Source organism: Callospermophilus lateralis, chromosome 15 (genome assembly GCF_048772815.1).
Source record: "Callospermophilus lateralis isolate mCalLat2 chromosome 15, mCalLat2.hap1, whole genome shotgun sequence".
Classification (NCBI taxonomy): domain Eukaryota; kingdom Metazoa; phylum Chordata; class Mammalia; order Rodentia; family Sciuridae; genus Callospermophilus; species Callospermophilus lateralis.
Window position 1 is genome coordinate 63,167,362 of NC_135319.1, and position 131,981 is coordinate 63,299,342.

At 38.3% G+C, this 131,981-nt stretch overlaps 1 protein-coding gene across 1 annotated transcript; it reads left to right on the forward strand.

The window, feature by feature from the left end:
* Nucleotides 1-4,819: 4,819 nt before the first annotated feature.
* Entpd1 (ectonucleoside triphosphate diphosphohydrolase 1) lies at nt 4,820-103,408 on the forward strand. The gene is made up of 10 exons (XM_076834149.1): nt 4,820-4,940; nt 60,381-60,505; nt 70,616-70,733; nt 77,169-77,319; nt 79,374-79,533; nt 80,234-80,473; nt 81,817-82,077; nt 87,865-87,978; nt 100,556-100,693; nt 102,876-103,408. The coding sequence occupies exons 1-10, from the start codon at nt 4,925-4,927 to the stop codon at nt 103,080-103,082; spliced, it is 1,530 nt and encodes a 509-aa protein (XP_076690264.1). The 5' UTR covers nt 4,820-4,924; the 3' UTR covers nt 103,083-103,408.
* The last annotated feature ends 28,573 nt before the right edge of the window (nt 103,409-131,981 follow it).

Here is a 131,981-nt window from a genome sequence, read left to right on the forward strand (position 1 = left end):
TACTTGCCTACTACTTATTAGCTGTGTGAATTTGGCCAAGCTACTTAATCTTTCTGAGTTCTGTTTCCTCATCTATAAATTGAGGATAATAATAGTACCTAACTCATTTGGTTAATCTGATGATAAATGAGTATGTGTTAAAAATCTGTTCTTTTTAAATTTTAATTTTAAGTATTATTTTTATTTTATTGATTGATCAGCCATTAGGAAAGTTATAGCTTGACTATTGGTATAATCACTTGGGGGACGCTATTTAGCATGGATAGAATTTTATAGGCCTGAAATGTTTTATAGACTGAATCAGTTAGGGACCAACAGGAAACAGGAGATATCTTTAAAATAAGATAGGTCAAGCAGAATTTTGAACAAAAGGACTATTTAAAAAGATAGGGGAACCATGTTCCATTGTGTAGGGGAACCATGAAACATGTAGAAATGGAGTGGAGAGAGGTTGCTAGTAGCAACTTAGATATTGCCACCACTAGACTTAAAGAACAAGAGGAGGAACAATTACCAGATCTTGAGGGAAAGGATTAAATAAAGTCAGGGGCTTTGAGAGTGGCAGATGTCTTCCATGGAGGGGCTTAGCCAATTCAAGGTGATCTAAAAAAAGTTAAGAACCTAGCCTTCTTGTCCCTTACTCTCCATCTCCTGCCAAACTCCCTACTGGCTGAAAACTAGAAGTCAGAGGAGATGGGAAACCTATGTATGACCCAGAGATAAGCCTTCTGGTGTGGAGAGCAAATAGATGGGAGGAGAGTAGATCTGGAGAGGCAAACCAAAATTGTCCAGTACAAAGACTGTCATGATTGCTTTGTTGATTGAAGTCAGCCTGCAGCTAGACTTTGGAGATTTAAGGGGCAAAGTTGTACTCACATTGGGGTAAATCTGTAGAAGAAGACAGATTCTGAGAACTATGAGAGGCAGATTTCTAAAACTCTCCTGATTTTGTGCCCTGAAGCAGCAAAAGCTGCTGAGAATTGTGGCTTATCATTATAGTACTGACCCATTTGGATTAAGTAAGATCATAGGGTTCTTGAGCTTATTATTGGAAAGGCACCCAGCTGGGAAAAAAATCCTTGCACTACAGTGAATGGGAGTCTGAGTCATATTAATTAAAGAATAAAAGACTTAAAACCTTGTTCCCCACTTGGAGATAATAGGACATATTAATTAGAGAAGAGCATTGCTGTAAACCAGGCAAAGATGAGGAGAGTATGTGCTATGGCAGAAGTCTTGGAAATGGAGAGGAGGAGATGGATTTGAAGATTTTAAGGTGCAGAAGCAACAAGATTTGATAAACAGTATGATGTGGGAGATAGGGAAGGGTTTTAGGAGAGCCCTGAGGTTGCTAGATTGTGTGACTAGGAGATTGGTGGTGCCATTAACTCATGTAGGGGAGCAGATTCAGAAGTAAAGATAAAATGTTCAATTTGGATACTGAGTTTGAACTCCTTGTAGGATATTCTAGAGATGATGATGCCCCCAAACAATATGGATCTGGATGGAGCTCATATGAGAGGACTGAGCAGGAATGTAAAAGCATAAATAGGAATTATGATCTAGGTAGAATAAGTGAATAAGAAAAGCAGTCTAAGGGAAGTTGTAGAAATACCAAAATTTATAAGACAAACCAGTTCACGAGAAGGAGCATCATATCTTTATGAAACAATCATATTTTTATAAACAAACAATTGGAGGAAGAAAACCAGATATGTGATAGTTTCTGGAAAATAAGGATAGAGAAAATGTCAAGAAAGAAAGAACAACAACAGTGATTCTTGCTAAATCAAGATCAAAAAAGATAATACATAAAAATTAATCTTTGGTTAGAGATCAGTGATGATCTCAGAAAGGGTGGTTTCATTAGAGTGCTGAATGAGGAAATAGAATGCAATGGAATGAGAAATGAATGGAGGCAATGAAGGGAAGGCAAACCGTAGACTATGGTTTAAATAGGTTGTGAAGGACAGAGAGGCATAGGCTGATGGAATGCATTTACTGATTTTTAAAAAATTCTTTTAAATTTTAAAAATTATAGTAAAATACATATAATACAAAATTTTCCCTATTAATTTTTTATTATATAGTTTGTGCAACCAATCTCCAGAACATTTTCATCTTGCAAAACTGAAACTTTTTAAGAATGATAATTATTTAAGTATTTTATATACTAGAGGGAAGAATCAATATAGTGAAAGAGGTTGAAGGTATAAGAAAAATGAATTTCTAACATTCTAAGAACTTACAAAAAACCATTTCATCGTGAAAATAAAGACAAATATCTTTAGGTAACCCTTTCTTTTTTTAATATTTTTTAGTGTTGACGGACCTTTATTTTATTCATTTATTTATATGCGGTGCTGATAATTGAACCCAGTGCTTCACACATGTGAGGCAAGCACTCTACCACTGAGCCACAACCCCAGCCCCTAGGTAACCCTTTCTAACAACTCCTTTCATCTTCCTTGAGTGCAGTTTTTATTTTCTACAATAAAATTGATGATTATAATAATTGTTTGTTAGAAACAAGATTTATTTTTTAAGACAAATTCTCAGATTTTTAAACAAACTCACACAAACCCACATATCTTTTGTAATTACTCTCATATGAATGGGAGATAATACATATTTAACAGTAATAGTTTCATGATGGTGTACACTGGACAATCATTAAATTGTAGCATAGAGTATATTACCATAAAAAGAATTGAATTATTTCAGGAAGGTTCATGTAATATGAGTTGGCACTAGAACCATATTTCTATTACTGCATATTCAACTCAGATGAACTTTAATTTCTCTATGAAGTACTAGTTATTATAATCAGATTTTACATTTCCTGGTTGAAACAGAAGTCAGGTACTAGAGCACTTTGCTTTTGATTCTCTCTCTTTCTTCTGATAAAATAAAAGGAGAGTGAAAGAGAATCAGTTTTTTGAAGTAATCTTTAGTTGACAGTTTCCAAGTAGAATATGACAGGAGAGGCTTTGAATTTTAATTTTTTAAAAAATATTAATTTTTGTTTGAAATAGGGAGCTGTTGCCATAGTGCCCAAAGTAGGGTAGTCATTGACAGGTTCAGGTAAGTGCCTGACCCCTCATTCACTCTGGATCTTCCCTTAGAACATTCCTTTCTCTTTCTACCTTTGATAATTTGGTTTCCATTCTGTATTGCACAGACTATTTTGTGGGCATGCTGTTTTTTTAAAATTTCCCCTAAACAATAGTACAAAAGTAGTCATAAACTCATAAAGGTTGTTGATATTTACAAATATCTCATTATATCACATAAAAACAATTTTGCCACCATAGAACAACTATCAAGCCAATATTTATCATTAGATATAGTCTAAACTGGCCCTGGAGAAGGTATTCATTAGATTTTTTATTTAGTATAATTAGTTATTGTAAATGCAAAATCCTATAACTATGTCCATTTAGTGAGGTCAAGAAAGCCTCATATTTATTAAGCATTCAAAATTTACTGAGCACATATGATGTGCCAGGTACTGTGCAAGCTAACAGAGATGTTATATTTAAAAAAAAGAAAAAAGAAAAAAAAATCTTTGCCCTTAAAGAATGACCAAAAGTTCAATGGAGAATTTATATTCTGTATAGACTCAAAGGCGATTCTTAGTGGTTAGAAACTTAATGGTTTATATGCAAAAAAAAAAAAAAAAAAAAGTCATGGTATAGTTAGCTTTAGACACAAATTCTTGTGCTAAAAAGGCAATGTATAAAAAGCATGACCAAGGAATCAGGAAACCATATTTACAATCCTTCTCATTACTGTTCATTCACTAATTCAACCATTCATCAAATATTCACTGAATGCCTACACTGGGGGAGAAACTATACTGTGCTGGGAAGCATGGTGGCAAATAATGAAGACTAAATAATGCTCTCTAATCTTGGGTTAGGCTAAATATCTGAGGTCTCTTACAAACCTCAAATGCTAAGTAAGGTTGCAACAGCCTCCTGGAGGGAGAAGCTGCCAAGTAGCCTTGGTGCTTGAGGACTTACTATACTCTCAGAAGGTTAGCTCTTCTCTTGATTTTAAATTAACTTTGAGTACACAGTTTAAAAATAATTTGGTCAGTCTTTTATTTGCTTTGGGGTCATTTGGCAAGTTGGGTGTAGCAATCCATGCTTATTTATAAGTCTTTGGAGGTAAGAAGTCAAAGCTGGGAAAAGGTGAGTGACTTTCATCAAATCATAGCTACACAGAGGTTCCCAGTAAGCAGCTTCCTCTGCAGTCCCATCTGGCTTTCCAGCCAATAACACAGCTTCTGCTGTGGCAGCAATTGCTTGGGTGACTCGTTGCTCTTCTGCTGTAGTGATCCTCGAAAAGGATTGTTCATCATGAGACCAGACATGATCAGCTTTATGGAGCAGGAAGGACTGTTCTTGCCTCTCACAGGTTTTCCAGTTGGTATTAAGGTAACAAGTTTCTTGTTATCTGGCTTCATAATTGCAATACATAAGTCGCTTGTTTGTTTGCAACCAATATGACTTTTCAAGGGAGAAAAATAGATTTTTGTAACAGAGAGGGAGAGAGAGACATGGAAGAGAGAAAGAAGGAAGGAAGAAGGGAGAGAGGGATTAGAGACACGTTGCTTCAAGAATTGAAAAAGTTACAACCCAGGGAAGCCTTCGAGTAACTTTAGGTAAATGAGCTGCTGGACTTCTCAGCCAATCTGCCCTTTCTCTATGAAAAAGACATAGTTTGAGGTTGAGGTTCCTTCCGAAACGGGGCTGGCTAACTTAGCCCCTCCCACAAGCCCAAGGGTCTGTTATATCTCTGATCCTTGAGTACCTCTCTCACTGAGACGGACCACAGCAAGCAGAGGCTGGAAAAACAAAACACAAAAACACAAAAAAACCAAAAGGAGGAAAGAGGAAGAAAACAGAAGCTGCTACTTATGGAAGATATAAAGGGTAAGACTCAAACTGATTTGATCTGAATCCTTAGGGGAAAAAAAATCCCCTACCAAAGCAAATACTTGAAAGAGCAAGAAGTAAAAAGCCCCATATGAACTTTCCCACCTTCTTCCTTTTGAGAGGAGGCAAAGAAAGAACTTTCGGAAACTTTTTAGGAAGCAGAGCTCCTGGATGTCGTCAAGGGTAGCTCTTGAGCAAGCTGGAAGAGCTCATGAATATTAATTATCAATTTGTATGCAGATCTGGTGTTTTAGAGGCAAACGACATTTTTCAGCACTTTTGCCGGTTAAGAGACAGCTGCTTCATCTGCAGTCTGGAGTCATCTAGCCTCAGTCCTCTCTGTGTTTGCTTGAAGATGCTGGGCTTTGTGTGTAGATTTGTTTTGTTCTCAAATTTCCTGTGTATTTTCCTGTTGTGAAACTAGCAAAGCCTTCTCTGCTGGAAGTTAGGCAAGTTAATGTAGCAAGAGGCTGTCACAACAGGATCCCAGAGAATGTCTTGCAAAAGGTTGAAAGTGTCTTGAGATGTGTGGGAGAGTGTGCATGTCGGTAGTTAGGGGCGGGGAGGGGCAGAGGGCATGGTAAGAGTTTTGTCTTAAAGTAGCAGGTCTTATCTGACTGATGACATTTAGAAGTTGTCTGAAAACTACAAGAGCAGCCTGGTTTCACGAATGGTGTGCAGTCTCTGTCTTTTTCCTCTTTTGGGCATTTTCTGCCAGGACGGAGAGCCAGCTGCTTGCCAGCTCTTGGGAGTCAGGAAGAATTTCTGCAACACTGAGGGAATGTAGGGTTGCAAATCTGCTTCATCATCTTTAACTTCTAATATCCTCACATGCTTTTATCACAAAGAACACAGAGCAATAGGATGAGTAGTCACTGGACTTCTTAATTATTATGATAGCTGTTAAAATTTAATAAATCTTTATGCAGTGCTGGAAACTATTCTAAGCTTACTATGTATGCTTGTTCTTCACATCAACCATATAAGGTAAGTGCTATCATTGTCATCTCCATTTTCCAGATGACAAAGGGACTGAGAAGTTAACTTGTTTTGGGATAACATAGTAATAAAGTGACGAATGTGGACTCAGGCAGACAGGCAGGGCCTGAGGGCTTGTCCACTTTCCCATACTGTTCTGCTGGGAAGGTACTCTCTGGTGCATGACACTGCAGATTCTGGTTTTGAAAATCCCTAGAGCTATTGGGGAAATGATACTGATGAAATGTCAAGTCTGTGAAGGAAGTTGTACTTTGCAATCAAATTCACATACTTTTTCTCATTTGGTGTTTATTGCCATTCTTATTGTAGAGAAGCAAGTATTTGTTACTATGGCCTTTTAAAAAAGGGAGAAACTAAGGCTGCAAGGAGTTAGGTGACATGAATCATGAAGCTAACTGTCAAAAGTCCACACCAGACCAGAAATCCCCCGCTTCTGGTTTCTCTTCCAACCTGCAGAGTGAGCCCAGTCATCTCTGAACTCCTGTCTCCACCCCAGCTAGTCCTCATTGAGCCACTTTCAGTTCCTCAAGGGAACTGCCCCTTTCCTCCTTCTCAGACTGTTGCAAGGTACTTTTTTCTTCTTTGATCACCTATCTGAACCTCTTTTTCTTCTTATTTTGGAGCCTGTGTTTTAATCCTTGCTCCACCATTTACTGTGAGCCTCAGTTTACTCATCTGTAAAATGAGGAGAATAATAATATCTGCCTCCATAGGGTTGTTGTAAGGATTGAATGAGGCCATGCAAGGTTTTTAGAATTGGCCTGATGTATAGTACATGCTCAATAAATATTAGCTGTTGCCATTATTCCTTCAAGTCTCAAGCATTACTCTCTCCTTTAAGCCTTCTCCAACTCTTTGAGCCTAGATTACTACCCAGTTTGACTGTTTCTATAATACCTTACTCTTTATGTCTAAGGCAGCCCCTCATTATACTTATTTTTTGTTATTGCCCTCTGTATCACATTCCCTCCTCCCCAGTGTATAATTTTATTATTCATCTTTGGGTACCTAGTGTCTAGTGAGTTATTTTTCAGTCTCCAAACCCATGGCAAGATTGTTGTCATTGTGGGCAGGATTATGGGAGAGAGGTCTGTTATGACAAAGACACTGGAGGCAGTTATTGAGGGTGCCCATGTAGCTGTCCTGAAGGGCCTTGTGTCAGAATCCATCTAGAAAGTGGACAGATGCTGAATTGTCTACATGTGTCCTATTGGTACACAACATCCAATGGCCAGTGGTTGGAGTGGCAATTCCCCAGACTTCTCTATGAGGTCCACAGCTATCTTTGACATTCTTGTTGTGTCAGCTTGGTGGCCACATTTACCAGCCCTCAGGACAGATTTTTGAAATTGATGTCTATCTCAGAAAAAAATGCCAAGTGTTTTTTCAGAGGGTGGTGCACACCAGGCTCTTATACAAGTCCAGAAAGTCATTGCCAGCCAGTTGCACCTTGAGCTCTTTAATGGGCACTCAATAAGGATCTAATAAACTACATTATTATTTTAGCTAATATTCACTTTTGAGTTAGGAAGCCAGTTTAAAAGGGGACCTTTGAGTTTGTAATAGGGCTTCTTCCCTACTGGTGCATACAACTCTTCTACACCTAGACATCCCTCTAGGTGAATATTCTGAAAAACAAAATGTGACCCTTTTAGGTAGATGATATTATTTGTGAATATACCCCATGCCAGGGCACCCAGTTGGCCAATGAAGCTCTGGCTGAACTCAAACTCTTACTCCCCACTCAGCCAGAGGCTAAGCTGGGGATTTCAGATGCCTCATAGCACACCTCTGCTATCTTTGAATAGAACATCTAGTTCCATAAATAGTGGCTCCCCAATCCCACTTTATAACAATCTTGCTATCTGAGACAATGTACTCTGGTAAGGAAAGAAAAACAAATACTACAGAAATTGGCTCTGGGTAAATAAGTTTGTTTCCAGTATCCTCCCTTTCCTTTTCCTGGAATAACTTCAAACCAATCTACAAATATGATTGTGTATTTACCATTTGTAAGTCCCTATGCCAGCTGCTTGGTGTATAAACAATTTGATCATGATTTAATAGGGAAGGGAGATACATATACATCCAACTCTAATCAAAGCCAGACTCTGTGAAGTGCCAATAATAAATTAACACTGATTATTTATTATGTGCCCAACAGTATAATATTATATGTTTTGTCTACAGCAATTCTATGGTATCGGTTTCTGCATCTTATGATTGTGGAAGCAGGTCACTTGGCCAAGGTTACACAGCTAGTAGTAGGTAGAGTGTGAATTTTGATCCAAGTGGTTAGTTTGCAAAGCCTGGGTTCCTGTTTCACCTCTCTAAAAGTCATAATTGAAGCCTAAAGATTGCACCATGAGAAACAGAATTTCAGAAAAACCTCTCAAGAGTGGGACACTTCATTTGGACCTAGAACAATGAGTAGAATCTGGTGCCCTCAACAGGCTGCCCCACTCCCAGAATGCTTAAAGAATTCTCTTACCAAAACTGCAACCTAGAGGGAAGAGTAAAATCTCCTTTCCAAGTTGTGAGCAAATGTCTGTTCTGGAGATTTGAAGGCAGAAGTCCAGATGTTTAGCCTTGACCATGAATTTGGGATTATTAGTCATTTAATCAAATACACCTTTACAAAGCAATTGGCTGCACATTAAATGATTTCCTTAATCATGATTTTCTTGCTGTTAATGAGGAACATCTGAAACAGTTTTTACAAGTGATTATGATTGGCATTGCTTTTACTTGGCCAAACCACATTTTCAGTGTTTTCTCCCTTGTGTTGTCTTTTTGTTTGCTTATCCACCCTCTATAACTAGTACTTGCATGCAAAGACAGTAGTGTTTAATCCCACGTGCTGTGTTTAGATGTGTTGGACTTGGCTTATGTAGACTGAAGGTGAGGGCTGGGGAAAATCACATAAAATTTATTCTTTGAAACATTTTGGAGGGAGACCAAAATCAAGGGCAGGCCCTATAGTGAAGAATCATCAAACATTTTGATGGTTTGATGGAAGTGCAGAGGAGTGGAGGCACTAGCTTTGTCTTGGTGATTGTAACTGTGTGTTTCTCAAACTTTAACATGCATGTATAATCATTGGAGATCTTAAAATGTAAAACCTGATCCAGAAGAATTTGGGTTAGGACCAGAGATTCTGCATTTCTAGCAAACTCCCAGGTGATGATAGTGCTAACCTCCGAAGGCAACACTTTGACTAGCAATGTTATTAGGTCATTGTATACCTTAGTCTTAGGGTTTATTTTGGGAGTAACTGATCAAGCCCTCCCTGACCCTCATCCCCTATCGGGGCTACTTCTATATCTATATCTATATCTATATCTATATCTATATCTATATCTATAATTTTTTTTTGTTTTTAGAGAGAGAGAGAATTTTAATATTTATTTTTTAGTTTTCGGCGGACACAACATCTTTATTTATATGTGGTGCTGAGGATCGAACCCAGGCCGCACACATGCCAGGCGAGCGTGCTATCACTTGTGCCACATCCCCAGCCCTTGGAGCTACTTCTTTGAGTTAACCAATCAACTATGCAATTGGAAGATTGCATAGTTGATTGGTTAACTCAACTAATGGGAAGCCTAGCTCATGTGTTCCCTCAGCTAATATATGCACTGGGACAAGAAATCAAGTCTCCCATTTTTGCCATATCCTAGAAGCAAGTCTGAATCTTCAGTATGCAAATTATTATTGAACCAAAAGGACTCGTTGGATTTCCTACATATTTCCACCTTCTCCCCATGGTCTTAAGATTCCCTAAGCTTCTCTTTTTCTCTGCCTCCCACTTGAGAAATACTGGAGCAGAATATGTGGCTGCCTCTGGAACCCTGTTCTGGGTGTTGCAGTCCTAAGGAGCTGGGGTCTCAGGGTTCTGAAATTGGGAGTAGTGTGCTTGGGGCATATTCTGCTCCTAAAGAATCAAGGTGGGAATAATTGTAGGTGCTAAGGTAGGAAAGTTAGTGCAGAGAGGATTGCTGGAATGTTCTTCAGGTTTGCAAAACTGAGGGAATTGTGAGAAGAAAAGAAGTTGTTAAAGAAAAGAAACCAGGAGAGAAGTTGTCTTACAGACATATAAATTACAGTTTCTGTGCTTGAATATCAAAGTGACTTTAGAGAACTGGGAACAATGGGAGGACATGCTCTCCAAAAAGAGGTATTTTCTTTTCTAAAATTTAATTTCATTCAAGTAAAAGATTTTTTTATATAGACAAATGCTTATTGAAAGAAGACAATAAAACATAGTTCTTAAAATCTAGTAACTAATAAATGTTAATGACATTTCAAAACCAAATCCATGAGCAGTGCATTTGAAATATGATACAAGAAAGAATAAAGAATTGTGAAAGGATTTAAGCAATTATTTTTTGTAGTCCATATTCAAGTAATAATTTCATTTAAAAGTCTACAGGTATTTCCTTTTGATTCATAGGAAGGATGTGAACAATTCCTTTGTGTCCACAAGAATGTAAGTAACAAAACACATGCCCATTAAAGAAAACATGATAATATAGAATAGGGAAGAGAAGAAAAACAATGCCTCATGATATTTTGGTATATTTCTTTGAAGTATCTTTTTACTATGCCTGGGTTGTTTCTCTTGTGTAACATTTACTTGAATAGGACCTTGAAAAATTATGAGATGGCACCATGATCATTAGGCTATATATACACTTTTAAAGCTTGGCTTTTAGAGTAGTAGTGAATCTGCAGTATTTTCCATTTTATAGCACAGTCTTTGTTAGTATAATTTTTATAGTTGCAGTTTGTTTAACAATTCCCCTGTTATTGAACCATTCAAGTTTTTCCATTTCTAATAAATGTCTTTGGGCAGGAACTTTTTCCTTATGTAAGGGTGCACTCTGAGGATAGAATCCTGTTAGTAGAATTGTTGGTTTAAAACTTATAAATATATTCTATTGTTCTTGGTCAGGCTTGCCAAGTTACATTCCTAAGGGGTAGATGGACCCTTCAAGCTCCCACAGGCAGTTTCTGTTTTGCTGCATCCCTTACAGCTTTGGTGATGTTTAAAAAAAAATCAGTCTTATCCACTCTTATATTTTAGCTTGTATTTCTTGGGTTACTCTGCATTTGATAGTTTTTACATAATAGGCTTCATCTTTTATATTCTTTTTGCATCCTTTGCCTGTTTATTACTTATTTGGATTTTATGTTTTTAAATCAATTCATATGAATGCTTCATCACATAAAATATTCAACTTTTTCTGCCATATTTGCAGTAGTTTTTATAAGCATGTTCTTAGTGTTTTTAAAAGGAGAATAACAATTACGAATAGGTGCAACACATTTTTAAATGCAGTTGAATAGTTTTCTAAGTAGTTCGATATTGTATTCTGTTGTCTCTAAGCCATAATAACATTTTAAGTTCTAAATGATTTTTATTTTTTTAAACCGTTATTATTTATTTTTCATTGTATTTTGTAACTATGGGGATTTATGTTTGTAATTTCTGAGGTTTCTTTGTAACTAAGCATGTGGTAAATTTTTATAAAACTTCTATGAATATTTGTAAGTAGATAAGTTTTTAAGATCTAAAATTGGATATAGATCAATCAATTCAATCTTCTCAATTATGTATAATCCATTCCCAACTATTATTTTGTCCTATGTGAAATTATAGTACATATGCATTCATTTTTAGATGCTTTATAGATACCTATGAGAATTTTGGTTCTAGGAGAAAAAAGATGTGAACATTTTTTTATTGTGGCTCATTAAAAGAGAAGGCTGGGCAATAGAGGCTTGAGAATATGTCAGGAAGGTAAAGTAAATACAGAGAAGTAATTCAATAGTGTCTCGGGAAATATAAGGGAAGGTGAGGTAACAATCTCAAATGACATCTTAGGGATCTGATCCTGGAGTGACTACATAATTTAAGGTAGTATAGAAGAGATGTGTGTGAAAATTACTAAATCTTTCCCTTCCAAATAACCATGACAAGCCCTAGGAGGCCAGAACCAGGAGTTGGGTCTGATTAGCAGGATCTAGAAGATGGGAACCAGAATCTCTGAGCCATTAAATCAGAATAGTATTGCTGAGACATGTGCACAAAAATACATTTGAAGAGTTTCATCATCAAAATAATTTTTTAGATATTGTACTGAAAAGGCAGAGAAGGGAAGACTAGAGAGTTTCCAGTGAAAAAGGGTGAGCGAATAGAGATTAATAATTTAGCATTCATATGTACTAATTTAAGCTGTAGAAAAGATTGATTTTTTTTGTTTAATCTCTTTTTTTATTGTTTTATTTTGGTACACTTAGAAATAACCATAAAAGTTTTTTTAATAGATTTACTTTTTTTTTCCTTTTTCTTTCTGTTTTGTTTTGTTTTGGTACTGGGGATTGAACCCAGGGGTGCTTTACCACTGAGCTACAACCCCAGGCCTTTCTTTATATTTTTTTTATTTTGAGACAGGGTCTCACTAAACTGCTTAAGTCCTTGCTAATTTGCTGAGGCTGATCTTGGACTTGAGATCCTCCTGCTTCAGCCTCTGGGATATAATCACCGTGACTGACACTTGAATGCGCGCTCTCTCTCTCTCTCTCTCTCTCTCTTTTTTTTTTTCCTTATCTAATAACTGGTAAGGTGGAAGAGTATGTGGCAAAATGAAGCAGCTTACATAGTGATCAGGGAACAGAAAATCTCTGTACTCTGCAGATACAAAATAAATACCCAATAGCCTCGCTCCCAATGAACCACTTCCTCCAGCCATACTTGACTTGCCTTCAGTTCCCACTCGGTTAATCCCATCAGGGATTAATTCACTGATTAGGTTAAGGCTATAACCCAATCATTATTCCTCTGAATCTTCTTGCATTGCCTCACAGGTGAGCTTTTGGGGAAACACCTCAATCCAAACCATAACAGATCCTTTATCCATTTTTAATCAGTTTGATTATTGAATTGTAATGATTTTCCATATATTCCTTTTTTTTCAAATATATGATTTTAAAAAATTTATTTTTTAAAATAATATATTTTAAAAAATATATTAATAAAAATTCATTTTTAATTTTCTTGATGTACAAAAGTTTTTTTCAGAGCAAAAATCTTACATTTTTAACATTTTAATGATGTCCCATTCTCCCCACTCCCTTGGCAGCTTATATTTTTAGTTTCTTAGGTAAGAAACCATTGCCTAATCCAAAGTCATGAAGTCATTTATGCTTAAGTTTTCTTCATAAAGTTTTATCCACACATTTAGGATTTGGATTCATATTGAGTTAATCTTTATATATGATGTGAGGTTGAGGCCTATCTTTTTTTCCCTTGCATATGAATATTGCATTTATACACACCATTTGTTGAAATTTGGTTCTGGAGCTTGGAGGACTCTGACCAAAATCAAGAGATAATGGGAGTTGGAATTGGAGCATGGAGTCAGTGGTTGAGAGTACAGGCCTGGACAAGTCACCCTGGAAACTGTAGAGAATAAAACCAAAAGAGAATGAAAAATGGCATCTAGGAAAACCAGCATTAATAAAGGAGTAGGAAGAGAAGGAGCTTAAGAGAGAGATTAGAAAGAATATTTAGGAAGGTTAAAAAAAAAAAAAACATGAAGGAAACTCTGCATCTGGTAGCCAAGGGAAAAGTGTGCCTTGAGACCTATGTTTCAAGAAACACCAAAGCTGCAGAAAAGGCAAGAAGGAGATTGAGAATAGTTGTTGTACACCCTCTCCTGCCCTTTATCTCTTTCCCTCAGTTTAATGTTTTTGGGAATTGGGATGTATTTTGTGTTTCCTACCTTTTACCTCTTTTCTCCGTTTAGCAAAAAAATAAGAAAAACTCTAATAGTATATTTTACAGTGGAAGAAGTATGGTGATTTGGTTTTGGAATTTGGAGCTCCTTGGTGAGAACAGATTTAGTGAAATACTTAGCTATATCAAAGATGACAAAAGAGGAATTAAGTAGGAACAAAAAAAACAGCATAAAGAGTGAGGTGTTGGAGGGAAATTAATTGGATCAAAGAAGAGTGGATTTGATCATGTTTTAAGGGCAAGAGCGAGGGGAAGGGAGATGAGCCTAATATTCATTCATTCAACATATATTTATCGAACAGAGTATGTGCAAAACACTGTTCTAGGCATTGAGGATATGGTAGAAAACAAACAAAACCCCTTGACTTTGTGGAGCATATATTCTAGGTATAGACAGACAGTAAACAAAAAGGTAAAATGTATAATATGTTAAACATAAGGGTTAGTTTCTCCTAAATAAATCAATCAAGGAAAGAAATGTAGAGGAAAGACAAAGAGGTAAAATCATGTGGCTAGGGGCTGGGGATGTGGCTCAAGCGGTAGCGCGCTCACTTGGCATGCGTGTGGCCCGGGTTCGATCCTCAACACCACATACAAACAAAGATGTTGTGTCCGCTGAAAACTAAAAAAAAAATAAATATTAAAAATTCTCTCTCTCTCTCTCTCTCTCTCTCTCTCTCTCTCTCTCTCTCTCTCCCTTTCTCACTCTCTTAAAAAAAAAAAAAGAAGAAGATAGGGTCTTTGCCTTTAAACTTCTCATGTGTTCTCTGTATGTTTCACATATATGCCCAGGAGGATCAGTGTCCTCATAAAAAGAGATACAAGAGCTCTCTCTCTCTCTCTCTCTCTCTCTCTCTCTCTCTCTCTTTCTCTCTCTCTCTAAAAAAAAATCATGTAGCTATTTATAGGAAGAATATTTAAGGCAAAGTGACCAGTAGGCACAAAATCCTAAAGAGAAATAAGGTGTTTAATAAACAAATAAGGAATCCAGAGTGGTTGGAGTAGAAAGAGTAAGGAGGCAAGAGCTGAGAGGTAGGTTTGGCCTAAACAGATTGTGTGGCATCTTGTGGGCCAGTAGATAGATAACCTTCAATTTTTATTTATAATGAAATGGAAAACTACTATAGATGTTGAGCAGAGAAGTGACTTTATCAAATTTATGTTTTAATAGGATGGCTCTAGCAGCTGTGTAGAAAGTAGGGGACATGGGAAACAGAAAGAGACTAGTGAAAATACTACTGTAATAATACTGATTGAGAAATGAGGTGTCTAGTTCAAAGTAGTAGAAGTGGAAGTGGTGAGAAGCAATTGGATTTTGTGTCTGTTGAAGATACAGCCAATCAAATTTCCTAAGTGAGCTTGAATGGGAAACAAAGAGGAAGGAACTTGACTTCAAGATTTTGGACCCTCCAAGAAACTGGAAGGATGGAGTTGACTTCAGCTAAGTTCTATAGAAGAACAAATGTGAGTGGGAAGATAAGAATCTCAATTTTGAACTTGTTAAATCTGAGATGCCTATATGACATGGAGATGTCAAATAGAGCCAATGGATGTACATGCACAAGTCTGGAATGCAGGGGAGAACACTGAACTGAAGATATAAATTTGAGTTATCAGGTTATGTTTAAACACAGTGATACTCGATTTAAATGCAACCAGACTAGACAAAGTTTGTCACCAAGGGAATGACTATAGACAGAAAGTATAGATAGAAGTTTCAAGGAGTGAGCTTTGGGATATTCTAACTTCAAAGATTGGGGACAGGAAGAAAAACCATCCAAGAAGATTTGTGTGTATGTCACCCTCAACCTGCACAGGCAATAGAAAAGGGGTTCCCCTCAGTGGAATGGGCTGGCTGAGAAATAAAAGCTAAGAGAAAGAAAACAGCAAAGAAAACCCCAGAGCCCAGAAAGTAGTTTCAAAAGCCAGGGCAGGACAGGCAAGCTGATCAGATGGATTGAGCTTCTGGCAAAGTGGTGCCCCGTGCCTGCTTTATTTATTAAAGACTTTCTAAAGAATGTTCTCCAAAAAAGGTTGAAGATGGGCTGTTCAGTTCCTAGAGGGTTACGCCCATTTCCAGAGCTACTATGAGGCACCTTCCTAGCAGAGTAAAAGGAAACATCACATGCATTGGGTAATCTATTGCTGTGGGAGAACCACAGAAATTTCCCAATGCCTGGCCTATCTCTCCCTGGCTTCCATGCCAAGAGAAGATAGATCCTCATGCATTTCACAGATGGTTTCCTGCATGTGTATGTGAGGAGGTGGGGGGGAGTTATGTGTGTTGGGACTGGAGAGGGGATAAAATAGAAGAATATGTAGTCCCGGGAGCCAGAAAAGTGTTTTAAGAGGAGGAAGTGGTGAACTGGGTCTGATGATGCTAATGGGTCAAATAAGGTGAAACTGAGAATTGATTATGGCATTTATCACAGTGGAGATTAATAGTGACCTTGATAAGATATTTTTGGTGCAGTGTTGAGAGAAAAATTTTCCCTGGAGTTGTTCCTATTGCTCTCCCCTCATCGCTTTTCCATTCCCCTCCTCCATCTTAAGGAAGAATCTGTGATATCTAAAGAACAATGTGGTTGAGAGGGAAGAGAGGCATGGTTTCTTAAAGGAAATCAAGAGCTCTGGTGCCAGAAGAAGGGGAAATGGACTCTTGGCAGACAATAACAAATGTTAATTTCAGCTAGAAATGCCCTGTTTCTGTCCTGTATATCCTGTTTATGCCTCTACCATCAACTGAAATGCAAATATTTATGGAGAGGTGTGTAACTCCTTGATGCTGACAGACTACCCAGATTATAAACATTTTCTGTGAAAGAAAAGCCAGATAGACCTCCAGTTCATTTGTGAGCATGAATTCTGTATACAATTACAGATGCCCTTTTTCATGAGAGAAGATGATGCTTCTTAGATACATTTCTTATTTAGGATTACAAATGTTCCCATCTTAGTCAAGAGCTACTACCCACTGGACTTTCTTTCATATATCTGCAAATTTTCTGGGTTTCCCTGACTCCTTTTTAATCTTACTGGACTGGTTACATATTTTCTTTCCAAAATCTTGCTTCACTCTTGTGCTTCTTTATAGGAAGACTGTCTTTCAGTGACTTCCAGTGATTAATAAACACCTCCATCCCCATGTTACCCCAGTCCTGATTTACTTTGATTCACCCCAACCCCTTCAATCAGGTTGGCCAATACACATAAAGGCTTACACATTAGAGCAGGTTGTACTAATGGCTCTTCTACAACTGAGAAATTGGCAATTTGGCCAATTATTTTTTTAATATATTTTATAGTTGTAGATGGTCAGAATGCCTCTTTTTTTTTTAGAGAGAGAGTGAGAGAGGAGAGAGAGAGAGAGAATTTTTAATATTTATTTTTTAGTTATCAGCGAACACAACATCTTTGTTTGTACGTGGTGCTGAGGATCGAACCCGGGCCGCACGCATGCCAGGCGAGCGCGCTACCACTTGAGCCACATCCCCAGCCCCTTTATTTTATTTGTTTATGTGATGCTGAGGATAGAACCCAGTGCCTCATGCATGCTAGGCAAGCTGTCTGCCACTGAGCTACAGCTACAGCCCAATTTTTAACTATAATACTTTACCCTAAGTATATTTATTGGATTGAACTATTTGAAACCAGTGGTTTTGTGGGTCAAAACTGTCAAGTATTCTCAAGTTCTTATGATTCAACCTGTTATGTAAAATTCTTCTTAATGTCAAGGACATAATATAAAAAAAATCTCAATTTATATCTAAGATAAATTCTGGAAGTACTTTTCATGACTCCCAAGTATCCAACCAGGGTTGCTACATGCAACTAATATATTGTCCATGTTACAATCCAGGGGTATTTGAATGGTCTTGGATGTATGTAGCACCCATTGGGGTTGTGAAGTGTACAACCTACACAGAAATTCATTGCAACCGTGAAAAAACCCCTTCATATTACATCCTGAATCAATATCACTACTACTACTACTAATAATAATAATTAATTGCTACATCAAAATAGAGCAATTAATTACTCAGATGCTTCCTAACTGCTTAGTGGTATAAATAGGCCTTTCTCCATCCAGTTGCTGGATTTTCATATGACAGTGTTGCAGAGGCATATGAAAAGCTAAATCTGTCTGGGATCCTTTGTATATTTCTACCTCATACTTGTTTCCAAACCCATCATCATATATTGTATCTATATTACTCCAAGATATTTCTAATGACTGACAAGGAAAAGGAAACCAACAATAGTCAGGCAGAATACTAATACAAAGAGAAAAGAAACCCATTTCAAACCAGAAGATCAAAGGAAGCTGTGTTATGGTACATTATCTCTGTTATCTGTTGGATAAAATAGATTAAAACCCAGACTCTATATTCCAGCAAGCAAACTACCTGCTCTTAGGTGGGCAGACAGTAGACTTAATCCTTGTTAGAGCTCAGCAGGAGTTTGTAGGTGAGGAAGTGTCAGTAGCTAAAAAAATATGAGAAAATGTTCAACCCCATTGGCAAACAAACAAGCAAATTTAAATAATGATGTACTATTTTCCACATATCAAAAGGCAAAAATATTTTTAATTGTGTTATCAAATACATGGGAAAATTAATGTATCTAAACTGTTGGCCAGAGTGCAAATGGATTAGCTTTTCTAAATGGTAGTCTGGCTATAAATATTTATTTATTTATTTATTATTGTTTGTTTTTTTTTAAATAAATGACAGCGGAATGCATGACAATTCTTATTACACAAATAGAGCACAATTTTTCATATCTCTGTATGTAAAGTATGTTGACACCAATTCGAGGCTTAATACATGTACTTTGGATATGATATCTGTCACATTCCACCATCCTTGCTAATCCCCTGCCCCCTCCCTTTTCCTTCCCACCCCTCTGCCCTATCTAGAATTCATCTATTCCTCCCATGCTCCCTCTCCATACCCCACTATGAGTCAGCCTCCTTATATCAGAGAAAACATTCAGCATTTATTTTTTTGGGATTGGATAACTTCACTTAGCATTATCTTCTCCAGTGTCATCCATTTATCTGCAAATACCATGATTTTATTCTCTTTTATTGCTCAGCAAAATGGAAGGAGTTAGAGAAGATAATGCTAACTGAAGTTAGCCAATCCCCAAAAAAACCAAATGCCGATTTTTTTTTTTTTTAATTTATGAAGGCTGATTCATAGTGGGATAGAAGCGGAAGCATGGAAGGAATAGACGAATTCTAGATAGGGCAGAGGGATTGGAGGGGAAGGAGGGGGCATGAGGTTATTAATGATGGTGGAATGTGATGATCATTATTATCCAAAGTTCCTGTATGAAGACACGAATTGGTGTCAACATACTTTACATATAACCAGAGATATGAAAAACTGTGTTCTATATGTGTAATAAGAATTGTAATGCATTCTGCTGTCATATATAAATAAAAAAATTTAAATAAAAAAGAAATACATTTGAATTTGAATTAAGAAAAGCAGGTGGATGAAGCAAGAATGAAACCAAAATGAGAGAATTAGTTTGGATTAAAAAGGGAGCATGTGTTTGAAAAACTGAGCACTGTTAAACTCTTAAAATATTAGCATAGTAAGACTGGCAATACATCTAAGTTTCCCAGCACAGAATAATGGCTCCACTAGAGGACAGGAGGAAATCAAAGAAAAGTTCCAGCTAGAGCAGACCTTGATGATTACTTGGTTTGGTGGCTCCTGGATTTTTAATTTTTTATGGACAGGTGAGTTTTTTTGAAAAGCACTATTAATTTTTATCAAGCAATACATGTAATATAATTGGAAGTGAAGTTTAATAAGTCATAACAAGGAAGTGCAGTCACCTGTCCCACCCTGTTACCTTCTCTCTCCATTCCCAAGTTCTGCTGTCCAGGGTAGCTGCTTTTAGTCTTTTGAGAATTCCTTCTGATATTTGTGTTTATACTGCTAATTCAGATATCTAGTGTTTCCCTGTTGTGGCAGCTAAATCATTTTCTCCTTTTTATTCCCCCATGGTTGTTCTCTCCACAAACCTTCCCTATATAGTGATATCACAAATTTGGGTTAAATAATAATTCACTGTTGAATTATTATTTAACCCAAAATAATAAAGGAAGTCTAAAGCTTTGTAGTTTTTCTTTGTTAGTTGCGTTTTAGACTTCCTTTCCTATTCAGCCTTTAATTTTACTGGCATTTTAAGTGTTCATTTCTTCATCTTAATTTTCTATGTTCCTGTCATTCTTCTTCCAAGCCTGATTGAATCCAATTTCAATTTAATTTCCACAGTCAACAATCTAACAGATGTTTCTGTTTCTCTCCTTTACTTTCATCATCTTTTCTTGTCTCTTCCTTTTTTGCCTTTTGAATCTTTTGCCCTGTTCTGGTCTCTGTGGTTTGCCCTCCTGTCATTCTGGGCGTCTCTTGACCTCTCTCCTGTGTTAATTCTCAAATTGTACTATGTCTCTTCCCCTTTCTTGGTTCACAACCTCATTTGAGTGGAGCACATCCTTCAGTAAGTTCCTGATAAAAGCTACAAGGGGGGAAGATGAGGCCTTTGTGTCTTTTAGAAATTAGAATTTTGATGCCTCTTATTCCTAAGTATTTTTAATATGAGTTGTTACTTTCACCTCAATTTCTCTCTCTCTCTCTCTCTCTATATATATATATATATATATCTTTTTTGGTCAGGAAGAATTTTTGATCTTTTCCTTTGCCCTTATGTACTAAAACTTTATGGTATTATGTTTTGGTGTGTATTTATATTGTTTCATCCCTTGTGTGGGCTCCCATCCAGAGACTCAAATCTTTCAGTTCTGGAAAATTTTCTCATATGATTTCTTCAATAAATTCGTTCCCACGGTTTTCTCTGCTTTCTCTTTCTGGAAGCCCATTCATCAGATGTTGTATCTCGTATGTTAGTAATTTATATATTTTTTTATTACTGTACACTTTGACATTTGATTCTACTGTCTACAATATTTCCTCAGTTTTATCTTTAAAACTTTTTGTTAAAATTTCTTATTTTGATTATTACAGCTTAAATTTCTTTTCTTTTTTTTAAATTACTTTTTCTCAAGAGTATTTCTTTCTTTTTTTTTAATAGAGAGAGAGAGAGAGAGAATTTTTTAATATTTATTTTTTAGTTTTTTTGCGGACACAACATCTTTGTTTGTATGTGGTGCTGAGGATCGAATCTGGGCCGCACGCATGCCAGGCAAGCTGCTACCGCTTGAGCCACATCCCCAGCCCCACAGCTTAAATTTCTAAAAACATTTTTATTTTTTTATTAGAGCTTTATACTTATGCATAATAGATGGGTTCATTCTGACGAAGTCATGCATGGAAATTGATATCAGTTTATGATATGCATACCCCTCCAATTTTCTCTCCTGTCATTCCTCCCCTCTCTCATTCTCCTTCCTCTACTTGACTTCCTTTTGCTCATTGTTTTAGTCAGCTTTTTCAGTGCTGTGACTGAAAGACCCAACCAGAACAATTGTAGAGAAGGAAAAGTTTATTTTGGGGCTCATGTTTTCAGTTCTCAATCCACAGACAGCAGGCTCCATTCCTCCAAGGCATCAAGGCCGAAGAGTGTGGCGGAGGGAAGCAGCTCACATAGTGATCCAGAAGCAGAGACTCCACTCTCCAGATACACATATATACCCCAAAGCCACATCCCCAATGCCCCACCTCCTCCAGCCATACCCCACTTGCCTCTAGTCACCACTCAGTTAATCCCATGAGGAATTAATTCACAGATTGGTTTAAGGCTCTCACAACCTAATCATTTCTCTACCAACCTTTTTTCATTGTTTCACTTATGAGCTTTTGGGGGACACCTCACATCTAAAGCTTAACACTCATCTATTAATTTATATTTTGTTAGTTCTTTACATTATCCTATCCTTTCCTCCACCTTTCTTTTATTTTACTGTAGCTTCCACATATGAGAGAAAACATTCCACTTTTGAGTTTCTGAGTTTGGCTTAGTTTACTTAGTATGATATTCTCCATTTCTATCCATTTACTGTCAAACGCCATGATTTCATTCCTTTTTATGGGTGAGTAGAACTCCAGTGTGTGTGTGTGTGTGTGTGTGTGTGTGCGCTTGCGTGCGCGCGTGTACACACATGTGCGTGTGCACGTGTGCACATGTGTGTATCATAATTTTTAATCCATTCATCTATTAATGGGCATCTGGGTTGATTTCATAATTTATCTATTGTAAATTGTGCTGCTATAAACATTGAGGCGGCTCTATCACCATAGTATGTTTATTTTATATCTTTTGGGAAAAGACTAAGGAGAAGGAGTGGGATAGCTGAGTCATATGGTGACTCCATTCCTAATTTTTTGAGGAATCTCCATACTGATTTCTGGAGTGGTTGTACTAGTCTGCAGTCCCACCAACAGTGCACAAGTGTACATTTCCCCCACAACCTTACTGTCATTTATTGTTGTTGTTGTTCTTCTTCTTTTTTTTTTTTTTTGTACTGAGGATTGAACCCAGGGATGCTTAACCTCTGAACCACGTCCCTAGTCCTTTTTATATTTTTATTTTGAGACAGGGTCTCACTAAGTTGATGAGGCTGACTTTGAACTTGTGATCCTCTTGCCTTAGCCTCCTGAGATGCTGAGATTACAGGCTTGAGACACTGCACTTGTTCATATTCTTGATCATTGCCATTCTGACTGAAGTGAGATGAAATCTTAGTGTAGTTTTGACTTGCATTTTCCTTATTGCTAGAGATGTTGAACATTTTTTCATATGTTTTTTGGCCATTTTTTTTTTTTTCTTTTGAGAAGTTTCTGTTTAGTTCTTTGGTCCATTTATTGATTGGGCTATTTGTTTTTTGTTGTTGTTGTTGTTAAGTTTTTTGAGTTCTTTGTATATTCTGCATATTAATTCCCTGTTGGAGAGGTAGCTGGCCAAGATTTTCTCCCATTCTGTAGATTGCTTTTCATGCTCTTAATCATTTCCTTTGCTATGTAGAAGATTTTTAGTTTGATGGTATCCTACTTATTGACTCTTTGTTCATTTCTTGTACTTTGGGCATCTGGTTAAAGAAGTTGGTGCCAATACCTATGATGGAGTATTGACACTATGTTTTCATCTAGCAGTTGTAAATTTTTTGGTCTAATTCTTAAGTCTTTTATCCTTTTTTATTTGAGTTTTGTGTTGGGTGATAAAGAGGAATCTAATTTCATTTTTCTATATATTGTTATCCAGTTTTCCTAGCACCATTTGTTTAAAAGGTGTTTTTTAAATCCAAGATATATTTTTGGTGACTGTCAAATGTCAGATGGCTATAGGTACGTGGATTTGTCTCTGTGTCTTTTATTCTGTTTCATTGGTCTTCATGTCTATTTTGATGCCAATGCCATGCTGTTTTTTAAATATAACTATATAGTATAATTTCAAATCAGGTATTAGAATGCCTTCTGCTTTGCTCTTCTCTTTTAGTATTACTTTGGGTGTTCTGGGTCTCTTATTCTTCCAAATGAATTTAAGAATTCCTTTTTCTAATTCTGTGAAGCATTTTGTGTGGTATTTTGATGGGGATTGCATCAAGTGTGTACATTGCTTTTGGTAGTATGGACATTTTGACAATTTTGTATTGATCCTGCCTATCCAAGAACATGGAATATCTTTCCATCTTCTAAGGTATTCTTCAATTTCTTTCTTCAGTGTTCATAATTTTCATAGTAGAGCTCTTTTACCTCCTTAGTTAGAGTAATTTCCAAGTATTTAAAATATTTTTGAGATTATTGTGAATGGAATGATTTTTCTCATTTCTTCCTAGGCTAAATTGCTATTGAAATATAGGAAAGCTATTGATTTATGGGTGTTGATTTTGTGTCCTGCTATTTTGCTAAACTGATTTATAGGCTTTAGAAGTCTTCTGGTGGAGTTTCTTGGGTCTTTTAGATATTGGATCATATCACTGGCAAACAAAGATAGTTTGACTTTTGTTTTCCTATTCATATGCCTTTGATTTCCATTTCTTTGCCTGATATTTCTGGCTAATCTTTAGAGGACTATATTGAATAGTAGTGGTGAGCCTTATTTTGTTCCTCATTTTATAGGAAGTGCTTTTATTTTTTTTCCATTTAGTATGATATTGGCTTTGTGTTTATCATAAATGGCCTTTGTGATGGTGAGGTAAGTTCCCTTGATCCGTAGTTTTTGCAGCAATTTTAACGTAAATGTGTGTTGGATGTTATCAGTGTTTCTGCATCTATTGAGATGATCATGTGATTTTTTTGTTCTTAATTCTGTTTAAGTGATGAATTACATTTATTGATTTGTGTATGTTGAACCAAACTTGCATCACTGAAATGAAACTCAATTGATCATAGTGACTTATCTTTTTGATGTGTTTTTTAACTTAGTTTGCTAATATTTTATTAAGGATTTTTGCATCTATGTTAATCAGGGATATTGGTCTCTAGTTTGCTTGATATGTCTTTGTCTGGTTGTGGTATCAAAGTTATACTGGCTTCATAAAATGAATTTGGGAGTATTCCCTCTTTTTCAATTTCTGGGATAATTTGAGAAAGACTTGTGTTAGTTCTTTTTTAGAGGTCTGGTAGAATTCAGGTGAGAATCAGTCATGTCTGGGGATTTTCCTTTTTGGAAGGCTTTTAATTGCTCATTCAATTTCAATACTTAATATTGGTCTGTTTAGGTTTTCTGTATCTTTCTGATTCAATTTGGGCAGGTCATATAGTCTAGAAGTTAATGTCTTTCAGGTTTTCCAGTTTACTGGAGTTTAAATTTTCAAATGTTCTGATACTCCTCTGGATTTCACAGGGGTCTGTAGTTATATCTCCTTTTTCATCTCTGATCTTGTTGATTTGCTTCTTCTCAGTCTTTCTTTTGATTAGTTTGGCTATGGGTTTGCCAATCTTATTTATCTTTTTGAAGAACCAACTCTTTGTTGCATTGATCTGTGTATTTTTTTATTCTCAATTTCATTGATTTCAACTCTGATCTTTTTTTAAGAGAGAGAGAGAGAGAGAGAAAGAGAGAGAATTTTAATATTTATTTTTTAGTTTTTTGGTGGACACAACATCTTTGTTTGTATGTGGTGAGGAGGATCGAACCCAGGCCACACGCATGCCAGGTGAGCACACTATCTCTTGAGCCAAATCCCCAGCCCTCAACTCTGATCTTAATTATTTCCTGTCTTCTACTTGTTTGGGGTTTAGTTTGTTCTTTTTTCTAAGGCTTTGAGGTGGAGCATAAGCTTATTTGTTTGAGATCTCTCTATTTTTTTAATGTAGGCACTCTGCTATGAATTTTCCTCTTAGAACTTTTTTCATACTTTCCCAAATTAAGATATTGGGATATCCCAAAGATTTTGATATATTGTATTTTTGTTCTCATTAATTTCTAAGAATTTCTTTTTTTTTTTTAAAGAGAGAGTGAGAGAGGGAGGGAGGGAGGGAGGGAGGGAGGGAGGGAGAGAGAGAGAGAGAGAGAGAATTTTAATATTTATTTTTTAGTTATCGGCGGACACAACATCTTTGTATGTGGTGCTGAGGATCGAACCCGGGCCACACGCATGCCAGGCGAGCAGCCACCGCTTGAGCCACATCCCCAGCCCCTAAGAATTTATTGATTTCTATTCTTATTTCTTCTTTGATCCATTCTTAATTTAAGAGCATATTTTTCAATCTCCATGTGTTTATGTGGTTTCTATTATTTTTCTTGAACTTAATTTCTAGCTTTATTCCATTAAGTTCTGATAGGCTACGCAGGATTATATCACTTTTTTGTATTTGATAAGAGTTACTTTGTGGCCTAGAACATGATCTATTTTGGAAAAAAATAACAGTTTGGGGATGGAATATTTTGTAGATGGTTGTTAGGTCCATTCAATTTATAGTGTTGTTTAGGTTGGAGATAGTTATTGATTTTATGTTTTGATGATCTGTCTATTGGTGATAAGAGTGCATTGAAATTCCCCAGTATTATTGTCTTTGGGTTTAGTGGGATTTTAATGTCATGCAGTATTTTTTCCATGTAATTGGCACATTGACATTTGGGGCATAAATGCTTTCTGTCATTATATTTTCTTGTAGGATCGTTCCCTTTACTAGGCTATAGTAGCCTTCTTTGTGTTTTCTGATTAATTCTTGCTTGAAATCTGCTGTATTGGAAGTGAATGTAACTACTCCTGGTTGTTTTCTTGGACCATAAGCATGGGATTTTTTTTCTTTTGGTCATACTTTTACCTTCAGCCTAAAATATATTTTTGCCTATGAGTTTCTTATAAACAGAATATTGTTAATCTTGTTTTTCGATTCATTCTGCGAATTTGTGTCTTTTAATTGGGAAGTTAGACCATTACTTTTTTTTTTTTTTAAAGAGAGAGAGAGAGAGAGAGAGAGAGAGAGAGAGAGAATTTTTTCATACTTATTTTATTTTAGTTATCGGCGGACACAACATCTTTGTTTGTATGTGGTGCTGAGGATCGAACCCGGGCCACACGCATGCCAGGCGAGCGCGCTACCACTTGAGCCACATCCCCAGCCCCCTAGACCATTACTTTTCAACATTAGCATCGATATGTATTTCTGGTTTCCTGCTGGTTTGGTTTTTTTGTTATATTTTATTCTGTCTTGATTCTTATATGGTGGATCATTCTTCTATTGAACTTCCTCTGTTTGGGTGCTTTGGGAATTGTTTTTTAGTTCCTCTATGTGTGGTTTATCTTTGAGTATTCTTTGTAATGTTGGTTTGGTGCTCATGAATTAATCTTTTAGCTCATTCTTTTTGTGGAAAGTTTTTATTTCCTCCTCAAATTTGAAACTGAGCTTTTTTGGGTATAGCAACCTTGGCTGACAGGTTTTTGTTGTTGTAGTTTTTAGGGTTTGGAATATTTCATTCCAAGTCCTCTGACTTGAATCCTCTTGGGTACAATGTACTTTATGCCTGCATCTCTCAAGTTCTATTAGGCCCAGCTTAGGTCCCTTGATAAGCACCTTCTGGAATATTGTGGCTGTGTGTGTGTGTGTGTGTGTGTGTGTGTGTCTGATCTTCCAGGTCCTGCAGTAATTGTGATGGTGCGCTTACCCCAGGATGACCTGCACCTCAGCTCTCTGTGGCCAGTTGAGATACAGAGCACACTTTTCAAGCACCAGCACACATGCAGTGACTGGATCAGTTAAGAATAGGCAGTTTTGGTTTTTTTTTTCCTTTTTTTTTTATGTTGCTGGGGGTCTAACCCAGGGCCTTGTGCATACCAAGCAGACACTCTACCATGGAGTCACATCCATTGAGTCACATCCCCAGCCCCAAGGCAGCATTTTTTATCTCAGATTTCTCTCTTCCAAGACGAATTTCCCCCTCCCTGTCTGATGATGGGGCTGCTGAATTGGATATGATATATTTTCCTTTTTTATTTATTTTACTCAAATTTCTGAGTCTATAAGCTGCTTTGAGTGTTCGATATTAATATTTAGTGAAATCCTTTATTCACCCAACTTGCTGGGAAGCTGGACACTACTGATTTTGTTCCACACCACAGCACAGCTTTCCTTTACTCCAGGCTTTCTTCCTTATTCTGATGTTTCTTGAAACAAAACTACACTCTTTTGGTATAAAGATGCTGTATTTTCTCACCTTTGGGGATAATAATTGACTCCCCCCCCCCATTTTTAAGTATTTGATTTGTTTTGTTTCCATTTCTGTCTTTGATGGTGAAGACTTCCACATATTATCTTTTATAACTTCACCTAATTCTATCAGGTTGATATTATCATTGTTTTATAGTTAGTGAATCTTAGAAAGTGCATCATTGTTTTATTTTTCTTAACATGTGTGTCTAAACAATTTGTCATGAATCAGTAACTCCATAGTCCAGCTTCTTGATCTAGTCAGAGTCTCTATTGACGCCTTAAAATCTCTCTTCACCTTCCAACACTTTAACCCTTCTCCCCATATAATTGAATTACTATATTAGACAACTCTGTCTTTTTCAGGCTTAAAATCTTTCTCCTTTCCTTCATATTCCTTCTGTCATTAATAGCAGTTCTTTCCTCTGTACTATAGAGATCCTTTTCTATGTACAAATCTTCTTTTGTAGGAGCCATCTCTCAGATTTTGAATGATATTGTATGACTCTTCCACATCTGTCATTCCCCAGCTTGAAGAAACCTAGAACTCTTACTCTTCTGCCAACATCTGGTCAGCTAACACTTTTAGAAATTTTTGGAACATCATCTGACTCATAAGGTCTCACTTTGAGTGTGTGTCTATAACTTAATACAGAATATGTTTTGAAAGACAACTTTGTTATTTTATTCATGCAGCCAGCAGTTGATTTTGTTTCAACCTGGGAAGTTTCATATAGTACATCTTCTTTCCTTACTTTGATACATTTCTTACAGATTTATGATTTCTAAGACTGCTTTCTTCTACTTACTTGCTTTTTAAATTTAAATTAGGGGTGTATGTGTGTTGTACTTTATGGGTCTGGATTCAGAGTCTGGCATCTCTCTGATACTCATTGAGAAAGAAACAATATTGGTTATTGCTTTTACTTCTTACTTTTTTTTGTTTCTTTTTCAAGGCAAATGGCACTGGATCTGTATTAACCACAAATTAAAGTGATAAAGTAATTTGAAAAATGGAAATAACTGCTAATATGAGGTATATAAACAAAAACTATTATTTTTATTTTTGAGAAGGAAAATACAACATAAATGGGGGCTTTCCTAAGCACCATCTTAAACACTTTGTACTCATTATTTCGTTTGACCTTTACAACCAACTTATGGAATGAGAACTATTGTTAGTCCCATTTTAGAGATGAAGAACAAAGGCTAGTGTCATAGGCCTAGGAGGGCAAAAGGTGTGATGATAACCTAAAAATGCCAGACTCAGGGATTACTGATGTAAACTAGAGAAATGAGGCACTCACTTACATTTTATGCTAATTATAGCTTATGTTGTTGGTTGGAATGATTTTGTATAATCTGTGGAGGGTACCACATAGTTATGTTCTTTAATAGAGCATACAAAAGGTAAAAATTTTGATTTTATAGGTTAAGGACATGACATTGACATTCTGACTTCAATTTGTATGATCCTCTAATATTAATATATATGTAGCTCTATGAACATGGGTAAGGCCTAGCAGGTATATCCAGCACCAAGCACATTTTAAACAATCCAGTGTCATTCAAAGCACAAGTATACATATATGAATGGGTATATAAATAAATGAATGGAATGATATAGTCATGAATGAAGTTATAAAACAACAATGTGCTCATAGTCTATTAAAGTGTTTGGAGCTATTTGTCCCTAGAGTAGTAAATCCTCCATAGACTGTTTTGCTTCATGAGTTCCTGTGTCTTCTTTGTGTAATTGTTTTCCTTCCTGACTCAGTATTCTGAATGGAACATTTATCCACATGAGATGTTCCTGAAGTTCTTTGCAAATGGGAATGAGTAAAAAGTTAATCTGGGTGATTCATATTATTCTATTTAATGAAACAAACTCAGGTTTGATTCAGGTCATGACTGTATTCAAAGACTTTGATCTAAGGTGTGGGTTCCAGCTGCAAAGGCTTTGGGGAATACATTCCTGGTCTGTGTCCAAGTCTTTGAGCAGTGAAATCTTTCTCAATGAGTATCAGAGAGATACCAGACACTGAATCCAGACCCTTGTGAAAAGAATAGATTGAACAAGTGCCAGGAGTCAGTTCCCTACCAGTTTGGTCCACATTTAAGGTCAGACTCTAGTTCTAGGTTGGAAATAGAATGAGGAGCATGTCAGTTAAACAGATTGTTACACACTGGAATGGACTTAGGCAAGGAAGTTTGCCTAGATTCTCTGCCAAGGGGAGATGAAATTCTAGGACACTTCACTCCAAGTATGGAGCAATAGTGGACTTTTAGAAGTTTTCCTACTAGAGTGAAAAAGTTAACAGTTAATACTCCAGAAATTGGGTGGGTCTAAACCTTAGGAGCCAAACTTATTGTGTCTTCAGTAGGGCAAGGCAGAACTGAGTAGGGGTAAATAGGACAAGTCACTGAGATAAATTTTAAAGTAGGGGCTCCCTTCTCTTCTTTAGGCCTTCTTCTCTCCTCTTTGTTAATGTCACTCTCAAAATACACTAATCTGAACTGAACATAACACTATAGCTCTAGTGAAGGTGTATTTACAGTGATCTATAAAGGATTAATGTTGTGCTAAGTGAAATAATCTAGAATCAGAAAATCAAGGGTCATGTGTTTTATTGCATGTGTGTTTTTTTTAAATTTTCTTTTTAGTTGTAAATGGGCACAATACCTTTATTTATTTGTTTATTTTATTTTTTTTTTTTTGTGGTACCAAGGATGGAACCCAGTGCCTCACACATGCTAGGTAAGCACTGTACCACGGAGTCACACCCCCGGCCCCCACATGTGTTTTTTTTCACATGAGAAAAAGGACTGTCATAAAAATAGAAAGGAGACCAGTAGGTAGAGGAAGGGAACCAAGGGGATAGAGGAAGGGATAAAAAAGGTGTTGGGGAATGAAATTGACCAAATTATGTAATTATGTAACAATGCTCATGTGCAAAGATGTCACAGTGAATCCTATCATTATGTATGAATATCATGCACCACTAATAACTTTTTAAAAAATAAGAGGGAAGTTCAGATATAGACACACAGAAAAGAATGTCATGTGAAAACACAGAGAAAATGGTATATGAAGACAGGCAGAGTAGATAGCTATGTTACCACAAGTCCAGGATTGGGACCAGAGCTGCCAGAAGTTGAAGAAAGCAAAGAAGGTCTGGAGGGAACAAAGCCCTGCAACACCTTGATTTTGGACGTCTAGCTTTTGGAACTGTAGGACAATGTATTTCTGTTTTACTCAGCCACTCAGTTGTGATACTTTGTTATGGTAGCCCTAGCAAACTAATTCAGTCAGCATGTGACCCAGAACTTCAATGCCAAGAATTGAACCAAGTGAAAGGAAAATGTGCAGTTTTACAAAAGACTTGTTCACATGTGATCAGGGAAACTTTATTCATCTTAGCCCAAATCTGGAAACAATCTGAATGTCCAATAACAAGTAAAGAAAGGGATGTGAAAATTGTGGTATACATGGAATATTATCCAGAAATTAAAATATATAAATACACACAGCAACAAAAATGAACCTCAAAATGTCATGCCCAATGAAAGAGGCCTAACATAAAAGACCACATATAGAATAATTCCATCTACATGAAATTCTAAAAAATAATTAGCACTCTAGTAACTAAACACAGAAAATGAAATTTGAGGGAAATGGCAATGTCTTTATCTGGATTGTGGCAGTGATGGTTACTAAAAAAAATATTTGCCACAGTCTGGCTGGGCACAATTCAGGAGCCACTTGTCAAAAGAAACTAACTTTATTTTTAGAACCACACATGCCAAACAAAACAGCTCCTCAGGAAAAACCCTCAGAGACCAACTGCCACCACCGGCTTCCCACAAGCCACTCCCCCCACCACCAGCCTCTCCACCTCCCACAATCCTCCTGCTCTTGAGGCTAACTGGCTGGGTCACGTGGGCGGAGCCAAAAAAGTCCCCCAATGAGCAGCTCCGTGCCTGAAAGGGCAGGAAAACAGCCCAATGAGCATCACCGCAGAGGAGCCAATCAGCTAGATGATGCTGGGGCCGCTGTGAGCCAATCATCAGCTGGCAGTCTGAAAGTTTGCTGGGGCCCCTTCGGCTGTGGCTCTCAACAGAGACATTGACAAACTTGAGTGGGTCTGCCCAGAATGAGGAAAGATCCAGAGTCCTTGTAAACTTGCTCCTGGTTAGTTAAAAAGTTTAGCCAAATATTTAAGAAGACTACTACATGAACCTGAGTAAACAACCCTGTATTGGGGGAAAGAGATATTATAGGGATTTGGGGAAAATTTTATGTTCTAGAATAGTTATTTATGAACAGGGAGGATATGAAGAAAGAAGAAAAAATCCCTCTTAGTGATTCCATCCATTCTCCATTAGTTCAGTTCAGCTCTTTCTGTTTTTTCTGGTTTTTCTACTATAGTCTTTCCTTTCTTTTTTTCTGTTTCTGAGTTGATTCTCTAAAAGCTTAAGGCTGCTTTTCAACCACTGGTCCTCTACACCATATATTTATTGGTTTTAGGATTCTTCGGTGATTGTATGGATGGTGGGGTAAAGGCATGGAAAGAGAAGTTCTAGGATAAAAAGTCTGATCTGGTAGTAGAACTTTGGTTGAATCTGATGCTTAGCCACATATCAGTTGGGCAAGTTCCCTTTAGCCTCAGCTTTTGCACACCTGTGAAATGAGAGTATATTGAGTGTTATATATGTGCATCTATCCTCTTTTCTTGGGAGTTTCTTTGAGGATGGAAAAAGAGCTTGAAAAAATGCATTTTAAAATCATTGTTGAAACTATAAAAATGCAAAATTTTGTATCACTGTTGCCATTATCAGACTTCCATTATTGAACCTCATTTAATGAGGAAGCTCCTCAATTCACAATGATTTGTTCAGACCTTGTCCATGATTTCCAAAAATTCTTCACCTCAGAGTCATATGAAACCACAGAGGAAATCCTGTTTGTTAATTGGTTTCAAGTACTGTCAGCTTCAAGTGGAGGTCTCTTGTGTGTGGACTGGGGTTGGGGATGATGCCCTTGACTAGCACATAAAGGGAACATTTCAAAGGAAGGGTGCTAAGTTTTAACTAGATTTCAGAGAAAACATACACTCTTCTCTTTGCTACAACCTTTTAAAAAATGTTAACAAATTCTGTTTGGATATATGTGAACATGTGTGTATCAGCTTGTTCTAATAATCATATCCCAAGTCCTCCTTTGCTTGTCACATATGAAGAAAGAATTATCTCACACCCAGGTTTTCATGTTATCTTCTATTTTAAGAGTTTGACAGTATTCCTAGAAATATTAAATAAGTGACATTAGGACTTCTGTATTTCACAGGTATGCAGAAAAAAAAATAACATCTACTTATAGTCTTGCTGGCATTTTGATGATAGGTAAAGTATTTGAATTTATTTTTAGGGCAAGCCAAAATAACAAATATTTATGGTTGCCTTGGGAACTCAGCTTCTAGATAATACTGATTATAAAAAGGAGGAACAGATTCAAAATGAGGCAAATTGATGAACAAATAATAGAATAGCAAAAGGCCTAGGAAGAGGGTTGGAAGGACTTTTAGATGACCTATGCAAAAATATAGATTTCTAGTCATTATTTGTTCCATTTATGATAACTATAGCCTTCTTTCCAGAGGGAGAAATGTAGCTGAATGCTTTATATAACCAAGTGCTTTTCTTGTTCATTGTTATTAGTTGTAGGAAAAAACAGTGTTGTAATTGACCATATGCCAAATTGTCCATAAGGCAGGGTAGGTCTAAGAACACCGAGGCTGGGACATCCAGTTTCTTGTATTCCTGGATCTTTCTTGGAACAGCCTGTGGCATCTAATGACATAGCACTAGTTACTCCCAAATTCAAGTTCCTTAGCATAAACAGACTTTATGGAAACACTAAAAATATCTTACATGGCTTGCTTCCAGCATTTCCAGCACTGACTCTCCCCAGTAGCTCTTTGTCCTCACCAACCTCAGAGTCCTGGGGACTCCCTTGAGTGCTGTTGACTTATTGCCGCAGCTTGGCTGGCTGGGCAAAATAGCCAGGGGGTGACGAACAACTTGCGTAGACTGATACAGCAGGAGTAGGAGCTGTTTATTGTAGGACAACAGAGGTATTTATACATTCCACACAGCTTATCGTAATTAGCATAAAATAGATACAGCAGTCAACCAATAAGGAATCTCCACACTAATGGCTCGCTGGCATTACTTCACAAACCACTCCCTCTGGCATTTTGCCAGGTGCCATCCAAACTTGTTTACAGACTCTAACATTTCTCTGGCAAAATGCCAGGCGCCATCCTGACTTGTTTACAGACTCTAACAACTTATGTAGAGAATGAGGCTCTCTGAAGGTTGGGAAGGTCTGGGGAAAAACTGCCCCCCCCCCCCCGCCCAGTTCCTTGGTGGACCTGGGAAGTGGCAGTTCTGGAGGCCGATAGCTGTATGGCCTTCTGGGTTCCATACCGTCTCTGTCTTACCCTCAGGAAACATTTGACATCCACTCAGAGAACCCAGGCCTATTAGAAAGCAGCTACAGCCTCAGTTCTCTTTCCCCTGGAGCTGACAGACAATGAAGAAGATGACGGGTTCCCTGTTGGGAAGGAAGCAAAGCTGGAGGCTGGGGTAGTGCCAGGATTTGAGCACTAGGGTCTGCAAAACTCAGAATTCCTCCCACTGAACTCTATCAGGCGTGATGGTGATGGGGATGTTGCGGAACATGGGCCCATGGGGACATGTGTGTGAGGCACCAGGTGACAAGAATGGGGCAAGGTCACTTGAAGTTATGGGGGTTGACAGGCCCTCCTGAGTCAGGAAACTCAGGTAGGAAGCTCTAAGCTACCCATCAGAGACTCATGGAGCTGAGACCTCTTTGAGATGATGTAGCAGCCGCCCAAATGACCAGAAAACACTTTGGCTTTCATCCCTTTTCATCCATCTTCCATTCTAAAAATTCAGCTCTTCTCTGGCTCTATTACTCTATCTGTATCTCTGCTGCATTCACAGGACACCTTCCCTCCGTTTTGATGTGCTTCCAAGAAGGTCCCTTCATTCAGACTCACTTTTGATAGCTTAACAAAAAAGAAAAGGTATAACATTGAGAGTCTCCCTCCATTTCCATGCAATTTCCCTTTTCTCTCCCTTTCCCTCCCACCTCATGTCTCTGTTTAATGTTAATCTTTTCTTCCTGCTCTTTCTCCCTGCTCTGTTCTTAGTTGCTCTCATTATATCAAAGAAGACATTTGGTATTTGTTTTTTAGGGATTGGCTAGCTTCACTAAGCATAATCTGTTCTAGTGCCATCCATTTCCCTGCAATCTGTATTTCGGGTAAAAATGGGAGTTCATAATCCACTTGAATCTAATGCATGAAATATGATATGTAAAGAGGTTTGTAATATTTTGAACAACCAATAAAAAAAAAAGATTAAAAAAAATAAAGCTACTAGACAGAAAAAAAAAAAAAAAGAAAAGGTAGCGTATCCAATCCTAATTCTGCTTCTTTTGGGCAGGCAATTTAACTTTTTTGAGTATTGGTTTTCTTATGTATAAACTATTGATATTAATACTTAGTGTAAATCTTTAAATGAAGTAATAATACAAGTAATGCAAACCCAGTCTGTAGTTTGGCTTCAAGCAACAGTTGATGGGACAATCTATTTTGGCCAAAGTGATAAGGTCACAGAACACAGGGTTGACCACAAAACCAAAGAGCAACTTATGAGGCAGAAACCACCTCTGACAACTTTTCTCAGAAAGTTGCTATGTCATCTGGCTGCCCTTTGCTGAAGGAAATAGGCAGGTGGGTCAGTGAGGAAGATTGGTGTCATTTTATCCTAATGACTGAAAGCATAGAATTCCCAGAGTCAGGCAAACTTGTATTTAAATTCCTGGTCTCTGCTTTGCATCTGTGTGACCATGAACACCTTACTAATATTTCTGATCCCTATTTCCTCAAGTGCAATGTAGGCTGACAATATCTACACTGTTGTGAGGATTTCATGAACATTGCACATAAAGCTCTTAGCAGGTGCCTGCACCCAGCAAGCACACAACACATGATGAGGAGGAAGATGGAGAGGGTAATGGGAGGTTTTCTTGGTCTAGAGTTCTGTGGTGCTGCTCTTGTTATCTGAGGAGGTAGGAAGGAGGCATGGTGGGATTTGCTACTACTGGATACTGATGAAGTAAATGCTTATCTGAGGGTCTCATTTGAGCCTCTCTTCTGACCCCTAATGTCCTCCTGCTAGGGGGAATGCCTGAGTATTGCCTAGAACCCTTTGTTCCTAACTCTGTAGGAATGGTTTGCCCTTCCCTTTTCCCATGATGACTCCAAAGTCCTGTTATATTCTCAGTTCAGTGTTTGGTGAGAAGACCCTTGGATCCCCTCTACCTTAAAGCCCACAGTAATATTTCTTCTAAATTCTACCAAATCAGCAATTAGAGTAGGAAGAACGAATGGAGGATTAAGGATAATTGGGGCCCAAGAATTTCCAGGTTTCCTTGAAAAGAAGCCCAAAAACAAGCATGGAGGAAGAGACACGAAGGTCAAGGAGGGGGAAGTTGTGCATATCTTGACTTTCTAGTTGCATCTTCCTACTTTGCCTGAGAAAGTGAACCTGATTTTAGAACTAGAGGCTAATGTAGTTCTCCAAAGAAGATGGTGACTCAGGACTGGTACTCACCAAGCTAAGGTCAGTCCTTAATGCTGGCTTCCAGTTCTTACCGTCAGGATGAGAAGCCGGTTCCTAAAGCACTCCAGAGCATTTACTTGACTGGGTGCTTTATGTTTTACAACAATCCTTTTCACTTGGCATTCTCACCCAAGCCCTTCTCAGAGCTGCCAAATTCCTTCTGTATTTTCATTCAAATAAACAATATCTTTAACATGCCCTCTCTCTTCTAAAACTCTGTGTCTTCTTTGGAGAGGTTCATTAGCCTCTGGTTCTAAAATGAGGTTCATTTTCTCAGGCAGAGGAGGAAGATGCAGCTGGAAGTTGAGGAGTCACATCTCTCCTTCCCCTTCCTGCCACCTCCTCCAAACTTGTTGCTTCATCAGCAAATGTTGAAGTAATAGGAACAACTTCATCCAATATAGATTTCTAAGAAAAAAAAGATCAAAACTGAAAAGTTTGGAATCTTAAAATTTCCAACACCATTTACAATTATAGGGCCTCTTGGAGGGGCTGGGGTTGTGGCTCAGCGGTAGAGCACTCACCTAGTACGTTCGAGGCCCTGGGTTTGATCCTCAGCACCACATAAAAAAATCAATAAATAAAGGTATTGTATCCAACTAAAAAAAAAAAAAACCTCTTGGATATTGCACATTTCCCATATTTGATCTTTTCTATTGATTAAAACTGTACTTATGACCTTGTGATCCATAATCATCATCATCATAGTCATCATAATCATTGAATTTATGGTTCATATTGCAATTTCTTAAACATTATTTGAGTTAGTTTAATACCATTAACAATTCTGTCAAGTAGGTATTATCATTAATCTTCATTTTACAACAGAAGACACAGAGGTGGATAAATTGATTAAAGATCCCAGAGTTAATAACCTCTAGATTGGGTTATGTTTCTTCTTCTTTCCTCCTCTTCCTCCTCCTCCTCCTCCTCCTCCTCCTCCTCTTCCTCCTTCTTCTTCTTTTCAATTTAGATAGTAAACTACTAGCATATAGGTGATTTGTAGAAAGGCCATGGGCTGTGGACTTTGTAGATTTTAGAATCTTCCAGTAAAACATAATGGGATATATTAAATTGCAGGGAAAAAAGCAGAGAGAGATAAAAGGAAAATATATCTATATGGTTCATTGATACAACTTCTAGAGAAATTCAACCATTGTGGTGTTCCAAGCTTTGATCATCTTCATGTTTCTCAAACCAAGCTTTGACCTTCTAAAATAGACATGTTTCTTGTAGTCTATATAAACATGAAGCTCTGTGAGTCACAAAGGATGTGAAAGGGTGGGCCTCCTTATTGGTAGAGGACAGTGAAACCTTTTTTTAATTCAAAGATACAGATGTTTTATGAGAGAGAGGGGATGTTAAAGATATTGTTTGTATGAAAATATAGAAGCGGGAATTTGGCAGCTCTGTCAAGGGTTTTGGATGAAAATGCAAAGTGAAAAGGATTGTTGTATAAGATAAAGCACCCAGTCAATGAAAGCTCCAGATGAAGTGTTTCTTTTGCAAATTTCAAAACTGAGAAAGAAACAAAATAGACTATCCAAGGAATCGTTCAACTAATAGAGATTTTGCACACTGATTATGCAGATTATTATTATTTCAAAGCTATTTTCCCATCTTGATCTTGTGGAAATTGCTTAACCTACATGATTTGGGTGGAGGATCTTTGGGATTATTAAATGAAAAAAATTATGTGAAGTGCCTGGTTCAGAATCTGGCACACAGAAACTCATAAAAGATATTGGAATTACTTTCTTCTATTACTCTACTGAGACTATTTTCAGTTATAAAAATTGTGAAACACACTATCTGTATATTGATTGGAATTATAAATTTCTAAAAGTTGAATATGTAAATATAATTCTTGATTCTCCTTGAAGCATTAAAGGAAGATATTATTGCTGTTCTTTCTTGATTTAATATTAATTAAATATGATTTAAAATGTAGGAGAAGTTATTTAGTTCATTTAGGCAAATTCCTGATCCTAAAGGAGAGAAACATAATGTAACCAAACACATGGCCTCAATTTTGAAAAAAAGCCGATTTAGGGGGGAAAAAAAAAGAAGAAGAAGGAGGAGGAGGAGGAAGAGGAGGTAAGCTCTCATGTTCAGATTTGCTAAAAAGATTATAACTTTAAAAAGATAAGAGTCTAGAAAGAAATAACTAGATTAGAAATCAGATTATATGCTCATCAATAATCTTAGGGTATAAGTTAAAAGCATTTAAAACACTTATTTGACCAGAAAGACCTTGATGAGGTAATCAGAAAATATAAGTGAGTTTAATTTTTATACATGGTTTTTACTTTCTAGAATTTCTACCATGACTGTATTAGTCAGCTTTTCACTGGTATACTTAAATGCCTGAGGTGGCAAACTTTATACAGAATAAGGTTTGTTTATGTTTGGGAGGATAAGTGCATGGCAACTGTATCAGTTCAGTATTGCTGAGGGCTTTCTCAGCTGTGTCACTTCATGATGGAGTGCAATGGTGGAATTACATGTGGGAGCAAAAGATAACATTTCTGTATATATATCCAAAGAATCGTATGGGTCAGGCTCAGGCTTTTATACCAACCCTCTCAGGAAAACTACCTTAATACTTTCCAAGAATAGGGACCCCAGTGACCTAAGGACCTCCCACTAGTCCCCACCTATCAAAGGTTTCAATAGTTCCCACATAACCACACTACAGCCCAAGCTCCCAATACATGGGTTCTTGGAGAACAAATCAATTCAAACTGTAGCAGTTACCATGACTTTTATAAAATAAAATGTTTTCCTCCAAGGATTTGTACAATAGATAAAGGTGATGGCAGGCACCAAGAAGAATGTTTAGAAGATAGAAGAATTCTTTCAAAGGTATGACTCAGGCTAAATGATCCTTTGGAGAAGAGGCATGTTTGAAAAAATGCTAAAGATAACAAGTTGTTTTGGTTATGGTTCAGTGCAAGAACATGAACAGGAAGAGGGATGTACTATGATAATAAAAGATGCAAAGGAATTGGAACTAGTTTTCTTTCATTTAGGAAAATGCATTTCAATCAGTACAAAGTAAGCATGCATAATTAAGAAATCATTGAAACATTGAGAAATTGTTAGAGAGCTCTTGATTTTTCCAAGGGAACTATGAAGAACTTTACAGAGAGTATTTACATAGATTATTTAAATTCTCAAAATTGATACGCTGACTCTTAAAAATGAAAGAGTATAGACTTAGAAAACTCCTGATAAGGTTTATACTTGACAATACATTAAAATAAATGTGGGAGATTTGTTTTCACCTAGATAAAAAGGCCCCAATTACTAGAAACTCTCAGGGATTTACTAAATCAACTAGTAACAAATTCCCACAATTTGGAAAATATGAAGGAGGATGCTAGGCTTAAGAAATTCGGCAGCAAAGCTCAAATTCATGGAAATAATGTATTTTATTTCAGCATGAGATTTAAATTTTTTTGGTTATAAAATTTTTCAACAATAACCAGGCATGGTGGTACACGTCTGTAATCCTGGTGACTTGGGAGGCTGAGACCGGAGGATCACAGGTTTGAGGCCAGCTTTAGCAATATATCAAGATCCTAAGCAGCTTAGTAAGATCTCAAAATAAAAAAATTAAAAAGGTTGGAGACGTACTCAGTGTAAATGCCTCTGCTTTCAATCCCTGGTACCAAACAAAACAACAACAACAACAAATTTCAAACAAGAACAAGATAGAGTAATATGACAAACATCTATATACTCATTACACATCTTTCAATAATTCAATATCCTGAAATTTTGTTCGTTTGTTTCTTCTATCAATCCTCCCCCCACCATGCATAGTTACTACTGGGCTTGAAATATTTTAAGCAAATCCCAGATATTGTATTATTTTAAACAAGTATTTAAAACATTAAAATTATATTTAAAATATCTCAGTATGAGAAAGATGAATAACGAAATCTTTCATGATATACTTAAAGATGAGTTGGAGAAATATGGATTGTATAGAATGTATTGAGAGGATTGGTTCTAGCACAAATCACGGTGAAATCTTTTTCCCTGTCTTCTATGGTCCATTTTTTCAATGATTTGGATGAAAATCTAGAAGGTATTCTTAGAAAATTTGCCAATAATATATAGCTTTTAGTGAGACTAAAATGTATTATGTAAAGGTATCAATTACCAACAGGCTGGAAAGATGGGCTGAAATAGTAAAGTTGACGTTTAAATGATACACAGGGGGTGAGAATCCTGACTTGGAGATAGTTCATGGGAAAAAGATCTGTAAGTTTTTATTAGATCACAATTCTCAATCTGAGTATTTAAAATGACTAATCATATTAGAAAATACTAAAGTTTAGTTTCCAGATGACAGAATGTCATATTTCCACTATATATGCAGTATTATCTTCAATTCTGAGCAGTGTATTTTGAGACACACATTAACAAACTGGAGGGTGTGTAGTGGAGGGTAATTAGGGTGTCAAAATCTGAAATCATGATATGTGAGTAATGGTTAATGGAACTGGAATTGTTTGGCCTGCGTGACAAGAGTCTTGAGGATGAGGTTTATATACTGGCTACCTTTAAGGTTTAATTTTTTTTTTTTTTTTTTTTATGAAGAAGAGGTATCTACCATGCGGCCAGCGCAATGGTTTCATTAATGAGGTTCTTGGCATAAAAGTTAGCTAGCGAGATCGAAATAAACACACAGACTCAGTTACCTTTTTCTATGACCAGGTCCGAGACGGCTCCCCTCTCTGGTTCTCTCGTCTAACCGCCGGGCAGGGCAGCAAGGATTACTCAGGGCTAGCAGGAGAGAGAGAGAGCGAGCTCGCCAGGGAGTAGCCTTTTATTGGGGAGCAAGAAATTCAGGGGATAATTCCATCCAATGAAGGTTGAAGGGGGGCCGCACTCCAAGGTCAGGGTCAGTGATTGGGCCTCCGGGGTCAGTGGTCAGTCACACCCCCACACGGACAGGTTCTCTCAACAGGAGAGGGCCGGGAAAGCTCTGACACAGCCAGAGCGCCTCAGACCCTGACCGGGAGTCACCCAGTCACGTGTGAGAATGGCTCCCGACAGAGGTAAACAGAGTAAATGGCTTCATAACTTTGAGCAGGATCTGTGAGTGGAACTTAGAATGATGAAACTAAATTTGGGTCAAGATAAGAGATTACAAACAATGACAGATGTCTGGCCAATGGCTTGGATAGACTACATTTCACACCACATTGAAATGTACTGTGTCCCATCAATGGATAATTTTACTGCAGAGGTTAAAGAGAATTCTGAAGAAGCAGATTTGCTGCTTGGAAGGAACTGAACTAGGTGAGGTTCACAACCTTGTCATATATTAGAATCACCTGGAGATGTAGAAAATGACCAAAACCTGGGCCCCACCCCCAGAAATTCTGATGCAGTTGCTCTGGGTAGGACTGGAGAAGTTCCCCAGGTGAATCTCTGTGAAGTCAGTGCTGGAAACTGCTGGAGTGCGCAATTTCTAAGGATCCTGTCAATTTTGAAAAAAATAAGTACCATTTGTGGGCTATTTTCAGGGTTAGAATGGTGGAAAGCCTGATGATGACAGAGAAGTCAGGCACAAAACTGAGCTCTGGAGAAAAGAAAATTAAGAGAGAGACTTAAAATAACAGCACTTACCAGGATTGAACCTACCTTGGAGAAGTGCCAGTATTGTTGAGTAGTATGTAGCAGTGAGGCTGAGTGGGAATGGTACAAGTTGGAGAGAGTGATTGAAGAAGATTCACTCGTCTGATGGATAGCTAGTGTGACAAACTATTCTGGTTTTGCTGGGACTGAGAGGTTTGTTGGGATGTTAGATTGGCAATGTTACATTTAGGTTAGTCCTGGGTAAAGTGGGATGGTTGGTCATCCTAAGATTGCCCCATAAGCTCTGATATGAGGGCAGCACAGGAAGCCTTTCTCTATCCTAGTGACTTCCCTTGCAGAGATAGCTTATATATACATCTGACTGCATCACTTGGTTGTAAAGGTAATCAACAAAGGCTAAAATGCCATGTTCACTCTAGCTGTTTATTTCAATCATGGAGGCTTGATTGCTTGCCCAGTGACCTGCCAGGATGCTTGTCTTGAGTTCTCTTTGGGATGCCTTGGAATTCCTAACTCCACTGCTCCCTCTTAACCCCAGGTGAAACCTCCTAAAGTGATTTTGAAGTTAGTTTCTTTGAAGAGCTTCTGACAACTCCTTTCCTGCTATTTCAGTCCCTCTCCCACCATTGTCTGAAACAATCGCCAAAATGATTTCACTAAGCCATCTGGCTTCAGGGATGGTAAGCAAGGGGTGCTTTAAAAAAGTAGACTAGCAATGACTGAGGGAGTTGCCCAATAAGGAATTGACTAGAGGTGTGTGGCCCTTACATACCTCACATACCTCCACACTCTGTGTCTTCTAAAAGGAGAAGTATGGTGGGATATGTTGATTGTTTACAAAAGTAGTACAGAGAAAACCCCTTTGAAATCTTGAGGGAAAAGGTCCATGGTAGTGCTTTAAAACATAAATAATTGGGAAGTTTTCATTAACTGTACCCTTAAAAGGCCTTGCAACAATTGTGCTCCATATATCTATATCTATCTATATATATATCTACATGTAAATATAGATATAATTAGCCATTAACAATGGGGAAGGGTAGCTGTAATGCACTATGAATTTAAGCAATTGTTTTGAAAGTATGGTACCTGGAACAGCAACAGTGCATCACCTGGTCCCTTATTAGAAATGCAATTTATCAGGCTGGGGTTGTGGCTCAGTGATAGAGCACTCGCCTAGCATGTGGAAGGCACTGGGTTCTGTTCTCAATAACACATATAAATAAATAAAATAAAGGTCCACTGACAACTAAAAAAATATTTTAAAAAAAGAAATGCAAGTTATCTGGCCTTACCTCAGACTTATAAAATCAGTAACTATGAGGTGTCCAGCAATATCTGTTTTTAATAATCCTCCCAGATGACTCTGATTCAGGTTTATGGTTGAGAACCTAATTAGAGAAACTGTCTGAAGGGGTTTCCCAGAGCTTGCCCTTTGATACAGAGCAGAATAGAAAACTGCTAGCAAAAGAAACATCAGTCCTGACCACTGAGCTAGAATGGATAGTGGGGTTAACATTTGCTTGGTAAGATATCATTCATGTGCCAGGAGAGAAAAACTAAGAGTGTAATCAAATAGAATGAGAATAACAAAGCACTGTCCAGTCCATTTAATTCATGTCATTGCAAAATAAGCATGTCACTATAAAATGTCTGTGACTACCAATATATACCAACATAAAAAGGAATTGTATGAAGTGAATGGACTTTTAAATATTTTATATTTTGTTTCACACTGAAGATGTGACCTGTTGTGAAAACATTATGTCCAGAGATAGTGGATATTTGAGTGTCAAGACTGGATGCAGAGAACCAGCTAAGAGCCTGCTGAGAGAAAGAGGTGGTGGTTGAACTAAAGGCAGCAGAGTGATGGAAAAGGTGTCAAGGGTCTATGAGAGGTAGAACCCCAGGACTTGGCACAAGGTCCTGGGAACATTTCCTGAATTGACAGAGTTGCTTGGATGTGAAAGGTGAAGGTAAAGAAGGAATAGAGGATCTACTGTTCTTGGTTTCAGTAACTGAATGCGGGGTGGAGATGTTCACTAGCTACAAATGTTGAGCTATGGAAACTGATGAGGAACAGGTTTGTCAGGAATGGGAGAAGCATGAATTCTCTTTGGGCAGGATAAGTTTGAAAAGGCAAGCAGGTAGCTGAAAGGTCACTAATATCTATGCTTGGACTTAATAAAAGGACTTTCCCACATGTGGTCAATAGCAGGCCATGGAACTGGACTGGGCAGGATAATTATAAGTACTTTTTTCATAAAACCTCATTATTTTCACATCAACTGACCAAAGTAAATCATGTTTTTAAATTTTCAGTATAAAACATGAAGATTTGGGAAGATTAAGTAGTTTACTCAAGTCACATGGGTAGTAAGAGGCAAGATGAGATTTCACTTTACATCATGATGTAGTTATAAATAAGGTGAGGCATTATTGCCTAATCATATTGCTTCTCCTTAATCAGAATGACTGATTCTCAGATACAATGTAGAGTTAACAATCCTAGCTAAGGAATGGCCAGTAAAGTGTGTGGTTCCTTCAATTACAAGCAAGCCATTTGAGTCTATTATTCTTGGTAATTCAGTGAAAAAAAATATCCCATGGAGTTTATGACTAAGCTCTGGGATCACTTTTGGGATTTACTGCCCAAACATCTGTCCCCTTGCTTCCGACAAAATATGCAAACTGAAGTTAAGGTTGCCTGGCAGCTCACTAAAAATAGAACCATGGAATTGAGAAGTTAAAAACCATTTGAAATTGCCAAATAAATCCCCCACCCTTGGCAGAAAACATTGTGTACTAAAAACTCAAATAAACTTTATCATTTGTTTATTCAACTGACATGTGGACCGCTGCTATAGGCTAGTCCTTCTGCTGGGGGCTGGAGATGAAGGATTCTCAAGGTGCTATTATAGCACTGTGGGAGGGGTGCTCTGAGAGGAATGCAAAGGAGGGGATTAAGTTCATCATTAAAGAAGGGGTCAGGGCCTTCAGGAAGACTTCCTGGAAACAGAGACATACAATGTGATTATCTTGAACCTCAATTTCTTCATTACATACAGTTAGCTAAAGAAGAGAGGAAACAAGTGTTTTAAGCAGAAGATAGAAGCAGAAACATTTGCAAAGCATAAGGACATGAAAAACAAGCATTGGTTTAGAAATTAACACAATAAATGCACCTGATTCTGGATTCTGTGGCTGGCTAGCAGCATGGCCTTAAAATTATTGTTGAAGAGTTTGACTTTGATTTACAGGGGCATGGGCAGCACTGGAGAACTTCACAGTGGTAAGGCTACATAATGAGGTTTGTGTTTTGGTGATGATCACACTAGCTTCAAAGTGAGGATGGATTGAAGAGGAAGAGCATAGAGGTGGAGGGCCCCTACAAAAGCTCTTGATTGAATCTAGGAAAGAAATAGGGAGAAGTGAAGTGGAGTTTAGAGAGATTTAGTGGGTAGAATAAAACAGAGTTTGGAGGGAGAAGGAGGGACTGAGGGAAATAGGAGGGTAGGAGATGGCCTTTACTGAACAATTATACAGAAAGATTAGTGTGGGGAGGAGTTAAATTTTTTAAAATTTTTTTTTTTGTAGTTGTAGGGAGACAGCATGCCTTTATTTTATTTGTTTATTTTTATGTGGTGCCTCACACATGCAAGGCAAGTTCTCTGCCACTGAGCTATAGCCTCAGCCCACGGAGTTAAATTTTTAACATGGTAAGTTTGGCTATAGAATATCAAAGCAGATATGTCCTATAGGTGACCGACATTGTGAATCTGGAGCTCAAGAGAAAGGTGTGGACTAGAAATACAGATCAGGGATCATGTCTATAAATATGAGGGAGTTAGCCAGGCTTGGTGGCACACATCTGTAATCTTCTTACCAGGGATGCTGAGGCAGGAGGATCACAAGTTCAAGTTTAGCCTTGGCAACTTAGTGAGACTCTCAGCAACTTAGTGAGACCCTGTCTCAAACAAAACAAAAACAAAAACAAACCAACAACCAAGGGCTGGGGCTCAGTGGTAAACAGCCCTTGGGTTCAATTCCCAGTGCCTCTCACCAAAGAAAAGAAAAGATTAGGGAGGTGTCATTATAGAGGTTTGGAGTTATCCTCACATAAAGCGGGAAGTTGTCACTGTTCAGTTGGGAGTACACACACACACACACACACACACTCAGAGAGAGAGAGAGAGAGAGAGAGAGAGAGAGAGAGAGAGAGAAAGAGAGAGAGAGAGAGAGAGAATCAGATGAAACAAGGTCCCAAGATGGAATGCCGGGGAACATCCATATTTAAAGGGTATGGAGCAAAAAAATGAGTTAGCAAAGTAGGGATCAGATAATTAGGAGGGTTACTAAAAGAGCCTAGTGTCATGGGAACCCACAATGGAGAGAGTTTAAGTAGTAGGAAATCCACAGGAAATATAAATACTGAAATGTGTTCATTGGATTCAGCTCTAGGAGGTCACTGGTGGTATTTGTGTGAGCAACTTTAGGGGAACAGTGTGGCAGAAGCCAGATGCAGTGTGTTGGAGATTGAGTGGGCTCCAGGGAGGTGGAGTTAGGAATGTACATAGTGTGAAGAGAAGCAAAAAAAAAATCATGTTGGGGTATTCAAGTTATTAGAAGTGATATGGCAGGGATCAGCTCCCTGGGGATACCAGAGGAGAGGTGGTGGTGAGACAGGAGAGTAAACCATATAAAGTACCATATAAAGCTCTAAGAGGATGTGGCCTTGTCCCACCCATCTTGAGAGAATAGATACAGTGTGGCTCCAGTATTGTTTCTGATAACCAAGTATTGTCCTTGCTAGCTGTCCCATCCCTAAGGAGGGCTCTATTGGCATCATTTCCAAAGGTCAGTTCTTGTACAAAGATTTTCCCAGAAGGTGAAGTAAAATTTTCCTCTCCAACTCATATGTCCCTCAGGGTCTTTGGGTTTTCAGGAATTTCTAAAAAGAATTCCAAACATTTTGGCAGCCATTTCCTTGTACCATAACATTTGCTTCCCTTGGTGTGGTATCTTGAACTTTTACTAAGGCAGTGACACTTTTCCCTGCCCTCAGAACATTATTGAATTCCAAAGGAAAGAAAGCATAAGGAATCATTCAGTGTTGGCCCTCCCCAAATTGGATTCCTTGTCTGGCTGCACCCTCTTGTCTCAGTGGCCTGAGTAAATGGGCAAGTAGGCAGTGGGACTGGGAGCCACAGGAACAGATTGTGATGTCCATGTCATTCCTGTGGTCTCCACATTGCCTCTACATTCTATAGGGAGCCTTGGGTTTAAAGGAACTGTCTATCACACCTCAGTGATAAAAAGTATGAGAATCCCATGAAATCTAAAGTGTGAAAGATGGCTGTACAAGACACAATACCCATGTGTTGGGCTGGGGTTGTGGTCCAGTGGTAGAGCACTTGCCTTGCATGCATGAGGCACTGGGTTTGATCCTCAGCATCACATAAAAATAAATAAAATAAAGTTATTGTGTCTATCTACAACTAAAAAAATATTAAAAACTACCCATTTATTAACCAGCTCTTTTTTTTTTTACCTTGTAGAACAATTGATATGGCAAGATAGCATGGTGAATATGAAATAGAGTGAGGAGTTTGTTTGGTTATTTTAGAGGGGGCTTTCTTCATCACTGTGGAGAAAGAACTTTCAGTGAAAATTCTTTACTTAAGCCCATAGACCAAGGCACTTTCTCCTTCAGGCCCTGTTAGAGATACACTGACAGAATTTTTTTTTTTTTCTGATTTTGCCCCCCACATTTTTGGTGGCACATTTTAGTTGTACGTGCATACAATGTAACAATATTATTTGCTTAATATCATTTCCCAGAACTTTCTCTTTCTCCTTCTTCCTCCCACCCTCTGGTCCCTTTCCTCTGTTTTACTGATATCCCTTTGATTTTTAAAAAATGGTTTTAAAGTTTGTTCCAATTATTTATACATGATAGTAAAATCATTTTGACACATAGTATACAAATGGAGCACAACTTCTCATTCCTCTGGTTGTACATGGTGCAGAGTCACACCAATAGTGTAATCATACATGTATATAGGGTAATAATGTCTGTCTCATTCTACCATCCTTCCCATCCTTACAGCCCCATCCCTCCCCTCACTCCTCTCTGCACAATCCAAAGTTCCTTCATTTTCCCCCACCCCCCACCCCCATTATGGACCAGCATCTGCTTATCAGAGAAAACATTTGGCCTTTGGTTTGGGGGATTGGCTTATTTCACTTAGCATGATATTCTCTAGTTCTATCCATTTACCCGCAAATGCCATAATTTCATTCTTCTTTAAGGTTGAGTAATATTCCATTGTGTATATTATCCATTCATCTGTTGAAGGGCATCTAGGTTTAGATTATTCCATAGTTTAGCTATTGTGAATTGAACTTCTAAAAACATTGATGTGGTTGTGTCACTGTAGTATGCTCATTTTAAGTCCTTGGGTATAAACCTAGGAATTGGGATAGCTGGGTCAAATGGTGGTTCCATTCCCAGTTTTCTGAGGAATCTCCATATTGCTTTCTAGGATGGTGGCACGACTTTGCAACATCACCAGCAATGTATGAGAGTACCTTTTCCCCCATATCCTCACCAACACTTGACAGATTCTTTTCACTGTCTTTTTATTCCATGCATCTGATCCTTTCTTCATTCAGGGTACAGTATTGAAAAGGACACTACTTTCTTAATCACATAATTTATTTGATGGAATACTGAATCAGAAGACTGGATACACTTTTTTAAAGTGTAAGCAATTTTTGTTGATTTAAAAAAAAAATTTTTTTGGTATCAGGAATTGAACCCATTGAGTCACATCCCCAGTCCTTTTTATTTTTTATTTTGAGACAGGATCTTGTGAAGTTGTTTAGGGCTTCACTAAGTTACTGAGGCTGGCTTTGAACTTGCAATATTACTGCCTCAGCCTCAGGAGCTGCTGGGATTACAGGTGTGCGCCACCATACCCAGCTAGTGGAAATTTTTTGTAGGCAGGTACTTTTGTTATGTATTAGTCTTTGTAGTTTTGCTTTTGGAGGACACTCCTATCTGAATGTTAAGGGAATTTTCTCTCACCCTTTTGCCTTCTTCCTCATCAAATAAGTACAGAAAAAAAAATTAGGTGACTTTTATATTGTCTCTCTAAATCAGTCAAATCTGTGACATTGTCTCTCTAAATCAGTGACATTGTCTCTCTAAAATCTGTGACATTGTCTCTCTAAATCAGTCAAATCTGTGACATTCTTGACTGGAAGTAGATACAAACCAATTTAATTTGAGTTTCACATACTCTGAGTGTTTTGGAGAGAGTCAACTGTTTAAGTATCAGGTGATCTGTGATGAAGTTACCTTAGACATTTGGAAGTTTGACTATATCTTATCTAGAAGACCATTCCCTCTTACACTGATATAACACCAGAGGAGCTAGGGGGAGGTAGCAAGTTTCTCTCAAAATAAAGCTTTGAATCCATCCAAAGCTAGGTCAAGGAAGACCTGATAATTCTGCCCAAATAGTACAGGTGAGATGACATTGATCTGAATAGAATGACTAAATAGGACCTAGAGGTGGTTGCTTGAATTAATCAGATTGGAATGTGGCTGACAGGGTGCTAGAATGGGCAGTCAGCATACCACCATTGCACAGCTGGAAACCCACTATAAAATTTTCTTCTTCAAGTCAAAGTCTTTTAATTTTCACAAATTTCTCTTAGGAATATAAATTACTTGGTGTGGTGGTGCATTCCTGTAATCCCAGTGGCTTGAGAGGCTGAGGCAGGAGGATTTTAAATTCAAAGACTGCCTCAGCAATTTAGCAAGGCCCTCAGCAACTTACTGAAACCCTGTCTCAACATTTAAAAATAAAAATAAAAAGGACTGGGGATGTAGCTTAGTGGTAAAGTGCCCCTTGGTTTATTCCTGAGTACAAAAATGAAAAAACAAAAAAAGAAAAAGAAAAAAGAATTTCAAATTGCTTGAGGAATTAAAGAAGAAAGGGAGGGAAGGGGAAAGGAAGAGAAGGGAAAAAAAGATTGGAGAGATGGAGGTGAGGAAAGTCACAGTATTATTCTTTGCAGAAGGGAGTTGACATGTAGGCTTGAGACTGCTGTCCTTGAAAGGGACCTGCTAACACAGTTGGTCCTTAGCTGGTGTCTGGGAACTTGGATTTAGAGAGTTCCTCCCATTCTCAGAACTGATGGAGATGGCTTGCTGTGCCTCGATTTTCAAGCAGTGTGATTTATGCTGGGCATCTGCTTTCCTTCTAGGAGTCTGACATATTGGTGTGTATGGCCTCCAGTGAAAGCCTTAGACACTGGGCCTTTGGCAAGCTTCCTTGGTAGACAGTTTACACATGTCACAACATTGCTGGGGAAATTAAACATGTCCTGTGTGTGACTCCATGGGGAAGTTACCCTTGGAAGCTTGTTCCTAGTTTCCCCAGTCTTGGTCCAATGTATCTTTTCTCTGTTGATTTTGGCTTCATATCTTTCCATTGTAATAAATCATAGCCATTAGTATGATGATATGTTGATTTCTGTAAGTTCTAGCCAATCATGAAATCTGCAGTGATTTTGGGAACCTCTGATACACATTCCCACAGCAGAACCCCAGGCTCGTTCTTCAAAAGTTACTACAGCTACTACTGTTTGTGTGTGTGAGTGTGTACACACACACACACACACACACACACACACAGATTTAGTTAGACAGAAAACATAGTAGTCTCAACTTCCTTGATGGCTGTCCTCAGGAGGAGGAAGTAGAGATGCAGAAAATCAGGAAGTTGATTTTAATTTCAAAGTAGTTCTGTTTCATTTTTAGAAATATTTAAGTGCAGGTTTTTATATGGATGTTTGTAAATATTAAAGCATGGAATTGCTGGGTTATATCATAATTATATATAGTTATCCCTCAGTATCCTTCAGAAATTGGTTCCAGGATACCCTGCAGATATCAAAATCTATGGATAGTATAAGATGGCATTGTATTTGCATATAATCTGTGCACATCCTCTCATATATTTTACATCACCTCTAGAATACTTATAATACTTAATCCAATGTAAATGTTATGTAATTAATTGTGATACTATTTTTTAAGGGATAATGATAAGGAAAAAAAGTTTGTATAAATTTAGAATAGATGTAATTTTTTCCCCATTTTTTTCTTTTTCTGTTTTAGTATCCCAAATGTTTTTGATCTGCAATTGGTTGAAACTGGAGATGCAGAGCTCACATATGGAGGACCAACAATTTTTAATTTCATAATAAGCTGCCAAACAGTTTTGCTGAGTGGCTGTGCCATTTTTTTTGTATTCTCATACAATATGTAAGAGTTCAATTTGACTCACATCCTGATCAAAAATTGATATTATTCACATTTTATTCAAATTTGGCCATTTTAATAAGTGTGTAATAAATATTTTTATCATTTTTTAAAAAATTGCTATTCAAATAAAAGGTATCTCATTTTTTCATTTACATTTATTTAAGGGTAATTATAATGCATTTGATATGTTGAGAATATTTCTTTTCTTTGAATTGTCTATTCATATTATTTACTAATTTTTCTAAGGTTTGGTTGATGATTTTCTTAATGACTTTAAATGACTTATATATTAGGGAAACCAAATGTTTTATAGTTGTTGAAAACATTTTTTTTCTATCACTTTTGTTTATAGTATTTTTTCTGCATGAATCTTTTCATGTGGTTTCTGAATTTTGTATCTCATGAGAATAAAAATGAGGAAATAGAAATGAAAGAATTTATGCAGACAAGATATAGAAGACAAGGGACTTCAAGGCTAGGCAGTCTGAGTAAGTCAGTTCATGCTGCTTCCATTATTACCCAACACTAGTGATAATATGACCACTACAGATTGCTCACTCTCTGCAAATACCCACAGCTTGTTGACAAATGCAGCTTCTCTAAGAAAGGGTAGAGTCCCCAAGGCACAATTTTTTTATTTCACATGTGGAAGAAGATTCATTTAGTAGAAGCAATGTGCTTATTGCAGAGACCATCAATACACCAGATTGTTATGTCTTTTGGCTTGGACACAGGGAATTCCTGTCTGCAGACTCAGTGACATCACTTTGCCGGAAACAACCCTCCTCCCTGTCAGCCCTATGCTTAAACATGGGATTCCTTACTGACCACAAAGACCTTTTATGTGTAATGTAATCTATGGGCAGAAGAATTCAGGAAAGCCAAAAAGGGTCTGGGTGAAAGGAGTGGGTGGGGGGTGATGGGAGGAAGTTAGAAGAGGGAGAGGGGGAGTTCCTTTGCTTCCTCATTTCTCATACACAGAACTTCTATTGGCATTTGATTTTTGCAATAATCAACATTTTTATAGTCACACACAACCAAGTGGCTGATAATCTTGAGAAGAGCATACCAAGCAAGAAGAATTGTGGGGTGGGCATCCTGGGATTGGTAGAATCTGATTTGGAGGAAGAGCTTTTGGGGCACCTCACCCCATCTCCTCTGTCTGGTTGTTCCCTATATAGCTCTTCTCAGCCAAAGCTGAGTTTCTGAGGGGGTCCATTTAGTATCAATCAGGCTATGCTAAGATAAATGTGCTCCTTTTCTAGCTAAAAAAACTGTGAACAGCTAATTTAAATTTCAAAGAGTAGAAATAAAAGATCATAAATGAAAACCATTAACTCCTCTGAGCTCTCTGGTTCAACAGCTCTGTGGAACATGGATTATTTATTCAATTGCCTTTCTACCTCTCTCCCTGTTCTCACTCTCATACTCTCCTTCCTCTATAATCCCTGGCTCTGTCTTCTTTGTCTTCTTGTTTGTGTCTCCTAACCCTAAGTCCACCTTATTTTCCTTTCCTATCCTTTGCCTTTGTCCTTTAACTAGCTGTTCATAATTGAGGGCTTGACATTCATTTTTAGTTTTTATTGACATTTGTAGTACTTAAGCAAAAAAAGAAAAAAGGCAGGGAAACCTCCCCTCTAAGTTAAACAAACTGTTTTGTCCTTGAGTTTAACTCTGGATAGATTAATTAAAAGAATAAGAGGGGTGTGAAATAGAATAAGATCTCTTCTCCTGAATAGAACTTGGCCAACTGAGAAGGAATGAAGCTGAGTAATTTCCTTCTTTTTTAAATATTTATTTTTTAGTTATAGGTAGACACAATATCTTTATTTTTTATTTTATGTGGATAAGCTGAGGATCTAACCCCATGCCTCGTGCATGCTAGGCAAACATTCTACCTTTGAGCTACAACCCCAGCCCTGAAGCTGAATAATTTCTACACCTCTCTAATGTAGTACAATACTTGAAGGCATTGGAGTGGAGTTGAAAGACTTGAATCAAATCCCTCCTCTGCCTTTTATAAGATGTTTAACTGAGCAAGTCCCTTAATTTTCCCAAGAATCACAATTCCAGGCTTCTGCTATTTAACTCTAAACTTCAGACTATCAGAGATCAAATACTCCATGATTTAATAGGTAGAATATTGATGGTATCATCAGTGAGAACATTCTAGACTATCCCTCAGCCAAATCCTTAATGCCAATAATTTTTCATTAATGGATGATGGAACTAGCTACTACATATGGTACCATGCTCCAAGTACTGTGTAAAACTCAGCATCAGTGTAGGGTAGGGTGGTGGTTAAAGCCTGGGCTCTGGAGTCAGGGTACCTGTGTTTAATTCCTAACCTAACATTTACATGAGTATTACTTTGGAATAGTTATTCACCTTCTCTGTGGTAGAGTTTCCTCATCTGTAAAGTGATGGTAATGATAACCTCATTTGGAAATAGGGTCTTTGTAGATGTATTAAGTTAAAGATCTTAAGATGAGATCATTCTGGTTGTAAAGTGGGCTAATGATTGATGTTCTTTGAAAAGAGAAGGAAATGGGACACAAGGAGACACAAGGGGAAAGGCCATGTGAAGAACGAGTCAGAGATTGCAGTGAGGCAGCCAAAAGCTAAGGAATGCCAAGGGACCTCAGAAGCTTGAAGCTTGAAAAGACAAGAAAAGAAGCCTCCCGAGCCTCCAGAGGAAGCAATGTCCTGCAGACACCTTGGCTTTGCACCCTGGCTTCCAAAATTGTGAGAATATAGCTCTGCTGTTGAAGCCACCTGTTTGTGGTAATTTTTGAGGCAGCTCTAGGAATCTGATACAGATGTTTGCAGCTGATAATAATCATACCTTTACATCATAAGCTTGAAGTAAGTTAAATTAGTTATAGTCCCCCAAGGATTATTGCTAGGGTTAATCATCTTGTGAGGTAGACATATTATTATTTAAAGTGCTAAGAGTAGAATCAGGATTACAGTAAGAACTCTTTTAAGTATTGTTATCTCACTGAATCTTACATAGCAACCATATGTGGGAATACTATTATGACTCTCATTTGGCACATAAGAAAATAGAGATTTATAAAAATGTGATTGTTTTAGTCAGCGTTTTTATTGCTATTACCGGAAGATCTACAAAACCAATTCAAGGAAGAAATTTATTTGGGGCTCAGGGTTTCCAGAGGCCTCAGTCCATAGATGGTGGACTCCAAAGCTCTAAGCCCGAGGTGAGGCAGATCATCATGGTGGAAGGAAGAACATCATGCCAAAGGAAGACAGCTCATGACATGGCCTCCAGAAAGCAGAGAGGGCTCTGCTCTCCAGGACAAAATATAAACCCCAAAGATACACTTCTGCCTCTTCCAGCCACTTCCTATCTGCATATAATTACCACCCAATTAATCCATATCAGTGGATTAACACACTGATTAGGCTAAAGTTCTCTTAACCCAATCATTTTACCTCTAAACTGTTTTGCATTATCTAATACATGAGCATTTTGGAGACTTCTGATATCTAAATTGTAAGCTTGTCTTGGACTCTGCTGCAGCCTTAACCATGCCCCACAAGTCTGTGCAGTTGGGCTTTCTGCTGATGAATCCTGGACAGTGTTGGCTTTGTGACCTTTCATGATAACATTACTTGAGGATACACTCCCCAGTGGTGAACTATCACGAAGTTCAGAAGGTATTGAGATGATTGTCCCATGTGATGGTGTTTACTCCTCCTGGATGTGTCTCTCTGGCCCTAGTCTTAGCATAAGCTCTGCTATGACAAAGCCAGACTCTGTCTACTGGCTGTGTGGTCATCCTATGACCTGACCTCATTGGTACTAGCCTCAGCATCTCAGCACCATGAGAAGCAGGGGTATGGTGCCCTACAAGCTATGTCATCACTCTCCAGTGACTTCAGTAGGATATGGTGTGGTTACTTGTTCATCCTTAAAGTGCTGAACATAGATTATACAAACTTCTCTAGAAGATTAATATCAATTAGAGAAAGGCCAGACCCTCTCTGGGACCTCCAAGGCTCCACAAGCAAGGCCCATTACCCCTCTGACCATCATTTAGTACTCTCCCTCTCTTTATTCTTCTAGCCACCTTGGCCTTCTGCCCAGGCTCTGTCCTACCTCAAGTCTTTGCATGTGCAATTCCAGTGCCCTTAAATGCACTTACCTCTACTCTTTTGACTCTTACTCAAGATCACCTTCTCAGAGGCCTTTTCCAATCACCCTATCCTTCTTAATCTTCCTTGCTTTTTCCCTTCCTTAGCATTTGTGATTGTTAAGACTATACATTTTCTCTATTTATCTTATTTATTGTGTTTCCCTCCAAACTAGAACATAAGCACCATGAATATGGTGACATTTATCTGTTTTGTTCACTGCTGTACCTCAGAGTCTAGGGAAGGTCTGATGCTTACTATAATACATTCAATAAATAATTGTTGAAAGAATAAATGAAGCTCAAGCCCCTCTTCAACAAGGATAGAACTCTTGAAGTGGTTCACATCATTAAGTATGTAGAAGGAGCACAGGAAGAGAGGACTACTGTAATAATTGAACTTTCTGGGGCATAGAGGGGAACACTATTGAGCCTGATGTTGAAGGAGACAAGAAAAAAGACTTGGTACAGATTGAGGAGAATAAAATTCCAAGTGAAGGAAATCTTATATTGAAAAAAAAAAAACATCTTGAGAATCCAAAATGCACTCATTCAACATGGGATACAACCATGAACAAGCCAGAAAAAAAATCCCTGTCCTTAGGGAGATTACATTCTGGTGGTCCTATGTCAGGCATTCTGATCATGGACACAAAGCAGCAGGAAGCCATCACAAGTTCTTGATCAGGAAGACCCTCAATTACAGAAGATCTCTGCAGCCACATGAAGGATGGATTTGATTGGGAAGGGAACGTAGAAGGGTGAGAGTGCCCAGAATGTTCCATAGTAGAAGATCAGATATGTAGGGCTGATGGGAGTAAGGCAGATGGATAGATATCACTGTAGAAGGTGGGTCTGTCTAAAAGGCCTGTGATAAAGCAACTGAGAAAGGATCTTAAAGCCCCAGAATGTGAGAACAACATAAACATGTGTCCTCTAATGGAGAGGAAGGAAGGTGGCAGAGACCATTGGAGGACTTTGAGTCAGGGAGTTGGGGGAAGGCAAGGCCATATTAGGACAGTTCCTTTGATCTTTGGCCATGGTGCCATCACTGGGCTGTGCGACCACAGGAAGGACCATGGTCCTCTCTGGTCTTATTCACCAGTGCTCATGCACACTTACCATTTTGTTCTCTATAGTCAGCGTGTGGCCCATGAGAAGTTGGAAACCATTTGAATCTAGTCAGTTGCACCGGATCTGTGGAGCCAAATTTTTGTTGCTTTTGTCTGAAATTTGCCACCTGTCAACATTCCAAATCTGTTTATTAATAAGGACAAGTTTTAAGATATTATGTTTTTGGTACCATGCATGCTAAGCAAACACTCTACCACTGAGCCCCAGCCCCAACCCCTACCTGGACTTCATGATAGATGTTTTGATAAGAATCAAAGAACCAGTTTTTCTTTTTCCTGGCATAGCCAATTGTTTTGAATTCAATCTGTGTTTGTGAGAGACACCTCAGAGTTTTTGTTTTTGTTTTTGTTTTTATCAAAGAGGAGTTGAAGTTATTTCCAGGCTCTTTTGCCTTAAACAGAAAAACCCTCTCACTTGTCCCATGAGAGGTAAAACAGGAATGGGATGGAGCCTTTTAATTGTCTAGTATAGAGAGCCAATTCAGAGGAAAAAACCCATTTGGTGAAATTGTTTCTTGAAATTATTTTCTGAAATAGTTTTTGATTGTCTGATAGAAATCACATTTGTGCTATCCACAACACAAATGGAGGGCTTTTCAGGGGGAAGACAGTCTGTGAATTTTCTGTAGTAGAACTTGACTATCATTTGGTGGATCTGAAAGAACTCTAGGGGCCTAAAAAAGGGGAACAGTGACCAGAATAGTGTGTGTGTGTGTGTGTGTGTGTGTGTGTGTGTGTGTTGCTGAGGACTGAACCCAAGGCCTTGCACTTGCTAAGCAAGCACTCTACCACTGAACCACACCCTGGCCCAGTGGTTCCTTTCAAGAGCACATCCCAGCTTTGTCAATTTGACCTGATGTCTAGCACCACTTCCTGGAAAGAGTCTGGCTTCCTGCATGTGAAAACTGCCTGCCACATGGCCCATGAAAGACAGCAGTTTCTCCTCTGGGTAATCTGGCTGGTTCCATGAAAAACAAACAGCCATTGTGTTTTTTCTTTGGTACTATAGCTTTTGAAAATCATCTATGGAAAATACTTAAACTTTCTCTCTGACTTGAATCTTATGTCTTGAATAAGAAATAAGAATATGCCGGGTCTGTGGTGCGTATCTTTAATTCCAGATTCAGGAGGCTGAGGCAGGAGGATTACGAGTTCAAAGCCAGCCTTAACAACGGTGAGGCGCTAATCAACTTAGTGAGACCTTGTCTCTAAATAAAATACAAAATAGGGTTGGGGATGTGGCTCACTGGTCAAGTGCTTCTGTGTTCAATTTCTGGTATCCAAAGTAAAACAAAAAAAGAAATAAGAATATGATTAAAGGCTTGAATATATCTTAGTAATGTGGTCATCATTGCAAAATTTGGGCAAATGTGAAAACACGTACATCCAGCTGTTCAGTGAATAACTCCTTATTTGGAGTTAGCAAAATACTCTCACTAGGAAAAGGAAGAAACAGTTATAATTACATCAAGCTGGACCCTGCCTCAGGTCTTTTGCAGTTTTTGTTCCCTGATCCTTATTCCTGGTCATCCAGGCTTCAGCTCAGATATCACAGTCACAGAGAAGTTTCCTTGACTCTCAACCTAACACCTTTTGTCCCATCCATCTATGCTCAATCACTTTATCACATTCCTTGGTATCAGTGTGGCCAGCACCCTGTCAGAGCAGGTTTCTGACCAGGAGGTGTGAGCTGCCTGGGAAAATAAAAAGTCTGAAGTAATCAGTAAGAAATGTGGCAAAGCCAAAATCAATTTAAAATGTGGAGAACCTGATGGGTCTTCCAGTCCTGAGGGGAACTGGAACTACAGAAAAAGGTCCCGATTCTTTTTTACGGGGGAGTACATAAAAGGCAGGGATAAGGTTTCAATGGGAGGCATCTTCTTTCAGTGCTTGTGGTGCTGCTTTCCCGTGCAGGGGTCTTATAGTAAACAGTTTGATTGGCATTTAGCCAACTGGGAAGCTTTGCTTGAATTTGTGAGCTAGGACAGGGTGCCATGTGACTTGGGCATTCTCAAACCAGAGGATTCCCACTGGGAATTCCCCAAATCAGGCTTCCCTGCCTAACGGTTCAAATGTTACCCACTTCACACACAGCTCATGGATGGCTTCCTACACCTTGATTTAATCTCTTCTTAGAATTTATCATGACTTGAAGTCACTTACTTACTCCTTTTCTAGTTTATCTGTATCCCTAACTGGATTATAAACTCCAAAGAGCAGGGACTTAGTCAGTCTTTTTCATTACAGTAATTTGTATGATAAGAATAAAAAATGCCTGAGTAGACTTGGAAGGAAAATAAGATAAGAAAACTGTCATTTATAAAAACAAAACAAAACAAAAAACTTAATAGGTAGAACTTTTTGAATGCTTGAGAGGGACTGAAGCATTCAAACTTCTGCTGCACTTTATTCATCTAAAGCACATGTTTGTTAGATCTGTGTTTGTCTATATCACAGCTTAAGGAATTAAGTTGGGGAATATTTAGGATACTTTTTCCAGATCCCAGATCCCTGGCATCAAAGAGAACATTTCTGATACAACAGTTGTACTAGGATGTTATTTGGCTTCAAATAATTCAGATCCTGTCCTGTGGGAGAATGGGCTCAAAGTTGGTTGATTTAGCAGCTTAAAATGCCATAAGGGACTCAGATTCTTTCTTTTTTCTGCTCTACTGACATTACATTCTAACCAGGCAAGACAATGAGAAGAAGAGAAATGCTTCCTGCTCTGCACCTCTGCCTCAATAGATTCCTTCCAGGTTCTCATGGGCCATAATTAGGAACATACCCACTGTGGAACAAATCACTGGTGAGGGAATGAGATTACCCAACTTGATCAGATCCAGCCTTGAACCTGGGGGAGAGGCAGGTATATGAACAAAGAGAAAGTTCTTTGGGGACCTGGGGTAAGGGAAAAGTATTGTGCTTTGTTGGGCAGCAACAGATAATGAAGTACATAAAACTTTTTATCCTATATTTTGTAGTGTTCGATGTAGTGTGTAAAGACTTGTTAAGGATTCTGGGGATTGAGGCAGACCAGAGACCCGTATAATTACAGATCTTTGTTTTAAGTCCAAGTTTCTTCTGAACAGCATGAGGAAGAATTTTGATTTGTGTGCAGACAACTCCTACTCACCAAGAAAGAGGGCAGAAAGAAACTCGGTTCCTTATTCAGCTGTTTGGATCCCACCCTGTTGTTAGAGAAGTACAGACTGTTCTGTAGAACCCATTCATTTGCATATGCTTCTCCATTTTGTTATCATATTCTTCCCCAAAGCCTAAGAACAAAGTTTAAGGATTGTTTGGGGAGTTGAGGGAGGTAGAAATTGGAGTGTCAGGATGGAAGGAATGGCACGGCCAGACCATTTCCTATTCACTTTCTCTGATCTGTTTATAGCCAATTAAAGTAACTTTTATATTATTCTTCTATTGGAGCTTTTTGTTTGTTTGTCTCTTCATAAGTTGAGACTAAGAAGACAAAAAATAAGGGGAATGATGGCCCAACATATTCAAAACACCTCAACCTCTAGGTTATTACCAATCGCTTACCTTCAAAGGATGGTTGCAATGCAAAGCGCATGTCAAGCCAGGCAATGTCATGGAGAGGTGGGATTTGATGTTTGGTAATATATGCTTAATATTTTTAAAATATTAAACAATTTGTGGTAAGTTTTTAATTAAGGTCTATTCTTGTTTTTCATTATTTGTCACTTGTATTTTGATAGACCCATATGACCTAGTAAACTGCCAGTTTAAGACTCTTCCCTGTCCTCGTGCCTTATCTGATCAGTAACCTAGTTTTGTCTATTTTTCCTTTTCATAACAACTCACTCAGTCTTGGCCCCTGCCACAATACAGGCAAATATATTTATGTTTGAGTTCTTCCTCAGTTATTTTATAAGTGCCTCATGGCTAAAGATAGGCTATTTTCTTTTTTAATGTTTCTGGTAACTTCTGATAACAATCAAAAGACCAGACAGAAAAGTGAGAAAATCATTGTTTATTGATTTCTTATTGATATTTTCTCTTCTGATTTTGGTTTTAGATTCTAATGAAAACAGTTGCACCAAAAATATCCTGGTCATCCTTGGCTTTTCCTGTGTCATATCCGTGATAGTTTTGATCGCTGTGGGGATTTCCCAGAACAAACCATTACCACAAAATGTTAAGGCAAGTAAAATCCATGTGTGTTTGTGTGCGTGTGTCTCTGTGTGTGTTTGTGTGTGTGTATGTTTGAGAGAGAGAGAGAGAGAGAGAGAGGAAAAGCCCCAAGTGGAGTGTGGAAAGGGGTATGAGGATAAATTAGAGCATACGGAAAGAATTGAGGATACAGCTCCCAGTTACAAGTTACAATCCATTGGATGAGGGAGATAAAATGGAAACAGATGCTCATTCTGTAAGAGGAAATGCCTTGATTAAATTAGTATCAGGAAGATAACTGCCTTTATTATTGTTCAGCCACTCAGTAGGTCAGCCCTTCAAAGATGACTACTTCATTAACCTCATCCACACCTTTGTTGTACCATGTTCTATGGTCACAGTCTTATGCTCATATCCTAGGATCTAGTTTTATTTCTACAACTTACTCATTTTTCATCATGGGTCAATCACAACACTGCACTCTGCTCTTTTTGCTCTGTTATTATCACTATCACCAAAATAATAAAATTTATTAGTTCTGTATAAAGCACATCAGAAATCAAAGATTATAGAGAATATGTGTTTCTTATCTTCAAAATATAGAGAAAGCAGGAAAATAAATACAAAAAGGTGAAAGGATGTCTGCATGTATCAAACAGTCATTTGAAATAAATTCTTAGGAAAATTTCTTATGAAATTTCTACATTTAAAGAGCTAGTTAAAGTCATTAAAATCATTAGGCGTATTAACATTCTGTGTTGTATTTCTGCTTCATTTTCAGTTTATTAAAGTCTTGAATTATGTTCATTATTTAATCTGTTCATTAAAAAACAAAACATGTAGTAAATTTATATTTATTGAAAACATACCACTTTAAACTTGCACTGAAGTGAGAGTAAACAAATCTATATAGGTCAGGCTGGTACAAACATGCTAACAAGCACACATGTGCACATGGGCAATGGCATATCCAGAGGTTGACTTAACTACAGAGGTCCTTGAACGTGTGTGCAGAAGTACATTCTCTGGTATTTAAGGTGATGACCTGTGAGGCTGGATGGATGAATGCACATGCCAGGGTTCTGAAACTTATGCCTCCCACCCAAAGCTCTTGCCATAAAGAAGAGGAGTGGGTGTTACATTGGTGTCCTTTTGTCACACAAGTTTGCCCCAGTGAGGCTGAGTGCAGCAGCTGCTCTGTCTAGACAGAAGGCCGAGGCTGTCTCACCGGCCATGCTCTCTTGCCTTTTAATGTTGAGTGATGTTGGCTCTCTTGGCAAAACTTCACTCACAGTAGAAGGCTCGTGACATCTTGGTTCTGCTATTTGTTTACCAGCTCCAAAAGAGCATGACTGCCTTCTTGATATGACCTTTTTGCATGTTCAGTGTTACATCACTGGAGAGAAGGACTGCCCAGAAGGCAAAATCCATGACAGACTCAGGCTCTGTGCTCCCAGTGAATACTTGTGGTCATGGATGACTTTCCTTCATTCACTCTGCTCTTCAAGTCCATTGTGCTTCTGTGTTGTTATGTTGGCCTGGCAAATGGAACAAGGGCTTTGGCATTCTTTCAGTCAAAGGTATGGGTATTTGAAGAGCGGCCACTGACACTGAAATGAATCTTGATGTAGCATTACTGATTTATTTCACACAAAAATATCAATATATGAAAACTAGCTATCTGTTGAGATTGTACACTAAGTTTAGTATGAATTCTGCCACATAAAAAGGAGAAAAAAATTGGGCAATACAGACTCAGAATAGTTCCATCATTGCAGAAAGTTCTACTGGATATTGCAACTTTAGAGTAAACTCTTTGAAATATCTGTGAAAACATTCAAAGCTAGGTTGAATGAATAAGGTATGTGATAAAACATTTTATAAATCTAAAGTAAGGGAAAAAATGAAACATTTTTGTGTGACTTATAGACTAGTACCAGGATCATCCCCAGATATCATGGCTACTAAAGCATATTAGGTGGTTAATTGGAATAATATACAATTGTCTCTCAGTATCTTTGAGGGATTAGTTCCAAGACTGCCTCATAGATTCCCAAATCTGTAGATGCTCAAGTCTTTTATATAAAATGGGGGATTATTTGCATAAAATGACTTTATATCTTCCAACATGCTTTAAATCACCTCTAGATTACTTATAATACCTTATATAATATACATTGTATGTAAGTGGTAGTTATACTCTATTTTTTTAGATAATAATGACAGGAAAAAAATAGTCTTAATGTTTAGTATAGATGCAATTATTTTCTGAATACTTTTGCTCCTTAGTTGGTTGGATCCATGGGTATGGAATTCACAGAGACAGAAGGCTGACTGTTTTGTGTCTACAAATTACCACTTAAAAAATGACATTATTTGGACATTTGTTCTGTGCTGATGATGCAATATTGGGTTATACCTGCTGACCCTATCTGGCTTCAGCCTTGTTGGGGAGGTGGTGGCCTCATGCCTGGGGCACATCTGCACAACACTGCCACAACTCCTTGTTGTACTGATGTTTTTACTTGGCCAGATACTGCTAGGGTATGCGGACAGTGGCTAGGTTTCATTTGTCTTCACATACATTTTATTTGTTCATTGATTTAACAAAAAGTCTTTGAACATCTGCTCTATTTTCAGTTTTAAAGAGAGAGTGATAAGCAAGATTGGCAAAGTACACACCCTCATTGAGTCTAGTGAGGGAAATAATCATTAATCAAATAAGCACAAAATAAAGTTCAGTTACAAAGAACAAAACATCTGAATTTTGTGATGGCTTCCCAAAATTTATTGACTCAGTGGATAAAGTGAACATCTTGAATAGATAAAACTGCTCCCTTCTTGGACGTGAAGAGCACAGGGAGCATCAGTGTGGGAAGCAGACTCTTGCTTCAGGACCCTCTAGGATCCCGGTCACCCACTGTCACCCCTAGTGCCTTCTCAGGGCCTGGGGATCTACTCCTTGATTGCCTGCTCCCCACTGCACACTGGGAGTTGGTGTACTGTCACGTTAGCATGAACATCCCACATTTTGGCACACAGTCAGACTGGCCAATGTGAAATCACATGCCTTCCTTAAAAGTTTCCACTTACATGGAATATAGCCTCAGTGACTAGACTGTTTTCATTTTGTTTCCAGATCTACTGTTTTCTAGTTGAGACTTTGGGTAATTAAATTCCTCAGTTTTCACATACAAAGAGATAATAGCAGTACCTACTTGGAGAATGGTTGTGGGGATTAAATGGTATAGAATATATGACTGACTTCTCAGAGTGCTGAGCACATCAGAAGCCCTCAGCAGACACCAAATGTCAACATTGCTTTACTGAAGATGTATTCTATGAAAGACCTCAAGCTTGTAGGGTGGTATGCATAGCTAGCACTCTGTAGGGGTTCTGACTGCTGCTAAAAGGTAATTGCTCTTCCCCATGCCTTTGTTTTTTTCAAAATGAATTAAAGTGCTACTCTTAGATTAGTATTTCTGATTGTGTTTTTATGAAGAATTTGGAAGGATTTGCTTTGCTTTGCTTTCCAAATACTCTTGGAAAATATCTGTATTAATTTTATTCTACTGGACTTTAACATTATCTACATTAGAAAATAGCATCTGGAGATGGATTATGGTCATAGTTTTAGAACAATGTGAATATACTTAATACCATTGAACTGTATACTTAAAAATGGTTCAAATGCTAAATTTTGTGTTATGTGTATTTTACCACTGTTTATAAGACAAATGACAAAGCAAAGCAGTAGTTTGTATTGAAGAAGTAGCATCTCATTTAAAGAAGAAGAGAAACGAGAAAGGAAGAAAATGGTCTGTAAATGTTTATAGGTCCTGCTTGCATCTCTATAATTAATCTGGTTTGTTTATAGAGTACTAGAGTGACATTCAAAGGATAAGCTTATATACCAGCCTTACTAAGCCAGACTGATGAAATGGATAATGTTATTGTTAAAGCTCAGGAACATTTTTTTCTTTTACTTTTTTTATTGGTTGTTCAAAACATTACAAAGCTCTTGACATATCATATTTCATACATTAGATTCAAGTGGGTTATGAACTCCCAGTTTTACCCCAAATACAGATTGCAGAGTCACATGGGTTACACATCCACATTTTTATATAATGCTATATTAGTAACTGTTGTATTCTGCTACCTTTCCTATCCTCTACTATCCCCCCTCCCCTCCCCTCCCATCTTCTCTCTCTATCCCACCTACTGTAATTCATTTCTCTCCTTGTTTTTTTCCCATTCCCCTCACAACCTCTTATATGTAATTTTGTATAACAATGAGGGTCTCCTTACATTTCCATGCAATTTTTCTTTTCTCTCCCTTTCCCCTCCCACTTCGTGTCTCTGTTTAATGTTAATCTTTTCCTCCTGCTCTTCCTCCCTGCTCTGTTCTTAGTTGGTCTCCTTATATCAAAGAAGACATTTGGCATTTGTTTTTTAGGGATTGGCTAGCTTCACTTAGCATAATCTGCTCTAGTGCCATCCATTTCCCTGCAAATTCCATGATTTTGTCATTTTTTAGTGCTCTGTAGTACTCCATTGTGTATAAATGCCACTTTTTTTTTTTTTATCCATTCATCTATTGAAGGGCATCTGGGTTGGTTCCACAGTCTAGCTATTGTGAATTGTGCTGCTATGAACATCGATGTGGCAGTATCCCTGTAGTACGCTCTTTTAAGGTCTTCAGGGAATAGTCCGAGAAGGGCAATAGCTGGGTCAAATGGTGGTTCCATTCCCAGCTTTCCCAGGAATCTCCATACGGCTTTCCAAATTGGCTGCACCAATTTGCAGTCCCACCAGCAATGTACAAGTATACCCTTTTCCCCACATCCTCGCCAGCACTTGTTGTTGTTTGACTTCTTAATGGCTGCCAATCTTACTGGAGTGAGATGGTATCTTAGGGTGGTTTTGATTTGCATTTCTCTGACTGCTAGAGATGGTGAGCATTTTTTCATGTACTTGTTGATTGATTGTATGTCCTCCTCTGTGAAGTGTCTGTTCAGGTCCTTGACCCATTTGTTGATTGGGTTATTTGTTATCTTATTGTTTAATTTTTTTGAGTTCTTTGTATACTCTGGATATTAGGGCTCTATCTGAAGTGTGAGGAGTAAAAATTTGTTCCCAGGATGTAGGCTCCCTGTTTACCTCTCTTATTGTTTCTCTTGCTGAAAGCTCAGGAACTTTGAAGAAAGCTTTTGAAGAAACAGTGTGTCTAAAGGAACCTGTGAAATTAGTGATCACACTGTTGCCTGCTATCATAGTTCATTTTGAGTTTCTCTAACAGAATGCCACAGAAAAGATAATTTATAAAACACAGAAATTAATTTTCTCATTAATCTGGAGACTGAGAGAAAATAGCATCTGGATCAAGCACCCAGCATGTTTGGTATCTTGAAAGGTCCTAGTCTTTTTCCAAGATGGAAACTTAAATACTTTATCTCAGGAAAGGAGAAACACTGTTCCTCGTATAGCAGTCAAGAAGAGGAGGGCAGATGCAGATGTACTTTCATTAAGCCATATTTGTCATTAATCCATTCCTGGAAGCAGAGCTTTCAGGTTCTAAACACTCTCATTAGGCCCCCACCTCCCACTACTGTTGCGTTGTTGATTGTGTTCCAAACAAGAATATTGCAGGGGAAGCAGTCTCCTGGCTTATAAGGTATTTGGAGGATTGCATGAAACCATTCCAATGCCACTTCTTTATATTAGATTATAAATGTTAATCTCTTTTAGGATTGCAAGGAATTTAGGAAACGTATAGTTCCATCCTCCCTTTGTTATTTCATATGACTTGACAATTATCTGCTGAATTCCCTTTTTTTTTTTTTTTTTTTTGCTTAATATTTAGTAGTATATACCATGGAGGATGCTGGCTATACTGTGGAAAGTACAGTAGATCTGCCCTCATGTGGGTTAAAATCTAATGGGAAAAACAGACATTAATCAAATAGCTACATAAAAACATAATTACAAAATGTGCTCAGTGTTGTCTTTATAAGAAAAAGACAAGCATTCTAATTAGGATGGTAGAACCTAATCAGAGGAGAACAGAGAAGGTGGGGATCTCAGGCGAGGGGCTTTCTGGATAATGGCACTGGAGCATAAATTGTGTGGCCCATAGACAGGTATAAGCAGGCCAATGCAACCGTAGGTGTTAAAACAAGGAGATTTAGACAAGAAGATTCAATGTCCCACTTCTACAGAGTCGGGAAGAACCTCTGACACTCCAGTTTTCTCTTTCTTGCTACCTAAAGAGATTACACAAAATCCTGGAACCATGATATTTATGCAGGTAGAATTATTTCCACCCCAAGGAGTGATCTGCCCTACCTTCATGTGGCCTCTAGTCTCAGTGAGCTCAGGATCTGTTGCCATCCACATTTACATGTCTTCACAAGGCCACAAGGGCGCTGGTGGCCCCATCCATCAGGAAGGTCATTTCTACGGTTCTGCTTCACAGAACATCACTTCTGTTCATGAGACATTGCTCATGAAGATCAGTTATGCTCACTAAAATCATGTGCATGATCAAAATTAGCCTAGGACAAGATTGTATGCACAGTAAGATTACAACTGTATTAAAATATGCATTGAAAAAAGACTAAAAAGAAATTAACACATTAATTTTAGGAATAATAAAAGTATGTAGATGGAATGTTAAATGTCATTTTTTCTGTTCATTTTCTAAGTGATTAACTTTTAGTACTCTTAAAATAGAAAATAATATTGAAAGAACAATAAAGGATTGACACCACTTGAATCTTTGATTTTTTTCTTTGATATGAAGGACATGTTCACACGGGCTTTTAGAAATGTTTTAAGTATGAGCCATAAAGAAACACTGGGTTCTTCCACTGCCAGGCTTCTCTGAGACATTCACTAGATAATAGGCTTGTTAGGCTAGGAGGGGGATAGAGCAGGAACATTCCCTAAGCTTCTGGGAAGCTTTATATGTTGAGATGCTTTCTGAAATGTGCCCTGGAAAAAATGCTGTGGTGATGGAAAAAAAACAAAAAGTGGTGGCTACCTGGGCTACAGGTAGACCCTATAGCCACGAAAGGCATATTACCCAAATGCCCAAACTGAGAGCTTCCAGAAAAGGATTGACACCACTTTTCTTGAGATAGCTTTAGCTATCTCAAGAAAAGTACCAATTTTTTAATTTTGCAAAAGATTTCAGAAGAAAGAAGAGACAAATTTGGTGCAACTCAACAGGTTAGCATTGTATGCTGTAAACAAAAGGTAAAATGACCTCAATTCTTGAGTAAAAATGCACTCTGCCCCCTTTTCAAATGCTTGCAAACAAAATGTAGTAAATGCTTTCATTTCTCAACCACCTCACTGTGCAGGGCCTTAGAGAAGCAGACTGAGAGAAGGAAGCCTGGCAATTTGGAAGGGTGACTTTCATGTCTATAGTTGGAATAGAATGTTCCAATTCCAGATAAAAGTGGCTTGTTGTTGCTGCCTGGCTACCTTTTATCATATGCCCTTGCAGTTGGAAAAACTTTGGCAGAGAGAATTCAGGAACCCTGCTAATAAACAATAGAATTTCTACTGTGTAACTCTTTTTCCACCCTGGGAAGTTTCCCACGGTTCCAGAGACTCTGGGCCCCAGTCAGTGTCCCTTTCTGCCCACAAAGGCTGCCAAAGCCTTTCTAGGATTCCTTTGATAACAAGCCTAGATGCAGGGTCTGTCCAGCCTGCTTACTTGCCCTGCCCAGGGCCTTTCTTTCTGAGGGCAAAATGCTCAGAAAGAAAGCCCCTTGAGGGGCTCCCTGTGTGCATGAGAAGGCAGGGAACACTGTGGAGGTTAGACAGGCTCAAGGGTCCTCACACCAGTACTGCTTCCTGGTCTGTAGTGAAGTGCATTGAAGTTGGCCACTCAAGAGGCCCTATCTTTAGCTATTCCTAGTGGTCCAGGGAGGTCACATTCTTGTCCTAGTTTCTCCCTGGAGGTTTTTAAGTCTTACTACTTGATAAGACAATGTGAGGATGGCAGTGGTGAGGTGGGATGAGAGCTAAATTAAATGTTTTCAAATGGCAAATCACACTTTGAGGTCCTCAGTGAAATAAGCAGCAAAGTGTGACAAGGGTTGGCTCACATTTCAGAAGTGCCTTCTTTGATTCTCTTCCTTTGCTTCCCCATACTTCCCTCCATGTTTCTCTCTAGGATAGGGATCATAGAAAGTGCATGTGCCACCATATTATCAACCCAAGCCCATGGTAGATGTCATTAATCTCTATGGCATTTTTTCTTCCTGATTCAGCTCAGGGATATAAACTGATCAGTACAAACTGATCAAAATGGGTATTTGGCAGTCTACTCCTGGGTAGATACCAAAGAAAATGAGAGCTTATTTCCACAAAATGCAATATGCTAGAATGTCATTGGCAGCTATACTGCTAACATCCTCCAATGAGAAACAACCTCAACAAAATGTGTAGTATATGTATATGATGAAATATTCTGCAATAATGGAAAAGGAAGAAGTACTGATACACACAGTTTGAATGTACCTTACAGATGCAGGGTGGAGTAAAGTCACACAGAAAGGAGGAGCACACTATGTGAATCCTATTTATTGCAGCTCAAAAACAGGCAGAACTCATCAATGGTGATGAAAATCAAGACAGTGGTTACGCGTGGGGCAAAATGACTAAGAGGGCTATTAGGAATCCTACTGGGCAGCTAGAAAATGTTTTGTACCCTGATATTTGAAGCTGGACAGATTCCTGTACAACTAGGCTTCTAGTATAACCACCACCAAATAGTTGTTGGTGGTTATACAGATGTGCACATGTGCAGAATTTCAGAGATATACATCTAAGATTTGTGTAATTTTTTTATAGTCAACTTTACCAGTTTGAAAACGATTCCCCATCCCTTGCTTCTCTTTCCATGTATAAGGCTTAAGCATACAGTCTTGAGTCTGACTGTAATTCAAATTCATGCTCTATCCCCTATTGGCTTTGTATATTGAATAAATTACTTAAGTTTTTGTACTTTAGCTTCTCAGCTCTATAGAAGAAATAAGAATATCACCTACTTTATAGAACTATTCTGCTTCATATTACATCTGCCTGGCACATTTAATGCCCTCCTGTAGTATAGTATGGTAGTTTTGTTCTTCTCCCTCTCTCCTCTGACCATCTAGTTCTTCTTTAAGCTGTCTTTTTTCCTTTTTTCCCCCTTTTCTTTCTTTCTTTACTCTCCCCTTACTCTTTATGAAGATTGAGCTCAAATCTTCTGAATACAATTTCAAAATTAATGACACAATTAAAAAGCAAGTATATTTAATATTTTCTATGCCTCTCTTAAAAAATCATATTACTGAACTAAAATTAGAAGAAGGTATTGATTATTGGCTTTGAAACTTTCAATGGATTAATAATGGTTCCCCAACTTTTCTGTACAACACAATCACAAGGGATTGCATAAAAATTACCAAGCCCAGGCCCACATACCAGACCCATTAGATCACAGTATCTGGTAGGGGGCACAGGCATCATGGTCTGTGCAGCTCTTCAGGTGGTTTCAGTGTGTAGACAAGTCTGGCAACTACTACAGCACTTGCTTTCTGTTCATTCCTTGAAGATTTGAATTTTTGCTGTACCTTAGAATAACCTAAGAAGTTTCTAACTAATATTTCCACTCAGGTTCTGCCCTGGGTAAGGCCTGACATTTCTAATGTTCAGTCAGCATAAAGAGCTTTGCCCTAAAAAGACAGGCGTCTTGGTCACTTTACTGATACAAGTAACTACAGCCCTCCATCCTGGCCTAGTGTTCCTCTCAAATCAAAATGCTTTCTTAACTGGGTGCAGTGGTGCATGCCTGAAATGCCAGCATCTCGGGAGGCTGAAGCAGGAGGGTCACGATCTCACAGCCAGACTCAGCAACTTAGCAAGGCCCTAAGCAACTCAGTGAGATCCTGTTTCTAAATAAAATATAGAAAAGGGCTGGGAATGTTGCTCAGTGGTTAAGCAACCCTGGGTTCAATCCCAAATACAAAAAAAAAAGTTTTCTCCTTGTGGTTTGATAACCCTGTCCTTGTCCATTTCTGTTGAAAGCTGAATATGAAGAATGATATGATACTGATAAGTTTTGTCTTGTTTTGCCTTCAGTATGGAATTGTGCTGGATGCAGGCTCTTCTCACACAAGTTTGTACATCTACAGCTGGCCATCTGAAAAGGAGAATGACACAGGGATAGTTCAACAGATAGAAGAATGCCAAGTGGCCGGTAAGGTCAAGATAAGGGAAGGGGACACAGTGGGATATGTGAACATGAGAGGCTATGCAAGCAGAGCAGAAGAGGAGAAGGAGTCCCAAGTATAGGATGCCAATGAAGAACACAATGGAGCTGCTATTGTTACTTTTTACCATCATAAAAATAATATCAAAATTAGTCCTTAATGATCAATCCTTTGGAAAATAAGCAAACCTATAAATAATTGTAGCTTAGTGATAGAGTAGCGTGTTAATATGCACCAGGCCCAAGCAACACCAACACACACACACACACACACACACACACACACACACTCATACGATGGAAGTAATTAAGTAATACCAATTCCCCACTAATGGGACACTTCTGTGTGTCTTGCACTGACCAAGAACTAAACAGTTTTTATTTCATTTCATCCTATATTTTCCTGCTGAGGTAGGTATTATTTCCTATTTTTTTACACTATTATTTATTTATTTTAAGTCGTTATATATAACAATAGAATGCATTACAATTAATATTACACATAAAGCAAAATTTTTCATATCTCTGGTTGTACACAAAGTAAAGTCACATCCTTTGTGTCTTCATACATGTATTAAGGGTAATGATGACCATCGCTTTCCACTGTCTTTCCTACCCCTAAGCCCCCTCCCTTCTCCTCCTTCCTCTTTTCCCCTTTGCCCTAGCTAGAGTTCATTTAATCCTCCCATTCTGCCCCCACCCCACTGCAGCATATTATGAATCAGCATCCTTATATCAGAGAAATCATTCAGCATTTGTTTTTTGGGGATTGGCTAAAGCATAATATTCTCCAGATACATCCATTTACCTGCAAATGCCATGATTTTATTCTTTTTTAATGCTGAATAATATTCCATTGTGTATGTGTGTGTATGTGTGTATACCACATTTTTTAATCCATTCATCTATTAAAGGGCATCTAGACTGGTTCTAGTTTAGCTATTGTGAACTATGCTATAAATATTGATGTGGCTGTGTTCCTACAGTATGCTGGTTTAAAAAAATTAATTAATTAATTTTTTAATTATTTCTTACATACATCATAATAGAGGAGTACATTACATTCATAATTTTTTTGCATTGCAATTCTTAATACACCTTTATACCACAATTTATCAAATCTCTGTTTGTATATAAGGCATGTTGACACCAAATTCACATCTTCATACATGAATTTTGTATAATGATGACCGTCTCTTTCCACTATCCTTCTATTCCCATTCTCCCTCCCTTTCCCTCCCACCCCTATTCCCTATCTAGAGGTAAACTTCCTCCCTCTCTCTCCCTCCCAACTCTATTTTGAGTCAAGCCCCTTATATCAGAGAAGACATTTGGCATTTTTGGGGGGGATTAGCATAATCTTCTCTAATGCCATTCATTTCCCTGCAAATGCCATGATCAGTATGCTGTTTAAGGGTTTTATGGGTGTTGATTTTATATCCTGCTACTTTGCTGAATTCATTTACTAGTTCTAGAAGTTTTTTTGTGGAATTTTTTGGGTCTTCTAGATATAGAATCGTATTGTCAGCAAATAGTGCTAATTTGAGTTCTTCTTTTCCTACCCATATCCCTTTAATTTCTTTCTTCTGTCTAATTTCTCTGGCCAGTGTTTCAAGAATTATGTTAAATAGAAGTGGTGAAAGAGGGCATCCCTCTCTTGTTCCAGTTTCTCTAGGGAATGCTTTCAATTTTTCTCCATTTAGAATGATTTTGGCCTGGGACTTAGTGTAGGTATCCTTCACAATGTTGAGATATGTTCCTGTTATCTCCAGTTTTTCTAGTGTTTTGAACATGAAGGGGTGCTGTATTTTGTCAAATGCTTTTTCTGCATCTATTGAGATGATCATATGATTCTTATCTTTGAGTCTATTGATGTAATGAATTACATTTATTACATTTATTGATTTCCATATGTTGAACCAACCTTACATCCCTGGAATGAACCCCACTTGATCATGGTGCACTATCTTTTTTTTTTTTTTAATTTTTGTTGTTGTTGTTGGACCTTTATTTTATTTATTTATATGTGGTGCTGAGAATCGAACCCAGTGCTTCACACATGCTAGGTAAGTGCTCCATCACTGAGCCACAACCACATCCTGGTGTACAATCTTTTTGATATGTTTTTGTATTCAATTTGCCAGAATTTTGAGAATTTTTACATTTATGTTCATTAGAGATATTGATCTGAAGTTTTCTTTCTTTGATGTGTCTTTGTCTGATTTTGGAATCAGGGTGATATTGGCTTCATAGAATGAGTTTGGAAGTGCTGCCTCTTTTTCCATTTTCTGAAATAAATTGAAGAGTATTGGTATTAATTCTCCTTAAAGGTCTTATAGAACTCAGCTGTGTATCCATCCGGTCTTGGGCTTTTTTTGGTTGGTAGGCTTCTAATGACATCTTCTATTTTATCACCTGTTATTGGCGTGTTTAAATTGTGTATATTATCCTGATTCAATTTGGGAAAATCATATGAATAAAGAAGTTTGTTGATGCCTTTGATATTTTCTATTTTATTGGAGTACAAGTTTTCTAAATAATTTCTAATTATCTTCTGTGTCTGTTGTGATATTTCCTTTTTTATCATGTATGTTAGTAATTTGAGTTTTTTCTCGGCTTCTCTTTGTTAGCATGGCTAAGGGTCTGTCAATTTTACTTATTTTTTTCAAAGAACCAACTTTTTGTTTTGTCATTTTTTTTCAGTTGTTTATTTTGCTTCAATTTCATTGATTTCAGCTCTGATTTTAATTATTTCCTGTCTTCTACTGCTTTGGGTATAGATTTGTTCTTCTTCTTCTAGGACTTTGAGATGTAATGTTAAGTCATTTATTTGTTGATTTTTTTTTTAAGGAATGAACTCCATGCAATGAACTTTCCTTTTAGAACTGCCTTCTTGGTGTCCCAGAGATTTTGATATGTTGTTTCTGTGTTCTCATTCACATCTAAAAAATTTTTAATCTCCTCCTTGATGTCTTCTGCAACCCATTGTTCATTCAATGGTATTATTTAGTCTCCAGGTATTGGAGTAGCTTTAATTTCTTATTTTATCATTGATCTCTAATTTTATTCCATATGGTCTGATAGAATGCAGGGTAGTATCTCTACTTTCTTATATTTGCTAAGAGTTGCTTTGTGGCGTAGTATATGGTTTATTTTAGAGAAGGATCCATGTGATGCCGAAAAGAAAGTGTATTTGCTCGTTGAAGGATGAAATATTCTATATATGACTGTTAAGTCTAAGTTATTGATTGTATTATTGAGTTCTATAGTTTCTTTGTTCAGCTTTTGTTTGGAAGATCTATCCAGTGGTGAAACAACATTATTGTGTTGTGGTCTATTTGACTCTTGAACTTTAGAATAGAGTTTGTTTGATGAACATAGATTCTCCATTGTTTGGGGCATATATATTTATAATTGTTAAATCTTGTTGGTATGTTTCCCTTGAGCAGTATGTAGTGTCCTTCTTTATCCCTGTTGATTAACTTTGGCTTCAAGTCTACTTTATTTGATATGAGGATGGAAACCCCTGCTTGCTTCCACAGTCCAAGTGAATGGTATTATTTTTCCCAACCTTTCACCTTCAGTCTGTGGATGTCTTTTCCTATGAGATGTGTCATAGGCAGCATATTGTTGGCTCTTTTTTTTTATCCAATCTGCTCGTCTATGACTTTTGATTGGTGAGTTTAGGCCATTAATATCCAGAGTTATTATTGAGAAATGATTTATATTCTCAGCCACTTTTGTTTATATTTAGTATTTAACTTGACTTGATTTCTTCTCTGATTAGTTTTTCCTTTAGTTTATTTTCCATTTTTGAAAAACGAGGGGCCTGGATTGAAGACACAAATGGTGTCACTCTAATTTGTGGACAATCAGAGATATGAAAAATTGTGCTCTGTATGTATAATATGAATTGTAATGCATTCTGCTGTCATATATAACAAATTAGAATAGAAAATATTTTTTAAAAAATGAGGGTACTGAGATTGAGCGAGGTTACATACTACTTGTTTAAGGTTACTTGAACTAGTAAGAAGCTGGGATTTGAACTAAGGCCTGCCTGATTTCAAACCCACATCTTAGTAGTTCCAGATTTGAAAGTATATCATAATCACCTGAAGGGCTTTTAAAACAGAGATGCACAGCCTCATTGGCAGAACTTCAGTGTCAGCAGATCTGGAAGAAAGCCTGAAAATTTGCATTTCTAACAAGTTTCCAGGTGATGCAGAAGGTGCTGGTTCAAAGAATTGCTGCTCTATTAATCTTTGCACTTTAATCTACAGGTTGGAAGAAATATTGACAGGCCTTCAGCAAGGAGAGACCAGATCATAGGCTTTTAGGGCTCAAAAAGATTCTCAAGGATCTTTTAAATATTGTTTTTTTTTTTTTTTTTTTACAGAGCTTTTTAAAATTTTTTTAATTGATTTTTTTAAAAAAAATGACAGTGGAATGCATTATAATTCTTATTACACATACACAGCACAATTTTTCATATCTCTGATTGTATATAAAGTATGTTGACACCAATTCGTGTCTTTATACATGTACTTTGGATAATGATGTCCATCACATTTCACCATCCTTGCTAACTCTCTGCCCCTTCCCTCCCCTTCCCACCCCTCTTTCCTATCTAGAAAGTTTTTACAGAGTTTTCTTCTCTGTTTTTTTACAGAGAAGAAAACAAAACCTTAGAGGATTAGTGCCTTGCAAGTAGCAATAGGACTAGGACAGGAATCTAGGTCTCACCATGCTCTAGGATTCCTGCTGCTCTGAACCACTGCATTACATTGTGTGTGTGTGTGTGTGTGTGTGTGTGTGTGTGTAAGTTTTTAGTCAGTTTTCTTTTAAGGTTCCAATCCAAGGAAGTTGTTGACTGGCTTTCTGCCCTCTCTCCACCCAGTACCCCACCATGCACTAGAAATTACCATGTCACACCAGAATCTCACTTTTATCTCTTTAGGCCTTTTAGGCAAGAACCTACTGTTAGTTTTCAGTCAGACAGGAACCCTGGATCCTAGAAGGTAATTGACTTTTAGTTGATGGCTTGTGGAGTTCACTAATTTTCATAATTTGTCAAGAAAGTACTAGGGCATGTTTCCAGGAAACAAAATCATTATACCGAGTGGCTAGATGTTCTAAGGCATTGGCCCCATCAATTCTGAGACAATATTTCTTTGCATTTCTCAAAGTCCAGATTCCTCATATTTCTGGCTTTTAATTCAATGACTTCCATTCTTTTTTTTTTTTTTTTTAGAGAGAGAGAGAGAGAGAGAAATTTATTATTTATTTTTTAGTTTTCGGCGGACACAACATCTTTGTTTGTATGTGGTGCTGAGGATGGAACCCAGGCCGCACGCATGCCAGGCGAGCGCGCTACCGCTTGAGCCACATCCCCAGCCCCACAATGACTTCCATTCTTACGAAAGTGTTTTTTTTTTTTTTAATCTAATAGATATATGTTTTCTGAGGCTCATCCCATGAGTGCATGAATATTTGACCTAACAAATACAGTATTTTCCCCCTCTCCAGAGAGAGAAAGAGAAGAGAGAGTAAGAGAGAAAGAAATACTAAGTCCTGGTTTTCTGAATCCAAACAGCTGGTAACTTAGAGCTAATTTTCTCATTAAAGTTAAATAAATTAGCTGTTTTAAAACCTGTGAATGAGATCTGCTTAACTTATTTGAATAATTATCTTTAAATCAAATACTTGCAATGATGTACTAATAGTGTGACATTTATCTTAATGTGAGATGAAAATATTGAGTGTTAACTTTTAAAAGCTTCAGGAATCTTCATCCTCTCCATAGCAACAGTCATTTTCACTCTAAAACTAGAGGAAAAGTCTTCCTAGGGAAGCAGAGTATTGGAGTGGGAAAGAAGAAGAATAGAATTAAGGATTCTATTCCTTCTTTTGCTAATTAAGGAAAAAACCCCACCTCAGAAATTTTAGGTACTGCCCTTGATCACATAGCCAGTAGCAGCTTCTGTCTTTTCACTAGAAGCAAGTATGTCTGGTGCTTATTTCAACTTTTGCTATAAATATAATTTTTATTTAGGTATTCTAGGAACTAATGTTGCTAAATATAATTTTGTGGAAGAATCATACAGAAGTAGCTAATAGAGAAGCACACTGTAAGATCCATATCAAATTCTGAATCAACATTATACAATTATTTGAAATTGTGCTATCCAGTGGCAAAATCATCAAGCACCAGACGGACTTACCTCCACATTTGAAAATTAAATCATAACAATGTTAAGTCCAGTGAGTTACCCTCTATGTATAGTAACTTAATATATATCACATCAGGAAATTGATTTTTTTCTTGTATTTTCATAGCAATACTATATTTTCTCTGATATTGTCAAGGTATGTCCTATACATTTTTAAAAAATGATTATCCTCTTCTATATCTTTCCGTAGGTCCTGGAATCTCAAAATATGCTCAGAAATTACAGGAAATAGGTGACTACCTGGCTGAATGCATGGAAAGGACCCGGTACGTGATTCCAGTGTCCAAGCACCATGAGACACCTGTTTACCTGGGAGCCACAGCAGGCATGCGGTTGCTCAGGTATGGCAGCATGTAGAGTTCAGAGAGGCAGCACCAGAGCCCCTGAAATTATAAGAGATAACCACACTTCCCTAGCACCCCAAATGCTAGACATCCTAAAGTCCACACCTAAGAAAGAAAATTTCAACAAGGGAGTAAAACTGCCCAAAGCATAGTATATATAATATTAAGATTTTGAGTATGTAAAGAAGCTTTGCATCAGCCATGTGGTACATGCCTGAAATCCGAGCTACTAAGGATGCTGAGAGAAGATGTATGAGGTCATCCTGAGGAAATTAAAGAGAACACTTCTCAAAAAAAAAAGCCTTGCCCATCTGCCCATAGTAAACTCAAGCGGGAAGAGACACACAGAGAGAAAGATTGAGCCTATGTGCTCTGAGATTTGGAGACACAGAATTAGTCAATCAGTATCTGGGTGTAGGAAGACTAGAGGAGACCCACAGATGTCCCAAGACATTTATAACAAGCACATCTTTATTGGTCAACGCTTGGTCACCTAGTTGCATTATTTGTTTATTTGTTCATTCATCGCTCATGAGTGCCTACTTTGTCCAGAACATGGATGAAGGTGACTCAGCCCCAAGGAAATAGTTCCACCCAGTGTGATCACTTCTTTTACAGAGGAATGCTCAGAGCTCCTGTGGGAGCATTTGTCCTGCTCAGGATGAAAGGCCCTCAGAAAGACTTGTACAAGGAGGAGATATATGAGTTGAGTCACAAAAGAGCATTTGTCGGGTGAGGGAAGGGTGTTATAGACAAAGTGATAGCACACATTCAGTAACCCACTGTTATTCAACACCTATTGTGTGTCAGGCACATTTTAAAAGCTGTGATACAGCAATGAAGAGGCAGGGCAAAGTCACTGACTTGATGCAGTTGGTGTGGAGTTTGTTCTAGGATGTGCAGTGGTGGGGCAATAAGGGCATATTCAGAGATCTGTTAGTAGCTCTGCAAAGACAGGAGACAGGGTGCATGTTGTAAAATAACAATAGTAGAAGCTAATATTTATTGAGCACTTGCTGTATTCTTAGAAGAATACTAAATTCATGATTCACATTGTTTAATTTAATCATCAAAACAACAGTATGAAGTAGAGGATATGAATAACTGTAACTAACCAGATAAGGAAGCTGTGGCTCACAAATGTTGAGTAACACCCAAGGTCCCAAGTCTGCCTGGTAAGGGACAGAGCCAGAGTTATGAGTGGGATTCTTGTGGACCACATGAAATTTAGAGTTTATCTTGAAGACAGTGGAAACTCCCTTTAAAAAGTTACACAATTGGTGAGGCTGGTAGAGAAGACAGATTGCAGTGGAGGGAATCAAGAGTAAAGGAGGGCAGGTAGTGAGTATGGCAGGCATTCAGATGAGAGGTTAGAGTTGGAAGGTACATCCTCTCACCGGGAGGCTGTCAGTATTGCTTAGCCTAGCTCTTGGAAACCGGTGCATCTCATCTTCATTATGACAACCCCAGAAAACTCCTTTCTTAGGTCTCAAGGTCTCAAATGGACCCAAGAACTGGTGATAGTATGAGGAAGGTATTTCCCAGTTTGGAAGCAGTAGAAGTTGGCTATGTCCCAGGTGACTTGCCACCTGGTTTCTACCACAGTCCAAATTGAAAACCTCAAGTATAGACTAACTTGTGTAACCAACTAAGAGTCACACAATAATTTTATTTAGTTATTCTAGGAACTAATATCACAAACATCAGCTCTAGGCATGGAGATGACAAAATACCTAACTACCATGACCACAGTCTTTTCAGAAAATTTTATTTTTTGAACCAGGGAACAAAAGAGCAAAAATGTTATTTTAGGAAGATTAACCTACTCAAGGATTAGAGAGATTTGAATTAGGTAAGAGGGGACAAAAAAATTAGCTCAGCCTCATCCCCAAGTAGAGTTTTTCTGTGAGCCATGTGTGGGGATTCCCGTTCTCCACTTACTCCAGGATGTTTTGGTTTGTTTCTTTCAGCATTATGTGGAAACTATAGTGGGAATGGGTAGTTGTAGTTATTAAGACCAAGATGATAACCCCACCTCTTCTTTGGTGTAGGATGGAAAGTGAACAACTGGCAGACAGGGTCATTGATGCAGTGATAAGGACCCTCAGCACCTACCCCTTTAACTTCCAGGGTGCCACCATCATCACTGGCCAAGAGGAAGGTGCCTATGGCTGGATTACTATCAACTATCTGCTTGGCAGTTTCTTTCAGGTGATCATCTCATATCACCCATGGAAGTGACTCTATGGGGGTCTATGACCTTGCTCTCTCAGGCAATATTTCATCCAGAGTGAATGATGGATGAAAGAGTGCCATGAATTTATTCCCATGTTTGTAAAAATTATTGGAGGAATAGCTGCCAGTCAAGAACTTCCTTAGGGAAGTCTTCATCTCTGGGAGACAGAGGAAAAGAAAGTCTATCATTTAAAGTAAGAGCAGTTAGTACTTGCCTAGTGCTGATTGCTGTGTGCTGTGCTAGCACTTACTTGTGATGAGAGAATTCATCCTCAAACGACAGTCTGAGGTCTTTACAAGACCCCTTGCACCAAGAAATTTAAGAGGACTCTGCCATTTTAGAGGTTGGTGGTGATGCCTAATGAGGGTAATGATTGTGCTCATGGTCACATGATAATATCTGACTGAGTGGGCAGTTGAACTTGAGTTGGCCTGGTCCTAGACCCCTTGTTTGTAGCAGTTGTTATACTGCTTCTATGTCACAGCAGTATGTGCATGTCCTCAAAGCCCGTCTCTTTTTGCTGTTGATCTGGTGCAGACTCAGGAACCTCTAATGCCCTTTTCCTCACCTTTCTGCCCCTGCTTCTCTGCTTTAGAAATTCCCTGACTCTAAGAAACATGGTGAAAAGTTTGGTGTCCAAACACCTTTAGCACTGTTGACTGTCCTCTTTTTTAGAACTCAGGTTGGCTCAGCGGGATCTCAGAAAAGATGAATCATGAGAAAACATTTGGAGCTTTGGACCTTGGGGGCGCCTCTACACAAATTACTTTTGTGCCTGAAAACCACACTATGGAGTCCCCAGAAAACTCTCTGCAATTTCGCCTGTATGGCAAGGACTACTATGTATACACACATAGCTTCTTGTGCTATGGGAAGGATCAAGCACTCTGGCAGAAACTGGCCAAGGACATTCAGGCAAGTATAACTGAATTCAGACCTGCCCTTTCCACATCTGGTCCTCCAGCCCTCACATCCTGTTATTTTCTCTTTCTAATTCTGTAATTGGTCTGAAGTTGGTTATTGTACTTTCCAAACCCTTTCAGGCAGGATACCAAGCTACATCTGGTGGACCCCTATGAATTCTTCCATCCAGACATCCCCTCCTGTGTTTGTTTACTGCACTATCTCCAAGGAAACCACACATTTTTTTTCCTTAGCAATTAATTTCTCACCCCTGAAGGGTTGGTAATTAAAGCTGCATGCTAGAGTATCATTCAGGGGTATGTTGTTGCAATTTATAAGCAAATGGTCTTCTATGCCATTTTTTATTTCCCTTTTCTACAAAGTACAGAAAACAAGGTTGTTTGGAATGACCTGGAGAGGAAGAGAAAAAAACACTTCAGGAAAAACACAGAATTTATTAATCAACACATCAAATCTTATTCCCTTATGCTTTTTGTATTTTTGAAGGCAAGAAAAGTTAAATGCTCCACATCAGTAGAGTACCAGGCACACCCTGACAAATAAACACAGAGCAAGGTTGTCATATCCAGCTGGTCTCCGTCTTTGTTGAAAGAACAACCAGTTCTCTATTTTCCCCCAAAGCAACTCTCTGATTCTCAAAACCGCTATCAGTAAGAAGACTATCAGTAAGAAGAGTAGATGCCACTGAGTATGGCCCATTGAGCCTCAGAGTTCCACTAAATTTCTTATCCACAGCCACCCAATTTCTTCTCTGTGGGGTTGAGGGTTAAAAATCACTGGATTTGGGCTAGGGCTGGGGTTCAGTGGTAGAGCACTTGCCTACCATGTGTGAGGCACTGGGTTTGATTCTCAGCACCATACATAAATAAATAAAATAAAGATTAAAAAAAATCACTGGATTCTATTGGTTTAAAAGACCTAACACACGTTCCACCTTTTGGAGTTTCTGATTCTCTGTTTAGGGAGGTAAAGAGCCTCAGGCTCAATTTTTGGGAGTTTTGAGAATTTCCCTGGGGAATCTTCTCCCAACATATATAATTTAGGCCTAAGAACTCCAGGACATTCCCAGCTAATGACATTACTGGGTCCAGCTTTAACAATATCAGCATCCTGTAAATTCCCCAGGTACATTCACATCTAGTACCACTTCTGGTGCATGCAATAGAAACTTTTTTTAACACTTGTTTTTATTGGTAAAATACTCAGGGAGAGATATAATGATGCCAGTTCTATGTGCTATCATTTTCTACTATGCCTACACAATAATGAAGTCAGATTGTGGCTTTTGTACCCCAACATTCACAAGATTCCTTCAAGTGATTTTTTTCATTCAGGTGTCAAGTGATAGAAGCCTCAGGGACCCATGCTTTCACATGGGGTATAAGAAGGTTGTGAACGTAAGTGACCTTTACAAGACCCCTTGCACCAAGAAATTTAAGAGGACTCTGCCATTTGATGAGTTTCAAATCCAGGGTACTGGAAACTATGAACAATGCCAGCAAAGCATTCTTGAGCTCTTCAACACTGGTGACTGCCCTTACTCTCAGTGTGCCTTCAATGGGATTTACTTGCCACCAATCCAGGGAAATTTTGAGGTAAGTTTGTGAAATGATGAGGTATATTGCCTAGAAGGATTTTAATTGAAGTTTATAGAATATAAGAGACTTTCTTACAAGTTTCACAGAAAGAGCTTCCTGGAGACAGCACAGGACTGATGGTACTCAGACCTGACTTAAGTCTTGGCTTTTTGGGAACCTGTTGAGCTCCTCATTCCTTTGGTCTCTGGGAAAGCAGCAGGAGGCAGTGCCATGGATCCAGGCTTACTTTAATCATGGCCCAACCACAGCTTCCCTCTCCTCAAGAATCCTGAGGAAAGCACATCACTAGAAAACCACTGGCAGAGCAATAGCTTTGGTTATTAGTTGCTCCAACCCCCCCCCCCTTCAGAACAAACCAGAACCTCATTTGGATACTCTGTAATTGAGCTGGCATTGGTTGCCCACCATGGGATTTCTTGGGCCAGGGTCCTCCCTTGCCTGAATCAAACTTCTGGAGGAGGAAGGAGGGTACCACAAGAGGAAGGCAAGTGTTGAGGGCAGCTGGAGACAGCCAAGGGCCTGTTTAACTCCAGTCACTGCTAGGAAGTAAATGTGAAGGAAAAGGAACATACCCTCTTTAAGGAGTTGACGTTTTAATGGCTCTTAACGCTTTGCCTCCTGGGAAACATGGCTTAATTCCTGCCTTCAACATAGAGCAAACCCTTCTTCCTTGAGGGAATGGAATTTTTTGCCTCTGAATGTGATTCCTGTAATCCAGGTAGGGAGAGGTAATGACTGGAAAAGGTGGTGGGCCCTTGAGCTCCCCCTAGCGGCTTTTCTGTTTGTTTTCTTGGTCTCTTGTTGAGATTGTTCTGACTTCTAAACCTTAATTTGGTAGCCCCCTTAGATTAGCTCATTGTCTCCCTCTGTATAGCCTCTTTCTTCTCTGGATACATCCCTCAGGGTCACTGTCTGATACTTACCCGTGATTTGGAAATTTTTTTCCATTTCAGATATTTTTTTGGAGGGAAGCGGTCCTCTTTGTAAATATATATACATATATATGTATATATATATGTATATATATGTATATATATGTATATATATATATATATATATATATATATTTTAAATTAGGAACTATATTCCCTGTTTAATTGGCCGTTGGTTATGAGCAATGGATATGCTGGACAAGTGGTTACTGGGGATGGGGAGCTGATTTGTACCATTTGCCAATTTCCATAGTGTAAGTATTCCTACCCCAGTCTATTTCAGCCTCCCAAACTGACATGAACTACATCACAAAAATCCTGAAGTTTTCATGTTCAGCTCTTGCGTGTCAGAGTCAGCTCAGAACTCCACTGCAGCAGATGTCAAGTGGGCCCTAGCATCAGGGAGGCGCTGACAGAGCTTAGCTCTTTCTCCTAGCAGTCCTCTCGCCACACTGAAGTTCTTTAGTAGTTCTGAGGACTGATTTGGAACAAATCATCTTCCATGCATGTATTATGTGTGAAAATGAATCCTAATGTTACATATAACTATTATGAAGTGGTAAAAATAATTTAAAAAGAAAAAGTTCCCTTGGGCTGGGGCTGGGGGTCAGTGGTAGAGCTCTCACCTCACATGTTCGATCCTCAGCACCACATAAAAATAGATAAGTGAAATAAAGGTATTGTGTCCAAATACAACTAAAAAACAAATATTAAAAAAAAGTTCCCATTCCCAAGACCAGGAACTTGAAGCATAACTTTTGAGACACCAAATCCAGTTGCATTTCCATTATTTCCCGAAGGAGTTATCTTTGTGTTCTCAAATCACAGAGCATTTGTTGGGGGAGAGTTTGTGGTAATATTGCAAGTGTCGCTCGATCAATTCTTAGTCTGTAAATATAGAATTAAAAACTGTTAGTGCTGTGTCTGCCTACAATTGTGGCCCTTGTCACTAGGTTGAATCCAATGTGACAGGCAAAACAGAAACACCACCAAGATGGAACATCTCTGGGAATTACTTTGGAGGTAATTGGGGAAATGGCTTTTTAAGATCACATGGTGGAATTTATATAAACAAGAAGAGACAGAACCAAATTTAATGGGGAAGTGGAAACAAACAAAAAAAAAAAACATTTAAAATGTATTTGTACACACACAGACACCAGCAGAGTTCACCACTGAACATTATAGGGACTGGGGGCACTAATCTCCTCTTCCAGTCAAACTGCCATGTGTAACTTTTTTTACAAAAAGTATTTAAGATGTTTATTAAAAAGTGCTTGTAGTTTGTCCTTTTAAAAATCAATTGTAAACCTTTTATTACAAATTATAAAATAAGCTGTTAAAATATGACCAGATATGAAATAATTTAAAAACCTGTAAGGGCATATTGAGAAAAACCAGTGAATTTAACACATATATTCTTTGTTACATGTAGTGCATATGGTCAAAAATATGTGGGAACTATGAGAGATCATCTTACATAATTTACTGGAGAGATGAGCTGTCCTCGTGGAGTTGAATCATATCTCATGGTATTTTTAGGGGAGGCTGGCAACACTTGAGCTCATAGTAGCAACAGGAGGTGGATGTGAAATTATTACAGCGGTATAACGAAATGTAGGCTAGTATAGTTAATTTCATAGTTATGACTTAATACTATATCTTTACATTTGTTTAGATTTCTCTTGACTGAATGGTATCATGTACCATCTATAAGTGCTGTTGTGCATAAGTTTTATGAAATTTTCATCTTTATAGTAGATTCATATATATTTATGGTAGTAAATTATAATGCAGACTTTTATCTGTATAAATTTGATTAATGCACAACACACCTAACTTTTCCTTAATTTTTTAAATTTATCTAGATGATGCAGTTTGTGAGTATTTTCAAATTATCTCAAATATAAAAAGAAAATTTACTTATGATTTGACCCATGCAGTTTAAATTTGTGTTGTTCAAAGGTCAACTGAATACATGCATGTGTATTTAGCTCTTAAGCCTCATTGAAGTAAATGAGAAAAATAAGGCTGCAAGCAGTTTCTTCAAGAATTAGCTTTAGCGGGGTATAGCGGCCCATGTCTATAATCTCAGTGACTCGGGAATCTGAGGCAGAAGGATCGCAAGTTCAAAGCCAGTCTCAGCACTAAGCAACTCAGTGATATGCTGCTTCTAAATAAAATACAAAATAGGTCTGGGGAATGTGGCTTAGTGGCTAAATGCCCCTGAGTTTAATCCCTAGTACCCACCCGGCCCTCCACCAAAAAAAAAAAAAAAAAAAAAAGAATTAGCTTTAAGTCCATTCTGGCAAAAGATATTGATTGGCTTGAGTCCTCAAAGTCTTACTCTAAGCATAGGATCGGTTGATTTTTTATAATACAAGATACATTTAAGAAGGGAAAAATACCCTAAGCACTACCATCCCATTCCATCAGCACATTATTTGGGGGGGGGGGTTAGTACCAACCCATGTTTGTACAAACAATAATTCATTATAGAAGAAACTTTTCCCAGGGATTTATGAGGCTGAGGTTGTCTTAGGTATTATATCTGGTGGGTTTCTGAAGACAATATACAGAAAAGAAAACTACCACTTAAGCTGCATCACATGAAGACTTTCAGTGAAGGTTGTCAGGTAGATGGAATGAAAAAGTAAATGAACATGAATGTAAATGAACTTGTCCCAGAGCAAAGAGAGTAAGTCATCTTATTCTGCTGCACAACTGCCTAAATGAACATATCCCAGTTCACCAGTAGGATTTGCTCTTGATCCTAAGGCTGGATTTCTACACTGACTACAGGAAATACCTTATTGGTTTTGGAGGAAATATAAAAGTAACATAATTATCACAGAACATTTAAAAATATAAAAAGAAGCAATTTAATCATTGCTTTAAATTTGACTCAGGTATTTGTAATCATGAGACTATATTTATTGTATTTTCTATTTCTATATAATGGCATTATTATATTATTGTATATTGCATATTTGATTCTATTTGATTCTATACTCTGCACATCCAAGGCAGGACCTAGTAGCAAAATAATGAGGCTGTCTGAACCAGCCATTTTTCTCTTTTACTTTTATTTTGTATGTGGTGTGTGTGATGAAATATTCACAATGGTAATATTTACCATTTTAACTATTTGGTAAATATTACAACTATTTTCAAGTGTACAATTCTGTGGCAGTAAGCACTTGCACATTGTTGTACAATCATCTTCACTACCTAGCACCAGAACTTTTTCATCTTCTCAAAATGAAGCTCTGTACCCATAAAATAAAACATCCCCTTCCTCTTCCTCATCCTGCTCAGCTTCTGCTGCCACTATTCTGCTTTCGGAATGAATTTCACTATGCCAAATGCCATCATATAAATGGACTCATGCAATATCTGTACATTTGTGACTGACTTTTTTTCACTTCGCATAATGTCTTCAAGATACCCATCATTCTTAACCCTTCGAGGGATCACAGGACTGTTGTGAGAATCTGTCTGATGAAAGCTAACACTCTTCCAAGCAGAAAAATAGACATGTGAAGGTAGATCAGTAATTTTGAATATAATTTAAAAGACATCCCTAAAAAATAAAAAATATCTGGGTGTGGTGATATACACTTGTAATCCCAGCAGTTTGGGAGCCTGAGGCAGAGGAGGATCACAAGTTCAAAGCCACCTTTAGCAACTTAGGCCCTAAGCAACTTAGCAAGACCCTATCTCAAAATAAAAAGGGCTAGGGATGTGGCTCAGTGGCCCTGGTTTAAATCCCTGATACCAAAAAATAAAAAATAAATGCCTCTTAATCTTTTGAGTTATATCTATGATCCCCAGTTTATAATCCCTTAACATACACCAAAAAACACATAGAAAATATATATTAAAATCAAACTGTGAGTCTAAGGAAGACTGTGGTTAGGGGTGAATGCTTCTACCCATATCAGGAACCAAATCTATTTAGAAGTATGTATGGCAGATTCCTACACATAAGTGAGAGACAGAATATCTAAAATTGATACTGCCCCTACCTCTAAAATTATTCTTGCCAGGGCAGAGCCAACCTCCTACTCAGTAATGGAAGCAGATATGTCATACTATCAATATGTTTTGATTTGACCTTTGGAAAATGATTTAACAAAAACCCTTTTATTCCTTTATTGATAAATTTGGCTTTGTGTTAGCTTTCTGATTTTGTTAGAGAAAACAACTTAGAATTGAGTAATCAAGTTAGGATAAGGAAGAGAGTGGGACATGGCAAGTAGTTTGAGACAGGATTTCATATAAAACTATGAGGTCTGTTTCTTTTTTTCCCCTGGCTACAAATGCATCATTTAATTTATATTTGAAAGTACTGTCAATGTGTTTTCATTTGATCTTTGGAAAGTGATTCAACAAAACCTTTTTTATTTCTTCATGGACAAATTTAGCTTTGTGTAAACTTTCTGATTTTGTTTCCCTGGAAACCTGATAAAAGTGGAATGTTGTTACATTAGTGGATTACTATTTAGGCTAGAAATAGAAGCAAAATCAAGCTAAAAAAAAGAAGTCAAAGAAAAAGCAAAGAAAGAAGGAAAATAAAAGGAAAATTCTTAAAAATGGTAATATGCACACAGTTATTTTTGTTAAATTAGATAAATATTATGTATGTATATGATTTTTTAAAAATAATTTATCTTAAGAAACTATCATTGGGTTTATTTTATCTGGGATTGAAGCATATGGCTTGTTTGCAGCAGGAATGCCTTGCAAATGCCTTAGCTCTTCTATGAACCAAAAATGAGCTCCCACAGGGATCAAGTCAGTGTTACTATGTGTTGGGCAGAACCTAAAAGTCTGCAATTTTCTCTTATAGGCATTTTCAGCTTTCTACTTTGTGATGAATTTTTTTAACTTGACATCAGAAAAGGTCTCTCAGGAAGAGGCAATTAGGAAAATAAGAAATTTCTGCTCTCAGCCTTGGAATGAGGTAAGTACCTAGAGACTGCAGCCATTACAGTTGCACTGTGCCCCTGGCAGCTTGGAGGATGTGAGTCTGCTCCTGACCTCATGCTGCCCTGACCAAGATCTAGAAAATGTGTCAGATAAGCCCAGATGGTGGGCTCAGGAATGAATTTACCAACATTCCTTGATAACTTGTCATACAATATCTTATGTAAGATCTTGTGTTTCTTACCTACTGTGAAGTCTGATAGCAAGCAGCTGCTGGCATGGGGTTAGCAGTTCATCTATGTCTCAGCCATTGCACCTGCAGTTCTATTGTCATGTCTATGTCCTCATGGACACAGGGTGGCTGCTATGGCATCTTGGTTCAAGATCAGAAATAGGTAAAACCAGATGCATCTGTTCCTTATCACAGGAAAAGCTATTGCAGAAGACCTTCAGCAGTCTTTCCTGTATTTAAAAAGTTCTTCTACTATTAAGTTTTATTTTTGATTGATACATAATAACTGTATACTTTATGAGGTACCATGTGATATTTCAACATGTATGCAACATATATGTATTGTACACTGATCAGGATATTGAGCATATCTTTCCTCTTAAACTGTATCACTTGTTGGGATGAGAACATTCAAAATACTCTTTTCTAAATTTTTTTAAATACACATCCATTGTTGTTAACTATAGTCACCTGTGTGTAGCAACATAACATCAGAACTTATTCCTTCTAACTGTAATAAGGTACCCATTTACAAACTTCTTCCTAATCCTCTCTGCCCACTACATCCCCCAGATTCTGGTAACCACTATTCCTTGTCTCAACTCAGTGAAATTAACTTTTTTATATTCCACATGATTGAGGTTATGCGATATTTATCTTTTTGTATTTGGTTTATTTAACTTAACATAATGTCCCCCAGATTCATCCACATTGTCCCAAATGACAGAATTTCTTGCTTCTTATGACAAACTAGTGTCCTATTGTGTGTGTGTGTGTGTGTGTGTGTGTGTGTGTGTGTGTGTGTGTTATAGTCTTTAGCCATTCATCCATTAATGGATACTTACACTGATTCCCTATCTTGGTTATGGTGAATAATGCTGCAATAATTACCATGGCTTAAGGTATCTTTTAATTTTTTGGAGGGTATACACTCAGTAGTGGAATTGCAAATCAGATAGCAATTCTATTTTTAATTTTTTGAGGAGAGCACAGTGCTATTGCTTGCTTCCCCCGACCTCATCAGACACCCTGGCACTGGAAGCAGACTGCCTCCATCCTGGCTCACCTTTCTCGCCATATTTGGTGGGAGCAGCTCCCAGATCGAATGAGAGATCTGGTCATGAGAGATCTTGGAACCCTACAGAGCTGGAAAGGAAGACACATGAGCAACATGAAAAGACAAGGGAAGAAAGTGCCCCAAACAAATCAAGATACCACATCATTAGAATCATTGGCAGTCACAGCTGGAGAAATTACAAAGAAGGAGTTCAGGATGTACATGTTTAAAATGTTCTGTGAACTCAAGGAAGTTATAAAAGAGCAAATACAGGCAGTGAAAGATCACTTCGACAAGGAGCTACATAAACAAATATAAGAAGCAAAAGATAACCTCAACAGGGAGATAGAGGTTCTAAAAAAAGAAAAAAAAGAAATCATTTAAATCAAAGAAACAGTAAACCAAATTAAAAGCTCAAATGAAAGCATCACCAACAGAGTAGACTACTTGGAAGATAGGACATCAGATGAGGAAGATAAAATATACAATCTTGAAAAGAACATAGACCCACATAGTGATAATGGTAAGAAACCTTGAGCAGAACATTCAAGAAATATGGGATCGCATCAAAAGACCAAATTTAATAGTTATTGGCATAAAGGAAGGCATAGATGTCCAAGCCAAAGGAATGAACAATCTATACAATGAAATAATATCCGAAAACTTTCCAAACATGAAGAATGAATCGGAAACCCAAATTCAAGAAGCCTACAGGATGCTGAATGTACAAAATCACAACAGATCCGCACCAAGGCACATTATAACAAAAATGCCCAACATATAGAATGAGGAGAGAATTTTAAAAGCCATGAGAGAAATGAATCAAATTATATATATGGGAAACCCAAGTAGGATAATGGCAGATTTTTCAACACAGACCCTGAAAGCTAGAAGATCCTGGAACAACGTATATCAAGTTCTGAAAGAAAATGAGTGCCAACCAAAATCTTGTATCCAGCAAAATTAAGCTTTAGATTTGAAGATGAAATAGAAACCTTCCCTGATAAGCAAAAGTTAAAAGAATTTATAGCTAGAGAAACATCATTATAAAACATCCTTGGAAAAATATTCCATGAAGAGGAAATGAAAAACAATAATGAAAATCAACAGAGGGAGGTAGTACCCTAAAGGAAAAACTAATCAAAGAAGAAAACTAAGTCAAGTTAAATAACAAAAATAAACAAATACGGCTTAGAATACAAACCATGTCTCAATAATAACCCTAAATGTTAATGGCTTAAACTCACCAATCAAAGGCATAGGCTACCAGATTGGATTTTAAAAAAGACTCAACAATATGCTGCCTCCAGGAGACTCATCTGATAGGAAAAGAAAAATACAGACTGAAGGTAAAAGGTTGGGAAAAATCATATCATTCATATGGACTGAGGAAGCAAGCAGGAGTTTCCATCCCCATAACCAATAAAGTAAACTTCAAGCCAAGGTTAATCAAGAGAGATAAAGATGGAAATTACATACAGCTCAAGGGAACCATACACCAACAAGACATAACAATCATAAATATATATGCCCCAAACAATGGAGCATCTATGTTCATCAAACAAATTCTTCTCAAGTTCAAGAGTCAGACTGACCACAACACAATAATCTTGGGTGACTTTAACACACCTCTCTCACCACTGGATAGATCTTCCAAACAAAAGTTTAATAAAGAAACTATAGAACTCAATAATACAATCAGTAACTTAGACTTAACTGACATATACAGAATATTTCATCCTTCAACGAGCAAATACACTTTCTTCTCACCAGCACATGGATCCTTAGACCATATACTATGCCATAGAGCAACTCTTAGCAAACATAAAAAATACTATTCATTTTATCAGATCATAATGGAATGAAATTGGAAATCAATGACAAAATAAAAATTACTCTACCACCTGGGGACTAAACAATATGCTACTGAATGAACAATGGGTTACAGAAGATATCAAGGAGGAGATTAAAAAATTCTTAGAGGTATATGAGAACATAGACACAACATATCAAAATCTCTGAGACACTATGAAAGCAGTACTAAGAGAAAAGTTCATTGCATGGAATTCATTCCTTAAAAGAAGAAAAAGTCAACAAATAAATGACTTCACGTTACGTCTCAAAGCCCCAGAAAAGAAGAACTAATCAACAGCAAAAGCAGTAGAAGCAAGAAATAATTAAAATTAGAGCTGAAATCAATGAAATTGAAACAAAAGAAATAATTGAAAAATTGACAAAACAAAAAATTGGTTCTTTGAAAAAATAAATAAAATTGGCAGACCCTTAGCTATGTTAACAAAGAGAAGGGAAAAGAAAACTCAAATTACCAGCACATGTGATTAAAAAAAGGTACACTACAGAAATACAGAGGATAATTAGAAATTATTTTGAAAACTTATACTCCAATAAAATAGAAGACATTGAAGGCATTGACAGATTTCTTAAATCATATGATTTGCCCAGATTGAACCAGGAAGATATACACAATTTAAACAGACCAATATCAAGTGATTAAATAGAAGACACCATCAGAAGCCTACTAACCAAGACAAGCCCAGGACTAGATGGATACACAGCCAAGTTCTACAAGACCTTTAAAGAAGAACTAATACCAATATTCTTCAATTTATTTCAGGAAATAGAAAAAGAGGCAGCACTTCCAAACTCATTCTATGAGGCCAATATCACCATTCCAAAACCAGGCAAAGATACATCAAAGAAATAAAACTACAGATCAATATCACTAATGAACATAGATGCAAAAATTCTCAATAAAATTCTGGCAAATCAAATACAAAAACATATCAAAAAGATCATACACCACAATTAAGTGGGGTTCATCCCAGGGATGCAAGGTTGGTTCAACATACGGAAATCAATAAATGTATTTCATCACATCAATAGACTCAAAGATAAGAATCATATGATCATCTCAATAGACACAGAAAAAGCATTTGACAAAATACAGCACCCTTTCATGTTTAAAACACTAGAAAAACTAGGGACAACAGGAACATATCTCAACATTGTAAAGGCTATCTATGGTATGCCCCAGGCCAACAGCATTCTAAATGGAGAAAAATTGAAGGCATTCCCTCTAAAAATTGGAAAAAGAAAGGGATGCCTTCTTTCACCATTTCTATTTAACATAGTTCTTGAAATACTGGCCAGAGCAATTAGATAGACAAAAGAAATTTAAAGGATACGTACAGAAAAAAAAGAAGTTAAATTAACACTATTTGCTGACAATATGATTCTATACTTTGAAGACCAAATATTCAACCAGAAAACTTGTAGAAATAGTAAATGAATTCAGCAAAGCAGGAAATAATAGGTATTTCTGTATATCAATGACAAATCCTCTGAGAGGGAAATGAGGAAAACTATCCTATTTTCAATAGCCTAAAAAAAATATTTGGGAATCAACAAAAGAGGTGAAAGATCTATACAATGAAAACTACAAACCCTAAAAAAAGAAATCAAAGAAGACCTTAAAAGATAGAAAGATCTACCTAGCTCCTGGATAGGCAGAATTAATATTATCAAAATAACCATACTTCCAAAAGCACCATACAGATTTAACACAATTCTGATCAAAATACCAATGGCATTTCTCATAGAAATAGAAAAAGCAATCATGAAATTCATCTGGAAAAATAGGAGACCCAGAATAGCTAAAGCAATCCTTAGCAGGAAGAGTAAAGCAGGCGGCATCATGATACCAGACCTTAAACTATACTACAGAGCAATAGTAATAAAAACAGCATGGTATTGGCACCAAAACATACTGGTAACCAATGATACAGAATAGAGGACACAGAGACTAACCCACAAAATTACAATTATCTTATATTAGACAAAGACACCAAAAACATGCATTGGAGAAAAGATAGCCTCTTCAACAAATGGTGCTGGGAAAACTGGAAATCCATATGCAACAAAATGAAATTAAACCCCTATCTCTCACCATGCACAAAACTCAACTCAAAGTGGATCAAAGACCTAGAAATTAAACCAGAGACTCTGCATCTAATAGAAGAAAAAGTAGGCCCTAATCTTCCTCATGTGGGACTAGGCCCCAACTTCCTTAATAAGACTCCTATAGTATAAGAATTAAAACCAAGAATCAATAAATGGGATGGATTCAAACTAAAAAGTTTCTTCTCAGCAAAAGAAACAATCTGTGAGGTGAATAGAGAGCCTACATCTTGGGAGCAAATTTTTACCCCTTATCAGATAGATCACTAATCACTAGGGTATATAAAGAAATCAAAAAGCTAAGCACCAAAAAAACAAATAACCCAATCAACAAATGGGCCAACGACTTGAACAGACACTTCTCAGAAGAGGATATACAATCAATCAACAAATATATGAAAAAATATTCATCATCTCTAGCAGTTAGAGAAATGAAAATCAAAACTACTCTAAGATATCATCTTACTCCAGTCAGAATGACAGCTATTATGACAAACAATAATAAGTGTTGGCAAGGATGTGGGGAAAAAGGTATACTCATATACTGCTGGTGGGACTGCAAATTGGCGCAGCCAACTGGAAAGCAGTATGGAAATTCCTTAGAATACTGGGAATAGAACCACCATTTGACCCATCTATCCAACTCTTTGGTCTATACTCAAAGGACTTAAAAACAGCATACTACAGGGACACAGCCACATCAATGTTTATAGTAGCACAATTCACAAAAGCTAAACTGTGGAACCAACCTACATGCCTTTCAGTAGATGAATGGATTAAAAAAATGTGGCATATATACACAGTGGAATTTTACTCAGCAATAAAAGAGAATAAAATCATGGCATTTGCAGGAAATGGATGGCATTGGAGAAGATAATGCTAAGTGGAGTTAGCCAATCCCAAAAAACAAATGCCAAATGTTTTCTCTGATATAAGGAGACTGCTTCATAGTGGGGTAGGAAGGGATAGCATGGGAGGAATAGATGAACTTTAGATAGGGCAGAGGGGTGGGAGGGGAAGGGAGAGGACAAGGGGTTAGAAATGATGGTGGAATGTGATGGACATTATTATCCAAAGTGCATGTATGAAGACATGAATTCGTGTGAACATACTTTATATACAACCAGAGATATGAAAAATTGTGCTGTATATGTGTAATAAGAGTTTTAATGCATTCCCCTGTCATTTATTTTTTAAAAAATCAATTAAAAATATTTTAAAAAAGAAAAATTTTCTTTTTCAAGGAAAAAAAAATTTTTAGGAATCTCTATATTTTTTTTCATAATTGCTATGACAAAGTTACGTTCCCAACAATATGTAAGAGTTATTTTTCTCTACATCTTTGCCAACATTAGTTATCATTTGTCTATTTTTTTTTCTTTTTTGGCAGTGCTGGGACTCTCCCAAGGCCTTGTGTATGCCAGACAAGCACGCTATTTCTGAATTACATCCCACTGCACTTTTGGCTTTTTGATGATATTCATTCCAAGAGGAGTGAGGTGGTATCTTACTGTGTTTGTTTTGTTTTGTTAACTGAGGCCATGTTCCACTCCTAGAAATTCTTATTTAACTGGTATAAGAGTACCTACCTCGTGTGCTATATAATATGATAATAGAATACATATATAATGTGTAATGATCAAATTAGGGTAACAAGCATTTCCAATTCCTCAAATTTAAAAAAAATTTTTTTTAGTTGTAGTTGGACACAATACCTTTATTTTATTTATTTTTATGTGGTACTGAGGATTGAACCAGCTCCTTGCACATGCTAGGCGAGCGCTCTACCACTGAGCCCCAGCCCCAGCCCCCATTTCCTCAAATATTAATCATTTCTATGTGTCAGAAACCTTTATCTTTTTTTCTAGGTATTTTGAAATGATCATACATTATTACAAACTAATTACCTTACTAGTATGGAATAACAGAACTAATTGCCCCTAATTTTAAAGGCCCTAATCTAAGCTCTCTCTGTCCACCCTACCCCTCCCCTATATTTCCAGTCTTCAGTGATTACTATTCCATTCTCTTCTTTGTTGTGATAGTTGTTTTAAATTTCCACAAAAGAGTAAAGAACATGTGTGGTATTTATTTTTCTTTGCCAGATTTATTTCTCTTTACATAATGTCTTCAAGTTTCATCCATGTTGCTGTGACAGGATTTCATTCTCTTTTTTAGCTGAGTATATTCATTTATATATCACATATTCTTTATCCATTCATCAGTTGATAGATGCTTTATTGATTCCATATCCTGGCTATCATGAGTAGTCCTGCAAGAAACATGGGAGCTGTTTTAGTCGGGTTTTTGTTGCTGTGACTAAAAGACCTGACAAGAACAATGTAGAGAATAAAAAGATTATTGGAGCTCACAGTTTCAGAGGTCACAGTCCAAAGACAGCTGGCTCCATTGCTCTGGGCCTAAGATAAGAGAGAACATCATGGTGGAAGTGTTTGTTGGGGGAAAACAACTAAGGACATGCCTCTAGGAAGCATGTGAGAGTACTGCTCACCAGGAAAAAATATATACCCCAAGGGCACACCCCAGTGACCTGCCTCCTCTAGCCACATTTATCTGTCTATAGTTACCACCAAATTAATTCATTCTGGATTAAGGTGCTGATTAGGTTTAGGCTGATCCAATCATTTTAACTCTAAACTTTCTTTCATTGGCTCACACATGAGCTTTGATCTTTAGGGGACATCTCATATCTAAATCATAACATTTTACCCCTGACCCCCAAAAGTTCATGGCCATCTTACAATGTGAAATACATTTAGTTCATTTCCAAGTGTCTCCACAGTCTTAATAGCTTCAGTATTGCCAAAAATCCATGTCCAAGGGCTCCTCTGGGACTAAGGCAAACTCTCAGATATACTTCCCTATAAAAAATTCAAAGCAAGTTACATATATCCAAAATATAAAGGCAGAGTAAACATTTCCATTCCACGGGGAGAAATTAGCACATTGAATGAAGGAATGGGACCAAAGCAAGACCAAAATCCAGCTTAGCATACAAAGGCTTTGAGCTCCATGACCCCCATTAGGCACATTGCATGATGATGTTCTCTCCAAAGGGATTGTGTACCTCTAGCCCTTTGGCCTTGCTGGCTGAAGTCCAAGCGGCCTTTCTCTTGGCAGTTGCCCAATTCCTATAGTTTTCATTGGCAGACTTCCCAGGTTACTGGTATCTCTTATTCTTGGGGATCTGCAATGAAGCTTTGGCTTCCATCTCATATCTTCAGGCATTGCCCTTTCAGAGACTGCCCATAGGGAATCCGACTCTGCTATGCTTGTCTACTCTCTCAAGCTATCCTTTGAAATCTCATTGGAAGTCTCCAAGACCTCCAACTCCAGCATCCTGCAGTCCTGCAGAACTGGCACCATTTGGTGGATGCCAGGTCTGCCACAATCTAAACAGTAGCCAAGCTTCCTGCAGCAACTTCTGAATATCTGCATTGCTGAATATAGTGAAACATCTTCCTAGGTGCCCCTGTGCAAACCAGGTGCCTCATACTCTCTTCTCAAAGGCATTTTAAATTTTACATCCTTGATCCTGAGATGGGTGTGGTCTTGCCATTTTCTGAGGTGCCCTGAAGCCATCTTTTCTATTGTCTGTTTTTATTGTCTATTTCTGTTGTCACCATTTCTTTAGTGGCTGTAATTGCTTTAACAACCACACCTTCCTTAGCCAGAGTTTGATTCCCATTTTTCTTGCCAAACTGCAAGTTTTCAAATCTTCCTGCTCTGCTTTCTGCTCCTGAGTATCATGGTAAACTTGGCTAACAGCCTCTAGCAGTATCCATGCCATACTGCCTGAATGCTGTGCTACTTTGAGATTTCCTCTACCAGAGTCATTAGTTCTTCACCTTTAAATTCAATCTCAGGAAAGTGTCAGCACATGGGCAAAATGGAGTTAACATCTTTGCCACAATGTAACATTGAATGACCTCTAGTCCAATTTCCAATAAAGTTCTACTTCTCCTCTGCAATCTCATGAGTTCAGTCTTTGCTGTCCTTTTGCATTTTGGTCTTCTGAACTCCACCAGAATCACCCATCAAGGTCCACTTGCAACTAAAAGTTTTCCAGCTTGCACCTCTAAACTTTTCAAAATTCCTGCCACAAATTCCAAAGAGTTCCCAAATCTCCTGAACCAAAGACCTGACAAGAACAACATGGAGGAGGAAAATTTTATTTAGGGGCTCATGGTTTTAGAGGTTCAGTCCAGGGTGATCTGACTCAATCTCTCTTGGCCTAAAGCAAAGCAGGACATCATGGCAGAAGGTCATGGGAGAGGAAAGTAGGTCAGGACATGGTACCAAGAAGCAGAGAGAGCTCCACTCACCACGAACAGCATATAAATTCCAAAGCCATGCCCAGTGACCCACCTCCTCCAGCTGCTTTTCACCTCCCTACAGTTACCGCCCAGTTAATTCCTATCAGTGACCAATGCACTGATTAAGCTAAAACTCTCATAACTTAATCATTTGACATCTAAACTTTCTTGCATTACATGAACTTTTGGGGGACACCTCATATCTATACCATAATAGGAGTATTACAGGTATCTCTTGGATGTAAAATTTCATTTCCTGTGGATATTTGCCCAGGTGTGATATTGTCAGATCATATAATAATTCAATTTTTAATTTTTTAAACACACTCCATACTTTTTTCCAGAATGACTGTACTAATTCACATTCCCACTGATTGTACATAAGAGTTCCCTTCCTTCTGTCTCCTCACTAGCATTTATTTTGTGTCTTTTTGATAATAGTCATTAAAACTGGAGTGAAATAATATTTCATTGTGGTTTTGATGTGCATTTCCCTGATTAAAAAAATTGAACATATTTTTTCAATATGTATATTTCAATGTGTATATTTTCCTTTAAGAATTCAGACATTTGTTCATTTTTTAGCTTAATTATTTGGGATTTTTGGCTGTTTGAGTTCCTTGTATAATCTGGATATTAAGATGAATAATTTCTACCATTCTGTTATTTCCTTTTTAATACTGGTAGCTTCCTTTGATATCTTCCTTTGAGATAATCCTATTAATATATTTTTACTTTTGTCATCCAAGTTTTTTCAGTTTTATACAAAAAATCTTTGCCTACACCAATGTCTTGAAGGATATCCTCTATGTTGTTTGCTAGTTATTTCATAGTTTCAAGTCTTACCTTAGATCTTTGACCCATTTTGAAACAATTTTTCTATATGGTGAGAGCTAGAAACCTAGTTTCATTCTTCTGCTTATGCATATCCAGTACCATGCAGTTTGGGCTACTGTAGCTTTGTATAGTCTATTTTGAATTCAGGTATTGTAAAGATCCAACTTGTTTTTGTTGTTGTTACTAGTGATAGTTTGTTTTTCTTGTTATTGCTTTGGCTATTCTGTGTGTGGAGTGGGGGGGGGGATTTCTATAAGAACTGTAAGTTTGCTTTTTTTTTTTTCACATTTCTGTAATGATGACTCCTAGTTTGGAGGTGGGGATGGCATTGAATCTGTAGACTACTTTATGTAATATTATCATTTTAATGGTATTAATTCTTCCCATCCATGCAAATAGTACATTTTCCATTTCTGATTTTCTTCTTGAATTTCTTTCATTGGACCAACTTCCTTGGTTAAATTTATTCCTATGTGTATTTAAAAGTTCTTGTGGATGACATTTCTTGCTTTATTTCTTTTTCACCAAAATAATTGTTGGAATATAAAATGTAACTGTTATTTATATGTTGATTTTGTGTTCTGAAACATTGTTAATTTAATTAAATTTGTTGTGTAACTTTATCAGTTCTGATAGACTTTTAATGGAGAATTTAGTTCTGCTATGCATTAAATCAAGTCTGTAAACAGGGATAATTTGATTTCTTACTTTACAATTTGGGTACTAATTATTTTTCTCTCTTCCCTACTTGTTCTTGCTAAGACTTCCAGTACTACTTAAACTATTAGTGCTACAATTCGACATTCTTGTCTTGCTTTAGATCTTAGAAGGAAATGCTCTCAGTCGTTTCCATTCAGTATGATATTGGCCATGGACTTTTCTTACATAACCTTTATTGTTTTGGGATTCCTTCTGTAATTAATTTGTTGAGAATTTTTATCATGAAGGGTATTGAATTTTATAGAATGCTCTTTTGAGACCCCAGTCAGAAGATAAGATTTAGAAATGACATGTTTTTAGGAGGTATAAAAAATTGGGGGAAAGACAGGGCAGGGAGGTACTACATATAAAATATTTGGCAGAGTTTTGAGTACATGATATATCTTTAAAATGTTAGTTCTTTCTCTGCTCATGTGTTCAGGAGAGAATGCCCATCTTAAGGGCAAAGAAATGGAGCTACAAACAGAACTCTGGGCTGACCAAGAGATGTCCTAGCCTGTTGTCCTCTAATTAAGGCAGGAGGAGGAGCAGAGCAGGCTATATCATCACAACAGCTAGATGGATAAGGGCAGGGAGTGCAGGCAGCTCTTAATATCTTCAGTAGAAAGTGGGATGAACAAACAAGGACTCAACAAGATGAGTGAGGACTTTATGTGAATCAGATATTTTTAGAAAGGTTAAGTAAGGAGAGAATTCAGAAGGTAAGATGCTGGCACTTTCAGTCGTCTTTAGCAAAATGCTCCTTGAAGTGTGTCAGCTAAGGGTCTAAGCTGAGTGGTGAGGGCTTTTTTTTTTTTTTTAACTGGGGATTGAACTCAGGGACCCTTAATCAACAACATCCCCAACCACATTTTGTATTATTTAGAGACAGGGTCTCACTGAGTTACTCAGGGCCTCCCTAAATTGCTAAGGCTGACTTTGAATTCCCTATCCTCCTGCCTCAGCCTCCTAAGCCACTAGGATTAGAGTCATGCACAACTGCACCCAGCTGTACATTATTTTGTTAAGATACTTATAGAGGTACTAAGCCCAAGTCTCTCCTCAAGAGCATTTAGGACACTCTGATTAAACAAAGGATAATGGATTTATAATGTGCTATATTTTATACATATATTAATATGATAATGTGACTGCAAAACTCCAACTTTAGGGGACAGAACCAGATACTTAAATTAACTGTTTCTGAACCTCCTAGAGTAACTACTTTTTTTCCTGGAGTCTATTTATATTGTACAGAACTCTATGGAGGAATAGAAAGTCTCCTTAGGAGACCCCAAACTAAACATTCTTCCACCTACTGAAAGAGAAGCACCAATCCCAGAGCCACTGGGAGAGCCTGGCCTCAGGCTCACATGGGCTCAGCCTTTCTCCTTGCTTCATCAAGTCTAGTAATAAGGAAGAGAGACTTGGATAGGTGCCTTTGTACAGTATATTAACTTTGCTTCATTTCTAGGTGAGTTCATCTTTTCCTGGAATAAAGGAGAAGTACCTGAGTGAATACTGTTTTTCTGGTACCTACATCCTCTCCCTCCTTCTGCATGGCTATCATTTCACAAGCAAGTCCTGGGAAAACATTCGTTTTTTGGGCAAGGTAATTTGGCAATGTGTTGGGTTCTGGGGAAGTTGGGTGGTAGCTACTAAAGAAGCTTGGGTCTTGAAAATGGTGAGAGTTGACCTGATTTGTTTTGGCCTGATGTTCTGTTCTGCCATTTCACCTCTAACCCATGCTGCCATACTGTGTGAAGCCCTGCTGGGAATATCAACCACCTATGGGCATCTGCCCAAGGAGTGCAACCTGCATTCTCAGTTATACCTGTCTGCCCACAGAACAGTGGCTAATTCTCTTAAAATAAAAAATGATCATTTCAGTAGCCACAGTGATTGTGTTGTGCTGACTTCAAAATTCATCCCAGGGGCCAGGGTTCTGGCTCAGTGGTAGAACATTTGCCTAGCATATCTAAGGCACTGGATTTGATCCTCAGCACCATATGAAAATAAACATATAAAATAAAATAATTAGAGACCATGACTGTATGAGTAACCTCAAAATAAAATCCCTTCCTAAAGTCCCTTGCACAAACTTAGAAAAGATGATCATGGTTCCTTGTAAGGAATGGAAGCCTTGTTGGTTGTTGCTTCACGAGTGACCAATCTGAGAGCCCTGTGCCAGGAAAGGAACTGAGTGGCTGGGAATGGGGCTGATGCTTAGAAGCCAGGCTTAGCTTGAGCCATAGTGCAACCTCACTGCTGTTTTTGCCATAGCGCCACCTGCAGGTAATCAGGAGTATAGAAACTTTGACATCAGCTGTTTGACTCATGCTTGACAAAAAATACCAAGAGTGAAAAAAAAAAGAAAAGAAAAAGAGTCACATTATTGAAGATTTTAAAACCATGTACACTAAGGGAAAACACATTTTAACTCCATTTAAAATATGGTGATATATCAAGCAAAATAAATCACTGATGCAGATGCTGTAGCAGCTCCAAATACAGTAGTATGAGTCCACTCTTTTCAGTGTGGGCCTTCTAATTCAAACTTATATGTTTTCCTTATTTTAATATCACAGACTCCCTTCCATCCCATCACAGTCTATTTTGTTTCTCTGAAGGAACTAGTTCACATTTTTGACTGACACACAGAGCATCCCTGATTTCTAAAGCCTGAGTGATAACTCCTTTACCTCTGGAGCCTTCTTGACACGTGCAGTCCGATAAGGTTTCCATTCCCCACAGGGAAGTGGATGTTTTACGAATTATTAATCCCCAATATTAGTAAGGGTTTGGGGGAGAAGGGACATGTACTGTATGACAATGTGTGCTAAGAGCCTTAAAAATGGGCACATCATGGTGTTCAATTACTCCATTTTTAGGATTTAGAAATGACTGGCTAAGGTGAGTAAGAGTGATTATATAAGGCAGTTCATGCCAGGGACAATGAAGTGGAAACAACGTAGGACTATCTTAATAAACCTAGATGATGTTCTCTAGGGATTGTTAAATGAATTATTATATGTACAATTTAACTCCACTTCTTTATAATTAAAAAATTCTCAGAGAGCACTGGAAGGATATGCCACAAAATGTATAGCAATTTCTGAGTGGTGACGTGTGGACGGTTTTAATTTTCTTCTTTCCTTCTATCTGTACCTCTAATACTTCTTCTGTGGCTATGCACAACTCATGAAATAAAAGCATTTCCACATTTAGCATTCAAAGATTCCCTATATTCCAATAAGTTCTGAGGTGACTGGAAATTATTCCTATAAGAGATCACTGCGTGTTTTATCATTTAATAAGAAACCTTCCCATGTGTGTGCAGAGTCTGCCCACCTTGGTGAGGCTGATTTACTGGGATTAATCCACAGCTTTCCCCTAAGTGAATCATGTGGAAGGCCTGATTATTTACAGATGTTTCTTGGCTTGACAAAGGTGTAAAAGGCCAGAGACATTCATTATTCCTTCACCCTTTTACCTGCTTCCTCTCACCTCCCTTTATCCCTCTTCCCCACTCTACACATTCATTTAAGCAGGAGAATAAGAATGCCAAGTTCCAAATGAACTTTGGGACTATGGCAGTGAGGCTTCAAACTCTCTTCTTATCCTTTGCTTGTATTTTCCCCACAACCATATTCCCAATAGACTATGAAATCAATCCATTAGAAAATTGCATGGGGTGCTGTCACCATGTCAGCTGCAGTGTCCTGGATGAGGTTGGAAGAAACCTGTAAAGTATATCTTGGACTATAAACAACACATTTTCCTCACTCTTGCAGATTGAGAAATCCAGCGCCGGATGGACATTGGGCTACATGCTGAACCTGACCAACATGATCCCAGCTGAGCAGCCATTAACTCCACCTCTCTATCACTCAACTTATATATTCCTCATGGTCCTCTTCTCCCTGATATTAGTCTCAGGGATCATCGCAGCCTTGTTTATATGTAAGAAATCTTCATATTTCTGGAGAGAAATGGCATAGCAGGAGCACCTGAAATCTTCTGGCTGGACTCAGAACAAACCTGCCCAGGGAGCACCTCCCTCCATGCAGCAGTGTGTGGTGTCCAGCAGCCTCCTCCTATGCCTGCCAGGGTGTCTCGACTAGCACAAAGCTTCCTTGGCTTCCTCTGAGGCATTTCCTTGGGAGATAATTCACCACCCTCTGCCTCAAGAACTTCCTGACAGAGGCTGTCTTTTATGAATCTTTCCCACCTACCTTGTCCTCCTTTGTATTGTGTGCTTGTGCAGGTCTTTGAAACCTGCCACTTTCCATGATTTTTGCTTTATAAAAGATCAATATTGACTCTTTCCTGGAAGAACTGAGAGTCCTGGGTCCTGTGCTGGGAAGTGGAGTGGCTAAAAGAAGAATCTCAGGAACTGGTTCAGTCTTAACTCTTTGAGGATCCCTCTCTACCCTCTTTGAGGATCCCTCTCTACCCCTTGCTTCCCATTTATTAAGAAAGCCATACAGTGTCTTTGGGGAGTGCAGACCCTATGTCCTTCTCAGCCTGTCCCTTAGGGCAGGAGAATTTTCTAGAATAGGCAAATGTGTGCTAAGGCCAAAGAGTTTTGCAAAGGGATCTGTGCCCATGCAGTTAATAAAATTCTTAATCCTCTTGACATAGGGGTGTAAATTTATCACATATTCCTGTCAGGAGCTGCCCTGGATTAACATGCCTTTAAGTCCTGATGCTTCAGGGCACTGAACAATTATTGCATTCAGCAATAACTTGGGTGTTACCCCAGCTTGGATTACAAGGCATGGCTCCAAGGGGATGTTGCCTACACCTAGAGCTATGCCTTGTGAGTTACACTCACTTCTTCCTTTGTAATCCTACCCCCTTGCCCTTTTTAGGATAGAATGTTCCATGGAACCTCTCCTTGGTGTCCCCTACATAAGAATAAAGAATTCCAGTGGGTCTCTCTCTTTCCACAGACCCCTAAGGTCTCAAAACCATCCCCAGATTATTGAAAAGGTACTTCTGTGTGTTTGTGTGCTTTGTTGTTTTCTTAAGTTATTGGAATAGTCAGATTTTGTGAACCCAGCATTACATTAGGTCGCCAGCTAGCATAGATGGTGATATATTCCTAGGTGATGTCCAATGTTACCAAGTGGAATGCTCACATAGGAGATTTTTAAAAAGCAGATGCACGTATAGGCATTCAGATTTCAAGACAAATTATGAGGTAGGTGTATACTTGCTAGGAAGAAAATTAAAGATACAAGTCAGGGTTGGAAAAGTGCACCCTACAATGAATCTTTGAGTTTTGAGCTCATTATGTTAAAATACATATAACATAAAATTCACCATCTGAACACTCAATTCAGTGCAGTTCAGTGACATTCAGTGCATTTGCAATGTTGAGCAAACTTCAGCTCTATTAGTTCAATAACATTTCATCACCAAGAAGTTGCAGAGACAAGACTGTCACAAACCCCTCAGCTAACAGCTGAATGTGCTAATCAACTTCACTTCAAAGAGGACCAGTGGAGTTTTAAAGGAAGGCCAAATTTTATTGTCCAGAGGTGTCATTTAGAGACAGGGTGGTATCAGAATGGAGTGGTATGCTTTTGCCCTGTCAAGTAATTACATGCCATAGTGAACCAGGAACCCAGTCTGAAAGTACTGTTACCATTTCTGTCACCCAAACTTGGGCTTCCTTTACTTATTCCATGTATATTTCGTGAAAGAACTAGCTATGGGCCTTATCATGGAGCCATGAAGAGAACCTGTGCTTCCTTCCTTTAAGGATTGCTGCAAGGCTGAGGCAGGAGGATTGTGAATTCAACAGTTACCTGTTGAGTGGGACTGAGGGGTGATGTCTTATTCTCACTACTACCAGGCTCCCTGCTCATGTCTGGATCTGGGGACTGACTGTTGAGCTGATGGGGGAAGGAAGAGTCTCCCAGAAACAAGAAGCCAAATGTCCCTAAATCTGTTGAATAACCAAACCATTTTTACAACAGGTGAATATAAATTTAATAAGGCTGTGGACAGGAATCTTTCTTTTCTATTACAATCAAACTTACTGGACCTTGATTAGGAATGAGGAATACAACTGGAACACATTTAAACTCTTTCCCATGGCAGAACAAAACACCTTTATGGAGATAGATTATAATCAACAGGCATGATCTAATCTCAATTCTCTTCAAGGAAAGGTTTGTTTATTTTTTGCTGTTGTTGTTATTGTTGTTTTTAGTTAGATCCAAGATTTGCTTTGGGCCATTCTGGGTAGAGTTAACCAAATAAAATGGATCCCCATCAACTAATTTTAATATTGGATTGACTACTGCTTATAATTGATTATTGGTTTATCTTTGGACTTTCACTCAGGACTCAAAACTTGGTTCTACCAAACCTTCTTCTTTATAAGATGGGAATTTTTTGTGAACTCACAGTGGAAGGAAATAACCATAAATGGTTTCCTCTGTAGAAAAAATGAAGGTACTTAATTAGAGTGTGTGTGTGTGTTTCACCGTAGTTAGGGGGAGAGTAATGTTCCAACTCATTCTGTTCTTCACTTAGTAATAAATATGCTCAACATATATGTAGCCAGTGATTAGTGATTACCAAATTGGTCAGTGTATGACTAACAGTACACTTAAAGAGAAAAAGACAGGTAATGCCGGGTGTGGTGGCCCATTCCCGTAATCTCAGCATCTCAGGAGACTGAGGCAGGAGGACTGTGAATTCAAGACCAGCCTCAGCAACTTAGCAAGGCCTTAAACAACTTAGCAAGACCTGTTCTCTAAATAAAATATAAAAAGGGGCTGGGAATAAGGCTCAGTGGTTAAGCACCCCTGGATTCAATCCCTGATACCAAATGAACAAATAAGTAGATTAATTTAAAGGCAAGTAATAAAGTCTCATCTTTCCCTGTGTATTGGGTGGTTATGCAGCTATACATGCTGTACCATCCTTACTATTATATTTATTATATGCAAAGATTCATATTATTATTAAATGAGATTTTAAGATCCTAGCTAAGACTTTTACTTTATTCCTGAGGTTTCTGTGATATCCTATGAACACAGAGATGCCTGTTATGTGATCTAGCATGCCTGAGGAGTGACCTTGGGAACATTTCACCTGGATTTAAAGATAATACAAGATAACTAAAAAATGCTTGCATTTCTCAAAATGCAATATGAATATAAAAATAAATGTCAGTCTTTTAATAGCTCACAGAACAGATTTCTACATTATAGTAAAAGTACTATTAAACTGTATTACCATTTATTCTAAACTTAAAAGATGAGCTGAATTTCACCCAAATTGGTTTAGTTCCTCTGATTAAAATTTCAATATTTGTTATCTTGTTAGAGCATGAGAGTTTCTCATAATTAGCTGCACTTAGTAACCATATGATTCTTTCAGTTGGTATTAGTTTTGATTTTATCACAACCTCAAAGTTTTCATGTTTGCAGGTCTGCAAGTCAGCTGAGAATCTCTACTCCCACTGGTGAGTCTGGATCAGGCCCATTGCCTTATTTCTTATTTTCCCTGCCCAGTGGCTTCTTGGAACACATTCCCATGATGAATGTAGAGGCTCATGAGAGTGACAGAGAAAGAGAATGTCTCTTATGGCTTCAGCCAGGTCATATTCCTTCTCAATTCCACCTACATCCCATTGACAAAACCAAGCCATTTGGCCAAGCTCATTCTCAGCAAGTCAGAGAAATGCTTGGAGAAATGGCAAAGTCGGACAGCAAAGGACTGGACAATTAATTCTAAAATAGGAAAGGAGTGAAGCATCGGATGCAATGATTCAACATACCAGTGTCTCATTTACTGAAATGTAAAGCTTGTTTCCTGTAAATTAGAAACTACTTAACTTGTGTACAAATAGACTCCTAGAAAAATCACTACTTTCCAGGGTGTATCAGTCTTCAACTTCTTTACAGAAAGAAGCTTTCATCAAGATGATCTGGCAACTCCCAAATCAGACTTATCTTCTCAACTGGTAGATTGCCTGAGAGATTATGTATTTATTTATTTTTCTTACTTTGTATGTTTAGGACAATGTATGGCTAATTATCCAACTTTTATTTGCACTTGAGACTAATATAACTGAATACAACAGTTTGATCACAGGCATAATTGGTGTCATTCAAGACTATTTATTGGATGAAGACATTTGCCATGGCTTTTGCATTTCTCTAAATAGATTAATTAATTTCAAATGTAAATTGACACAATGATGGCATCACCCTTATCAGCACTGGAATTGACTTGTGGTTTGTATATCCCTTTTGTAGCTGAATAGCAAAACTCATCAGAGACCATGGATGTGGCAATGACAAGTGAGATATATTCATCTAATAAACTTCACCTCTTCTGGTGACGTTCTATGAAGGGAGGGGAGGGAGTGGAGTCTTGGGAGATAGGTAGGGAATGGGATATATTTGGGATGCTGTAAATTGAACTTGACCTTTCTTCCTAACTCTGATCCTCCCCCTATATTTTACCATGATCAATGCCATCACTGCCTCACCTAACCAAGATCAGAATCAACTTCATCAATAGGAGGTGCGCATTCTGCCTTTATAACATTTTCCTTTTTGATCCTCCTTTCCAGTCTCACTGGTATTGTCCCATAAAACACCTGCACTGATAGATTTCTCTTACCTCCCTTCTATTGCAGCTAGGTTAATCTCTGTGAAAAGTAGGTTCAACCCCATTGTTCCTCAACTGCAATCATTCATGACTTTCTAATGCCTACAAAATATAGCCAAGCTCACCAGCATACGTTCCAGGCTTTCAACAAGCCATGACACCCCATTTCACTCTTTTGATTTTCCTTATTCTCCAGCCAGTTGGACTGATCTTTCCTAATGATGTTCAAGTTTTCATCTCAACTCAGATGACAACTTGTCCCGCTACACCTTCAAAGTTCAGCTCTAACTTCATTCCTTCATGAAGCCTTCTCCAAGTCTCCAAGTCACAATGCTTCTTTGTGCTACCACAACACTGTACTTGAGCCTCTGTTACAGAACTCAGGCCATTCTGTCCAGTATCTGGATTATGTTCCTTGGAGCAAAATATGTGACCTATTTGTTTTGGAAAAGTAAGGGTTAGAACCTATGATAAAAGCCATAGCAAACCTCCCTCTCCACTACCAGGTCAACTACAAACCCACTGTTCCTGGTAGGTGCTCAGTATTACTCTTTCTGCTTCATTGCCTTTATGTTATCTCTCAACATGACCATCTTCCCCTCCAGTTCTTAAGGACCAACTCAACTTTGAATTCCAGGGTGAAGTAGTCTTTGATTACTCTAGCAATATGGAAGTTTTCCCTTGGAATATGTAGCGCTTGATTGTACATATTATTAAGACAGAATTTTAGGAATGAGAATGAACCTTAAAAGACCATGCTAACCTAAATTTAATGTGCATGCAAATCACCTGGGGATCTTGTTGAAATAAAAATTATTTAGTTTCAATTGATTAATAAATGATTGAGTTTAGCATGAGGTTCAAGGTTCTACATTTCAAACAATGCTCATACTGTCACCCAGGGACCACACTTTGGGTATCAAAGATATAGACCACATTAATCATTCCAGGGAGTTTCTTTTACTGGCCCTCAGACATGTGGTCATCTGCACCTGACAACTGTTCTTCATGAGCAGCTCTTTTCACAATGGGCCAGCTCAAGGGCTACTTAACAAAGCTCACCCCTCCTCCCCAAACATCCAAGTGTTTGTCAGTTTTCTGTGTCTCAGGAGATTCCTCCCTGCTTTGCCCTGTGTCCTTGGGAACCCACTGTCTTAGTCTTAGTAACAACCTGCTGTCCCTCAAGGCATTTCTTCCAGCTCTTTGCGCTGATCCCTATAGTGTCCTACACCCTGCTCCCCACCACCCATCCTTGGAGGCCCAGGAGAAAGAGTTGGTAGGGGATATATCATGCCAGCCCACATGCAACCTTTAAAAATTGTTTAAAAGTTTAGCGGTTTTCTTCTTATTCCTGTCTGTGGTACATTTTTCCTTCTTGGTCACTCTACTAGGGATGAAAGAGCTAGTCACTCTCAGGAATTTAGTTCAGCTAGGTGCCGGGGGGCGGACGAACAACTTGTGTACGTTGATGCAGCAGGAGAGGGAGCCGTTTATTGTACGATAACAGAGGTATTTATACATTTTGCACAGCTTATCTTAATTAGCATAAACTAGATACAGCAGTCAACCAATCAGGAATCTCCACACTTAATGGCTCGCTTTTGTTACTTCACAAACCACTCCCTCTGGCATTTTGCCAGGCGCCATCCAGACTTGTTTACAGACTCTAACATTTCTCTGGCAAACTAACAGGTGCCAATCTGACTTGTTTACAGACCTTAACAGCTAGGTCTTAACAAACTACAGTTTTGTACCTTAATCAGCTGGTTAGAAGCTATATATACACACAATGATTATTTGTAAAATAAGGAAAGAAATCATAAAATTATTTTCAAATTTCTGAAAATTTAAAAAAATTTAATGGACAAATACTGTATATACTTATGGGATATAATGTGATGTTCTGATCGGCTTATACACTGAAGAAAAATTCAAGTTAATTGACATATCTATCACCTCATCAATTCCTTAATTTTTTTGTGATGAGGACATTAAAAATCTATTCTTTTAGCAGGAAGTTGATATTTACACAGTTTGCCATAAGAAATGTGATTCATTATCTATATAAATAAAGATGGAGACTCAATAAATCAAGTAGATTTCCAGTTTTGGAAAGGCAACAATTTTTTGTATTTCACATGGTCAGCTTCCTTAGGTATACTATACTCTTTACACTTTTGAAAGAAACACACAGCATGGATGGATACTTTTATAATTGCACAATTTTTGTTTGAAAATTATCTACTTAGTGCTGGTTCTGTTTTTTTTAATAGTAAAACTATAAAGCTATTTTCTTTAGCTCTGCAATATACCAGCATATCATAATTATCACGAAATGCTTAAAAATAGGACCTTTTGTGCTGTTCCATATCCATTGGATATTTTAGCTCTATAATAGCCCACATAAAGTTGGAAATTCATGTGAAGAACATGGTTTGCATCTGCTCTGGGCCCTGCAGCTAATCCATTTGAAGAGTATATTCATTGACTTTCTTCTGGACAAGCCACTCTGTTAATACAATGAAAACAAGTTATTTTTAATTTTTTGTCAGAACTTTAAAATATTAACCAAAAGAGAATATTGTCCACATCCATGCACCCACTGTGGAGCTTCATGAATTATCATCATCTTGCCAGTCTTGTAGAAATCAGTGCTATACATCATCTCAAATGGAACAAGATCACAATTTCAGATGAGACACAGAGCAGTGTGTGTGTAACCAAGGAGAATTATTAAGCAAAAGGTGAAGGTACACTCCCAATACAGGAGGGCGGGTCATCCTGATCAGGAGCATCCCTCTACCCTGGTTTTGGATTCATGCTGTCTTTATGACCAATATTGTCTGAATTTTATTCTTCCCCTTTCCCTACCTCACATGATTAGCAAACGTGATCGACATATAACTCTAAGTGAAAGGCACATGTGCTGTCCCAGCTTACTCCAAAAAGCCCCCAAAGAGGGTGGACGCAAAACTGCAATGCATGGCAGTGTGCCAAACATTACCTTAAGGCATATTTCAGCTTAGTGTGCATGCACCTGGGGACTGGTTCGGACCAGTTTGACCCGGTGTGCTACTTCCAGAAAAAAAACCACAGTTCTGACTGGAATTGGGCATCGGTTTCTTGTTCTTGTCACCGGGTCTAGGGACTCCCCCTTCTTCGTCTACCTCTTTTTCCTCTTCCTTCCTATGGGCTTGCTCATGTCTGTACTAACTACCCAACAAATAGACCTCAGGTGCTTCCTGATGTAGGGCACTGAGAAGGTTGTTTATATTCTAATATGTACATTTAGAAAATAGAATCAAAGTGCCTTGAGGGGGCAAAATTGCGACATATGCAGTCTACGGGAGAAATAAAGAATGTCCACGCACTTCTGCCCCTTTCAATGCTTTATTCATTCAAATTACTCAATACAATTTCACTCTATAGGTTCTTTTTTTTAAATTAATTTTTATTGTAGGTTGTTCAAAACATTACATAGTTCTTGATATATCATATTTCACACTTTGATTCAAGTGGGATATGAGCTCCCATTTTTACCCCATATACAGATTGCAGAATCACATCAGTTGCACAACCATTGATTTACATATTGCCATTCTGGTGTCTGTTGTATTCTGCTGCCTTTCCTATCCTCTACTATCCCCCCTCCCCCCCTCTATAGGTTCTTAATCAAGAAAATGACAATCCTTAATGCTAGGCTCTACCATGCGTCCAGCGCAATGGTTTCATTAATGAGGTTCTTGGCATAAAAGTTAGCTAGTGAGATCGAAATAAACACACAGACTCAGTTACCTTTTTCTATGACCAGGTCCGAGACGGCTCCCCTCTCTGGTTCCCTCCTCTAACCGCCCGGCAGGGCAGCAAGGATTACTCAGGGCTAGCAGGAGAGAGAGAGAGAGAGAGTACGCCAGGGAGTAGCCTTTTATTGGGGAGCAAGAAATTCAGGGGAGAATTCCATCCAATGAAGGTTGAGGGGGGGCCGCACTCCAAGGTCAGGGTCAGTGATTGGGCCTCCGGGGTCAGTGGTCAGTTACACCCCCACACGGACAGGTTCTCTCATCAGGAGAGGGCCGGGAAAGCTCCGACACAGCCAGAGCGCCTCAGACCCTAACCGGGAGTCACCCAGTCACGTGTGAGAATGGCTTCCGACACTAGGCACTGCAATAGACATAATCAATCCACAGCAAACAATTCTAGATTAATTCTAAGCACTTCAAAACACACTTAAGCATGATAGGCAAATGTCAGACATTCCCTCTGCATGCTAAATTCAAATGTCTTAAGCCTTTTTGTCCAGCAGATGCACACTCACTCAGACCGCAGTGGCCAGCTCCAGAACCAAGGCAGGCTTTTCCTGGCGTGGAGTGGACGGCTGATTGAGGAAAAGGTTGTAGGGAGATGTTGCGGCTCTCACCAAGGTCCAGACGAGGCAGTAGAGGTTGAGAGTGGTGAGGATCACGCAGAGGCTGAGGAAACGATGACAAGTGATGGGATGTCAGGTCCTCATCAGGCTCTCCAGCTCGAGAACCTTTCTTGCTGAACCCCTGTTCATCAGCTCTATTACTTATAAACTTTGGGGCTTTTGACTCCCCTTTCAATCTTTATCAGCTACCACCGGCTTTCTCAGTGACATCTTTTATGGTGGGGTCAGAAACTTCTGGTCTGGTGGTCTCCACCCTGATCTTCTCAATGGAAATTTCCCTCTTATCAGGGAGGACAGCCTGCCAGGGGCTTCACTCTGTTTATCAGGGTGAGGGGAAGTAACTTATTTGTGACCATACTGGAGGTATCTGTGGGTGTGCCTGGTGAGACTGCAGGTTTCAAACTGGAGTTTTTTAAATGGAGTTGCTTAGGCTCAGGCCTAAGGCCATCCTCACACAAAGTTTAAAAACTCATAAAAGGGACATTTAAGATGACTGACAATTTTAAAAGAGAACTATGTATAAGTAAGTTCTGAATGTTTATACTAGAGAAATAGGCCCCAGCTTAAATTTGTCATGTGTCTGACAAGAGTCACGTATCATAGTACTGTGTTCTCCATTCCAGGATACAGGATTTTTGCCTGTCCCACTAATCCTCTACATGACGACAGCTGGCTATTTCATGGCAAAATCTCTGGGTTTATAATAAAAAAGCTTTGAAAAATGGGCCAGCAGATAGAGTGGCAGAAGGACATAACATGGGACTGGGTATTCTAACTGCTCTCAACATATAGAATACAATGAGCAGTAAAAATCCTCAGTGAGGTTACACTGTCAGAACAAATACAATACCCATTATTACTCAGGTAGAGCAAGAAACAAAATTTTACTTGGATCACCAGGATCCTCAGAGAAATTTCTTAGGGAAAAAATAATGCATAATGCAGAGAACTCATTAAAAGTCACCCAAATGAATAAAATAAATTGAGAATGTCTGTGAAGTGTATTTCCAAAACTTTAGAAATGCATAGAGAATTAATTTCTAGTTTACAAATATAGGACCATTGTTCCAAGAGCAAATAACTATATTAATTTGGATCTTATTTGTTCACTTTAAATTTATTAAGCAAAGGGTCATTTCTCATCCTCGTGTTCATATCTTTTTCTTCTATTATTATTTCTCCTTCTCTAAACATACTCCATTATTTCAAAGAGAAATGTTTACATTTTTTATTCTTTTCTAAATTTATTTCAATCTATGTATCTCTCATCTGTGGCCATATACTTTTTTTTTTCCTATTTAATTTTGGCGAGAGATGTCATTGGGAGGGAGAAGTAAATCTGTGTTCTGGATAGAAAATTTCTGCTTCAATTATTACAATTGGTCTGCTTAGTGGCCTTACAGTTTATAACACACTTCCATATGCCACTATCACATTTTACCATAATCCCAGAAGGAATGTAGGACAAGGAAGAGTATGGCCAACCAGATCACCCAGGACATTCAGATGACAAAACTGAAGCTCACCAAGTTGAGGGACCTATGGATATCTGAGCTGGATACTGTCAGGTCAGTGGCGGTGACTTAGGAACAAAGCACCAAGCAGCCTGAGTGTGCGAAAGAAACATGAATCAGGTGCCTGCAAAAACGCCAGTCAGTCAGCAGGATGTCCTAGCCAATCCCAGAGTTCAGCCAGCTCCCCTGACCAACTCCAGCAGGACAAGGGACTCTAAAAATCCCTTTTCCTGTCCCAAGCCCTTCCCTTCCTGCCATAAGCCCCATAAAATTCCAGTCCAGTCGAGCTCCCATGCAGTTTCCCCTCAGACACTCCTCCTGTCCACTCTGTCGGTCTGATTGAGTTCTGTCTGTAGTGAGTCTCAAATAAAGCCTCATTCAGCGGCCTTTTAAAATCTGCTTCCTTTGTTCGACACTCATTGCCTGACCTCACAGATACATCTTCTGAAGCTGAAGTCATGGAAGGTTAACATGCTGTTTGATAAAACAGTCCATAGCATTAACTAGTTGGGCTCAATATGATGTTTCCATTTTTGAAACAAGAAATACTAAGAGTCCTCAATAGCAAGGTCTTTTCTGATAGCTTTATGTATAGTGTTGGTTATTGATTCTGTTACTGATTTAAAAATATGCATTTGAGTCTTAATTTTTTTTCTTTTGTATTTAAAGATTTCTGGTTTTGGTTTGTTTGTTTTTTAACCATATTACTTCTCTGTTTTTAACTACTATTATTAATTCCTTGCAATTGTTCTTTCCCCAACTTTCTCCATCTTGCAGGGCCAATACTAGCCAGTTTTGTATATTCTGATCTTTTCCTCCCAGACTTCATTTGAACACTATCTAATAAAGTTGGTCATAATTATGAACAGGAATGTAGGTAAATAGAAGCACATGTAAGTCACATATTATTATATAGTGAAAAAAATATAAAGATATTTTAAAGGGCAGAGAGTGGCTTATAAATGTTCTTTAAACCTTCTTTGCTTTCCTCTGTATTGACCATGCTTGTGTTTAATTTGTTTTTGCTTCATGTGAGTATTGATTGGAGTTACTTGTCACTGATACTCAGTTTGACCAAAAAAAAAAAAAAAAAATCAACCTTACTTTTCAAAAGATCTTCATCAGTTGTGATTGGAAGTTAGTGATCTTGTCTCTAATCTGATATGATGTTGATTAATCCTCTCTTCATTTTCCTTATTACAACAAATTGCTTAGTATAATAGTATTATCTCCATTCATCATACAGGATCATTATGAAGGCAAATAAAATAGTATATATGAAAATAATTTTTAAAACAAAAGCTTTATACAAAATACTGCCCAATTTAAATGAATTAAATATTTTTTAATTAAATATTTGCAAAATAAATAAATAAATGAAGGTCCTTACTCCTACTTACCTTCTATAGCTGGAGTTGGAAAGTCAAATGTCAGGAAGGTTAATGAATTAAGTGAAAGATAGCCAAAATAAAGAAAATGATAAAAAGGCAATTGACATTAAGTTTCAGTGCAGCAGAGCCTAGGAAGGGATGGTGAACTGCCTCCAGACAACTGGAGAGGCTTTCTTTATGTAGAGAAAATAGCCAAATCAGTTACAATTGACTATTTCTTTGTATGACTACCTGTACAAATCTGCTTTTTTTCTAAATCTGATTTTTCAAGTAATCTGTATTTTTATGTGATATCTTCCCTATAATTGAGGCAACTTAAAAATAATGGACTCAATCAAAACACTTTTGTATGTGATATTTGGCCACTTGTTTGAGACATCTTCTGGGCTGATAATTTCCCTCCCCAACACCAAATGCTCTTTAATCCCCACCCCATACTCCAAACTCTAGTACTATTATCTCAAGCCCTAAACTACCTCAATTTAGTTATTTGGATGTTTAATTTTTTAACATTTAGGTATAGTTATAATGATACATCTATCTATCTATGCTATTATATTTTTAAAATATGTTCCACTGTATAATCCCAGAAGTTTGGTGTTATTAAAGAACACTGAGTGTGTTCTTTAATATTTGTGTGTTCTATAATATTTGTAAGATGTGCATATATTTGGTTTGGTCCATAACATTATTATTTAAGGAAACGGTTCTTGAGTTTAAAAAAAAAAATTTTTCCTTTTGTATCATTGTTCCTATGTTACTGTATCAGGTTAGGCCTAAGAACAAAGATGGGAGAACCATCAAGGATTTATTCAGAATGACAATTTGACCAAATGATTTTGAAGTTTCAATTTATTTAATGCTAAGTGGTTATTTCAGATTATTAAGTCATTGGAAATTCTGAGTTTCCACTTAAGCCACAATGTAGCTCCCTAACCTAGAACATTACTTTTGCAGCAGTTTATTTCCGCATCTTCCTTTTCCCAAATGCAAGGCTGTTTTGTTTTAAAGAGCTGTTTCTTCACAACTGCACTGCCAAGCATTACACTCCACACGGAAAGCTGTCAATCAACATTTGTCGAGTGTTTGAATGAATGCAAGCACACAGACCACTTCTGTGCAGCGTTCCACGCTAGTAACTTCCCTAACTTCATCTTCCCACATTTCCCAGGACAAGTTCCAAACCACATACATTTACTAGTTATTTTCACTCGGGGTGCAGTATTGGGGAAATAAAAAAAAAAATGCAAGTTGTTTCATTTATTTGGCAATGCTATTACAGAAGTGAGCATGTCCACCATGTCCAGCATCCTTAGGCCTGTTTGCATTCTTGGAGGGCTCTGGTGGACGTCATCCTCAAGACACTTGAAATCTCAATTTCCCTCTCTGCTCTTCAAGACGGATAAGAGCCGAAGCATCGGGGCAGGACGCGGCCTTACCCCGCGCTGCAAGAAAGCCGCACCGGCGCCCGGGTGGTCACACCAGGACTAGGGTGACCATGGTACACGGCTCCCTCAGGGCGTGGGAACAGGACCGCAGACTTGCACGCCTGGATTCTAGTCCGCGGCAGGGAAAGCCGAGGAACAGAAGTGCGTGGCACCAGGAATTACTAAAAGCAGTCGCTCCCCGCGCGCTAAGGCGCGGAGGCCCACCTCGCGCATGCTCCTGTGCGGCGGGGGGGAGTGGGGGGGCGCGAAAGGGCGATGCGGAGGAGGTCTGTGGGCTGTTGGTGGCCTCTCTGGATCTGCAGAGGGTCATGAGCTGCGCTTTCGCTGCTCAGGCGCGACAGACGCGCTCTGCCCCTTCAAGTGGTTGTCGTGCTGCCCACCAGGGCCCCCAAGACCCTTTCCTGACAGACACTCCGTGCTTGAGTTGCAGCCGTGCTGTGTGGGAAAACCCGCGGGTGGCCGGCTTAAAGTGGCTGAAGGGATGGGGTGGCCCAATGACTCCAGGTTTGGGGGCCAGAGCCGCTTGAGATGCTGGGACTTGTTGTCCCCAAGGGCCTGTCCGGTCGACTTGCCCTCCCATTTGGGGAAGCGGTAGAATTGAAACGTCACTGTAGGAGACCAGCACCTGAGTTGCATCAAATGCCCGTGGGCAAGGTGTTTGTGTCTGTGGGACACCTTGATAGGGTTGGTGCAACGAAAACAAGTTCATGACCCAGCCTTTGTCCTCACTTTAGAATAAGCACAAAGATGAATTTGCAAGGTAGGATGCAGTGAACAAAAATTAGCCTACAAAGGAAGTACCTTTGGAGGTCAAGGATCAGAGGGGGTGCGTGGGTGGGTGGGGGGGACCCTTTCTGGAAGATGTAGAATTTGAGTCAGACTTTGACACGTGGAATGCTCGGGATGAGCGGAAGTTGCAAAAAGCAAAGAATGGAGGTGGGAGGAAATGTAAGAGTTTAATCTTGTTTGGAGGTTTATGTTGGAGACTTCATTAGAAGGCAGGAGGGCCTTTTGGCCTCACTTGGAGAAAGGGCCTAAGGGTTGACTTTCTTTCCAGTGAAGACTAAATGAACAGATGTACCTTGAGGTTCAAATAAAAGACAGGATCACAGACTTCCTCCAGTCCATTTTCTGGATCTCTTTGGTGTGGTTGCACAATGAATTAATATACTTGAATCTTGTAATTAACTTGTGGGATGCTGAGAGCCATTAGCCAAGTAGGTATGACAATTTCCTTGCCAGCGTACCCCATGTTGCTTAAATGGGGTAAAATGAACTTGCCTTAGACATTTTGCAGTAACATTGCATGTAAGGTGACCTTGCTCAAGGACCAGGGCGGATCCGGGTTTAGGGCGGTTCCAGGTTTAAGATTATTCCTGCTGGGAATAGGGCGTATCCTGCTGCCTGAGTTCCCCTTGAGTTCTCCCGGGATTCAGAGAGTTTTTGGGAGGCAGAGGGTGTGGATTTGGGCAGAGAACGTGGATTTCCCCAGAAAGTGTTTGTAGAGTGCCGGTGTGAGTTCAGGAATAAAGAATTGCTGTTTGAATCTACAAAGCTATGAGTGGCTGGTGATTTTGTGCCCAGCCAGACTGCGGCAGTGGGTAGCATAATTACTTAGAATTGTGTGTATATTAGATATAAACTTTCAAAATACACCACAGTGGACATAACCTCTTTCCACATTTATTTTATTTGTATATACCAGAAGTCCCCACACAAGGCAGGTGGGCCCAAAGGGTTCTGGACCTACAGGAGTAGGTTATGATTTAGGACTTGGTCTTGAGAGGAGTGGGTAATTTAAATTTGATGTGTTTCAAAGACATACATTACTTCACAGATCAGAAAATGCATCTTCAGGCCACTTATTCCTGCTTTGATTTTTAGAAAGTAAGATCAAACTAAACTAAAAGGTGTTAATTTTCATGAAAGTCATGATGCATTTCCTGAAAGTCATGATGCATTTCACAGAATGCTGTGACATACTACTATATCACACTTAAGTGTAGAATATTTTTGTTAAACTCTATTTTTCCATACCCTTACACCAGTTAAGAGTAGCTGATTCCATATGTTTAATGCATTTTTATTTTACAAAATTTAATCCATTGTCTAAATTTTTATCATGACTTTTAGTGAGACCTTAATATTTTTTCATAGTAATCTAATTCAAGCCAAGGAAGTCTGAAAAAGCATCATTTACACTGTTAAAGGAGAGTTCAGAAAGAACTCTCATCAGAGTATGTGACAATAGATTAACCCACTAAAGATAAAACTGTATTTTGGACTGAATTTAGTTGTGCTATGAAAGGAAAGGGTATTAGCAGATTTAGAAAGATTTCCAACAAGCTGGGAGGAAAATGAAGGGAGATGAAATTTTTGTGATCATTCTATACTCTAGATATTTTTCTGTAATTTTATTCTGCTAGCACTCCTGAGCCCAAATAACATGTGACAGAAGCAATCAAGATTGTTGAAAATTGTTCTGAAAAGAAGTCTGTTGAGTCCTAGAGGACATTTCCATGTGGTAGGTCATACTTCATCATTCTGTTCAAACTAAAGCAAATGTCATAATCTTGCATAGCCCCTTTTTTGATGGGGATTGCACAGAATCTGTAGATAACTGTTTGTAATATGGTCATTTTAATAATATCAATTCTGCCTATCCAATAGCATGAGAGATCTTTCCATCTTCTAGTGTCTTCCTCTGTTTTTTCATTATTCTGTAATTTTCATAGTGGAGGTCTTTCACTTCTTTGATTAAATTTATTCCTAGTGTTTTTTGTTTTTTATTTGTGTGTGTTGGAGGGGTGGAAGTGGCTACTATGAATGGAATTGTTTTCCTGATTGTTTCTCAGCAGATTCAATATTAGTGTATAGAAAAGCTATTGATTTTTTTTTCATGTTGATTTGTATACTGCTTCTTTGCTGAATTTATCAGCTCTACAAGTGTTCTGGTGGAGCTGTGGGAATTAAGCATATGATCTTATCATTTGCAAAGAGCCATAACTTGACTTACTCCTTTCCTATTTGTGTCCCTTTTCCTTCTCTTGCCTTATTGCTCTGGCTGAACTTTCAAGTATTATATTGAATAGGAGAGGTAAGACTGGACATCTGTCTTGTTCCTGATTTTAGAGGAAAAGCTTTCAGTTTTTCCCCATTCAGTATGATATTGGCTTTGGGTTTGTCATAGATAGTCTTCGTGATATTGTGGTAAGTTCCTTCAATTCCTACTTTCTTCAGGGTTGACTGTCCAAAATCGTGAATGGGTAATGAATTTGATCAAAAGTTTTATCTGTATCTATTGAAATGATCATGTGATTTTTTTTGTCCTTGGTATAATTTATGTGATATATTATGTTTATTGACTGACAGATTTTGAACCAAATCTGTATCCCTATCATGAAGCCACCTTAATCATGGTATATAATCTATATAATCTTTGTAATGTGTATTGAATCTGATTTACTAATATTAAAGATTTTTGCATCTATATTCATCAGGAATATTGGTCTGTAGTCTTCTTTACTTGTGGGGCCCTACCTGGGATTGGTGTCTGGGTGATTACTGACTTCATAGATTGAGTTTGGGAGTATTCCCTCCTCTTCTATTTCATGGAATAATTTGAGGAACATTCACATTAATTCTTCTTTAAGTGTCTGGTAGAATCCAGCTATGACTCCATCTGGTCCTATACTCCTAAAGCTCAGGAAATAATAACAAGAATTAATAAATGGGAAAGCATCAAATTAAAAAGCTTCTGTGCAGTAAAGCAAACAATTAAGAGCATGATAAGGGAGCCTATAAAACTGGAGAAAATCTTTGCCAGCTACTCCTCCAAAAGAGGATTAATATTTTATTAAGGATTTATAAAATTATATAAAGAACCCAAAAAATTTAACACCAAAACAGCCCAAAATAACTAAATCAATGTATGACAAATGAATGTACATACATTTCTCAAGAAAAGTACAAATGCTCAACAGATGTATGAAAATAATGTTCAACATCTTTAGCCATCAGAGAAATGCAAAACAAAGTTACACAGATTTCACCTTACTCCAGTGAGAATAGCAGCCATCAAGAATACAAATAATAATAAATACTGGCAAGGATGTGTGGAAAAATGAACTCTTATACACTTTTGGCAGAATTGTATATTTGTACTATGACTATGAAATCAGTGTGGAGGATCCTCAAAGTTTAGGAATGATATGACCCAGCTATACCATTCCCTGATATTTATCCAAAAGAATTAATGTCAGCATACTACAGTGATAAATGCACATTCATATTTATAGCAGTGCCTTTTACAGTAGCCAAGTTATGGAACCAGCTTAGGTGTCCATCAGCAAAAGAATGGATAAAGAAAATTTGGTATATATAAACAATTTGATTGTTCTCAGCCACAAATAAAAACTAAATTATGTCATTTGCATTAAAATGGATGGAACTTGAAAGCATCATGTTAAGTGAAATAATCCAGATTCTGAATGTCAAGGGTCAAATATTTTCTTTTATGTGTGGAAGGTAAAGAAAAAAGGTTTTTGGTGAAGGATCTCATGACAATAGAAGACAGACAAATAAAGTATGGGTACAAAGGGGATGGAGGAGGGGAGAGAAAGGAAGGTGCTGGGAATGAAATTGACCAAATTTTATGTGCATACAAATATGTCTCCGTGGATCCTACTATTAAGTATAAATAATACATATTATGCACCAAGAAAAAAGTATAAATTTTATGCACCTTAAAAGCTGTTTTTTAAATAAGAGGAAATTCAGACAGACACACACACACAGAGGAGAATGTCACATTAATTCACAGAGAAAATGGCATATGAAAATATAGGCAAACAGAGCTATGCCACAACAAGTCAAGGGCTGGGACCAGGTCTGCCAGTGGAAGAGGCAAGGAAGAATCCTCCCTCAGAGACTCTGGAGGAAGCAAAGCCTTGCTGTAAGACAATATATTTCTGTTGCTTTTAACTATTCAGTTATGGTACTTTCTTATAGTAGCTCTAGCAAACTGATATAGTTAGCATATGACCCAGAACTTCTATGTCAAGATATTGAACCAAGTGAAAGCAAAACATGCAATTTGGCAAAAGGCTTGTTTGCATATGTTGAGGGAAGCTTTACTCATCTTAGTCCCAAATGGAAACAAGTTGAAAGTCCAAAAACAAGTAAAAGGATATGCAAATTGTGGTGTCTGTGGAATATTATCCAGCAATTAAAAGAAATGAATTATAGGTACATGCAGTAACAAAATTGAATCTCAAAAACAGTATGCTCAGTGAAGAGGTCAATTAAAAAAGACTACACATAGAACAATTCCATCTGTATGAAATTCTCTAAGAAAAAATTATTAGAAGTCCAATGACTGAAAGCAAAAAGTGAAGCTTTGAGGGTTACGTCAATGTCTTTACCTGGATTATGGCAGTGATGGTTACCATAAAAAAAAAAAAAAAGTTATTGACAAACTGGGTGGGTCTGCCCAGAATGAGGAAAGACCGGAACATGTATCAAAAGAGGTAGTGACTAGTGTTAATATGGTAGTTTGAAGGAAAAATTGTAAACTTGCCCCTCATCAGTCAGGAAGTTTAGCCAAAATATTTAAGGAGAAAATTATGTGAACCCGAGGAAACAATCCAATACTGGGTGAAAAAGTTATTTTTGGGGGAAATTTTTAGGTTGTCAGACAGATGGTCATGAACAGGGAGAATGTGAAGAAAGGAGAAAAAAAATCCCTCTTGGAGTGAGGGAAGGGGGAAGGAAGGTAGAATGAGACAGACATTATTACTGTATATACATGTATGATTACACTATTGGAGTGACTCTGCACCATGTACAGCCAGAGGAATGAGAAGCTGTGCTCCATTTGTATATAGTTCAGTTCAGCTCTTCCTGTTTTTTGTTTTGTTTTGTTTTTGCTAATTTTTCTACCATAGTCTTTCTATTCTTTTTTTCTATTTCTGAGTTCACTGAGTAAATTCTCTAAAAGCTATAAGGCTTCTTTTCAAGCTCTGCTTCTCTCGACCACATATATGGGTGTTATGTCTGTGCCGTGTATCCTCTGTTCTTGGGAGTTTCTCTGAGGATAGAAAAAGAGTATATATAAAAATGCATTTTAAAATCATTGTTGAAACTATCAAAATGCAAAGTTTTGTGAGTATCACAGTTGCTATTACCAGACTTCCATTTACTGAACCTACTGAATTGGGGAAGCTCCCCGATTCACAGTGATTTGTTAAGTGTGGTCATCACTGTGTTAGAGGATTAAGTGGAGACCTTTTCCATGATTTCCAAAAATTATTCACCTCCGAGTCACATGAAACCAGAAAAGAAATCCTGTTTGTTAATTGGTTCCAAGTACTGTCAGCTTCAGATGGAGGTCTCTTGTGTATAGTTAGGGGTGGGGAATAGTGTCCTTGACTGGCACATAAAGGGGGCATTTCATAGGGACGGTGCTAAGTCTTACCTGGACTCTGCTCTTTGTACACCCTTTCTAAAAAGGTTAACAAATTCTGTTTGTTTGGGTGTGTGTGCGAACGTGTGTGTATCAGCTTGTTCTAATCCTCTTATTCCAAGTGTTCCTTTGCTTGTCACATATTGAACAGAATAATCTAAAACCTAGATTTTTATATTATCTTCTATTTTAGAAGTTTGATAGTCTTTCTAGAAATGTTGGCTAACTATCATTAGGACTTCTCTATTTCAAGGTATACAGGAAAAGTAATACCCATTTATAGTCTTCTTGTCATTTTAATGGTGGAAAAAATATTTGAACTTCTTTTTTAGGGCAAGTCACATGGCAGAAAGAATATCAAATATTTGTGGTTGCCTTGGGAATCTCAGCTTCTAGATATTACTGATTATGGAAATATGGAACATATTCAAGATGCAGCAAGTTGATAAGTAAGTCATAGAACACCAGACGGCCTAAGAAGAGTGTTAGAAGGACTTTTAGATGACCTATGAAAAATATAGATTCCTAGTCGTCTTTTGTTCCATTTATGATAACTATATCCTGCCTTCCTGAGGGAGTGTAGCTAGATGCTTCATATAACCAAGTGCTTTTCTTGTTCATTGTTATTAGTTGTAGGAAAAACCAGTGTTGTAATTGACCATATGCCAAATTGTCCATAAGGCAGGGTAGGTCTAAGAACACCGAGGCCGGGACATCCAGTTTCTTGTATTCCTGGATCTTTCTTGGAACAGCCTGTGGCATCTAATGACATAGCACTAGTTACTCCCAAATTCAAGTTCCTTAGCATAAACAGACTTTATGGAAACACTAAAAATATCTTATGTGGCTTGCTTCCAGCATTTCCAGCACTGACTCTCCCCAGCAGCTCTTTGTCCTCACCAACCTCAGAGTCCTGGGGACTCCCTTGAGTGCTGTTGACTTATTGCCACAGCCCGGCTGGCTGGGCAAAATAGCCGGGGCGGGGCGGGGTGGGGTGGGGGGGTGGGGGGGTGACGAACAACTTGTGTAGACTGATACAGCAAGAGTAGGAGCCATTTATTGTAGGACAACAGAGGTATTTATACATTCCACACAGCTTATCTTAATTAGCATAAAATAGATACAGCAGTCAACCAATAAGGAATCTCCACACTTAATGGCTCGCTGGCGTTACTTCACAAACCACTCCCTCTGGCATTTTGCCAGGTGCCATCCAGACTTGTTTACAGACTCTAACAACTTATGTAGAGAACGAGGCTCTCTGAAGGTTGGGAAGGTCTGGGGGGAAACTGCCCCCCGCCCCAGTTCCTTGGTGGACCTGGGAAGTGGCAGTTCTGGAGGCCGATAGCTGTATGGCCTTCTGGGTTCCACACTGTCTCTGTCTTACCCTCAGGAAATATTTGACATCCACTCAGAGAACCCAGGCCTATTAGAAAGCAGCTACAGCCCCAGTTCTCTTTCCCCTGGAGCTGACAGACAATGAAGAAGATGACGGGTTCCCTGTAGGGGAGGAAGCAAAGCTGGAGGCTGGGGTAGTGCCAGGATTTGAGCACTAGGGTCTGCAAAGCTCAGAGTTCCTCCCACTGAACTCTATCAGGCGTGATGGGGATGGGGATGTTGCAGGAGCACGGGCCCATGGGGACATGTGTGTGAGGTACCAGGTGACAAGAATGGGGCAAGGTCACTTGAAGTTATGGGGGTTGACAGGCCCTCCTGAGACAGGAAACTCAGGTAGCAGGCTCTGAGCTGCCCATAGAGACTCGTGGAGCTGAGACCTCTTTGAGATGATGTAGCAGCCGCCCAAATGACCAGAAAACACTTTGGCTTTCATCCTTTTTCATCCATATTCCATTCTAAAAATTCAGCTCTTCTCTGGCTCTATTACTCTATCTGCATCTCTGCTGCATTCACTGGACACCTTCCCTCCGTTTTGATGTGCTTCCAAGAAGGTCCCTTCATCCAGGCCACCTCCACTGATTTTTTAAAAAAAAAAGAAATTAGAGCAGTGTTCAAGGATTCAGAATAAGTTACTTTCCAATCCTAGTTCTGCTTCTTTTGAAGAGTCAACTTAACGTTCGTGTGCATTAGTTTTCCCATATATAAAATGGTGTTGATATTAGTACTTAGATTAAAGCTTTTAGTGAAGTAATGGAAACCCAGCCTGCAGTTAGCTTCACACAGCAATTGCTGTTGGTACAGGATGGAGCTTGCCAGGAAACGGAGGCAGTGCAAAGACCCACCCCACCTTCAAACCTTGATTCTTGTGATCAAGTCATAAAGATTTCAGATATGTCACTCAGAGTAATAGGCAATGAATCTATTAGAAGGGATGGAAAATCATAAAAGGGACACTTGAGGGAGAGAGTCCTCTTTGAGAGGAGAAGGACTGCATGCCTCTCCTGTATTCCAGTTATATTGGGGATTTCAGAGAAGTTTCCAGAGAGTCCTATCCAGGGTGACATCATGAGTTTTGATAGCAGGATGACATCACACTTTCAAGTCTCCACTGCCATGGCAACTCTAGGTCACTTTGGCCCATGCTGACTTGATCTAGTTGGATTCTTAACCATAATTCTTTCAGATTTGTGGTTAGAAGAAATCATCCTTATCTCCCTGAGTTCTGGGATCTTGTCTGTGAAAAGGGTCACCAAAGTCTTCCCATTCAGGGTAATTTAGGTTCCAATTATTGACATTGCAGGCCTGCATTTCTCTTGCAGGGAAGAGGTAGTTTGCTGAAGAATGTAACATATCCTGTCTACGTAAGCCAGGCAAAGCTGCAGGTAAATTGCTTCTTAGAAAAGAAATCATGTGGGGATCAGCACAGTGGGCCCGTCTTACAGAATTATTCCCTTAACTTCTTGTTCCCATCACTCATATCGGTCTGTCACCTGTCTCTGGAACAATCTATTTTGGCCAAGATCATAGGTCACAGAACACAGGGTTGACCACAAAACCAAACTAGCAACTTATGAAGCAGAAACCACCTATGACAACTTTTCTCAGAAGGTTGCTATGTCATCTGGCTGCCCTTTGCTGAAGGAAATAGGCAGTGGGTCAGTGAGGCTGTTGTAGTGACAGATGAGGCAAGACAGCAAAAATAGTAGGAAACAGTTTTATTTGGCTGCAGCCAGGTTCAGAGGGCACAGCTTTTGCTGTAATCAATCAATCCCGCGAACCCCGAGTTCGGGTAGTTTCAGAACTTTATACCCAGCATGTAAGGGGAGGGGTTCAGAAGTTCACAGTCTGCAGAAGTTCACATAAAATCAGCTTTTTCTTTCACTGTTTTGGGCAAGTTAACCCTTCAAGGACACCTGAGAAGGGGAGAGCTTCTTCTTCCCTTTCTTTCCTCCCCCTGCCAGCTGTTACCATGGAGCCCATTTGTAACTTATCTTAAAAATATAATCTCTGTGAAGCCCAGCTCAAGGCCAGAGGCCTTGTTTGCACATTTCTACAAACTACTATACTGGATATGTTTGTGTAAGGGGTTGTCCAGCACCTGGAGTGCTGACTTCTTCTAGGCCAGTGGCCAAGAAAAACAGGGCAACACGAAAATAGGAAATTTATCTGCATTGAACTATTTTGCAGAGACTCTTTTGCTGACAGTCCTAAATCAACCATGGTGAAGATTTCTGGAGAAGCCCAGTTTTCTGTAGAGAAAGGGGGTGCCACTTCAAGAGGGATTGGTGTCATTTTCTCCTAGTGACTGAAAGCACAGAATTCCCAGAATCAGACAAACTTGTACTCAAATTCCTGCTCTCTGATTGCTATCTCTGTGCCCACGAATGCCCTGCTAATCTTTCTGACCCCTGTTTCCTCAAGTGTAGTATACCCTGACAATAGCTACACTGTTGTGCTGCAGGTAAATTGCTTCTTAAAAAAGAAAGCACGTGGGGATCAGCACAGTGGGCCCATCTCATAGAATTATTCCCTTAACTTCTTGTTCCCATCACTCATATCTGTCTGTCACCTGTCCCTGGAACAATCTATTTTGACCAAGATCATAAGGTCACAGAACACAGGGTTGACCACAAAACCAAACTAGCAACTTATGAGGCAGAACCCACCTATGACAACTTTTCTCAGAAGGTTGCTATGTCATCTGGCTGCCCTCTGCTGAAGGAAATAGGCAGTGGGTCAGTGAGGGGGATTGGTGTCATTTTCTCCTAGTATCTAAAAGCATAGAATTCCCAGAATCAGACAAACTTGTATTCAAATTTCTGTTCTCTGCTTACTATCTGTGTGACCATGAATTCTCTGCTAATCTTTCTGACCTCCATTTCCTCAAGTGCAATGTAGACTGACAATATCTACCCTGTTGTGAGGATTTCATGAACACTGCATAAAGCTCTTAGCAGGTGCCTGCACCCAGCAAGCACACAACACATGATGAGGAGGAAGATGGAGAGGGTAATGGGAGGTTTTCTTGGTCTGGAGTTCTGTGGTGCTGCTCTTGTTATCTGAGGAGGTAGGGAGGAGGCAGGATGAGACTTGCTACTACTGGTGAAATAGGTGCTTATCTGAGGATCTCATTTTGAGCCTCTCTTCCACTTCCTGATCCCTAACGTCCTCCTGCTGGGGGCAGGGCCTGCGTGTTGCCTAGAACCCTTTGTTCCCAACTCTGGTGGGAATGGTTTGCCCTCCCCTTTCCCATGATGACTCCAAAGTCCTGTTATATTCTCATTTCAGTGTTTAGTTTTCTTTCCTTGATGTGTCCTTATCTGGTTTTGGTGAGAACGTAATACTGATTTCATAGAATGAATTCCAAAGTGTTCCATCCCTTTTTATTTCATGGGATAATTTGAGGAGTATTGGTATTATTTCTTCCTTAAAGGTATGATAGAATTCAGCTGCGAATCCATCTGGTTTTGGACTTTGATGGAAGGTATTTTATTACTGTTTCTACTTCATTCCTATTTATTGCTCAATTTAGGATTTCTGTTGTCCTCTTGATTCAATGTTGGCAGGTTGTATGTTATCTAGAAATATATCATTAGAGTTGTTTTTGCTCATTTTAGATGTTTTTATTTCTCTTTAATCCTGAAGGATAGCTTTGCTGGATATAGCAATCTTGGTTGAAAGTTGTTTTTTTTTTTTTTTTTTTTTTTAATTTTAGGATTTGGAACACATCGTTCCAAGTCCCCCTGGCTTTTAGAGTGTATGTTGAGAAATCAGAAGTAATTCTAATTGATTGCCTCTGTATATGACCTGACATTTTCCTTTTGAGATTCTTAATCCCATCCTTGTTCTGTATATTAGGTATTTTAATTATAATGTGTCTTGCAGAGATTCTCTTTGACCTTATCTATTTGGGGTTCTGGATGCCTTCTGTTTCTGGATGTTCATCTCATTCTTAAGGTTTGGAAAATTTCTTGTTATTATTTCCTTGAAGAGATTATCCATTTCATTAGCATGCACCTCACAATCTTCTTCATTTGCAATGATTCATAATTGTGGTCTCTTAATATTGTCTCAGAGCATTTGTTTATTCTAGTCATGATTACTTATTTTCTTTCAATATTATCTGAATGTTCAAGGCTGGTCACTTTGTCTTCCAGCTCTGAGATTCTGTATTTGGCATGGTCTACACTATTAGAGAGACTTTCAACTGATTCTTTTATTTGGTTTATTGTGTCTTTGATTTCCAAGATTTCTCTTTAATTCTTTTTCAGTATCTCTATCTCTTTAGTGAAGTTCTCATTCTTATCCTGTACCAAATTCCTTAATTTATCCAAGTGTTCTGTATTCTCTTGGAATTCATTGATCATTTTTAAAATCACTTTTGAGTACTTCATCTGATATTTCATCACCTTTAATATCTTTGGGGTCAGTTGATGGTGAATTGTGCTGGAGAAATGAAAGGTTCTCAAAGTGCTCTGTCTCACGGAAGAGACTGACACAGGTTAAGGGCTATTATAGCACTGTGGGAGGGGCGCTTCTGAAAAGAAGGAGGGGATTAAGTTCATCATTAGAGAAGGGGTCAGAGCCTTCAGGAAGACTTCCTGGAAACAGTGACATACAGTGTGATTATCTTGAGCTTCAATTTCTTCATTACATAGAGTTAGCTAAAGAAGAGAGGAAAGAAGTATTTTAGGCAGAAGATAGAAGCAGGAACATTTTGCAAAGCATAGGATATGAAAAAAGAAGTACTGGTTTAGAAATTAACACAATAAATGCACCTGATTCTGGATTCTGGGGCTGGCTAGCAGCGTGGCCTTAAAATTATTGTTGAAGAGTTTGACTTTGATTTTCAGGGGCATGGGCAGCACTGGAGAACTTCACAGTGGTAGGGCTACATAATGAGGTTTGTGTTTTGGTGATGATCACACTAGCTTCAGAGTGAGGATGGATTGAAGAAGAGCACAGAGGTGGCCTCTCACCTCTACAAAAGGCCCCTACAAAATCTGTCATATGAATCTAGGAAAGAAATAGAAGTGAATGAGTTGAGAGATATTCAATGGTTAGAATAAAACAGAGTTTGGAGGGAGAAGGAGGGAATCGAGGGAAACAGGCGGGTGGGAGATGGCCTTTACTGAACAGATGATACAGAAAGATTAGTGTGGGGGGGAGTTAAATTTTTAACATGGTAAGTTTGGCTATAGAATATCAAAGCAGATATGTCCTATAGGTGACTGGTACTATAAATCTGGAGCTCAAAAGAAAGAAATAACAAACAGCTCAAGGGCTAGAAATACAGATCAGGGAATCATGTCTATAAATATGAGGGGGTTAGCCAGACATGGTGGCACACATCTATAATCCCCATGACCAGGGAGGCTGAGGCAGGAGGATTTCAAGTTCAAGGCTAACATTGGCAACTTAGTGAGACTCTCAGCAACTTAGTGAGACCCTGTCTCAAACAAAAACAAAAACAAAACAAACCAACAACCAAGGGCTGGGGCTACAGCTCAGTTGTAAAGAGTCCCTGGGTGAAATTCCCAGTGCCCCTCACCAAAGAAAATAAAGATTAGGGAAGTATAATGACACCTATAATGATAGCGTTTGGAGTTATCCTCACAGAAAGTAGGGAGTTGTCACTGTTCAGAGTTGGGATATATATATATATATATATATATATATATATATATATATATATATATATATATGAGAGATATATAAGAGAGAGAGAGAGAGAGAGAGAGAGAGAATCAGATGAAGCAAAGTCCCAAGATGGAGTGCTGTGGAACATCCATATTTAAAGGGTATGGAGCAAAAAAATGAGTTAGCAAAGTAGGGATCAGATAATTAGGAGGGTTACTAAAAGAGCCTAGTGTCATGGGAACCCACAATGGAGAGAGTTTCAGTAGTAGGAAATCCACAGGAAATGTAAATACTGAAATGTGTTCATTGGATTCAGCTCTAGGAGGTCACTGGTGGTATTTGTGTGAGCAACTTTAGGGGAACAGTGTGGTAGAAGCCAGATGCAGTATGTTGGAGATTGAGTGGGCTCCAGGAAGGTGGAGTTAGGAATGTACGTAGTGTGAAGAGAAGCAAAAAAAATCATGTTGGGGAAGTCAAGTTATTAGAAGTGATGTGGCAGGGATCAGCTCCCTGGGGATACCAGAGGAGAGGTGGTGGTGAGACAGGAGAGTAAACCAGCACCATATAAAGCTCTAAGAGGATGTGGCCTTGTCCCACACATCTTGAGAAGATTGATACAGTACTGTTTTTGATAACCAAGTATTGTCCTTGCTAGCTGTCCCATCCCTAAGGAGGGCTCTACTGGCATCATTCCCAAAGGTTGGTTTTTGTTACAGAGTTTCCCAGAAGGTGGAGTAAGATTTTCCTCTCCAACTCATATGTCCCTCAGGGTCTTTGGGTTTTCGGGAATTTCCATAAAGAATTCCAAACATTTTGGCAGCCATTTCCTTGTACCATAACATTTGCTTCCCTTGGTGTGGTATCTTGAACTTTTACTAAGGCAGAGACACTTTTCCCTGCCCTCAGAACATTATTGAATTCCAAAGGAAAGAAAGCATAAGGAATCATTCAGTGTTGGCCCTCCCCAAATTGGATTCCTTGTCTGGCTGCACCCTCTTGCCTCAGTGGCCTGAGTAAATGGGCAAGTAGGCAGTGGGACTGGGAGCCACAGGAACAGATTGTGATGTCCATGTCATTCCTGTGGTCTCCATGTTGCCTCTACATTCTATAGGGAGCCTATAACACCTCAGGGATAAAAAGTATGAGACTCCTGTGAAACCCAAAGTGTAAAAGCTGGCTATAGAAGGCATAATGCCTTTTTATTAACAATACCAGCTCATTTTTACCTTATAGAAAAATTGACATGGCAAGACAGCTTGGAAAATATGTAACCAGTGAGTGAGGAGTTAATTTGACTTATTTAGAAGGGTGTTCTTCATTGCTTTAGAGAAAGGACTTTCAGGGAAATGACTCATTTACACCCATTGGCAGGGCACCTTCTCCTTCAGGTCTTGTTAGATGTACACTGACAGACTGTTTTCACTGCCCTTGTATTCCATCATATGACCCCACCCCAACCATATTCCTATACTCTTTCTTCATTCAGGGTATAATGTTTAGAAGGACACTACTTTCTTAGTCATATCATGGATTTGATGATACGAGTACTCTACCACAAGACTGAACAATTTTTTTTACTTTCAGTTTTTTTATTAATATAATTGCATATAATATTTGGAATCGTTTTAACATAATTATACAAGCATGAAATATAATTTGCTACAATTCAATTATCAGTACTTCTTTTTCCATCCTGCCCTCTGAGAATGAGATTGGTCAAATGGCTTGGTTTTGTCAATGGGACATAGATGGGATTTAGAAGGGGTATGTCCTGGTTGAAGCCATAAGAGACATCCTCTTTCTCTGTCACTCTCATGAGCCTCTACATTCATCATGAGAATGTGTTCCAAGAAGCCACTTGGCAGGGAAAATAAGAAATAAGGTAAGGGGCCTGATCCAGACTCACCAGCAGGAGTAGAGGTTCTCAGCTGACTTGCAGACCTGCAAACATGAAAACTTTGAGGTTGCAATTAAAAACCA

Coding starts and splice junctions, on each gene's coding strand:
- Entpd1 (XM_076834149.1), top strand. Junction 82,078..87,864: donor CAATCCAGGGAAATTTTGAG/GTAAGTTTGTGA, acceptor TTTCTCTTATAG/GCATTTTCAGCTTTCTACTT. Junction 100,694..102,875: donor ACATTCGTTTTTTGGGCAAG/GTAATTTGGCAA, acceptor TCACTCTTGCAG/ATTGAGAAATCCAGCGCCGG.